The sequence below is a fragment of the Neolamprologus brichardi genome, chromosome 22, assembly GCF_056152115.1.
Source record: "Neolamprologus brichardi isolate AB-2024 chromosome 22, ASM5615211v1, whole genome shotgun sequence".
Taxonomy (NCBI): Eukaryota; Metazoa; Chordata; class Actinopteri; order Cichliformes; family Cichlidae; genus Neolamprologus; species Neolamprologus brichardi.
In genome coordinates, this window is record NC_142124.1 from 14,655,017 (window position 1) to 14,774,700 (window position 119,684).

The 119,684-nt window shown below is 40.7% G+C and overlaps 3 protein-coding genes and 5 non-coding genes across 9 annotated transcripts; 1 reads left to right on the top strand and 7 right to left on the bottom strand.

The window, feature by feature from the left end:
- Nucleotides 1–1,212: 1,212 nt before the first annotated feature.
- LOC102797724 (G protein-coupled receptor 20) lies at nucleotides 1,213–7,564 on the top strand. The gene is made up of 5 exons (XM_087835117.1): nucleotides 1,213–1,229; nucleotides 5,167–5,379; nucleotides 5,672–5,928; nucleotides 6,333–6,465; nucleotides 6,749–7,564. Exons 2-5 carry the CDS (start codon nucleotides 5,194–5,196, stop codon nucleotides 7,397–7,399), a joined length of 1,227 nt encoding a protein of 408 aa, XP_087691243.1. The 5' UTR covers nucleotides 1,213–1,229; nucleotides 5,167–5,193; the 3' UTR covers nucleotides 7,400–7,564.
- Nucleotides 7,565–12,751: 5,187 nt separating this feature from the next.
- Nucleotides 12,752–64,806, bottom strand: slc45a4a (solute carrier family 45 member 4a). 2 transcript variants are annotated; one of them, XM_006787926.3, is made up of 16 exons: nucleotides 64,671–64,806; nucleotides 63,512–63,593; nucleotides 43,904–45,229; nucleotides 22,508–22,696; nucleotides 21,084–21,263; nucleotides 20,791–20,981; nucleotides 20,524–20,704; nucleotides 19,674–20,135; nucleotides 19,145–19,416; nucleotides 18,890–19,051; nucleotides 18,496–18,595; nucleotides 18,308–18,388; nucleotides 18,081–18,211; nucleotides 17,837–17,905; nucleotides 17,597–17,751; nucleotides 12,752–16,867 (listed from the first exon to the last, which is right to left on the bottom strand). In XM_006787926.3, the coding sequence occupies exons 3-16, from the start codon at nucleotides 44,220–44,222 to the stop codon at nucleotides 16,687–16,689; spliced, it is 2,673 nt and encodes an 890-aa protein (XP_006787989.2). In that variant the 5' UTR covers nucleotides 44,223–45,229; nucleotides 63,512–63,593; nucleotides 64,671–64,806; the 3' UTR covers nucleotides 12,752–16,686. The 2 variants fall into 2 exon arrangements, with proteins under 2 accessions (XP_006787989.2, XP_006787990.2); XM_006787927.3 differs by lacking the exons at nucleotides 63,512–63,593; nucleotides 64,671–64,806 and adding an exon at nucleotides 49,719–49,863.
- A 6,235-nt stretch (nucleotides 64,807–71,041) lies between these two features.
- dennd3a (DENN/MADD domain containing 3a) lies at nucleotides 71,042–100,296 on the bottom strand. The gene is made up of 30 exons (XM_087834971.1): nucleotides 100,063–100,296; nucleotides 95,239–95,337; nucleotides 94,588–94,743; nucleotides 92,753–92,888; nucleotides 92,184–92,299; nucleotides 91,960–92,090; nucleotides 91,740–91,851; nucleotides 91,518–91,637; nucleotides 91,334–91,432; nucleotides 91,130–91,249; nucleotides 90,550–90,665; nucleotides 87,804–87,959; nucleotides 87,580–87,676; nucleotides 87,383–87,486; nucleotides 85,733–85,932; nucleotides 85,495–85,654; nucleotides 85,139–85,295; nucleotides 84,511–84,733; nucleotides 82,682–82,761; nucleotides 82,114–82,293; nucleotides 81,825–81,995; nucleotides 80,942–81,071; nucleotides 80,670–80,777; nucleotides 77,825–77,922; nucleotides 76,003–76,157; nucleotides 75,129–75,195; nucleotides 74,979–75,051; nucleotides 74,754–74,872; nucleotides 74,518–74,655; nucleotides 71,042–73,242 (listed from the first exon to the last, which is right to left on the bottom strand). Exons 2-30 carry the CDS (start codon nucleotides 95,317–95,319, stop codon nucleotides 73,048–73,050), a joined length of 3,798 nt encoding a protein of 1,265 aa, XP_087691097.1. The 5' UTR covers nucleotides 95,320–95,337; nucleotides 100,063–100,296; the 3' UTR covers nucleotides 71,042–73,047.
- Nucleotides 100,297–101,952: 1,656 nt separating this feature from the next.
- Nucleotides 101,953–102,024, bottom strand: trnah-gug (transfer RNA histidin (anticodon GUG)). Its single transcript has one exon. It is a non-coding gene; the product is annotated as a tRNA-His (tRNA).
- A 463-nt stretch (nucleotides 102,025–102,487) lies between these two features.
- On the bottom strand, nucleotides 102,488–102,559 carry trnah-gug (transfer RNA histidin (anticodon GUG)). Its single transcript has one exon. It is a non-coding gene; the product is annotated as a tRNA-His (tRNA).
- A 471-nt stretch (nucleotides 102,560–103,030) lies between these two features.
- trnah-gug (transfer RNA histidin (anticodon GUG)) lies at nucleotides 103,031–103,102 on the bottom strand. Its single transcript has one exon. It is a non-coding gene; the product is annotated as a tRNA-His (tRNA).
- Nucleotides 103,103–104,644: 1,542 nt separating this feature from the next.
- Nucleotides 104,645–104,716, bottom strand: trnah-gug (transfer RNA histidin (anticodon GUG)). Its single transcript has one exon. It is a non-coding gene; the product is annotated as a tRNA-His (tRNA).
- Nucleotides 104,717–110,934: 6,218 nt separating this feature from the next.
- Nucleotides 110,935–111,006, bottom strand: trnah-gug (transfer RNA histidin (anticodon GUG)). Its single transcript has one exon. It is a non-coding gene; the product is annotated as a tRNA-His (tRNA).
- Nucleotides 111,007–119,684: the final 8,678 nt, after the last annotated feature.

Consider the following 119,684-nt stretch of genomic DNA (forward strand, 5'->3'; position numbering starts at 1 on the left):
TTTGGCAAAGATTTCAAATATTTAAACAAGCCAAGAAACGTTCAATCAAACATTAACTAGGCACTTTGTATAATGACATCACCAACAGCAAAGTCTCCTTTTAGCTTCATAAGAACTGACGCCTATGGCTTTTTTCACCGGTATTACTGCCACAGGACTTTATTTGACGTTTTGATGTTAGCCACACAATCGCAAACATATTCAATGGGACAGATGTTACAGCTGTTTATCCTCCTGTGTGTTTAGGTGATGCTTCTTTGTGGTGAAACAAATGTAAAGTGATCCCTTCTCTACTTTTTATCTATCTTTCACTATGAAGATGTCCTCTCCCATTTTTATAAGTGTGTGTTGGTTCACGGGTTCACAGGCTGGCAGCTTCATAAAAACATCTACAGAAACAGTTTATGCTGCGTTGTATGCTTTACGCTTTTATTTTGCTCTTTACTTCTCTAATTGAATCATGTATTTACACAGAGACAAACGTATATTTCTTCTCTCTAACGCTGTCCAAGTGGGACCACCCTGGAGACAACTTTAAATAAACGATTTTGAAACTGCCTTTTGTTTTTGTCCCACAGAGACAGAGCAGTCTTCCGGCCAGCTCTTTCTAATTTTTCCTCCTCCTTTTAGCCTGCCAGCCACTTACTCTTTTCTTGTTATTCCCAATCCAACTGTTATCCATCCACGTATGTGTTCCTCTTCTGCTTTTCGACACCTTGGACGCTCAAGCCTTGTCTTTGCATTGCCTTTCCAAATCCCTGTTTCAGATGAAATATATTAGAAGATGTCCTATTCGACGAGAGCTCAAACTAAAGAGGTGGAAAATGGGAGATGTTATGAGACAAAACAGAAACCATAAGGTGGAGGAAGATGGGGAATGACAAGAAAGAAAATGAAAGAAGTTAACATTTTTGATACATCTTCATTACATTTTCTGTAATACGTGATATGAAAGAGATGATGGAAAGAGGAGGTCCGCCTGTTGAACTTTACTTTCCATTGGAGGACGCTCTCCGCCCCAGAGCTCCACATCTGACTCTCTGGGCCTATTCTTTCCTTACCTTTTAGCAAATTACTGAAAGAACAAAGGATGGACGAAATGAAGAGAAGATAAAAGTATGAAATTAAAAGCAACTGAGGAGCTCTTAATTTATATAATCGGACAACAAGGACTTTTGCACAAGTCTACTGCATGAGGATTTGTTTTCACCACTTTTTCTCTTCTCCAGGTACGTTTAATCCATTCAGTCATCATTATTTGACTTTGATTCTATTTTGTTTTTTTCTGGTTATGGTTTTTGTACCAAACGATCAGGAGGACAATAGTCTGCATTACTTTGCCTCATTTTCTGAGCAGCAGTTTTAAGGTTCCTTGTGTACATTTGTCCTCCTGGAGATTTTCACCCTACAGTACTTTCCCTCTGGTACATGCATATTACTGTTTTTTTCCATTGGAAATTGTACACAAAAAGGAGCTTTCATTCTTTTAAGAGTGCATAATGTAAAGTTTAAAATGCCTGAATTTAACTTGTGAGGGTTTAGCTCAAAGGCAGACCCTATAGATTTAGATATGATTTTGTATGTTCTAATCATTTCATTTAAAAGTGAATCTAAGAAGCAAATGCACATCTGCATCTGTAAAGTCTGCAGGTGCTGGGCAGCAATGATTAACACAATGTTAAAAAACATTTGCAGGCTTCAGAGTCATTCACTGGTTTATCTTTTATATAATAATTTTGTCACATATTTTACCATAACTATGAAGTTTCAAAGAAGATAGCTGCTTGGGGAGTTTTTTTCTTTTTTAAAATCCAGGCTGACAGCCATGTTTTATCTAACTGTCTTATGATGATGAAGAGTGGAAAGACCTCTCTCTGCTGCACATGTTATCCAGTGGGAGCTCATCCGTCTCTGGTTTTTATAAGGAAAGACACTTTTGGCCAAAATGAGAGGATCTGCTGAGTAAAATATGACATTATTTAAGACATTTATCTTTTATAAAAATTACTTTCATTAAAGTAAAGGATGATATTTTTAATGTATGTTTTTTCTGATGTCGAACAGTCAAGACTAAATAAACACTTTTTGTGAGATTTAATTTGGGGCTTTTAGAAACGCATTAACAGGAACAGTTCAGAGGAGAAAAGAAAGTGTGATAGAGAAGATGAATGATGGGCAGACTCAAATCCAGGTTGCTTCTTAAAGGACTTGAGTTGCTTGTATGTGATGTGCAAGCTCTGCCAGGGGAGCTCCACAGATTTGCTGAGAGAAAAATAAATCATTTTATCCCCCGTGATTCATCAGATGAAACAAGCTGAAACTAACTTCTAAGCCAACTTGGCTAAAGGTCCTGTAAGGACTCTGGATGAACTCAGAACAACTACAGATTGTACGACAACAAGTTTATTTCCATAAAAAATGAGTGTGATAAGTTTCAAAGCTCTGGGAAAAGTTTGTACATTCAAGTTAAGGGTGAAACAGTTTTGGCCAACTAATAAATAGCTTGTTTGGCCAGTTGTTCTTAAGCAGAACATAACAAATTCACTAATGTCATAACGCCTTATTTATCACACTGTTTTATCTGTTCCTGCCTGGCTTTGAAATATCAACACTGTTTTTAGTCAGTCTTTTTACTTCTTTAAGCCCCTTCAAAGTGAACACAGTCCAGCCGTTTTTTTAAACAGGACGTGTCGCACTGATCATGTTTATCAGGTTAAGACAACCGTCTACATCATGTTCAACACAACACGTGTCAGTGGTGTGTTAAATAGCCGCGCGCGCTGGCAGGGTTCATCTTAATGCTGTGCTCCATCTTTGAAGTAACACACACGGTCGTGTACTTAACTTTGTTGAGAGTGTCACATCCTTTTAGGGAGGAGATGAAGATGGATACAGTTGCCTCTACGATACAAGAGCACATTGTTTATAGGATCGGGATTTTCCAAAGTCTCTCTGCCTGGATTCATTTCTGCAGACGTTGGCCATGTTTTCATCCCTAGAAGTCACAGCTATCTCCTTTAGTTTTTAGTGTGCGTATGTGTGTGTCTTTGTGTGTGTGTGAGTTTGGAGAACAAAGCTGTTTGGAACTATTTACAATACAGTATCCAAGGCTGAGTCCAAGATAAAAGGTTAAGGCATCAGTCTTTAAATTACTGCCGGGAGGCTGTAATGAAGAAGCCCTTATATTACTCAACAATCTGAGGGGGAAAAAAAGGTTTAAAAAAGTAGATGGAATAAGTCTGGACATAATCCTAAAAAGCTTTTGCCATTTAGAAAAGACAAGAATCTGAAAGATTTATTTTCCTCACTACGTTAACAAAGTAATAAATGATTAAAAATGCCTTAAGTGCTACAGTATTTTTTGAGGTACGCATCAAGAAATAGTACTTTACTTCCGCAACTGCTTTAATTCTTTGTGGCATGGATTTAGCAAGGTACTAAAAACATTATTCGCAGATTTTGGTCCACATTGACATGATAGCATCACACAGTTGCTGCAGATTTGTCAGCTGCACATCTTTGTGAACATCCTGTTCCACCACATCTCAAAGGCGCTCTATTGGATTGAGATCCGGTGGTAGTGGAAGACACCTGAGTACAGTGAACTCACTGTCATGTTCAAGAAACCAGTTTGAAACGATTTGACCTTTGTTGCCTGGTTTATTATCCTGCTAGAAGTAGCCATCAGACAATGTGTACTCTGTGGTCATAAATGGACATGGTCAGCAACAATAAACTATCATCTTTCAGTACTAAGGGGCCAAAAGTATGCCAGGAAAATCCGTTCCACACCATTACATCATCACCACTATCACATTTGGTACAAGGCAGGAAGGATGGATCCATGCTTTCTCACTCACTATGTGTTAATAGACCTCTCTGTATTGAATCATATCTGTTATTAATCTCTTTCTCTCTTCCACAGCATGTCTTTTATCCTGTCTTCCTTCTCTCACCCCAACCAGTCGCAGCAGATGGCCGCCCCTCCCTGAGCCTGGTTCTGCTGGAGGTTTCTTCCTGTTAAAAGGGAGTTTTTCCTTCCCACTGTCGCCAAAGTGCTTGCTCATAGGGGGTCATATGATTGTTGGGCTTTTCTCTGTATCTATGAAGCGCCTTGAGGCGACATTTGTTGTGATTTGGCGCTATATAAATAAAATTGAATTGAATTGAATTGAATTGTTTACACTAAACCTGACCTTACCAGCAGAAACTGAGACTAATCAGACCAGACAGCATTGTACAATTTTGGTGAGAGGAGTAGCAATCAGTATGGGCTTCTGCTGCTGTAGTCAATCTGTTTCATGCTTCAGTATGTTATGCATCCAAAAAAAGCTCTTCTGCATGCCTTGACTTGTTCTTTTTGAGTATTTTTGAGATATTGTCTTCCTATCAGCCCAAAGTAGTCTGGTCAGTTTCCTCTGGCCTCTGACATCAGCAAGACATTTTCTTTTTTAGAACTGCCACTCACTGGATATTTTCTCGTCTTTTGGAACATTCTGAAATGGTTGCATAGGAAAATCCCAGTAGATCAGCAGTTTCTGAAATACTCAGACTACTTGAGGCAACTTTTGTTGTGATTTGGCGCTATATATATAAAATTGAATTGAATTGAATTGAACTTCATCTGGCACCAGCAGTCATACCACGTCCAGTCACTCCAATCACTTTTCTTCCCTATTCTGATGCTCAGCTTGACCTGAACAGGCTGTTCAAATGCAGAGAGTTGCTGCCACATGATTAGCTGATTAGATATATTAATGTTAATGAGCGGCTGAACAGGTGTGCCTAATGAAATGTCCAGGTGACCGTATTTCTCTTTATATAGTCCACTTGCTTCATTATTATTGTGGGTTTTTTAACTGAAAATAACAGCAAGCAGTTGTTTTATTCATACATTAACAGTGTGGTAACACAATCCCAGTTCCAATAACTAGCTTTCTAAAGGATTTTGCATTGTTGTCATGGAAATAATACCTTGAAAGTGTGAAAGCAGATGTTAGACTGGACTTCCAGTTGAGATTACTACTATAGTAAAGGAATTATTCCCCTAAAGTTGACATAACATAATATAGACATTGTAATTTGCTTTTATTTGTATTTATTGATTTAAGTAAAACATTGTAAATCTTTTTTTTTTTTACATCTTCACTTTCTGATTCTCACCAGCCTACCTGTCATTCATTTTTCCAACCAATGGAGAGCCTTCTCGCCAACATCAGCTCCAACTCCACTGCTGAGCCTCTCCTGTCACTTTTCAACTCACACCAAACTAACTGCAACACCTGGGACCAGGAATGGGGGACCACAAACCTGCACAGGTTAGCCCACCTGGACATGCAGCTGTATCAAGATTTCTACACCGTCTGGGTTTTTCTGATGGTAAGATCAAATGCTGAATAAATCTTATGTTACACTCCAGTATTTGCTATTTCTGTGCAGTTCCTTAAGTTGTTTTTACACTTGTTTAGCGTAAGCAGATAAAAGCAAGGACCCTGCCTAAATAAATTGAATAGATTAAATTTACCAAGAAAAGACTCAATAATAGCATAAAATCCTGCACACAGGACACTTGCACTCCAGAATATCCCAAACTGAGAAGATATTAAGCCTTTAAATATGCAAGTAGCTCTGCATGACCAATAAACTAAGGGTCCATCCCTCCCTGCTGCAGGTGTTTAACTCTCTGATGCTGGTGGTTGGGGTGGTCCTCAACGGCCTGGCTCTCTACGTTTTCTGCGGTGCCTCTGCACACTCTTCAGCCTCCGTGGTTTACACCATAAACCTGGCCGTGGCTGACCTGCTGGTGGCTCTGTCGCTGCCAGCTCGCATCGCTCTGTACCACAGTGGAGGGAGCTGTGTGGCCTGCTCATACGTCCACACCTTCAGCTACTTTGTCAATATGTACTGTAGTATCCTGTTTCTGACCAGGTGGGTGAGTCATAACCTCATTTATCACATAACAAGGAGCTGTTATGCTTTTCATTATTTTTAGTTATGTGCATTCTTTTAGTTGGATGCTCATATTCAATGTGGTAACACACACAGATAACCCTGTGGACCAAAAGTTCGGCTTCTGGCTGGTCTAATTTCTTGATTTCCAGAAGTTCTTGTGTCAAGGTGATATCAGTTTGGCATGGATTTCCTTATACCGTCATCTCAGGCTAGGACTGAGATGAAAGAAGCTTTTGTTTGTGGAAGCCAGGCAAGGGGCAGCCAATCAGAAGAAAGGCAGGGTTTTAAGGAGTGAAGCCTTAAAGAAGCCTAGTTTATCAAAAAATAAATTGGAATAATATGTCCCCTCTATCAATATTCACTGATGGCTTTCTATTCAGCATCTGTATCGATCGGTACCTCGCTGTCGTCCACGCATCCAGTACCCTTCATCGATGGAGGACCATAGGAGCGGCCAGGTGTGTCAGTGCCACCGTGTGGTTCATTGCAGTTGTGGTCACCTACTCTTTTCAGGTGAAGAGACTCACTAAAAACACAGCACACACAGGATGAGCTCTCAGTGTATAAATCCACAAAATAAATTTTAAATTATCCTGAGTATTAAAACTTATCAGTGATGACCGTCAATTAATCAAATAATGATTTTCATGAGGTTGCAAGCAAAGTAGGAGGAGTCTTGGTTTACAGAACAGTCAGGATCTAAAGAAGAGGAGAGCTGACAAGACTGTCAAGCTGAGACAAGCTAAAAATGCTAAAAGGCTAAATCATGATAGAATCGCTCTCCTTCTCTCTCTAGACCACAGCTTTGGAGTTCAGTTCCTCCTGCATGGTCCTCCCTGCCCTCTTCTATCTCACCATCCTGGAGTTTCTCCTCCCCCTGCTCGCCGTGTTGGTCTTCACTCTGCGCGTCACCTGTTTTCTCTCCTCCAGCCACAGCGGGATGCCCCACCAGAGCAGGGTGAGGAGGACTCGTGCCATCAGGCTTTTGGCCACCGTCCTGGTGGTCTTCACTGTGTGTTTCACACCCTTCCACGTCCGCCAGGTGCTGGTTTACTTCCAGTTCAGAGTGGCGGGAGAGGCGCCTGGGCAAGGGGCGAGGGATGTGCTTGCCTATCACATCACCGTGACCTTGAGCAGCCTGAACAGCTGCCTGGATCCAGTGGTTTACTGCTTTGTGACGGACAGCTTCAAGAGAATGTGGAGGACCAGGAGAAGGGGAGGCAGAGAGGAGGACGGGGAGGTGGGGTTTACAAGTGGCGTCGAAGGGGAGAGGAATTCGGTGAATAAATGCTCGGGTACGGCACTGGCGATAGCTCAGAGCATAGCCACACTAACGCTCACAAGCGCACCCCTCTCTACAGCCAGCGCGCACCACTCTGATTGGACAGGCGGCCATGTTTCAGAAACCAGTGATGGCACAGTTCAGAGAGACAGCTGGAGACAGTGACACATGTCGAGTTTGTTTTGCTGTGAAACCAATGAACTTACACTGCTTCAAGGTTCAAAAGCTGCTGGATTACACACAGAAAAAAAAAACTATGTATGTGGGGAGTTGATGTTTGGCTTGTGTTCCAGTGGCACCTCATCAAAGTTTGTGATGTAAAAATTCAGATTGACCAGGGGGAAAAAACCCTTTTATTCACAAACAAGCTTTTTATTTAGTCATCGTTCTGTCTGGATACTTCTTTAACACTCTTTGTAAATTCCTGCACACAATGTGAGTTAAACAAGGCTTTACCTGTGCCTTTATTCCCTTTCTCACTCTTTTTTAAACTAAAATTTTTCCATTAGAAATAAAAAACAAAAAGTTGTATAGTAGGTAAATCTGGCAAACTACCGTGACTAAATCCTACGCTTTAGAATAGAAATACTCCTTTTGTGTACTTTTGTAGACCATTTATTTGACTGCTTTGATTTTTTAGGATGCATTTGACTCTGATTCATCAATATGTCTGTATTGAGTCACACTGAATGTTGAAAGCCTTCAAAAATGACATTTGCAACATTAAAATGAAGAATAACAGAAAGAGTTATGAGCAAAGAAAAGAGACTTTCAGAGGGTTGAAGTCTCGAGACACATAAATAGGATAAATGCACTCTTTGTGTGTATAAACGTTTAGGGATACACAGTGTGATGTTCTTTTAATGACTTGTTAATAATTTAAAAAATGATTAAATGGACTTATGTCAGCATCACAGAGACAGGAAACGATGAAAAACAAAAGCACTGCTTTGTTTCTAGTACATCAGGTTATTTGGCTGGATTTAAATTTAGGCTACACTTTAGAGGCTGTGATCACACATCTTCCTCATAATTCAGGACTTGGTAGATGCAAGTTAAATGTTTAAGAAATGGATGCATCAATCAAACTATGTACTAACATAAAGTCACTTTATCATAAATTCATTTTCTTCTTCTTCTCCTTGTTTGTTTGTCTCAGCATTGCTTGTTTTTGAGTCAGTGTGTGCTATTTGTACTGACTTGTTTATCTTGTTTAGTATATTAAATGATTTATATAAAGAAAATGCAGAGATTGTGGTACTTTTTGCAATTAAATTCTTTGGCTGTAGCTGTTGTTAATAAAAGAAATAGTCACCAGCAACTTTATTAGGTACATTCTTTTAACTCCTGGTTAAACACTTGAGCCTACCTGAGTATTGTTCATGATTATCTTTATTGCTTTATGACCACAGTGTCTCCATCACCTGATTGCTGTGCTCAGATGGCCTCCACAGTCATCAGGTCTCAATCTGGTAAAGCACTGGTAAAGGGATGTGGTGGAGCAGGAGATTCACATCATGGATTGCAGCCAAACAAATCTGCAGTAACTTTGATGCTGTCGTGTCAATATGCACCAAAATCTCTGGAATGTTTGCAGCACTTGATGAATCTGTGCTACAAAGGATTAAGGCAGAAATGGGGTCCAACCTGGTACTAGGTGTACTCCACCAGAGGACAGCATCTCCCTGCGGTGGAATGATGAATGTCATCCAGAACAATCACACTGGCACTGATTAACAGTGGAGCTGTTCATGAAAAATAACAGATTATGTTATTTCATAGCTGCTGCTGTTATCCACTGAAATATCTGTGTGTTCTAAAGCAGGGTGAAAAAAATGTGAATTATGAATTTAATTTATAAATTAAAAAACGATTTATGACTACTCTCCTACACAAGATTTCAATGGATTTATGTATTAAGTGCATAAAAGTCTTTGTTTAGTTTTCATTGACGATATTAGAGTCGGGCTATGAGGTGTCAGTCATAGCAGGAGTGTGAGACATTAAATTGAGTGGCATTTCCCTCCATCATCCTTCCAGAGAAGCAGCAGGTCATCACAGTTCACTTTACGTAACTGCGATGACCTTGGCTTGCAACTTTATACTAATGCGCACACACACACACACACATACATAAATACTTACCATCAGCTGGCCCTCCTGCCACATGATGAGTCTGGGTTAAACACACACACCAGTTTCAGGTTCCTTCTCTGGCTTCTCTTCATGGAAACAGCCAAAGCTTTGACCGAGTGTGTGCAGTGCATGTGCGTGTGTGTTTGTGTGCGCTAGAAATCTGATTCTGCACAACAAAATCTTTTTTCCCCAGTTTTCCTCTTCCTTCTCAGCGGTCTAACCGCAATGCATCATGGGAAACCAAATTAGCTGCTTTGAAGATGCTGAGTAAAGATTTTTATTTGCACATGAAAAAATGTCTTGAAACTGCAGACCAGCAGGTTGCTTCACCAACAGTCACATGCATTCCAACAAAAAACAAGCAAACAAAAACACGAGCGAGGTCACAAAAACAGAATTATTTTTATATTTGCTTTTTTGGAGTAAACCTGGTCGTTAGCTTCAGTGGATCACAATTTATTTACTTTGTTTAGTATAAAAACTAAATAACACTTTATATTACAGCTCACAACTAAGGGTATAATTTCTATGTAATTAAGGGGAATTTTAACATATTCTATTTTTGAATTTTTATTTGCAACAATTAATTACTGTAATTAAATTTAAGTGGTTTCTAAGTAATCTTACACAGCGTATCAGTAATTTTGATTTGCGCCTAACTTTTAAGTAGACACAAATTATTCTGTGAGTAATTCAAGTACTTTGTGTCTCCTTTCCTGTAAAATACCCAGAATTTAGGCACAATTCGAAATGACTTATCCACAACTCAAATTTATATTTGTATGTAAATACAAATACATTTTTTAAAGTTATAATTTTTAAAAATTAATTAATTACATTTAATTACAGGGGAATTACACCCTTAGTTGTTGTGCAGATTTCTGTTTCTGTTGAAGTGCAATTGAGTTTTATAATTTCTTCAGATAAAAATACTCTAAATACCTCCTTTACCAAAAAAAAAAGCATGATTTGGAAATGCTTGCCAAATCTTTATAATAAAGAATGAAAATTCTCTAATTAACATGTAATTAATATTTTACAGAAATCTTACTTTCCAAGGAATAAGATGCTCTTTTGCTTGCAAGAAAATGTGCATCAAGCCTGATAAAACCAGTCTGCTTAGAGCTTAAGACTCCCTAAAGATAATAAGTGAGGTAACAATATACAGAAGGTCATTAGTGCATTTTATTAACATGTTTTTAGACACTGTTATCCCTTAATATTTCATTATTTTCATGCGTGGTAAAATTTTTTGCAATGTAATACTAATAAGAGTAAACTAACAGCTACACTCAAGATCAAGACCTTTCTGAGCATCTTTCTCAACTAATTTTAAATGCACTGCAAAGCATTTTCCTCTAAGTATTAAAAACGTTCTATTTTTTAAATGAATTTGTTTCTCTGATTATTATTGCATATAAAACATGTATTTTGTGGCTATCACTGTATATTTATGTCTTTATAAAGTGAGACACTCCCAGTTGCAAAAATCTTTTTTGATCAAATTAACTTTTATTTTCATCCAGAGCAGATTTTCTCTTTTTTTTTGCCTGTATGGTAAGACCCTTCTTTATTATTGAATCTTGTCGCATTTTGAATTCTGAGTGAAAATGCCAAATGATGAAAAACGACATTGGTTGTTTGCTTCTGAACAGAGTTTAAGGTGCGTTCCATACAGTGTTCATCCAGAGTCCTACATACAGTGGGGCAAAAAAGTATTTAGTCAGCCACCGATTGTGCAAGTTCCCCCACTTAAAATGATGACAGAGGTCAGTAATTTGCACCAGAGGTACACTTCAACTGTGAGAGACAGAATGTGAAAAAAAAATCCATGAATTCACATGGTAGGATTTGTAAAGAATTTATTCGTAAATCAGGGTGGAAAATAAGTATTTGGTCACCTCAAACAAGGAAAATCCCTGGCTCTCACAGACCTGTAACGTCTTCTGTAAGAAGCTTTTCTGTCCCCCACTCGTTACCTGTATGAGTGGCACCTGTTTGACCTCATCATCTGTATAAAAGACACCTGTCCACAGCCTCAACCAGTCAGACTCCAAACTCTGCCATGGCCAAGACCAAAGAGCTTTCGAAGGACACCAGGAAAAGAATTGTAGACCTGCACCAGACTGGGAAGAGTGAATCTACAATAGGCAAGCAGCTTGGTGTGAAAAAATCAACTGTGGGAGCAATCATCAGAAAATGGAAGACATACAAGACCACTGATAATCTCCCTCGATCTGGGGCTCCACGCAAGATCTCATCCCGTGGGGTCAAAATGATCATGAGAACGGTGAGCAAAGATCCCAGAACCACACGGGGGGACCTGGTGAATGACCTGCAGTGAGCTGGGACCAAAGTAACAAAGGTCACCATCAGTAACACACTACAACGGCAGGGAATCAAATCCCGCAGTGCCAGACGTGTTCCGCTGCTGAAGCCAGTGCATGTCCAGGCCCGTCTGAAGTTTGCCAGAGAGCACATGGATGATACAGCAGAGGATTGGGAGAATGTCATGTGGTCAGATGAAACCAAAGTAGAACTTTTTGGTATAAACTCAACTTGTCGTGTTTGGAGGAAGAAGAATACTGAGTTGCATCCCAAGAACACCATACCTACTGTGAAGCATGGGGGTGGAAACATCATGCTATGGGGCTGTTTTTCTGCCAAGGGGACAGGACGACTGATCCGTGTTAAGGACAGAATGAATGGGGCCAAGTATCGTGAGATTTTGAGCCAAAACCTCCTTCCATCAGTGAGAACTTTGAAGATGAAACGAGGTTGGGTCTTCCAACATGACAATGATCCAAAACACACCGCCCGGGCAACAAAGGAGTGGCTCCGTAAGAAGCATTTGAAAGTCCTGGAGTGGCCTAGCCAGTCTCCAGACCTCAACCCCATAGAAAATCTGTGGCGGGAGTTGAAAGTCCGTGTTGCTCGGCGACAGCCCCAAAACATCACTGCTCTTGAGAAGATCTGCATGGAGGAATGGGCCAAAATACCAGCTACTGTGTGTGCAAACCTGGTAAAGACCTATAGTAAACGTTTGACCTCTGTTATTGCCAACAAAGGTTATGTTACAAAGTATTGAGTTGTATTTTTGTTATTGACCAAATACTTATTTTCCACCCTGATTTACGAATAAATTCTTTACAAATCCTACCATGTGAATTCATGGATTTTTTTTTCACATTCTGTCTCTCACAGTTGAAGTGTACCTCTGGTGCAAATTACTGACCTCTGTCATCATTTTAAGTGGGGGAACTTGCACAATCGGTGGCTGACTAAATACTTTTTTGCCCCACTGTATGAAGGCTCAAGCATATTTACATAACATAGAGATATATATACAGACTTTATATAGAAAACAACACTACTAACAAAAATAATCATCTTTTTTATAGCAGCAAAAAAGAAGAAACTAAAAGAGAAATATGTATATTTACATCTTTTTTTTCCAAATAACAAGGCATATTATATATAGTACACTGCGTATATTTACTTTCCCATTCTTTAAGTATTCATCTTGATTTAATCTCTATGAAAATCAAAGTATATAGGCATCGCTCTCCTCCGTCATCAACACACAGTTTACTAAAGGCAGAGCCACAAACACACGAACACGCATGCACGGAGGCTGGACTGACTGCATGGCCGCCACGCTGCTGCCAGGAAATATGAAACAGCGTCACCGCGTCTCCACATTCATTCAGTGATGCGGACGGTGGAGAGCAAACACTGGAAATGTACAAAGGCCAAAATTTGACGTGTGTGGCTCTGCCTAGGATTCAAATAAAACACAACACACACAAAAAAGTTTCTAGTTGAATTAAAACAACAGAACAGAGACAAAAAAAAAGACTTCAGGCATCATCGCCATCGATTCCAGAGCTAAGTGTAAACCAGGTGATTGCAGAACAGAGAACCAGGACCAAAAAGTGAACACTGAGATGACAGTTTTAACACACTGCTGTCTTTTTGCTTTGCCAGCTGTGAGAGGACCTATGCTCTCTCTCTCTCTCTCTCTCTCTCACACACACACACTCACACAAAGTCCAGTTCACCTGTAACAGCAAATAGAATAGCTTTAATTTACTCATTTGCAAACTAAATGTCCTTTATAGACAAGAAAGCTCAAAAAATAAATATCCACAGTTACTTGTTTTTTTTTCCTCCTTTTGCAATAAAGTTCTACTTGTTTTTTGTTTTTTTTTTTTACTTATGTGCAAGTTCTGTGCAATGTCAGGACTCCCACCCTGGATCGTCAAACATCAAAACCAAAAACAAAACTCACATTCGTTGACTTTAAAACAAACAAACAAAACATTAACATTTTAAGTCACCAGATGGAATCAGAGGTTAAGAACTCAATCTCCCAGCAGGCCAAGCGAAGCGGCTGAGGTGAACCGAGTCGCCGTAACATTCCAGAGTCTGTGATAAAAGGCTTGGGACATCATTGGAACAACAACCCCCCCGCTTCCCCATAAAATCAACTACTTTCTCACTGCATTGGAACAGAAACACTCTAGTTGCACTTCAAGTATTCACGGCCAGGAGTCTCTAACCTACACTTGTAATGAAGGACGTCTCATCCTGTAACACATTTCTTCACTTTCCAGCTTGAAAAGTGATAAAGTGGATGTTTAAAACTCGCTCACCTGTTAGGAGTGTACTGACCCAGACCAAGCACAATGCTTCAGCTTAAAGAGTACATGTTGCGTTTAAGTTTTTTTTTTTAACACATTTAAGTTCAAACGAAAACAAAAAGACACAAACATCCAGCCGTGCATTAGAAAATACATCCCTGACCTATTACGATTAAAGAAAAGAGCTCGAGTGATTTGTACAGTCACACTTTGGTGTTCTGAACATGCATATTGTTGTCGTCGCATGCAAAGCTCCATAACCCCAAAGTTGATTTTTTAAATTATTTTTTTATGTTTATTCAGAATTATTTATTGCGCTAATGGCTGCAGGGGCCTTTTTTTAAAACATTCAATCTTAGCAACGTTTTATCTTACTCTCTGATTCAATGTACCTGAAAGTATGGAAGGAATCGAATTAGTATTAGAAGAAAATGTTAAACTTTGCACATGAGTGAAAAATCACAAACACGTCCCCCCCTCCAAAAAAAGCCGTCCTCTGAATTCTCTTCTAAAGTCGCTCAAGTTTAAAAACCCCAAAATAAAAACACCTTTTCCACTAAATGCTTTACATACGTTCATACATACAAACAGTTCTTTCCATTTAGTCATCACCTCCACTGCAATTTACATTTTGTTTCCCTTCAAGCTGCTTGCTTCAGCTGATTGAAGTGAAAGGAAAACTGACCCAAAAATATGCACCACCAACAACAACCCTGCTCAGCCTGCACAAGCTCTGCACAGTACTCTGATCAACAAGGGTCCTTATTGCAACTAAAGGCCTGATTTATTGGGGCACAAACAACACAACACTTTAAAATGACTTTTTACAAGTCCAGCATAATCAGCTAAAGAAACATTCAGAAGATTAAGATCGTTTAACGTCATCGCACACTCAGTCATCAAGGTCTTCGTATCTATCCTGGCTTTAAGAATTGCTAAACTCGGCAGTTTTGCTTCCTTTGCTGTGGCTACCACAGCAGATTTAACCATTTTTCCCCAAAGCCTTTTGACTGTATTGTAAAATAAATGTCACAACACTTCAATCAAAATTAGTGAAACTCTAAATTCTTGGTGCTATCTTTTGTTCTGTGAAAGTTACAGTGCTTAAAACCGGGTCCGGGTCTGCTTTGAAAAATATAGAATCTACTCTGTTCTTCTTCTTTTGGTGACGTGGAAAGTCCCACAACAGGGCCATGACCTTCTCTTGAAGCTTAAGCAACAAGTCTTAAACTGTTGTCATAAATGACTACTGTCAACACAATGGAGATTTGTTTGCCTTTTTTTAAACATTTCCATAAAATTCAGCATCCATAAAAAATATTAGAACCCCAAATCCAAAAGGTAACGCTGTTCTAGCTGAACCTTGTGACATTTCTTTTCCAACAATGTGCAGTGAGTAGCAAACTTTATGCTGACAGTATCTTTTTTAAAACAAACAAAAAAATAAGTGAAAAAGTTAAGAAAAGGAGAACAACTCGGTTTCCTTTTTCTCTTCCTCTCTGGTGTTTGGTTTGTCGCTCCTCAGCTAGTCTAACATGCAGCATAGGTTAGTTTGATTAGTCAAAACAAACAGAAACATCACTGTGGTTCCTCACTAAATCTTGAAAACAATATTTGATTGTAATGCCCCATATACTGCACACACTGCATCTAGGCTCTTATTTTCACGCTTGTCGAATTTCACCCGGTAAACATGCGTATTTTTTGACTGTCGTTTTATCGTTCGATATACATGCGACTTTATTCTCATGCTCAATATTTCTGAGCAGATCCTCTGGATTATTGTCCTCTTTTCCCCGCGTTGAAGGCTGAATTAAAGATTTTGTCAGTCCTGCCATATGAAAGAGGGCAACAGCATCAATTTTATGGTCAATAAATTCCCCAGGAACCAGGCTTCGGGCTTGCGATTTCAAAAAATGCCACTTCCAAAAGTCTTTAGAGTCTTAAAGCTAGTGTCGCTGCAATGTCCCGCAAAGCCGACTGTGTTGTTGGGGTTGTTTTGGCGTTTTAAGTCAGCAGACACACACATTCTCGTAAATCAGCGTCCACATCACGAAGCAAAAACTCAATCAACCTGACTCCACAGTGCGGAAGAACGATTTTCAGCATTTTGTAATGATTGCAGCTTCAAGGACTAATGTTCATCGATAGAGTTCATTATTAGGGTGTTCATTCGATTGTGTTGAACTTAGATGAGGAAATGTGTGCGTGTGAGGGTTTGAATGAGTATGTATGTGAGTCCCCTGAAGTTTCCTGTCCAGGTGGCTGCTCAGTAGCACCTCCTAGAGGCCCTGAGAGACAGGAGACAACCTCTCCTTAAAACGACGGCCAATTAATTACTCAATCCTGGACGACCCTGACGGATCGATCAAAAGTCCGTAAAGGATAAGTGGAAGGAACTTCGTCAACAGCTGAAGCGGCACTGGGACCAGAATGACTTTTGTTGGGTAAGTTGGTCTAATGTGACGCTGGTCCCACGGTAGACTGTGATGTTTTCTTCAGTGTGACATGTAAATTTAAATTTAAAAAAAAAAAAACCCTGTTAAAGCCAGAACAAACGCCAAGAGTGGACCAAAGCAAATCCACATCAAGGCACACCTTTGAGTCTTTTCCATCAGCTATGACAAATCAAGTTGTTTCTGCAGCAAAGTGTCTGTCAGCGCAGTCAGCCAATCACAGAGCAGACTCATTTTCCACCTGACAGGAAGCAGTAGTGCTGGTGGCCTTCCCCTCCTTGTTGAGTTTCAGGAAGCTGGGTTTCTCAATCACTACGGTAACAGCCCCTTCGCCGCTATTGGGATTTTCCAGCGATGGCAAAGTCCGTTTCTCTGAAGCTTTGGCTGATTCCCCGTCCCTGCCAATTGAAATAAAAATTTGTTAGGACTTCACAGTGTGCTTAAAAACAGCTACAGATTAAGTAGGTCAAATGAAACAGTCTCAACGTTAAGCTAACTTAAAGCGCAGGCATGAGTGCCATATTTAGGCCTTTATCTATAGAAGTTTCTTGTATGATGTCATGCACACATTGCCTGAGAATTTGCTGTTTGCTAGGAAGAAATGTGTTTTCCTCAACTGATGAGCAAGTGGTTGTTGTAGGTTGCTGGCTGCTGCTAGGTGAAACTGGTCCCAAAGTAGGTGCTACATCGAAAACCTCCTTGTAATGGCTTTAACTGCTGGCAGGTTGCAACATTTAATAGTATTTTCCATGGAGCACAGCAATCCATCTGCAAATACTCACTAACAACTCACCATGCGGCAGTAAACTTGAAAAGGTTCACTTTCAAAGTAAAAGTTGTGCATTAGCACTGCAGTCATCACATTTTCATGGAGTAGTTGGAGTCTAGTTGGAGTAGGCCTGTGTGACTGGGGCTATATTTCACAGCAACTGCCAGATGGTTGAGGACAGGTCCCTAAGTCTAGGTGACTGGTTCCTTATGTGGTTTAACCTACATTGTCCCACTTCCAAAATGGCAAACAAGTTAATGTCACGTTAGTGATCATCTGACTGCAAAATCTCAGTAGAGGCCTATTTCTTAGTTTGTGTGTGTATTGCTTTATGGCTAAGAACGTGTAGTTTTCTCACCCGTTGTTTGGAGTTGGATAAATAACCAGGAAGCAGGCAGTAAAGAATCCAAGGAGGGAGCCCCCAGAGGCCACCATGGGAATGACACGAACGCTGCCAACAGCTTCCACTACAGAACCCAGAGCTGAGGCCACCAATATCTGGCTGATGTACACCTGAAGAATCACAACACAGTTTTCTCGATACAATATATGACATGAATGTAAGTGGCAGAACTAAATGACTTTATTCAACGCTCACCTGACAGGACAGGATGGCACAGTCAATGCCAAAGCCTCTGCGAGAGTTGCCAGGACTGTGCTGGATATACTGAAAAATACAAAGAAAGTTATTAGTCCCAAAAGACATGATAATTTTTTTCTAACAAAAAAAGTAGGATCCTTTAAAATTACTAGCTATTCTTTAACTATGCATTTAATTCATATCTTTGTAGATTCATATCTATATTAGATCATTCAGCTTTTTTAATTGAATATATCTGTACCGCTTTCATTTCGTGATATTGTCCCAGTAGAGCATAAGGACAGTAGGAGATACTCATGGAGATGATGCCCATGCTGCTGATCATCACCATGGCCACGTACACATTAGGGAAAATTGCCATGACTGCAGTTCCTATGAAGGAAAACACAAAAAAAAGGGAGATTAGGGCACTACTGACTATCCAGTGTGCTTTTCTACTCTACTGTGGTCTATTACTGCAGTTCATACCTATGGAGAATCCAAGTGTACCCAGGATGTAGATAACCTTAATGCTCAAGTCAAAGTTGTCGAGATATTTTTGAAGAATAGCTAGAAAAGAGAGATTTGTTGATTGTTTACTCAAATGATTAAAAGAAAATCCACTTTCTAACCAGGAAAACTGAATGATGTGAGCATGTGCTCTTGCGCATAGCTACCTGAACATGTAGCTGCAGTCATGGCATATATACCCAGGCCCCAGCATCCCATCTGAACTCCTTTGTGATAGTTATCCAATAAGGTCGAGTTAGAAGGAGCCTGTGAGACAGAAAACTGGGATTAGTTACATCACTTTTTACGTAAGATGGAGACTGTTTTGCTCTTTTTTTATCCTCTTGCAGCAAAATAAATGACAAAAATCAGAGAAATGAAAAGAAGCCTGTGCAAAGCATTTAAAAAAAAAAGAAAAGAAAAACTGAAACAAGATCGTACAATACTTCTGATAAATGTTTTTAGGGTAAATAATAAAAAAAAACACGATATATGTTGGTAAAGTAAAGTGAGGTGAAGTGAATGTATGTATATCTGTGCATTTTTGACTGTTTCTCATACTTTAGGATCTCCGTGGTAGATGACTTGTCCCATGAAGTCGGTGAAGAAGACCGCCTCTGCAATGATGGAGAACCAGGTGAGCAGGTGACAGGCACAAAGCCGCAGCAGCTCCTGGGGCATCTTTAGCATGGAGAGCCACAGCAGGCGCACGGTGGTCTCAACCTGAGGGGAGAAGATAAAACATCACACATTACAGTTACCAGCGAGGACAAACAATACAGACTCGTTAAGCATCACACCCCTCCATCCACACACCTCGCCCTCTTCACTCTCCGTGTCCCCGCTGGAGGAGTTGGTGTTCCCGCTGCGGTGTCTGTTCCTCTGCCTGTTCCTCCTCCTGTGCCTGGCCTCCACTTCGTACAGGTCATTCATGCTGCGGGACGGCTTGATGAGAAAAGCTGCATTGGCTCGGCGGTAGCGGTAACGATGATTACCCACGCGGCCGTAGTAAGAAAAAGTGCAGGACGGCTGGCGGTAGAAGGTGTGGCGGTGGCGTGACTGTCTCATAGGAGCTCCAGTGCTGGCAGCTGGATGAAGAGAGAGTTTGTTAATGGGTTCATCTTTTAATAACTACTATAACACTGTAGGGAAATTATCCAGGTCTTTTATGCTAAAATTTAAAGAAACTGATTTAGCATTATTGTGCTATTTTTCTAAACTAAAGTTGTTTACATCAGAACAATTTCACATGACCAAATTTGACTTTCCCAGTATAACTAAATATGACTGGGTTAACATATATCAACAAATAACAACATGGCTATAATAACGTAAAGATGCTGACCTTTGACCATTCCAGCACGGTGTGCCTGTCCTTTGGAGCTCAGCCTGTTAGTGCCAAGTCTGTCAGTATTAGTAACGCTGGCTAACAGCCGCCCGTTCAGCGTCCGCTGCTCGTTGAGCTGGTTGTTCAGCAGCGCCTCCTGCCCGTCGTCGTTTTCCATTTCTTGCAGGAAAGCTGAGAGGCGGGAAATCCTGGGGGTGGTAACATTCGTTTGATTGCTGCTGTTTTGGGGGCGGAGAAAGTCTTGACTTCCCGTGCTGCTGCTGCGTCTGATGCTGGCGAATCGGGGGGGTGGGGTGCTGCGATTGGGGTTGAAGAAGGGAGCGGTCGTGGAGGGGGAGCCGTGATAGGGCGAGAGGTGATCGGCGAAGATGGAAGGCTCTATGTGGCACAAGAACATCGCATCGTGGTCGAGGTGATCGAGGGTTGCGTCTGCCATGGCGAGGACGCTGTCGCTTTTACCTGGAGAAAGAAGAGGGGGAGGTGATGCGATCAGTTTAGGTGTCAGAAATTTAGAGAAAAGCGAAAGAAACAGGGCAGAGAAAAAGGGATGAAGTTACAGCTGCCCTGTCATGACTGAAAAAAAAGAGAGAAAGAGCAATGAAGCATTTTTATAAGTGGAAATAAAAGTCTTTGTGACATATGGTCACACGGATCCTGAATTTCCTTTTGCTCTCTTTTTGCCTAGGAAACATAAAAACCAAACACCAAAAAAGTATACATATGTCGCCAACTTCGGGTTTATTTGGATTTCCTTGGCACAGTGACCATCTTTTTTTGATCATTTGAATTGAAAACCATTTAAAATAGATTTTGCTAATTTAAAAAAAACAGAAGTTTCTGAACTTACTTCTCACAAGCTCCACCTCCAGGAAGTCCATGTCTCCATGCTCTGACTGGTCATCTTCGTATGGGTCATAGAGGTCGTAGCTCTCTACCGTATCATCCTCACCGATCATTTCTAATTTGGCGCCGAGAAGTCCGGCCCTGCCATTGGCCGATGTTTGAAGGTGGGCAGGATCCAGACTTTCCTGTTGAGAGAGCAGTAAAAGGATGTTTTCTGTGATGTCACTGAAAAAGTCTATTTCTACTAAAACTGAACTTCACGGTTCAGTACCTGCTCGAGCCTGTCGTGTTGCGGCGAGTACTGCTGCTCCTCGATACTTAAGAGATGCAGCACGACGGAGACAGAGAAGAGGATGGCTGCAAAGAAGAAGAGGATCTGCTCCTGCGACTTGAAGACTGCTCCGAGGAACGTGTGCGTCCAGTCCAAACCTCCAAGCGCGTAGCCGACTGCGCCGCCTAGACCTGCGAGCAAGAACACACACAACAAACACGCGACAGGTGAATTCTGCTCTTTCGCAGTAATGGCGGAAAATATTTTATCGCTGCGTTTATCATCAGCTGTACCTGCAGAGGCGGCGTGGATATTCAGTGCCATGTCTTGCTCCTCTGTGTCTGCCACGTCTAACAGGTATGCTCTGATTGGTCCCTCTGTGGCATCCGCACAAAAGTCCAGCACCACCACACCCAGCACAGTAAGAACAATCCCTATTGGTTGTCTCCCCTGCTCATCACCGAGTGACAGACCTGCCAGAGAAACAGAGATGATTTTCAGTGCTTATCTTACTTTAGGTTTAGAAATACAAAAAAATAAAAAGGCCAATAATTATCAAGAAGAAATGTGCAGCACAACGAAAAAAATTAATTAGTTTATGCTGATGTAACCAAGCATGGTAAGAGCTAACAGCACATTACTGAATGACAATAGCAGCTATAGACACAAACAGGTCACTGCACATTTCCCATACTGCGTTGCATGTCGTGTGTGACCTTGTGTACCACATGACATTTGTGACCCGGTCTGCCCCCCCCTGCACCCCGAGGGCCTGAAGCTGTATAAATGTATGTGAACAACACAGTGTGCAGTGGGGTGTGCACTTTGAGTGTATTGTGTGTTGTTGAGGCAGTGTGACTAAGCATGACAAACTCAAATCCATTAACGTCAGGGAAATAGAAACATTTGTAGAAAGAACAGCGGCGTATCAGTATGTGCGCCTGTGTACATGCGGGTGTTTTGTGTATTTGTGTGTATGCGTGTGTATAGGGGGTGGGGGGGGACAATGGAGCCACGGTACGCACTAGCAAGGCACCCAGACAGGAAGTGAACTATGATTGGTAGAAAGGGGGAAGCAAACAGGAAGCATTTCCCTGTGAAATGCCTGCTCTTGTGTTCCCATGTCAACACACACACTCACTTACAGCTACACACACACACACACACACACACACACATTCATTCACAGGTTACTACATCTTTCCCATGTCGTCCTGGCTCATTCACACACATTCGCCTATACTTACACGGAAACGCACACATTCTCTTATTTATTCACTCATTTCTCTCAGACAGGTCACTGTTTGTTTCCCACGTTAACCCTCCCAGCACAAACACACACACACACACGCCTCCCTGGTGCCCTTAATTGACCCGAGTGCCACTGCAGAAGAATAGAGGCAGAACAGAATAGACGTGAGTAAAACTGAATAGAATTTGCTGACAGAAAACTGTTCACACACCTCTTGTTCTTATTTATAACTCCTTTGACATTTCATTTGGTTATATTTAGAGATGTGTACAGGCCCCGTACACTATTGTTCTACATTAGGCACACATTTGATTATGGGTCACACTATTATATTATGGCTAAAGGAAAATCCTGAACTCTTGAACTCCACACTATAGTGAGGTTTGCTATAACTGCTCTGTTGTTCTCTTCTCAGCTAATGCACACAGAAAATGTCTCATTAAGAAAAAAAAACCAAAAACGTACCTATCAGTGATCCATTCAGAAACAGAGCCACTCCAATCAGTGTTCCTATACAGAGAGCCAGGATGAACGGTCTCCTCCTGCCCCATCGCAGAGTGCAGCGGTCACTGGCCGAGCCGATCAGAGGAGTGAACAAGAGGCCAAGAACTGGACTGAGGAACCACGTCAGACTGTAGTACTGCTCTGGAAGACCTGCACAGCACAGACACAGAGACAGATGAGGTGTGAGCAGAGACAGAGACAGTGAGAGCTAACAACAGGTGCGCAACACAGATGTGACTGTGCTTCCACCAGGGGGCGCAAGCTGCATTCAAACTGTTCAGGTTGAGAGTTATAATTTCTGATTAGTATAAATATTAAATATTTTAAATATTAAATAAATATTTTATTTTTTTAATACAGAAATTAGGCAGTTGCAAAATTGAAATTAGCCACAGGTGGCATAAACTGTGACACTAATATTAAACATAACTTTATTTATATGATTAGATACCCATAAAAAGACTGTTCAGCATCATTGCATACAGACATTCTTGGCTTACAATTATTTAGAAATATAATTTCATCCATCCAACAGCAGAAACGATTCTTTCAACAAAACCAGCAATCAGCCAGCCTGCTGGTTAATGCTGCTCACTGTCATCATGATTAACATAATAATATCCTGCTTATCTGATATTAATTAACACATGTAATATTGCAATCGGGTAATAGGATTTTCAGTGACTCACTATGTGACAGCAGGTCGCAGTCACAGGTGAAGTGCACTGCCACATAAATTGGTTGTTTGTGCTGTTACTGCTGCTACCTAAGAGCTGACCTGAGGCTGACTTTTTCAACACCTTCTGTTAAAGCCTACACGAAGATAAAGAGGAGAAAGCCACAGCAACCGGCCCCGACGGCAGGATTTATCTCAGGTCTGCTGAGCTTCTGTGTGTTAACGTTCCCCCTGGATTACCGCACAAAGGAATTCGACAGAGACTCCGGTGCTCTTTTTAATGCAGAGAAAATGAGCGAAAATTGAGTGTGGAGGCTCAGTGATCAGGTTAGTCAGGCTTTTGCCAGTAATCGACACAAAAGAAACTGCCCCAACAGTGACTCGCGTGTGTTAAACAATTCAATTATGAGCTCTCAAACGAAGGAAGGAAATCTCCTTTTTGTTGCTTCTTCTGAAAGCACGAGAGCACTTATGCATTTCTTATTAACTACTGCTTAAATAAACTCATAAACCTGAAAGCAGTAAACGGAAAGTATTACTTCTGACTAAATAGGAGCGAAGAAAGACAGGAAAACATTCAACATACATTTCCTGAATTAAATGGATTGAGCTCAGCATAACCCAGACTGTTATGTGAACGTGACCTTGTTACTGAGCGCACATTTAATTATCTTTATGCGCCGACTTTCCAGCGCCGGAAACCAGGTGAGGATTTCAAACACATCCGATGAATGATGGGGCCCCAAATTAGGATGGGCCGGTGGAAATAACTAAAGAGACACTTAGGATGCAGCAAACTAATGGAAACGCACACATGCTTTTGATATCTCTCAATAATACCACTCAACACTGTGTAAATCCATCAAACACACCTGTCGCCAGCAAAAATAGCTCTTAACCCCTCTTAACCTGAAATATGTACTTAATATTTTATAAACCTACCATAAATTCACTGTTGATTATCATCATCAAAGATTAAAAATACATTGAAACACATTATGAGATTAGCAGAGATGAGGTTATTGCAAAGTAAAACAGATTTCTGGTCCATTTAAAAGCCACATGACATCACACAGTTCAGAAATGAACCACTTCTAGCTCCTTAACACAAATATCTAATTGGCCAATCACGTGTCAGCATCTCAGTGCATTTAAGTGTTCAGACATTGGAAAGATGACCCGCTTCCAGCAAGATAGCACACTAAATAACCTGGAACTGTTTTCTTGAACATGATAGATGGTTAACTACATTCAAAGAACCTCCCCAGTCACCAGATATCAATGCAATAGAGCACTTTGGGATCTAGTGGAGCAGGAGAGGCACTTTGTTGAATCTGCCCCAGGAAGATATTTAAGGATGATCAGCCATCAGTCAGCCATTGGGATCCAGTGTTGGCTGTGTCCAAGCCAGCTGTTTACACCTGTAACTTATACAAAGTGTTGCAAGCAAGAAGAAAATCATCGGGACTTTAGCAAAGCTGTGAGTCAAACCCAGAGGCAACAGCTTCTCACTTCTTAAACAAGCTGTTTGCTTAGTCTTTGCTTCTACAAACCGTCTGACTTCCCCCCACATGCTGCCTCTGCCGATTCAGCACTTCCTCCTTGAGGGCAGGTATCAAGTAGGATTTGTCAAGATACTTGGAAAGCCTTGCGTTTGACTTTTTGAAACGTGTTCTCAATCCACGGCATTTAGTGAAACCAGTCAGACTCACTGTTTTGCTAAACAGTGACACTAGACTGGGATCAGATGGAAAAAAATAAAGTTATCTGAGTGGAGTGATAGGATAAAAGGATATAGCTGTAAACCAGAAAACCAGCGTTACTTTTACTTGCTTCTAAGTCTGTGTATTCAGTCAGATAATTTAACTTTCCTAATTTGTTTCACTGATAAACAGAAAGTAAAATCGAGTTTCTTTGAGTCATCACGCCCATTTAGTTATCAATGCATTAGTGAGATGGGAAGCGGAGGAGGCGGAGGCAGGCAGCCCTTTAAGCTAAGTGAAGTCAGCTGAATTGCAAATAATTAAATCACAACTTTATCCTTGTCTCACTGGCAAACTATCGCTTGATGTGGCTCACTGAAAAATGAATGCCATTTGGCTGCCGCACAGAGACAAGGAGAGACATTGAAACACTGAAAAGGTATGAGGTCGTTCTCTGAACCCTGCTTAAAAACTGGGAAATTAACTTTCAAAGTATTCAAAAAGCACCACGCCTCTTTAATGGCAAAACGAGAGGGTTGACCACTATTTACTGAACCACACAAATCTAAAGGCCAATTTGGGCAGAAGCCACCAGCAGTGTTGTGGATATAACCAATAAAGAGTAGCACATTGCTGTAACTAAACGGTTACAGCAATAAAACTCCTGGTCCCAAATTTAGTAGTCACATTACAGTTATCACTTTTATTTTAAGTCACTATGGCCTACAGCCAGTACTGCAGTTGGACCTTGTGTTTGCCATTTCACATTTTCGTTCTTTCTTTCTACTGTCTGGCTTTGAGGTACGCTTTATTAAAGAGTAGAAAAAGAAAGAGTTTGTGTATGCTTTATATGCATATGTATGTGTGGGTACATGTAAAGATTACACTGCAATGAATGTAAGAAATCACTCACAGGAGATACGTAGCTAAACGAATGCATTACTTTATTAAAATTATAATGCTTAATACAGTGCAATAAATACCTACCTGTGTGTAGTGTGAAGAAGTTTCTAAAATGATCTCTTTGAGTGGTTTTAGCAAAAAGTTTTTTTTATTTATTCAGTTAATTCTGCAATAATTCACTTTAATAAGAAGAGAGACAGCAGAAATGCAGAACTGCTGATCAATACAAGCAAGATGCCAATGATAGTTAATTCCTCAGTGGGCCAACAGATGGAAGAAACTTGGAGAGAGCAAGTGAGTTGATGGCATCAAATCTAATTGAGAGAAGATTAAGACTTATCTGAATTTTTAAATGGACTTTCGATTTTCTCAAGGAGTCCTCTTTTAAGAGATAGACGTCAATAACTGAGTGCCACCATATCTAATTATCAAGAGCTGATCTAAAACCTCCCCAGAAGTCCACGAACAGACGGTAAACACCGAGGTCGCCATGTCAGGTGCAGGGTCAAGATCCTTTCACACAATCCTCATCAGTCCATAGAAGTCCAGGCGACAAATCTAATCTGACTCATTTCTTTCAAATAACCAGTGTTGATGTCCGATGTTGATGTGTAGAAAATTCCTGGAAATTCGTGGGAATTTAGTTGTTTGCTTGCAAAACCCTGCCATCATGTGAAAAACTGTCTGCTGCAATCATGGTAATTTTTTATGTTTTCACTGCTGTTGATGAATCACATGTTTCTGTTTGGCAGGAATTGTGGTCTGAAGATAGCCTTGCAGATCTGTGAAACAAACTCTGAAGCAGAAACAGCAACTTCAAGGTTAAACTGCGTTTTCTCATAGGAACACTGAGAGCTGGACAAGCAGCAGTGAGAAATGTGAGACAGTCTCACATCCCTTTGCTTTTGCTAGATTGCTGCAAAGGTCAAAACAGAGACTGCATTTCACACGGAGCAAATCTTTTCCATCGCTTTTCACTGCGAAGAAGGCAGAGGCAACTGAAGGTTGAACAAGAATAACAAGTCGGCCTACATTTACATTTGGAAACTTTTCATTAGCAGATCAAGTGAACTCCAGGTGTCGAGACTTCATCCGCTATAGCGCTTAAACACATTGATCAGCAACATCGGCACTCACTCACAGCGGAGGTGTCGTCATGGACTCTGGATGAAAGCCGGTTAGCTTCGATCACACCGAAACTGATATCACTGTGACACATTTCTTTACTGTAACAGCTGCTGATGTGACTCACTTGAAGCAGAGTGCACTACATACTACTGCTCAGGTTTTCTCAGCATGCTGCCAAAGAAAAACAACAGGCTGGACTATGCAAATATAATTACCTATAGCCATAGCCATAGCTATAGGCCATAGCTATAGCCTCAAAAAATGACTTATTAACTGTTACAACTAATGAAGGATATGAGTAATCAAAGGGAGAGAAAAAAAACAGCCAACAAAGACCTCGCAGAGGCCTCTTCTTAAATGCTTTTTGGAGGATTTTATTGCAATTAACTGATAAATAATCTGGTTTCCAGATACCAAAGAAGTCTGCGCTTATGCTTTAGTGAATGACATTCTAGTATTCTTTAAATACCTTACTAATCAACAGGTATTTGTGACTGTGTGATATACCCATATTGCCTAGGCTTGCTAGTGTTACCTGATAAGCTAGTCCGTCACGTTGTCTCTGACGGTGTGGAAACTGCAACTTCAATCTGTGTCCACAAACCAGTGACATCCATCTTTTATGGACTACAGCTCTGTCTGGCTAACAATCTAAACTCTAGAGATAAGCAGCTTTATCTCATGAGAAATGATGAAAAGTTGTAAATCTTCACATTTTTTAAATGGTCGGCTATTCATTTTCAGCGTATCAACAAACAGATTTATCAACAAGTACATTTCCGCCCCCACTCATCCAAACAGAGAGCTCATTGAGTCTTGAGGAGCACTGTGGTCAAGTCTCTTGGTCTGTGAGGCATGTACACGTGGATATAATGTGTGTCCTTGTGCCTGCCACCTTGGATTTGTATGTTTTTCCAGAGGAAGATATAAATTCATAGCTATAAGCGCTTTTAAGTGGCAGGAACATTGAGCCTTTGACCTCACTTTGACTTTACAGCTCATCATCCTGTTGTCCCGTACAAATGTTCACCTCTCTTTCTCATGAACAGGCCATAAACTAGGCTTGACCCTTGTCACCGTGGCGACCAGGTCTTGGGAACACTGTCGCCACGGAGACTCCATCACCTTTGCTTCCTGGCTCCTAATATGGCTGTGTCATTCACACAGTGCTTCCTGTTGTTTGGTGAGTTCAGACTGAGGAACAATTTGTTTCTTTAAGTTTTTTTCTCAATTTTTTAATACCCTTTTCAATCTTTTGTTTCTCTCTCTCATAAACACACACACTAACACACCCAAGAACGCACGAATACCCACGAAAATAACACATAACATGCAAAAGCTACAAACGCAAGACCTGTTAAAAAGTCAAACAGTGGCACGGCAATAAAGCGGGAGACAAAGCAGCAGATAGGAATCGGTCTGTCGGTAGGTTTGTCAACATCAAAACAGGAAAACTGTTTCTAGTAAACAGTTCCCACACAAAACACCAGAAACACAGTCAACATGCAGGAAATACACACATGTCTCAGTTCCCACACATAGACACAGACTTACAGTCTCACCTATGGAAATAATAATAATAATATTAATAAAAAGGAGCTCACACAGCTGAGTTCCCACACAGTTTGAGTACAGTAAGGCCAAATGCACACTCACACAGGGAACAATACTGAGAGAATCAAGAAGCAGGAAGCATTTTAGAAAAGAGAGAACAAGAAACAAGTGTAGTAACAGACAAGGAAGGGAGGAAACGGAGAGAAAGAGGGAGTGTGAGAAAGGATTAAGATCAAAGCATTTGAAAACAGAGTTACGATAAGGTGAGAGGAGGAGAAAAGGGAGGAAAGACGGAAGAATGAAGATAGAGGGACAGAAAAAGTTCATATTCGGGCTGTCACATGGCTGTTAAGCATCGCCAATTGATTGAACATTTTTCTTTCCCACAATCTCCTCTGTCTATCATCAAAGAGGGTTTTTTGTTGTTGTTTTTTTTAAAGCTACGCACATTTCCTGAATATACGCACACACACACACACACACACAAACACACGTGCGCACGGACTAAAAACTGAGCTTAATGTGTGACTGTTGGAAACACAAATCTCCCATTCATCCCAGATTTCATGTGTGTCTTGTCGTCACTGCACTGTAAAAAACACAGTAAAACTTTGTAGCTTCAATTGTTTTCAAACCACTTTTATTGTGAATAAAGCAGCTTTGAAACACTATATCAAGATATGCTGTATTCTAGTGTCAATCAAAAGGACAATGAATCTGAGGTTGACCTGAAGTTCACACTGAGATCTTCATTTGAGCAAACTACTTTCAAACTACTTGGAATAAATTACTCCCATTGTGCTTTTATGTTTTGCAAAGAAAGTCCTCAGATCACTTACAGTCTGCATGCTTCTCTCACATTTTCTCAACAGTCCCCTCCTTGTTTTCTCTTGTACAGTTCATTTGAATTTATTCCCTTTAGCTACATGTTGAGCAAAAAACTTCTCCAAAAGTTGTAAAATCTATCAGATGCTTTCTGTTGCTATAACGGGGTTTCAAAGCAAGACGCGTTTAACAAATATAAGTACAACAACAGTGAGTGACACCTCTCTTTAATCATCTGCAGAGCTGTCTAAACAAAATGACCAACTTAAATCAAGTTAATGCTCAAGTGTAACAAGAAGTTTACATCAAAGGCAGTTTGACATATTAGCCGGCAGCTGGAATAATCATAACTTAAACATGTGATGCTCAGTTCATACCACTGACAGCTCCATGTTGTCTGTATGTGACTGATAATTAAGTGTCCGAATAAATCACTTAGAGAAGAAAATAAATGTGTAAGAAGTAAGAAATAAATAAATAAGTAAGAAATAAATGTGTGCAGTGGGCCCATTCTGGCCCCCGGACATCAAACAGTAAAGTTTATCTGATAATATCACTTCTTAAATTTCTTCTAGATTGAAATGCTTGCACATGGAGGAGAGGCTAGACACGGATGGTTGCTCCTGCTGGTCTAAGTCATCTAACTGTCTAATAGTAGTCTAATGCTCCAAAGTGTAACTCATATTCACCTTATTTAAAGAAAAACAAAAAACATAAGCAGCCAAAGAAGTTGCTCTACACATCTGCACTTCTTTTTTGCTCCTTGCTTAAAAATGTGGTCACATAAGTGAGACAGCGAGAGTTCGTTTCTGCTTTTCCTCCAAAAGTTCTTAATCAGTTATAATTGATCTCTGTTGGGCAATCAAACACCACTGCTCTGACCCAAATGCCTCCAGATCAAAGAATGCAAGTGTGCCACTTTTGAAAAGGACACAGTTGGAAGAAGACGAATTTTCCCTAACTTTGCTGATAAAATGACGCCTGTAGAGTGAAAACTGTGGACTCAGCAGCGGGTTACAGAGAAAAACTTCAGAAGAAATGTTTTGCTTTGCCCACTCTGTCGGCTAACTTATCCACTCTAGCTGTGACTATTCTGTCTGCTCAAACTAAAGGGGTTTATGTCTTCACAACAAATAACAAACAAATCATTTGAAGATGATGCACGTATTGTGCAAACTAGGCTGTCAGTTTTAAAGGGCATTTCTGCAAAATTCCATTCATATATATATAAATATATATATTATTTAGGAATAAATAATAAACTACAACCAATCTAATTATTTTTTCAATTTCTTAATTGTTTAGCCTGTTGAGCCAACATACTGGTACCTGGTCTCGCTCCTCCTCTCTCGCACCATTAACTGCTAGCTCCACTGGAAAACAACAAAACTTAACTCCAAACGTAAAATCAAACAATCAGTCCTTTTCCTACAAAACAAACAATCTTATTCTCTCCTATTCCAGCCCTTCACTTCTACTCTCTCTCTCTTTCCGTTCCCATTCCTCCCGTTCCCATTCTCCCATAAACCCCCCAAAAACAATCCTTTCATATCCTGCGCTGGCGTGAGAAAACCACAAGAAAAATGACAAGGGTCCAGAAAAGAGGGAGAGAAACGGTGTGAAAAGTGAGAGTAGGGTAGAGGTCATGATGGGAGAAAGTGGGCAGGAAGGAAGGAGGGCGAGAGCGAGAGAACGAGAGACAGAGAGCGCGAGGAGAGGAAAGGAGGAAGCAGGTGGTCTTAAATAAACAAAACATGCAAACTGAGTCAGGTGTAGCACTCAAAGAGGAAGGAAGAAAGAAAGGGAAGAAATGTGGTTTGTAACAGATGGGGCCGTGAGGGCAGAATTAAAATTTAGACTCTTATGGTCAATATTTCATTATTGATAAGTGTTTGGCAGTGGGTTCGATTTCAGCAGGAGGGAAGAAGAGTTCTTCTTGCAGCTCATTTAAAATCTGCAAATATGTAGAATTAATATCTTTGAAGTCTGGGACAGATATCTGCTGATGTTAAAGTAAAATTTCAGCGTATATCTGTGAGGAAAACATATCCTCATGTTGTTATTTACCTTTTTAATTTATTCTGGAAGAAAGTGGTTTGAAGGAAGATTAAACCGAGTGATTGCTGAAGTACAAACTGAGCTTCAAAGGACATTTTATGCTGTAATTTGCTGTTGGTGTTCATGCTTTTCCTTTTAACCTGCCATTTGCCCTAGCTGGAAGAGCTGGGAATTAGGGCTGGGCGATATGGCCTAAAATTCATATCGCAATATAATTTGAAGCATGTGCGGTAACGATATATATCGCAATATATTCTTTTCTTCTGTATAACATATTTTCCACACTATAAGGTGCACTTAAAATCCTTTAATTTTCTCAAAAATCGAGAGTGTTCCTTATATATGAATTCTGGTTGTGCTTACTGACCTTGAACCAATTTTGGCGTGCAGAAATCTGTTAAAAAATGTTTTAGTACAACTTTGGTAAGCCACACTGCTTGATGGATTGTCAGAGCATTACGGCTGCCGTAGTGAGGAGCTTCACGGAGTAATCTGGGTCCAAAACTGTCCATTTCAGGTCCCAAAGTCAAACGAACACTGAGAGTTAAAAACGGTCTAAATTCTTTAATCTTTAATAAAATCATCAGCGTTGCCGCTTTACCAGGCGTAACAATTAAGTTTAACATCCAGGCATCCATGAAAACAGAAGTTATAAAATTTAACGTTGTTAGAAGTTAGCAGGAAGTTAGCTTGCTAGTTTCCACCTAAACATGACATACCATGTTCTGACTGAGAGATTTTTGAAACTAATTAAAACGTAGAGCTCTGCTACCACTTCCGATATAAATGAAGACGGAAAACTAAACAGCAGTGGCGTTTGTAGGGTTACTGAAGTTGGACTCCCTGGTATAGAGATTGACAGACCACGTGACTTACGCGCATTGCATGCCGGGAACTCGTGGCAAAACAATCCAAGTACCGCATCAAACACAAGCATTTGCAGCACCGCAAAACGTTCATTCTCCGGTTCCAATACCTTCTTGCTTTTTCTTTGCCCCCAAAAAAGTTATGTACAAAACGAAGGAGAACGATGCCGGTCCGTACAAAGACAGACTTGATGAAAAGTCAAAGAAAAGATACGAGGAAAAAATCAAAGGAGTGAAAGGGTCAGACCCTTACGAGCACACAAAGTGGACAGAGTGTTGTGAAAAATGACGTATTAACTACTACAAAACACTTACCTTTGTGGAAATGCTTGGAGCAGACTAACATGTGAGCTGGAGTGTTCTGGGACGTTATATTTGTTCTTTGAATGGCTGCAATCCAGACCATCTGTCGCCTCTTTGTTACTTCGGAAACATGGCTTGAACAATTTCTCTTCAACGACATAAGCCGATAACAACCGATCTCTTTACCGGTCGGCTTCCCGTGGCTGTCATGCGACCGGCTATTGCAGTAAATAATACAACAGCTTCTTGCCATTTTTTGTGTTTCTTTTTATCGCTGGGTGACTGTTTACAATTGAAAGCCTGCGTGCGCTAGTACCGCTTGCCACGAGTTCCCAGAATTCTTTGCGGTTTTTGAATGACGTCACATTTCAATAAGAGATTGAAATGTGACGTCAAAATCTTTATTGTTGGCCAAATTTATATTGTTTCTATCGTATATCGTTTATATCGCCCACCCCTACTGGGAATGCTGATTCATTGCATTATTATTATTATTGTATTGTGGCATCTGCTAAAAGCAAACTTGGCCAACATTTATGTTCACGATGACTGGGGAGTGGAAAGAAAGAAATGCCTGAGACAGACAGAGGGAGACATCAGGAGAGACAGGAATGATTCACAGTGCTTCCCAACAGCAAGAGATGGTGAGAGCATCAATCACACAACAGACACACACGGATGCTAGTACCAAGGCGCGTGCACACACACACTGAAGAAAAATGCAGATCCAAGTAGGCAAGCTCCACCACCAAGGTTGTTATTAACAAAGTGCCTATTAGGGAGAAATACAGCAAACTGCTAACTCAATCAATGAAAGCAAGAAATCTCAAAGAAATTTCTACCTGATATAGATGAGTGTGTGTATCACAGATTTATAACCCTATTCTTGAGAGAAAGGTGGGTTTTTACACTCCATACACACACACGCGCGCACGCACACACAAATCTGTTTTATATTGCCCGGAAACTGCTTTAAGAGACGTTTATCCAGCTCATTTAACACAAAAAAGAGCAGATATTATCCTCTGCGTGAGCGAGAGTCCTAAAACACAAGGGCAAAATCCACCACCAACTGTCCTCACTACGTAAAAGATGGCATTAAAGATGCATGAAGCTTGCATGTACATGCACACACACGCAGCTGCTTTTAGTCAGCAGAGTTATGTAACAGCACTGCAGTAAACTAGGAGCCTCCCACTGAGATGGAGAGAGGAAGGAGAGCCAGACAGATGGAGACATTTACACCGACTGCGAAGTTTGATGAGTGAAATCAGACTGAATGAGTGAATTTACTCTTTCCAGCTATCTGTCATTGGCACTGATATAGCGCCTCGTGTGATTGACAGCAGGGAGTCAGGTCTCTGGCTGGGGCTGACCTATAACACACAGGATGCTCCAGCTGGCAACATTTGCTGTCCTTTCACTACCAAAGAAGCGATCGATGAAGCCGATTGGCAGTGATCAGTCGGTAATGTTACGTAATGACGAGTACAGTAGGTCAGCCATGTAACGAGGTGGCACTTCTGCATTTTTTTGAAATTCAAAACGTGACACATTAAAGCCTGAAATACAATTGTTCCCTTCGACACACAAAGGGGAATTTCAGCTTTCTGTGATGATGCAACAATCTGAAATTATTTTATTGATCTACTTTGTGTATTGGCCAGCCACCACTAATCGCATGGGACACACAACTCAGTAAAATCAAAACGCTTCAACAGTTTCAAAGCGAAAACACGACAAGCAGCTTCAAAGAAAGTAGAGCCAGAACCTGTTGCAAAAACTAATATGTCCCCTCTGATTTTCTCATTTTATATCTGGAGGTTTTTTAAAAAAAAAAAGGCCTCTGCAATAAATATAGGTATATTTCATTGTCATGTGAAACCTTTTTTTTTCCAAGTTACAATTTTGTAATAGTCACAAGTCAGACGGCTTCTTCCTTGTGACTATGCTGCAATGCATTTTGCAATACCTCAAACTTTCTGTGGTAAGAGGTGACCCTTACAAGTTCATAAAAGTTTAAAATTGCACAGTAATACATGTCATATATGTACTGACCTCATGACTGATCCAGACACAGATCTCTGTGGTATTACACAGAGATGCAATACCTGGAGGTCAAAATAATAATAATAAAAAAAACACAAACTAATGAATATCATCTTTAAACATGTGGCATGTAATCTATGAATATTAACAGTTTTCCATAAAAATAAAGTTTAAAGGAAATTAAACTGATCCTTCTGGCAAAAAACATCATAAACAGTTTTTTTAAGGTGGAAATCTATATTTCAGCCTGGATTTATATATAGCCTGGAAATATAATCCCTTATATTTATCTGTATATGGACATGAATTATTTGCCTTTGAAGTGCATCTTCCAAAAAAAGGACATTCAGCTTTCTGAGATTTAGGTTAAATTGTTAAAAAAAACGAAACAAAAGAACAGCCTTAACCCAAACCATCATCCATTTCTAAACCTAACCAACAACCTAACTACCAAAAGACTAAAAATACTCTTCTTTTGTGGGATTTGAGCACCAGTTCTTTGAGTGAAAGTCCTGTGACTGAGTAAACAACTCCACAGGACCAGTCTGTCAGTATTCATCCATCTTCCTCTCATTAATATACGGTCAAAGTCAGCGAGAGTCAGTGAGAGAGCAGATGTTTTTCTGCTCTTTTAAAATACGCACCCAATCACTCACACACACACACACACACACACACACACACACACACACACACACACACACACACACACACACACACACACACACACACACACACACACACACACACACACACACACACATCCACTCAACTGCCCTCAGGCCAACCATTACTGATGTGTTTTTTGGCTGTTGTTGGGCCTGTGTGTGTTTGTGTGTTTCACTCTTGGTTTTATGGATTTCTGGTCACTATTACTGACTGCAGTCCAACTTGTTTTGTATAGTGTGAAGTATAAAAAAGTAAAGCTGTAAAAAAAAAAAAAAAGGAATGGAAACAGTGAGTTCAGTGTTAAGGCTTCTGGATAAAGTCCATAAAACCTTTTTTTATTATTATTGTGAAACAAATATTTGTATAGTATTTGTATTAATTTTTTTTATTTGATGTAAATCTCCTTCCTCCTTTAGAGATTTTTAAGGTGTGGTTGGGTTTTTTTTTCTGTTTTCATGTGTGTTGTGATTAATTTGAGTTACAGAAAAAAAAAATTTGAGCAGCTTCTTGTCACACTAGCCTCGTGTTTATACCACTGCAGTGCTCTGAGGTTAGGATAAATGATGCGCTGAGCAAGCTGTAGGTCAGCTGTTAATGCATGATGAGGTTTGCATTTACATCTGGTTCATTTCCATATCGCACGAATCTTATTAAACAAAACTGCCGTGAGCTCAAAACCCAAACAAGCAAGCACCATTTGCACATCCAACAACATGTGGCAACTCCGCCAGCCTCTTTGCTGTACTAAAATAATTTACAGGCATTTCACAGAAATTTAATAACAAATACATTTTTGATTTTTTTCGCCATCATCTCTCTAATACAGATGTCCCCTAAAACAGCGGTCCCCAACCTTTTTTGCACCACGGACCGGTTTATGCCCGACAATATTTTCACGGACCGCCCTTTAAGGTGTCGCGGATAAATACAACAAAATAAAACCAGTACCGGTACCGAAAAAAAGAAGATTTATTCATAACACACGTGAAAAGACCCAGGAAAACCGAGTTAACGATAAAAACGATAACAAAATAACGCTGAAAACCGATAAAAACCCTGAAAACCATACATTTCACACCTGAGCCTCAACTTTCGCGGCCCGGTACCAAACGACTCACGGACCGGTACCGGTCCGAGGCCCAGGGGTTGGGGACCGCTGCCCTAAAATGAAGCACAGCTTTGTGATTTTTCAAAAATAAATTCTTACAATGAAGTTACTTACAAGAGTAAACGATTTATTGTGTTAAAACATAAATTTATGCTGATGTTCTCTATTTATTTTCAAAGATAACAACTGCTGGTCAAACCTCTGCATTTAGCATACCTTTTAGCAGGTTATAGGTCTTAAACAATGTCTTTTTATTAAGAGTTTTTCTTTAATACATATAAACAAAAAGAGAAGAACAGGATTACAGATGATCTGTACATTCGGGGTAATTAGCTTTAAGGCTGTGATATAAAAGAAAAAACAAAAAGGGAAATAAAGAAAAAAAAAAGAGAGCATAATCCCTGCAAAATAATCCCATTCATTCCCATCCAGGTCACTGCTCTAGACCTGTACACTGTGTTTCCACACCTGACATAAGAGAGTTTGCTGAAAAATTCTTATAGATTTTGAAATGCAGAAATTTTCCAGTTTTAGACACGACATGAGGTCATTTAACCACTGTTTGTGAGTGGGAGGGGCAGCGTCCCGCCACCTCAGTAGGATTGCCCTCCTGGCCAACAGGGAACAGAATGATAACACTTGTCTTTTAGAGGCCGTAGAAGCACCTTATTCCCACTGACGCCAAACAGAGCAAGAAGGGGGCCAGGGGCCAGCGTCACACTGAGAATCCTGGACAGGGTATAAACATTTTACATTTTGAAGTACTTACAGCTGCTCTCTTGTTTCCCAAGAGGTCACCGCAGTGTATGGATCAACCTGGCAGAGATTTTTATGCCAGATGACGGCTTGTTACCCTCCTGGGGCTGGGTTTATGTTTCCTCCTCCTAATTTCAAACCAACAACCTTCCGCATATTTGAACTTTAACTGTCTTTTTTTTTTCTTATTTTGTATTTTTATTCATATTAACTGTTTGTGAGGGTTTTTTTCCCCACATGTTTCAGGGTGCTCTCTGTAAACAAATTCCTTAGGCCACTGATTACAACTATAATCATCTTAATAAAACGAAAAGAATTTTTTAAAAACAGCTTCCCCCAAAGTTTCTTTGTCCCTCATCATCACCTGAGAGCTTTGCTATTTGCTTGTCTGTAGCGAGAGAGGGGCGGAAACAATGTGCTGACACACACACACACATTCAGTTCTGCATTCCTCGCATATCGTATACCGATAGCACTCACATACCTGGCTTATCGCCTGCTGGGTGGAAAAATAGCACACCTATAATATGTCTTTGACTAAAGTATTTGTTGACTCTGCATCTACACTATGTCACAAATGCAAAAAACTGATCCGTGAAAGTAACCTGTGCTGCTGCTCTCATTATAGTTTAACCGTCTCAACGACCCCTAACGGTCCACACGCCACAGTCTGGGAACCGCTGGCATCCGTGGTTCACCACTGTGCAAAGCTACTGACGTGCAAATAACTCTTTCATAAAAACACTTTTAGTGTCTATGTTAGTGATAACTTATTAAGATGAACAAATGATGAGTCCAAATTCTATAAATAAGAAGACTTCAAATAACTGAATAGACTGGTGTGTTTGTCTCTCTCTCTCTCTTTCCCTGTGGTGACAGGCAGAAGCGTAAAACGATTAATGAGGACTGATTGTGATTTACACACAGTGGCTCCTATTTCTCACATTTTTTTCAATCCAGATGTTTCTCTCCTACCTCCATATTCTAGCTATGTGTTGATAAACCCTCATTTCACCTTTCACCTTTTTCTGTCACTCTGTCCTCCATCTTTTCTATCCTTTGAATGACTTGGTCAGATTATAGTGATTAGTGAGTGTGACATCAAGCCAGTCATTTATGTAACCCTGTATTACAGTGTCTGCAAGGTCATCTGCTAGATTAGACCAGTGAACATGATAGGATCACTCAGTGGATTAGGTTACCTGGCATGCAAGTATAAACAGCGTATGATCAAGCTGATTTGTTGCAAATTAAACAGCGGGGACAGATTTCCTATTGTGACATGACAACAGGGTACCAGCTACTATCTAGCTCCCATGAAATCGGAGCAAAAGAAAAGTTAACGCGCAGACTGGCATGTGGTAAAATTTGTGACATGAATTGAAAATAACAGTTTGCTTGTAGCAAACTTGGCAAATCTGGCCTCCATTAAGCCGGCGCGGCACCGTGCCACGATGCATTAGTAAAGTAAACAAGCACTCAAATGGTTTCATTATTTCATTAACTTTAACTGCCACTTTGTGGGTCATTTAGTTTGGTATGCAAATATCAAGAGGCACATGGCTTTTCAGAATTCGAGGAAATCAGATGTAGTAAAAGGTGAAGACACTAATCCAGAGAGCTCCACCTTTGGGCCGCAGAGAAGGTCGTTTCATTTTGGATTGAAGTAATCTCCTTAAGAAGGCCACCAAAGAAGGACAACAAAGTTGTTGAGTTGCCAGCCTGCGCTCTTTTGGGTAACACAATGGTGGCATTGCTGCATAGGTGGGCAGTCAACCATGCAAATAAACAGATTATAAATAATTACTGGTTAGAAAGAGACCTTTGAATCAGACTGTGCTACTCCTGAGATTGTTTAGCCTCATGCTCGTTTTTATTTATCTTTTTTTTTTTTATTGTATTAAGTTGATTTACTGAACCCTTTCTTCATTAGAGGATCAGCCAGTTCCACGAAATAATTGAAAAAGAACGTAGGCAAAATAACACAAACTGCTGAAAATAACTGAAACGAGCTCATCTGCATCAAAGGAAAGTTGAAATTTCAAGAAAATATAACAATATTTAGTAGGTGAGTGAGTGCTGGGAGTCTTTGCTCTCCAGGTCAGTGTGTATGTGTGTGTGTGTGTGTGTGTGTGTGTGTGTGTGTGTGTGTGTGTGTGTGTGTGTGTGTGTGTGTAAGGGGGTGGGGGTGGGGGTGGGGGGGGGGTGTCTGTGTGCCTCTTGGCTGTTTTTTTGTTTCTTTTTTTCTTTTTCTTTTTTTACAGTTCTGCCAAGCGAGACCTTCTTATCTCATTGTGTTTGTATTCTGAATACAATGACAATAAAGACTTTCTATTTGATTCTATTCTATTCTATTAATCAAATTCAAAGCACAGCGACTTTTGAGGTCAGTGGGTGTAACTTAATGAGCAACGTACTCCACGGGGTTCATAAAATTACATCCAGTTCTCAAAATTAAGTGAAACAATAATGGCTATGTGAGCTATAAGTGACTCTGTATGAACCAACACGAGCTTCTGCTGTATTCACATTAATTGTACTCTTTGTCATGATTCTTACGCACTGCCTTGTATCTGTAGGTACTTAATTCTCACACCACAATGCTTCTGTGTCTGATAACGTCCCTAATCTGACGTTAGTCCAACAGCCTGCTGTTAGTATGGAGCTGCACATATATATTTGATAAAGACAAATAACGAGTATTTTGATGCTTTACTAGTTGTCTTGAGTTGCCTATGAGGTCAGTTCTGAGAAAGCTGATTATGTAATGTGACACGCTAATAACCGAAAAGATCGACACGGTCTGGACTCATCACCCCCACCCCTCACGCTGCTCTTTTTCTTTTACCTTATCACTTTTCTTAATCCCATTTCTAGAGCTGACTCCCTTTCACTCTTATCTCTGTGTGAGCATTAGGTGGTGTTCCTGCTGAGGGTGATTTTCAACAAAGACAACAGGAAAATGTCCCTGCAGGTCAAGCAGAACAAATCAAAGGCAGTGCACTGGATACAAAACATCTTTTCAAAAGACTCTTCGCCTCTCTGTGTGGCAGCTTAAATGACCTAAAAAATAGCCACAAACACAGAGTTTACAGAGAAATAAACAAGAACATTTCAGGGTATGTAAGATATCAATGCATATCCCAGCAGGGTAAGATGCAGGGTACACAGAGGCAGATCCTTCAGCTATCAGACCCCTTTCTGTGGAACAAGCTCCCAGTTTGGGTTCAGTAAACAGACACCTGCTCTACTGCTAAGATTAGGTTTAAAACTTTCCTTATTGAATCCTTGTCTCTCTGCGCACCTCTTTTGTCTCCTCCTTTCCCCATCACCCACTAACTCGTCACAGAAGATGGCTGCCCTCTTTGAGCCCACTTGTTACTGTAAACAAGGGGAGTTTGTCATCCCCACTGTGGGGTTTTCTCTAATACTGGTGAATCTTTAACCTTACAATATATGGCAGCTTGAGATGATCATTGTTGCGAACATGTGCTACTGTATATGAATAAAATTGACCTTAAATGAATTTACTTAATTGAACGCAAGAAACAAGGACAAAAGCTGCACAGTGATCATCTTATCTCACTTATATCGGCTGTTTTCAACTAGCAGCCCAGACTGTACAAGACTCAAGCCCAATTTGGTCCGATTTGATGCCTAAATTATAAATATAACTGTCTCAACAGCCCCAATATGTGCCCTTGCCTTTAGGGGAAAGGCCTGCCTCCTTGTATAAGAACAGACGAGAGCTCGGCATGCTCCCCGCACAAGCCCTTGTAAGGCAGAAGTTTCTTAGCTTTTCTCCGCGTTGTGTAAATATGGGCTCCTTGACCAAATTGTATCAGCTGCACACACACTCAGACACACACCCTCTCCCCTTCTGTGACCTCAATGTTGTGGGGTTACACATACAATGGTTTCACTCAGGCAGAGCCAACCAGCCAGCTTACTGACGATCTAGCTAATTCTAGTAGCTACAGTCAGTGCATAGAGCACTAACTACATAGAGGAGCGGGCGTGGGAGGGCGGGATATTGTTATCCCAAAACTTGGAGCTCTGCCCACAGTTAGAGGAGGGGGTTGTTTTCAGGTACTACATCTGTTTGTTTTTCCTTTAGCAGACTAAAAACATGAATGAATGCAAACACAAGCAACCTTTGTAGCTGTGAAGGGTCGGGGGAAACGTAGTCGTACACAGACGTATAACTTCCAAACTGATCTAAAAACCAAACGCTCAAGATGGTTCTGGATGTTGCAAAATAAGAACTGAAAAGTCCTTTTCTATTTCAAAACAAAGTGGCTCACCCAAAAGCCATAATAAAACTTCCTCTTCCAGGTTTGCTTCCACCTTGTTTGTTCTGCCAGCAGTTTTCCAGCTCTGTTATAATGGTCCTGTCAACACTTTACAATGGTGTTTTTATGAGGAAAAATCACTCTGGTCCACAGGGGATTTTTTTTAGCTCTACTTTGCCACTGGAAGAAAGATGTGCTGACATGCCATATTAAGATCTATTAATACATCCATGAGGCTAATCAGCATGCACAGGAAATGAGGAAAACTCTCCATGGTTAACCAAAGCATACATGGAGTTCATTTCCATGTTAGACTTGCTAAACTATCCAAAACATGATGTATGGCAGACAAAACAGGACGGGAAGTAAAATCTTGCCAAAATGTCACACAGAGAGTACAAGATCACCACAAGCAAAGTAAATTCCAACCTGCCATTTTTTCCAAAAAGTTTGTTGAAATTATTACATTATTCTCCAAATCTCTCATACTAATGAGCTCTCAGACAACTCCAATCTCGCTAAACCCTCGCTCAGCTTGTTTTATGACTTTACAGATCTTGACTGTACAGTCTTGGTTCACTCTCATCGACCTAATTTTCAGCAGCTGTTAACATGATAGGAACATCATTTGTAGTCTTTTCCAGGCTGCAGGCGTGTCACTTATGCGTAAAGCATTCTTTGGCAGCGACGTGTGACGCAAATGTACACGTTTTTATTTGTAACTTATTAGTAAAAATGCTTTGCATGGAGTATTTGGTAGTAATAATAACAACATGCACGGTTTATCTGTATTGTACTGACTGGAATCTCCTTTATTCGGATGAAAGGCAACCTTCTCATTAATTATGACGAGTAAAAGGTCAAAATGAATGAAAAACACAAATACCATGACTGGATTATCTTTCCTCTCAGTGACAAATAAAGTCACTGTTCTGTCTGCTTTAGTTTTAGCAGACTAATCTGTGGGGCTTGTACCTCCTGGCAGTTTCAAAATCTACTAAGAGGAGCTCAGACATATTCTGATCTAAAAAAAATTCGGGGCTAAAATTAGAACCAAAACATGCAGCGGCTCCCCCGTGTAATGTGTCCTCGGGAGACATGTTTAAATGAATCCCAGAAATATTTTTTGTTACTTGTGATGCCTTTTCCTGCTTTAATATTACGCATCAAGAGCACACCAATCTTTTGAATTCAGCTGAAAGCCTTTAAATTTCCAACATTTGGCTGATCTCAGTGCTGGCCTTCGACACAACAAACACTTGAAGTGCATGTTTGGGATCCTGGTTCCCTGTGGCGGCTCATCCCGGGTGAGCCGGCCAGGAGTCACGGTGTCCACAGAGTGACTTCCTATTCATGTCCCCTTGGTTATGTAAGCTAGGACATCGTGCTAATGTCAGTGAAGGGGAAGGAGAAATTTGAAGAGGAAAAAAAAGAAGCAAGAGGGGGGGTTTACATGGAAACTACAAATAATGCTATGGCTGTTTCTCACATTTTTCTCTTCACACCCTCTCCATCTCCTCTACAGACTCCAGTACCCTCCAGACAGAACTGGACTTGGCATATTTTCAAAAGGCTGTCAAAGATGACACTGGGTGCAAATGACAGCATGCCCACTGTGACCAGAGGTCTGGTTCTCTCTGTGTGTGCATGCTGTGAGGCAGGGTGTAAGCCGGGTAATCTCCAAGCAGATCCGAACAAGGTGAAGGGGAGATGAGATATGTGCTCTGACATTTTAGCTGCTAAGGTGTCCCCTTAAATGGCATTACAATTTAAAGATAGACAACAGCGTTTCATCCATCCATCCATCTGAGGGGTTGGAGCATCTGGAGCGTATCCCAGCTGTCATAGGGCAAGCGGCAGGGTACAACTTGGACAGGTTGTCAGTTTGGGTCAGGGCTGTCACAGAGAGACAGGCAACCATTCACACTCATAGTCACACCTACAACCGGTTTAGAATTACCAATTAACTTAATGCCCATGAACCCAGCCATGGGCAGGCCACATGACAGCCTCGTGCTGGTCACAACCCTGGTACCTTGGTTAAGTCAAGCACATGTTGCAGAGCTCCACTCATTAGCTTATCCCAACATCGATCCGTAGACGTAAATGTTTTCCACAACACCATGAAATGTCTTCAACACACTCTTTGCTCTACTCTATACCTCACTGATAGCAGTGAGCTAGCCAGTGATAAATTCTTTCTCCCACTGAAAACGCCACGTCCAGAAGGACAGAATCAACATTTTTTGTGAGTGGCTGCTCTTTATTGTGAGACCTTGCTGCTCTTTTCCTCACATTTTTTGTGAAATAATAATTTTGGTCGTTGTAGTTTGATGTAGATCCCGAACTACAGTTTAAAAAACACATGAAACAGATATTTTTAAAAAAACAGGAATTTTGCAGCTGAAGTACTTTGCAGATGTTGGCTTTCTATGTTTCATATGTAAATCATCTGGACTCTGCTCACCTATTTGCAGCAGCACAGGCGTCACCAGCGCTGTCTCCATGGCGTAGCAGAACTCCCGACCAAACATCACGGCTCCGTGCATCACCCATCGCTTTAAAGGAATCCCTTCGATCGATCCTTCGCTAGCAGATTCCTCTCCTCCTCGGCCTCCTTCTGCCGCTCCGCCTCCGCCTCCCAATCCATCCGTCTCGCCTCCTGCTCCTCCTTTCTCCTCATCCAAGCCTGATGCGGTGGAGTTTTTGCTGCTAACCCCACCCACCAGAGATCCGACCTGCATGGTGTCAGCCTCTGTGTTCTGGGGAGGCATGTTGGAGGGCATGCAAGCAACAGGAAAACAAGCGCACCCCTTCTAACAATACTACAGTACAAAAACAATACTACTCCTACTTCTCCTCAATTCAAGTTACTTGTACTTTAAAACGAGTAGTGACTTTCTAGAAGTAACTTCATTACAATCTTTACAAGCTACAAAATGCAATCAGTGGTTGTAACTTGCTAGTTATACACTTGTTACATCTATTACTTAAGTGTTCAAGAAGTGCTGAATAACTGTAACAGATGCTTCCCAGCCTGCGAGGTAATAAAATGTATGTTAAACTGGGTCCTACTAAAACTATAAATGTTAAAGACACTAAATATTTGCAGATAAACTAATCTGCTATCCCCAGATGTATCAGAGATCCAAAAAAAGAAGAAAAAAAAATCAATTAGCAATCAGCTGTCCTCTAAAGTTGTCCTCCAAAAACACTGCAAATTGAAATTCCCAACCTTTTTAATCCTTGTTTAAATTGGGAGGAAAAAAATCAAATAAAATCAGCTTTCTCAAGGCCTGTAGAGAATCTCAGAAAAATAAAGGAAGCAGTTGAATTTCATGGGAAGAGTACGCGGTACATTCCAAGAGTGGCTTTGTGCACTTGCTTCTTTTGTGTGTGCACGTCAAAGTGTGAGAGAAACTGCTTGCAAAACAGCTTTATTTGGTATGAAAGTGTTTGTGTGTGTAGCTGTGTTTGTTGTGTGTGTGAGTGTGTGTGTGTGGGTGTATGTGTGTGTATGTGTATGTGTGTGTTGTGGGTGTTTATGGCTTTTTTGTCATCGAGGTTTGCGCCTCTTTTTTCTTACTGTCTATTACAAGCAGTAAAAATCCATATAGAAGACCATTCAGTGAGTTCCAGAGTCATTTTCTGTATGGAGGGCTGGATGGAGGGCTGGATGACGGAGTGGGTGGGGGCGATCAAAAGGTCGCGGGGGGAGGGGGTCGGAGGAGGAGGGAATGCGGCGACGGTAGGCGGAGCTCCTCTGAAAATCCCCATCGAATGGCTGATCAATCTGGAAGAAAAATGGCAAGAGGAGAGACAAACAGCAGTGAGCTACAGCTGCTTAAATCTTAAACATGTCCTACTGTTATCTCCTAATGAGCTCGGTAGGTGTGGGAAGGTGCGAGTGATGTGATTTTTCATGCATCCGCTGAGATTAGATGAGGGAGTGGTTTTATTCTTGAAGGTGATAACGATCAGCTGCAAAAACACCAACTGAGCTTGTATAAAAGAAACTACAGCTGTTTCTTTTTTCTCTTACATGATTTATCAGCAAGTATAAAACACAGTGCAAACAGGCTTCTCATAACATTTGGCACCGATGCATATGCAATCTACACTTTAGGTCATTAGATACACCTGTTCAACTGCTTGGTAATGCAAATATCTAATCAGCCAATCCCAGGGCAGCAACGAGGTGCATTTAGGCATATAAACATGATCAAAATGGTGTGCTTTCTTCAGAATGGGGAAGAAAGGTGATTTAAGCGACTCTAAAAAGAGGCATGGTTGTTGGTGCCAGACAGGCTGGTCTGAGTTTTTCACAAACTGCTGATCTGATGGGAGTTTCCCACACAACTACCTCTAAAGTTTACAGAGAAAGAGAGGAAATATCCAGTGAGCAGCAGTTGTTTGGGTGAAAATGCTTTGTTGAAGCCAGAAGTCAGATTGCTTTGAGCTGACAGGAAGGCAATAACTAAAAAAAAACCAAAAACACTTGCACAAGGTATGAAGAAGAGTAGAAGATCAAACAAGCTGCAACTCCTGTCAGCTAAGAACAGGTTCACATGCTCACCAAGATACTCAAATAACCTCTGGAGTGACCAGAAGGTGCAATAAAGCAACTTCTGGGATGTGGCAGAAAGATTCACATCATGGATGTGCAGCCGATAAATCTGCAGCAACTGTGTGATGCTATCAAGTCAATATGGACCAAAATCTCTGAGGAATGTTTCCACCAACTTGTTGAATCTGTGCCACAAAGAATTAAAGTAGCTCTGAAGGTAAAAAGAGTCCAACCTGGTACTACCAAGGTGTAAATAACAATCTGGCCAGCGAGTATACGTAGCGAAATACTGCCAAAAAAACAAAAAGCCAAAGTAATGACATGAAAGATTTTAAAAACAAATGGGAAATTGAATTCTTATTACCTTACCTTACCTATTTACACCTTAAACAACTTTTAAATCTTCAAAAATCTTCATTATAAAGCCTGTGGATAAGCATCTCAAAATAAACCAGTGTTTCTGCTGCTTTTTACAATTAAAAGTTGTGAAAATACCAACAAAATAACCTTCCAATAACTCACCAATAACTCAAATCTAAAACCAAAGTTATATACAAGGTCACAGCATAGAGAAAAGGTCTGTTTCTGTAACTTGGCAAACCAAGTCACACGTGTTTGAATTTGTAAGTGTGAGTTTTTTGGGTTTTTTTTTTAAGTATCAGCATGCTTATACCACAATTCAGGCAGACACATACGTATGTGTTCTCTCGTATGAAAAGAGTTCATTTTTAAACGGTGTAATTGGTTTGAGCACATGATTCATCCGCGCAGACACTCGGACAGTCTTTGAAACTGGACGGGAAGGATGAAAGAATGCAATGTGTTTTATGAGCTAAAATGTTTTCAAGTTGAGCTACTGTCTCAAACAGAGGGCTTGTGTGTGTGGCGAGAAGAAACGACAGACAGATGAAAAAAAAAAAACAATCTTTAAAAAGGAGAAGGAGAACGAGGAGTACAAGAAGGGGAGGCCTTCAGCTAATAGCGCGCTTCACGGAGAGACAGAGAAACACAGTCTGCATGGAAGTTCAATACAATTTCCCACAGAGCCGAATTCCAAAGTGTGTGTTTTTGTGCGCAGTGGCCCACTGGATTAAAACCCATGGAGACCGCACGATTCATCACACCCAACACACACTAATGCTTGCCACGTGAACAGCACACATACAAAATAACAGTGCTAAGACTCTTATCGAGCCTCTTAGCGAGAGATTGAGAAAGTAAATAAAATTAGAGTGAGGGAAGGAGAGCGGTGACGGGAGGAAGGGTGGAAGGAAGGAGGGTTTTTGACAGGTGGATGGTGGGAGGAACCAGCGATGGAGGGAGAGGGGAGAAGAGACAGATCAACAGAGTTTCTTTCTTTCCTCCACTCCTAGTGTACTCACATGTCCTCATTAAGATTCATGATGTCCTCAAGATGGTCCTGAATATTTTATTGTGCACACACAGATAGGACCCTCGTCACCTGACCTCACACACTGCAGCAGATTACATAACGGCCCCTCTTCTCTCCGGGCGTACATTTAAAATACAAATATGCCCCAAATGTTCTTGTGAATTATGTTTGGATTTGAGCGCAACAACAGAAAGAACATCAGAATCTCCACGGTCAAGACAGAGGGAACGCGATGTGCTGAAAGTCTCCATGTTGAAACACAAAAACACCAACAAAATGTTCCAATCTGGTTGGCCACATATCTCCAAATACTTCATGTGTGATGGTGGACATAATTTATGGTTCCCAACAGGGTGGAGACGCTGCAATTCTGGGAAGCAATGAGTTTTTCCCCCCCCCAAATGGTACACACATTAATGTGAAGTTTAAAACAACAAGAAGAAGAAAAACACAACCGATACAGTACCAACACGATTAAATACTTATTGTGAGGATGTCAATTGGTTTCTTCATCTATGACAGGCCTTTAGGGGCTACAGCCAACCACTAAATTCAGCTCTTAATTTACTGCTTAATAAAAAACTATTGAGAATTTCCTAAAACAATTTTTCTGCTAATCATTTAATATATTAATAATAATTTAAAAGGGGTGGAAAGTACTGGTTACAAACTATATTTCAATTAATAATGTTTTCTTGGTGATTGCAGCAGCCTTTACAAGTTAAGAAAAGGAAGGGTATTCTTTTCAAATGAGCTACAGTCACTGACAGCACTGACACTAAAAGTATCAGCAGCAGGATTATAGCAGTGACACACAATATGTCAAATGTAAGCACAAAAGTAGCCTAGATTGTAGTTTCCAGTGATTTTTAGGCAAAAATGTGACATAACTGCATAACTGCTTCAGTTTATTAATAACTAAAGTCACTAAACCTGCACAGTAAGTGAGTGCAACTAGCAAGTTCTCTAGAAATGGTCATTAGTTTACTTTTGTCTAAATCACCAGCTGTAAGAGCTTTGTGTTTTTAGCTTGGGTGGTGACGTTTGTTCCCACCTTTTGCTGGAACAATGTATTAAGCTTTGTTGAAGGGTCATTGAAGCAGCTCTCTGATGTGCAGCTCTTGCACTCAGACATGTCTGGGCCTGTCTCGTTGTGCACTCTAGGCGTGGAGTCTATATGACTGGTATGGGCATGTGACAGTCAAGTTAAAAAAATTGCACTGGTATTATATAGCACTGCCTTAAATTTAAGGTCACGCAGCTTCGATTAGCAGATGCTTTACCCGAAAGTATACAGCTAGAGTTTCTGTAACAGTCAAGATTTTAGTGAATAGCTTTAGTGAAATCTGACGGCAGCGCTGATGCATACAGTCATACTACCACACAATGATTGAATAAATAGTACCTAATGCTCGCTGCCAATTTCAAGCTTTACATCTCTTCAATTTGATTTCAGTATTATAATGACATTTATATAATGACATTTCTCTGCCTGGAAGTAAACCTATAAAGAAATGCATAAAACTAACTGAATGTGAGACGTGCTTCATTTTTGTGATACTCAAAAATAACTCAAGTGACTGGGAGAGGACACCTGCTGAGCACAAACGGCTGAATTAACCAAAGAAATGCTAAACAGCGTGAGTTGTCAGGGTGAAAACTGCCATGAAACAGGAGCTGAATCAATTTGAATAATTTGGTAAACACAAGAAGCTTTTAATCCATCTCTTCTGACAGTGAAATCCCGAGTCTTAATAGCAAACCATCACCAACACCATGGTCCAAGTCTCTTCTTCAGATCCTTTTTAGGCCTAAATTAATTTTGTGTAGGTTGCAAATATGAGGATGGGTGCCTTTAAGGACAGTAGCTTGCAATCTCCTGCTCAGGCAGCACTATTCATCCTGCATTTGTAGTCCTCAAACACACACACACAGACAGCAATGCATGGTTTCTAATCATCAGTCCACACACATGCGGCACCAGCTTATATAGAACTGAAACTCAGCTTTCCAGGGAGCAACCGAGTGAAATGCAAGGAAAGACTCACTCACAGACTGAAACACAACTAAGACAAATGCTTGCAATGAACCTTTAAAAATCCTACTGAAGAAGATGAGAGGAAAATAAGAGCAGGAGGGAAGCAAAGGAGATGCCTGTGAAGTTCAAGGTCAGACAAATTAAGAGTCTGCCATGTCCCATGTCTCACAGAGCAACACACACACACACACACAGGATTTCTGACTCTTCAGTGCACACACTAAACACGCATAACCCGAGTCTATTTTAGTGGGTGTTTATTCTTGCTCCATAGACCAGATTACCTGTGACACAAACGTGAAATCAGAGCGAGCGCTGTCTTTCTCACTTCATCCACCTTCTCCGTTCCCCTGCTCCTCTTTCTTTTTCAGTGCTGACTCATGACTCGCGTCTGCAGAGCAAGTTGACTTTGCAGACATGAAAACCATGCAAGTCTTATCAGTTATGCAAAGCCGAGAACATCTAATTTGGGCGCAGGGGTGGAGCTGGAAAGCAAGCGGCAACAACAACAGTTGGAGCCAGCGGCTTCCCATAGCACACAACCCCAAACAAACAAATCCCGATTTTTTTTTCCGTTGTTTTAACTGCTGTAAAGAGAAAATTGAGCTTACGTATATGTGATTGTTGGTTTCTTTTTGTTTCAAAGGCGCAGTACTTAATTTCTTCCACAGCTCAGTGTTAGGTTTAAAACCAGTTTTAAACATTGTTCTCATGGAAAGCGCAACCAGCCTTGAATTTTTTTAATAAGGAGCTGGCACGGTAAAAAACAACTACTTAGTACTCTGCAAGAACTGAAAACAACTAGATTCCAAATACTGTAAAATATGTTCAACTTTTGAGCCAGCAACAAATATTTATTTTAATCTAGTCGGTCTTATTGTATTTCCAAATCACAAATTTAAGGATGATTGTACTCTGGCGATGGTGGGCTACCTGAAGCTGTATAATGTACAGTAGATATTTAACTTTACAGAAGCTGGGACACGAGCCAGGCGTAGCCTCAACAGCAAGCTAACCTTTAGTTAATGGTGGAGGCTACTCTGCTCAAAGGCAGCAGTCCTGCTATGATCCACAGTCCACATCATCACATATGTGTGTTAGCACAACGAACCTCTTTACAATCTCACCGTTTGTCTACAACAGTGTTGGTTGCCACCATGGATGCTGACAGAATAAGATATGATAAAGCATGAAACCTATAATCCACACTTCATTTACTTTAATTTCAGACTGCTGTAGTAAAATGAGTACACATTGTTTGATTTCTTTGATTACAGTACAACATATTGCTTCTGCCGCTCAGTCTGTTTGTCCCTCACATTCACCAACACCTTTGAAAGTTGAGTGCAAACAACAATCTTGACTCGTAACCAAGACGTAACCACAGGTGTGAGATCAGGAAATATTTTCAAGGTATTCTTGGATAGTCAAAATAATTGATAACCTGTTTTCATATGAAGTTCAAGTTATCAAGTTATCCTTTTTTTATACATAACTTTAAATATTAGAAAGGTTTTACTGTTAATCAGACGCATTATGTGAGGGATAGGCGTTGAATTTCGGGATGTTATGATATATATTTTTCATAATTTTTCTGACAGACCAATTGAATTAATTCTTATTAATTATGTGTGTTCTTTTCTCAAATCATCACTGTTTCACATATGTAAACATAAGTTGTGTTGCTGCAGAGCAGTGAAGCACGTGTGCACTCTGTAAACGATGCCACGCTGACCTATATAGAGGTACATATAGATTACAAGGACGCCAGGATCAAATTCACATTCTGCAGGGGCTGCAGATGCTTTTGTGCATTGAGTAAATAAAAATAAAGAGGCAGGTATTTTATTACTCCAAGATCAGTAGCCTAATATTGTTCATTATTATGATTAAGGATTTGTGATCCAAAGAAAGGTAAAAAGGGCAGGGAATTGTGTAATCTAATTTCACAGACTGCTGTCAGTGTCATGACCCTTGTTGTACTCCTTCCTGTCTCCTTTCTTCTGTGTCTCTTGTTTTCCTGTCCTATTATCTCTCTGTGTGTCACTTGTAGTTGTAGCACCATTCACATTTCCTGCAGTCAATTCGATCAGCATCTAAAACCGGTGGCTCATCAGCTCATCACCAGCCATACATCTACTCGACTCTCCAGTCGCTATCTGACAGACATCACAGGAGAGACACCATTATCACGTTTATTGTGTTTGTGAGTGAGTTAAACTAATTTAATTTCATTGTGCTTAGATTTCACCCCCACCTCTCCGCCTGCTATCAAGCTTCAGCTCCTCAAGCTCACCGGCAGCAGCTCCTTTCTCCCTGCCTGCCCACTCTAGCTGTCTGCCAAGCCAGCTCACCCGGTCTCTGCCATCAGTCTGCCTGTACACTGTGCCAGCCACGCTTCACCTCTCTTCATCACAGCCTGCCTGTTTAATCTCCAAAAAAAAAAAAAACCTTACATCTACAGCCCTTACACCTTGACTACATTTGGTATAAAGTCTCCCTCTGAGTCACGGTCAACTTGTGTCCATGTGGTGTGAATGCTTTTGAGTCCAGAAATTTTAACTGTAGCTAGTCAGCTAGCCATGTTGACAAGTTCTGTTTGTTGGCACTGGTCTGAGATTCAGTTGTGATTTATAGCAAACACACTGTGGACGAGTGGACGGCTGGCAACTTCGCTCTTTCTTTGTTTTCTTTTGTTTTGTTACAGTTAGCACTTGGAAGCTTTTATTGCACTTCTTCTTAGAGCAATCTAGCAAGATGTAGTCAACTGGGTTACCATTATCTTCACTTCACCTCTGTTCTGCACATCAGTAAAACAGAGAGCAGAGGAGAGGAAACAGAATAGCCACTCTCACACTGAGGTGACATTAAAGAAGAGGACAGCATATCAAAAATGCAGATTTTTGTTTAAAATGAATTTTAAGCTAATTTTAAATACTGCTTAATGCTAAAGTCACCCAAGAGAATCAAAATTATTGTTGCAATCATGTGCCATGACCCTTTAATCTTCTTGTTTTTGAAGGTGGGGACCATGTCGTCAACCACTTGCAGTCATACTGCAACCAGCCTGCAACTGAATCTGGTGAACTTGCAATTTTTTGTATTATACTGCAATTAACTGTAATAAATCTACATAAAACTGCAAACGTGTTTGGGATTCCACATAATTTGAAAGAAATTCCTCCACAAATGTTATGCAGTTTATGCAGGACAAAGATTCGACTGCAAAATGACAGAGATACTCAGCAACCTTCCTTTTATATAGTAATATAACCTGAATAAAGCTATTGGGAAACCAGTTGATTTGCGGTCTCTAATATAAAGAGAAGGTTGAGCTCACAGACTGACTCAGATTGCCAACAAAATGCAATCAAGCTGTCTATATTTATAAATGTGACCGCAATTATTTGCAAACCTTCACCAAAGTGACAAAGAGTGACTGGACCGCAACTGTTTGGAGACAGGTTTCCTCCAACCAGGTGACCTGTGCACTTGCCTTGTGATAGGAAACGGTCACACAGAGGTTGAGGGTGTTGCACTCTCACTCTATGGGATACCAGTTTGTCACCGCAGATACATGAAAGCGGTCAGTAAATGCAAAAAAATTGGATTGGATTGGATTGGATTTTTTACAAATCGCAGGGAGGTTGTTTTCCTATTTGTACTCTACTGTGACTGAGTTTAAAAAAAAAACAACTGATTCACAGTCTCTTACTCACACTGAGGATCACAGCTTATCGCTTATTAAATACTGATACTGGTTGTGTACTCAGTATTGGCCAATATCCAAAGCTGAGACATGTGTATCATCAGCAGGAGTCATGGATATTTTAGTATATTTATATAATTAACTTTTAATTTTTTTCTGTACTAAATATCTTAGATATTCATAATACCACACATAGTTATTATGACTGCTATGTAAACTAGGAAATTCTCAGGGCCTTTAACTGGGTAAGAGAGTTGGCTCAAGTCAAATGTTTCCAACACTGAAAAAAGTCTCAGAAGAAAAAAACCTTTGTCGGTTGGCACAGTATGTGGCTTTAAAAATGTGTGCGCGTCTGCGTTTGCGTGCACTTGTGTGCGAGAGTGATAAAATGAAATAGAAATATGTCGCTGGCAGATGTTTAGTGTTCTGTTTCTCCCTGAGTTATCTTCTGTTGTTGTCTACATTTCAGTTATCTACACCCTAAAAGTGGCATGTAAACACGCAGGATGCTGCGCAAACCTTTGCATGTGCAAAAAGACTTGAACAGCCTTTTTCTGTAGATGATTTTCCCATGAAAAACAACCACTGACCAGTTTTTGGGGAGCAGATGGCAGGGATAAGAGAGCAAGAGAAACAGAGCGAGGTTGGGAGGTAGACGGAAGCTGGCTGTTAGTGTTATGGTGCAGCAGTGCTGCAGTGCAGGGAGTACAGGGGGGGCACATGTGTATCAACGTGCTGTAGTCTCAATGACAAATCTCCTACTCATTACACAGCGCTTAGATCACTATACCGGCTGGCATGAATATGACATAATATAAGTGCTGTTCACTTACATGCACTCTAACACACACGCATATTAAAACACTTAGAAGAGCCTCCCACCGACTTGGTTTTATCCATGTGATGTCCTAGCAGCTCTAAATTAATCCCCAGTCCCAGCCTCACCTGAAACTCCCAGCTGCCTTCTCTCAAAATAGACGCCAAAGGTCTCTGCTTGCTGAAATGACGAGACACCACAAAAACTGTTTCACTGCGAGTTCAGCCAAGGTTAACCTTCTAGTCACTGTCAACCTTCTAGTGACGTCAGAAAAGTCTCCCCACCACAAAACAAAATGGACTAAATCAGGGAATTTGAAAACGAGACACCACACATTGCTTTCTTGCCTAAAACTTCAGTTCCTTTTGTGTGTTATTATATGATGTCTGCGCATATTATGCATCTGAGTAGCTCAAACAACTAGAATAAAATTATTCCACCCACTTGCATGAGGCAGGAGGCGTGTTAATTTGGTGTGGGAAATGATATATTAGATCTATTTACATAACTCTGGCAAAACTAATATACTAACATTAACCCAAATTCACTTGAGAGCATAATTAGGAGCAGCTGAGTCTGAGAGACGATTAATCTGAGCCTCTTTGTTTTCAGTCAGAGAGCAGAACTACAGACGTGTCAACAAACCTGCGTCACAACAACCACACAGCTCGCAGTGACATCTAAATAAAAATTTAATTTGCCCAATTCAATTAATTATAAAAGAGTTACACTGGTTATATCTGGTTTTATGGGCTGAAAATTTTCAATCATTTCTTTATATTTTGTTTCCAAGGAGCCAGACTGTCTTGTCATTTAGTCTTTAAAGTCTTTCAAGTTGTCTTAGTCAATAGTAGTCAATAGCTGTTCAGGCTCTCTGAGGCTCTTTTGATGTTTTTGCTAGGACACTGACTGCTCTTCCATCCATTTTCAGCTAGGTAACCTTGGGTTAGACGTAGAGTTCATGGTTTCAATAAACTGCTGCACCATTTCTAATTTTCCTATCAAAATACATAGGAATGAGCTCAAGGCTCATTTGTGAGTACTTCAAGGCCTTTGCACACTACTGCATGTTGTGGCTACAACACAGCTAACAATTTAGCAGTAATCTCATTATTCCCATTATTCCAACAGATTAGCCACAACAAACAGAGAAAACAGACGTACAGAGAGGTACACAGATAACGATGGCTTAGCTGAACAGACATCAACAAGTTCTTTCATCAGTGGCTGTTGTGTTCTTGTCCTTTTGACGAGCAAACCAGGTCGCTCACGTCACAACACATGCAAGGTCTCCTCTGGTGGTGCTGCCTTGACTCAACAGTGGCCCTGTTTTTACACCCAGTCACAGCATCAACACTGCATGCTAAATATTATGAGTAGTAGTAAATTTATTGGATCCTGAAGAAGCATCCATACATGTTGAGTGTGGCATCTGTATGAATTAGCACGACTGGTGCGTCATCTGGTGACGACAAGGACACCGCGCCTGTGTCGCTGAACTGCCAGTATCTCTGAGTAAATATCTGAGCGACAATGGGCTCAACAAGTGCATATTTATATAAGAAATTACACATTGATTTGTATTCATTTCTAATTAGGGTCTGTGTCAAAGCTAGGATTGTGTCACAGGACTGGAATATTTCACATAGGTTCATTATTTAAGCTCACACTTATTTTAGATTGAACTTTGGAGAAAGGATCGTGATCATCTTTGTAGAATTAAAGAAGAAATACAGGCAACGTTAGCGTTAGCAAATAAAACAGGAGAGGAAAGGAGAGATGAGACCTTGACTGTATGTTGTGTCAGCTTGCTTAGCAGCCTGTAATAGCCTGGTCATCTTAATGTTTATTTTTAGCCCTCTTAGCTAACAGGCTGGCTAGTTAGCACTCTGTCTGGCCCACCATACGAACTGCAGCCAATTCAAACACAACACAGCTAGCAAGCTTACCTTACACTTCCAAAATCAAAATAAACGACATCGCTGGCCTTAAGTTTTCCAGGTTTGAGGCTAAAGTAAAGACAGCAAGCTAGACTTGTGCTAAAATGTTACATAGCCCCTCTTCAGCTTTTTAAGAACACCACTCTATTTCACATTTGTAATAAATTATTATTATATGGTTAAACAGGCTGAACACCGAGGCCACGCACGTGCTTGGACACTGTTGTTTTAATCTGCAAGGCCTGGTGATCTGAGCCTGTCTAGACACTGGATGTCAGCGTTGTGTCTACAGTGTGGTTAATTTCTAATCATTATTAGGATAATCTGCTGACCCAGAAATTAACAGGCCAACAAATGACCATCAAAGGCCTCTGATGTTAAAGCGGCCCTGCACATCTGAATAGGTGAAGCTGGTTACGGTGAGGTTTTGACAAGCTGCTGACAGCAGGTCTGACCTACTTCTGCCCCAGAGTCAGAGTACTCGTGTGTCACCCAGACCCGATACATACCCACACACACACACCACTGTAGCTCAACCACCTCAAACCCTGCACACTACAGTACCCCCCACTATCCAACATTGTATTACTGCAACCCCCACATGCATGGCCCAAAGGTGCTGCCCAAGGGGGCTGCCCCCTTTTAAAGAGACCGTGTGCATGTATATGTTTTGGAGTGTGCATCTTCCCACAAACACCCCCGCTGAGGTTTCTAACCACAAGGGAGCTGCAAGCCAGACAAGGCAGAAAAACCCCCCACCAAAAAAGAGACCGAGGAGGTGATATCAATCTACTTTCTCTATCTCTCGTTAGTGCGTTTCTTCTTTCCGGCCTCCAGTGTGGCCAAGCACTGCCTGTCTCAGTACACTTTTGCCTCTCACTGACATTTGAATAAAAACATAACCCTAAAGCTGCCTCTGAGTGAGTTCAAACCTCAGTAAGAACGCACACACCACCCCTAAGCTCACCACATGAGGCTGCTGAAAGCAGTTAAACACTGGTGTGTTTGTTTTTGTCTTGTAACCAACATTATTGTTTCACATCAGCACGTATGGCAGCAAGTCAGAAGAATGACAAGTGCCTGCCCTGACCTGTTCAGGACTGCACTAAACGTTCTGACGCCGCCCACACTTCTGATGGAATATCACACACACACACACACACACACACATGCTTAAAGCTGATAAAGGCAAATGAATATGAACAACGCTCAACTGCTGCAACACACAACTTTACAGTAGTTGTTAACAGACAAGTTGATCGTGATTATGCAAAAATATAAATATAATTAAACCTAATGAAACATACTACTAGAGCAGTAACGTTGTAAAAACTTGTTAGTGAGAATTTATCCAGTGTGGTACTGCTTTCTTATTTCTGGGGGAAAAAACAAATAAACAAAGCAAATATAGGTCAATGGAATAAGTCAAGGTAGGTTTTGTTTTCTTGCTCTGCTTCTCTGCTCATATGTTGTTGTTCTGTCTCACTAAACCTGCTAGCCTTAACATTCGGCAATGAAATGTGACACCAGCAAAAAACTATGTTGTGTTTACTTTAGAAAGCATAGAATAGTTACCAGTGCTGGGAGTTTACGCCATCAAACAAAGAGAGGTGCTGTATAAATAACGAATGAAAGGGAAATGACAAGAATAAAAGATTTTGTACGACTTTTATCGCCTTGACGCAGTCAATATTTGTAAACTAATCCCAAGCATGCTAGTATGCAGTGTTTTTATAGCATGCAGTGTTTTTATAGCACTGCCGTGGAGATGATTCACAATTTAACAATTATATTACGGTCATGCTTTCATGTGATCTGCGTGATACTTTAAGAAAGAGAGCGAGACTCCTGCGATGTGGCAGCAAACCAAAGGCTGTCTCAGGTGTGATTACCCTTTTTTCAAACTTGATGCAGCTAACACTCTCTCCAACATTTGTAAGTCAAAGCACGCCATGGCAACACAAACATATCTGGTTAAATACACAATATGTCTAAAATCAGGCGACTTTACTATATTTGATAGCCTGAAAGCCAAAGTCGCAGAAGGACCCGGAGCTAACACTAGCGAAACTGTTGCCCATGGATATGAACGTATACCGTAATGACTGTAGTAATGTATGTATGTCTATTTCCTCCTAGACACATCAATCAATCCTGATTAAACTTACTCCATAAACTGCCTAGGGTACCAGGATTATCAGCATCTATATAGCTTCTGTGTAGCAGCTGAGCTCAAAACAAACAGCAACGTCGTTGTTTATGAACAGACATTTTTGACATCCGACTATATATACGGTGATATAATAAAGATAAGCAGAATAACAAGATAAATGAACAGACATGTCTGTGTATTAATACATGAGCAAAGTAAAAAAGGCCTCAGGCCTGGCAAAAACCACCGGCAGGGCAGGTTTTTGCTAGTCAGTTAAACCATAAAAGTGAATTTGTGAATGACAATTTTCCATTTTAAAATGAGTCTGGGTGTGCAATGGATCGTCTAACTTTTTGCCTCCTTTTTTATTTCGGCACACTGATGTAAAAAATAAGTAAATAAATAAGTGATTGAGTGAGTGTGCTTCAAATGGCAGATTTAAATTGTTTCATTATGCAAACTGTATTCAAAAGGACCAACCACCTGCCATCCTACACTGACAGCCTCGTGCTCATGACAACAACAAACTACATCATGCTGCAACCAATCTGTGGTGAATTACAAATGATTTGGGATCTAATGCGTCTAACAGCAACAGCATCCAAACCTGAGATCATTAGCAGCAAATGAGAAAGGATGCAAAGGTCTGCTATATTATATTGTTGTTTCCAGTATTTCTTTTTCATCTGCAGCACTGACAACATAATGCTCTGATCAAACTTAGTGACTCACAGTCAAAAAAAGGCAAATAGCTTTCAAATTAGAACATTTTCACAAACATCTTTATAGACACGGATATCAAATGACGAAGTGCAAGTACGCAGACTTGATTAAACCATCTGGACCGTTTCATCCACATGTGCTAAAATACTACGAGGGATGATGTTTGATCAGAGCACCGCACTTTTAGTTAAACCCGTGACACTTTGTGTAATCTCTCAGGTATAAAAAGGTTTAAAAGGACCCCAGATTGAACACTCTTTCTTCTTGTGTTGCAGGAAAATTAGCTCAAAAGTGCCCAAGTGTTTGCGTGCAACCATTAGTTTGAGTGCAGTATTACTAACAGCGTTAATGACATTACTGGCACGCAGCCAGTTATCCTCTCTCCTCACCGACCCAGGATACCCGACCGGTCTGTATGAATATTCAGTGACCCTATGAGCACCTTTTAAAAGTGAAAGCTATTCACTGGGTCCTTCTTAAATATGAACATCTGTAGATTTTGAATTTTGAACATGATATTAAAGAATCTGAAATACAGTGGCAGATATATCAATTATTCCTATCTGGTTATTTTCTCTGTAATTAGGATTTTATTTTACATCAAGTGACACATCTAAGAGTTTTTATAAGCTGCAAAAGAGGGGAGGGAGAAGAGAAGAAGAGGACACCTGCTGCTACTGTGACTCAAATGCAGATGTAGAGTTTGTGCGTTTCAATTCTGTTGCATTAAATTTGGTAGAGTTGCAGTTGTACGTTTTCAGGAATGGCTCATTTTACTCTTTTTGGTCTTTAGAGTTTACCAGATGTTACTGACTGAACCTGAGGCTGTTTCCTTCAAGAGGAAAAGTTAAAAAAAAAAAAAAAAAAAAAAGCTAAGGGATTGAGAGTGTAACAGTTGTGCTGCCTTCTCTTAGTCCCAGATGGCAATTATCCTGGTTTGATAAAACATACTCCAAGAGTTAACTGCAAATGCTGGTGAGGACGAGGTGTGTGCTTCATCCACGAAGCTCTAAAGGCAGCCAAGATTTACAACCCAAAAGAAGTCCGATGTGCTGCCAGTCATTCCTGGCATCCACTCAGCTTTTTGCTAATTTAATTGGAAAGTTGAGCCTCTTTTAGCTCTCAGACATTTTCTACCCAGGATGAGTCAGTAAAGATGAGGACGGAGATTAGAAAAAAGCAACACAAAGATAAGAGACAAATGACTTTAGAAAGACTTTGGACAGGGAAACTTTAAATACGCCTTCAGCGCAGATTTTTCATTGAAGAACAGAGCTCACTGACGCGGTGTTAACGTTAACCCTGGGCAGCTGAGCCTGAAAAGCTCTCAATGTGGTGAAGCCAAGTATGTTCAGACTTTAGCCTGCCCCTGAGGAAAACAAAAATCTGATCTTTCCCATAACTTTCTGTACTTTCTGCAGTTAAACCTAAAAATTGGCTACTAAATTTCACCAGCTTCATCACTTAAAGGCTTAAAATAATCTGAATAAGAATCCAGCCAAGATAATCCAAATCTCCAGGATTTGGTTCATGTGGTGCTGGTTTTGCAGATCTGGATGCTTTTAAACCACATTTGGTGTCTGCCAGGTTTTCGACCGGTCTCTCCTGCTTTGTGGTCACATGACCATATGAACATCTTGTATGGACCACCTTATTAGTGGCTGTGACTCTGGAGGTAGCAAGTTGATCAGACGGTCAGCGGTCTACTCCCTGCCTCCCCTAGTTTGCACTCGTGCAGTGTGTGTGAATGTTAGGTAAAGCTCTTAGGCACAGAAAAAGGTGCTTGTGTGATTGCATAAATGAGAGTTGTAGTTAGACGTATGCGTAGGTTCACAGTCATCCAGATCGTGGTGCTCTCGAGTTCCTGAAAAAGAAGCCGAAAGGACTTCTTTAAGTTTATGAAGACATTTCAACTCTAATCCCGGATGCTTTTTTTGATGACCACGATGACGGCCGAAACACCTTGATCAAACATTAAACTTGCCGAGGCTTTAACCTCGTCTGCTTTTGTATGAACAACAAGGAAACTTGTAAAGCATCACCTCACACCTAACTTTCCCATGACTCTACTTAATGAGTTCAAAGCGCCACAAGCAGGTTGTGGAACTGGAACGTCTGCTCGAGTTTAAGACAAGTCAAAATAAATACAAAAAAAGACTGAAGACGCAAATGACAGAGTGAAGAGAAAAGAAACGAGTCTAAAAAAAGAAAAAAATGCATACAAGACAGAGTAGAGGAGGAGCAAGCAAAGTGGAAAGTGCAGAAGACACAAAGTCCTTAGAAGACGTTTTGTACTACTGGCAATATCTTCCCACACACACAGGTGCAGAGTGTACCTGTGTTTCCTCCAACTCAAAACCGGGGCTAAATACAGTATTGACTTTGATAACAGTCCTCCAAGTTTAGAAAATCAACCAGCCATGCATTGCAGATACTCTCCACACACAAAAACGTGCCGGGCTGCAGATTCCCCTCAACACACATCTGTGAGGTCACCAGCAAATCAAACCATTATATCTTCTTCATTACAGGGGCCCACCTGAACTCTGAAAAAAACATAGTTCACTGAGGATAAAGTGACTCTAAACAATGCAGTGGCATTTATACATGCACGGCATCTTAGAAAGACTTGTTATGGACGAGAGGGGAGCGAGGTTGTTGATGGCTCGGATGCAAGCGAGATGATGAACAAATACACATAAACACACGCATTTGCCCTGTGATCGTAAGTGGAAAAACATATTAGCTCTCTCCTTTCTTTCCCCCGCTCCCCTCTCATGTTTGTGTATGAAAACCTCTCACCAGTAGGAAATGGGTTATCTACACACAGGATCAGGACTCGGGATAGTGAGCCAGATCTGCTGTTTGTGTGTGAGTGTGAGTGAAATGCAAGGAGGATGAGTGAGATTCAGGCAGCCAGTATTACTTCAAACTAAATCAGCTGGTGGTTTTGAAGCAAAAAGAAGAGCTGCAGTTCATTTATACTTATTTTTAAACCACTAGGTCACTGACACGACTGTTGCAGAAATAATTTCATTGCTTTAAAATGATGCATGACAGCACCGTAAACCCCTGTCTGTACTCAGTAATCAAACACCTTTGGAACACACTCCTTTGCTTTTAAAGAAGGGTTGTAGGCTGTTCCTTGTCTTCTCCCTGAGCCATTCAATCTGTTTCGATCTGTGCAGCTAGATATTTCGCACATACAGAAAACACAGGTATCCATTCTTTAATTCAACCTCATAAAAAACATACTTACTTAAATGTCATCCTATTTCTATTTAATGCTATGCAGATTTAGCCCTTCCAAATCATTTCAGCCCTTAATTCAGTTGTAGCTCTGTCTGTTTTCCTTAAAGATTTTGTTTTGATATGTTGGTTTTATGGGAAACTGAGAGTTCAGGTTGAGCTGCGATCTCTCTGAAGGAGGAGAGCTTCTTGTTTTCTGCTCACATCAGAACTCGTGCTATGAAAACTAGTAAAACAACAGATCTGGAGTCACAGTGAGGGTGCGTTTAACCTTTCGACATCAGCCTCGGGACATCAGTTTGAAAAACAACACACACAGGTATGTTGGGGCTTTTTTTGTTTTTTTGGAAAGGGTAGTATCTGAGCCAGCTTAAAACACCAAAATAAACCATCCAAACATGAATGCCATCTATTTATTGCAGACACTAGTGTTAATTAATGATAGCATACTAAAACTATAGTCCTATTAGCATGTGCAGACAGTGTTCTGTTCACGAGCGGTGGGCCAAGCGGATCGGTGCAACATCTACAGTAATGAGGAAGAAGTAGGTGAACAGGAAAGCCTACTGGTCGATGTACATTCCTGTCCTCACCTGTAGTCAACAATCACAAATATAAGTGTTGTCTGGGGCCTCACCCAGACTGAGCTTAGTCATTTGGAAGGGGCTCCGCCTCGTCACAAAGGAATCAACTGACATGGTTCAAGCATGCCTTACCATCCTCCCCCAGGGCCAGAGGAGGTGGTACCTCAGCAAGGCAAAGTCTGAGCAGGTCTGGTCAAAGACAATCTCTGCAGTTATCAGACATTACTAGAGGTCCACATAAACAGCAGTCCCAGGAAGACAGAACTATTATGGATGTTTTGTTTATGGAAATACCCACCAACTCTACATGCAAATATCAAACATCTGCATGTAGGTAGTTCCTATATCTTCCTATGTGAAGGTACAGAGGGAGGTGTTGACAGTGTTTGCTTAAGATCTGAGAAAATGTATCTTTATGTGCATTTGGGGAGTGTGTTCATGTGACTATCTGCACATGACCACTTGGGTCTGGCTACATTCGTGAGGGGTAATAACCTGATGCTGAAACAGCAGCAGTTGATAGTCAGCAAACATTTCTTCAAGAGGAAGTCGGTAGCTTTCACTTCAGCTAAACAAGCTAGTCTTTAGCACACAAACTGAAACCTAAACCACATTGAAACCAGGAGCCTGACAGATTTTTTGAGGAAGTAACAAACATCACATGAGCGTGCGTCTGTGTGTGCACTGTCAGGTCGAGCCAAACCAAAACCAAGATCGAGTCACTCGGAGTGAACCTCAGATTCGGCACAACAGAAACATATTAAACTTAAAACACAACATCTGTTGGCCATTTACGACTCTTTCTTCGGGTCTTTTATCTTTTTGCGTGGACCAAACACCAAAGTGAAACACACGAGATGATCTTTAAAATGCTTTTCGTGTGCACGTGCATGCAAGACTCACCAAAAGGCCTTGAAAGCTTCATAAATGTCGTTGAGACGTCGTAGTTTGGTCCAAGCTGCAATCTTAAGCCCTGCAGTCGTACCTGAGCATGCAACATTGAAAAAGACACAAATTAATACAGATTACAGTCATCTCAGGTCAATGACACTTAACTCATGGATTATTACGGTATAACTAACATTACAAGTAATGCTTTTATCAAGGCAATTATTTCTGCATTAATCCATTTGTTGTGCTCTCTAAGGATCTAAGACCAAGACGCATCCACATAAACTGCCAGTAAACACAAAAATGAGAAAGAGATGCTTTAACACTTGAACCCTATGCAGTCAGGTAGGAAACCACAGCTGATGTGTTCAAACACACCTACAACCAGTGACGATGAATCAGTTGTTACCGTGCAGGACAACGAAACACAAGAGCGAAACACAACAGCTCAGGGTCACGGATGGGCTGAAGCCTATCCCAGCTGTCACGGGGGGTGGGGGTTACACCCCGGATAGGTCACCGATCTATAGCAGATTCACATTCACGGCCAATTTAGAATCGCCAATTAACTTAACTAATATTCATGTCTCTGGGGTGATCATCCACACTACGGCCGGCCGCTGGACTCGAACCCACGACCACTACCCCGCAGATTTCTCTCTCTGTAAACCAAATATACCGGTAGATCCTTGGTTTCAGTCACCCGTGTGTTATACACTACAATAAACTACTCATTCCTGGTAAATTTCACACACACACACACACAGCAGTGATGGAGGAAATGAAAATTATTCTAATGCCAGTATTCTCAACATGTAAACTGTAAACAACCACCGCTGAGCCTCTTCTGCTTCATCTACTTTAAATTTAAACACCAGCCACTTGCACCATTTTGTTTTACACTTTATAATGAGAGAAGCCTAATTTTTATCCTGACCTGTACCCTGCAGATTGCAACCCCCTCTAGCCTCTCTCCTGTTTTTGAAACAGGCCTGCAGAAAACTACAGTAAATGCCTCCTCCTCCTCCTCCTGCTGCTGCTGCTCCTGTCTCTGCAGCAGCAACCTGAGATGCTTTGCATTCCGCCTGGCGGAGCCGACCAACAGCGGCTATAAAATGTTAAAAATCAGTCCCGACTCGTCTCTGCTGCTTCCCCCGGGCATCGCGCTCACCTCGCCGTGTCGTGTCAGCCGTTGGCTCCGTGTTTTCGTCCGCTACGTGGTCGAACAGTCGCTCGGCTCTGCAGCAGCTTTTGTTGCATAGGTTGTCCACTGCTCCCGCAACTACAGCCAGGGCTTTAAATACGCTTTTAAAGCAGTATCTGTCGGAAGAGGAGACGTAGCGCTAGCTTCCGCCAACGTCACGGCTCATTTGCATAAAGAGGCGGAGTCTTGGCGTTGGTATACAAAGAAGCAGAGAAACTGAACTCTTAAAGGGAAATGCCGTTAAAAATAGTGCAGTTCTCGCTTAAAGCAGAGGTATCAATGCTTTATATTGCTTTATTTTTTTACATGTCCAGTTTTAGTTAGCTTTTCCTTTCTTTCTTTCCATAACTAGTTTAAATTTCTCGTTACACCGTCTATTATTTCTAAGGTTTTATACACCAAGGTACCATATACAACCTCAAAAGAACAACAACACATGGTATTTTGCACGTTCGTTATTTATTTAATGAAAAGCTAAGCCAAAATGTAGAAGCAGTTTGCATGAAATTGAGTGCACGCCATAATTCAGTAGATCGTAATACTGCCTTCAGCAGCAATAACTTGATGTAAATGGCATGTATTTGTATAGCGCTTTACTTAGTCTGTATGGACCCTAAAGCGCTTTACACTACATTCAGTCATCCACCCATTCACACACACTGGTGATGGCAAGCTACATTGTAGCCACAGCTGCCCTGGGGCGCACTGACAGAGTCAAGGCTGCCAGACACTGGTGCCACCGGGCCCTCTGACCACCACCAGTAGGCAACAGGTGAAGTGTCTTGCCCAAGGACACAACGACCGAGACTGTCAGAGCCGGGGCTCGAACCGGCAACCTTCCAATTACAAGATGAACTGCCAACTCTTGAGCCACGATCGCCCCAAAACGTACTCGTTTTCTGTATGACTTTTCCAGTCTCTCGCATCATTGCGGTGGAAATTTGCCCCACTCTTCTTTAGAGCATTACTTTGAGTTCATTGAGAGATCCAGGGATTAGTTTATAAACAGTTCTTATAAAGTCCTCCACAGCTTTTCAGTCAGTTAAATAGTTTTGTTAAATAAGTTATTTAATATGGTCATTATGTATCATGCATTTCCACAATTTTAACACCTGCTAAGAAGCACATCAGCTTAATTATGTCCAGATACTTAAAACCTTAGAACTGAAAGAGGGTATATTTTCTTTTTCAAGACTTTTTTTGACCCATGTTGTAGTTTGTTTGCTGATTAGATTTATTTTTCCCCTTTATTTTTGAAAAAAAAAAGCACTTTCAGTCAACAAAACCAGCTCACAGACCTCCAGGTTTGGGTCAATGCATAACGTATAACATCCTTGTATTAAAATCCAGTTTTATAAAGAAGAAAAAAGAAGAAAATAAAACGAACTGCTGGAAACCAGTTTTCCCTTATTTATTGTGCAGCCTAATAAGGAGCAGTTGGCCTCAAAACATCTAATTTGTTTTGGGTAATAAGTATGAGAAAGTTGGATCCTTGCAGTTTGTAAGTTTTAAATTTATTGTTTCAGTATTATTGCTTTTTCTTTATTTCTTTCTTTCATATAAAATTTCACATGCAAATGAGTGTGAGGACAAATATAGTGACAACAGCAACATCATAAAGGCAAAAGTGATGGTTAAAAAGAGTAAAGAGAAATGCTCTCTCTTCATGGCTACAACATGAGGGGAAAACTCACACACCACAGCATCCCCTTGAAATCAGGACCTCAGTTATAACAGATTATTTTTATGTCATTTCATTGATTATTCTAAGACCATCGTCTAAATTCTAGCAATGTTAACTTTGGCTTCGCTTTCTTGCTGAAAGGTCAAATTAAATAAGCTCCATATTCACACCTTTTGGAAAGGTAAATAGGCCTGTTGATTTGGGAGGGGAGGTTAACAAAAGTGCTTATATATTAACATAATTTAGATACAAAATGACTGATGCCTCATTTTCTGTCAGGGACTTTTTAAACATGAAAAATCTAATCAAAAGGAAATTTCTCATAAAATCAGTAAAACTCATGAAGCTGACAAAGCAATATCCATGGTTATGCGTTGCTAACGGTATCCCAGGATTTTCAGGGGACAAATTTCCTTTAAAAAGGCTCTGATATTACACTGTAATAAATGATGAACTACTAAGACATGCATTTTATTGTTGAATGCAACCTGCAACCCCCCCCCCCCCCCCCAACCAAAAAAACACCCATTCTAATATACAGTAACATTTTCCCTCCTCAGTTTCCCTCATTTGTGCTTTTCACATTCATTCTTTCAAAAAGAAAAGGCAGACACTGTGGTGCAGTGCTGTAACTCACACAGAGCCATTAGCTATATTTTATTTCTTTTCTGTTGCTGGAGATTGTTTTCCAAAAAGAAGTGTCATTATCATATTGCAAAGCTGTAAATCCATCATTTCACTTTCAGTTGTGCTTAAGTGCTGCAGACCAAGCAGATTTGAAGTTAGTTAAATTAGTCATTTGCAGTCAGCTGACTGGGGCTGCTAACAATTAATATACAATTAAGCAATTAAGCGGGCTGCTTGAATCCTTGACATCTCATCAGTTATGAAAATTGTTGCCAGTTGAATCAATTAGTCAGCTAATCTATGGCTTGTTTACATCATTAACACCTTATAAAACGCAACATGTATATGATTGATTAAATCAAAAACAGCTCTAAAAGTATAATGGTGCAATTGTAGCTTTTAAAAAAGCAGCTTAAATTCTGTTTAAACTTAAGAAACCAGAGTTACTAAAACAAACACACTGTATTATTTTACAGGCGACTCCATGAGCAGAGCTCCCTTCCTCCAAAGTTTAACCCTCTGAGGTCAAGGCCGTCATCAACGACGGCCCAAAAGCTGACCCCTAACCGCAACTGTAACCATACTTAACTGAAGACATGCAAACATGATGCTTTTAGAAATAATGTAAATTGATTTTGACTTGTACCAGTTACAATGACGACTTTCTTTGGGAACTTGGAAGGAAAAAACATGAAAAAATATAATCTGATAGCCCAGAGCTGGGGTGTTATCACAAATGATGATTTACACCTCAGAGGGTTAAAAACAAATGGCAGAGTACAAAAACGTGAAGGAAATCTGTTCAAATACTTTCCAGATATTGATTGCTTGGCTGTAAATTTAAAAATCTATAAACATCCCCTCCTGTGACTTGCGAGGCTTCACCTGTTCTTATTCTTATCAAAAATGATCTTAATCTAGTGTTAGATTAACAGAGATCTGACTGATGCCAAGGAATCATCAGGAGTGCAGCTCTAAAAATATCGTTGACGTGACATTAATTTATAATCTTCTGTCTTACCCTCGAGCAGACGCCATATTTATTTTATTCTTTAACAGTCTGTCAGAACCGGCACGAGCACATAGCCATAAACCATCAATTGACATTATCTGCAGTAAATCTATGTACAGTTTTCAACAACACGTCGGCGGCAAAAATCACTGTTGTAGAGTCTGTTCATGTAGAAGAGATGAACTCTGAGATTTCTGAAAAGATAAGTCCCAAACTCAAATCCAGTGGAAAAACTAAACCAGTGAGTCAGTACTGTAAAGGTTTTTCCTGTGAATGCACGTTTTAAATATTGCACTCGTTGTAGTCATTATTAATAAATGTGTATAAATAGGTCCCAACATAGGAGCTATTTACTTCTGTTTGAGTGAAGTTTGCAAAAACTAAACCGACTAGTTGTTACAGAAAACATAAAATCACGTCTCGCTTGAACTCTATGACCTGCTGTATCTCAAGACCCCATTTGTAGATTCAAAAATGCTGTTTTGCTAATCTTACTGTGACTTGTGTGGCTCTGCATAAATGCTGTTTACATGTTAAAGCAATGTAAGTTGTCTGACATGAAAAAATATTGTCCCACCCTCAAAGGAGTGTTTTCTTACTGTTTTAAAGTGGACAATGGTCAGCTGGCAAAAAATTCTGCTGAGCATTAAACTGTTGTCTGTTGAAACCACAGACTTGCAATCCAACGTCAACATTTTTTTTGCAGCTGTCCCATATATACAGAACATGTCGTTCCCCCTGAAACCCACAGCGTGAAGACTAAACACAAGACAAGGAACTCAAGGAACAGGTTATATTCTTTAAAAACAGTCATTTCATATGTTTATGCTGTTAATGCTTTCAATAAGCAAGGGTACTGAAAATGCCCCTTTTCCATGTACAAGGTGCCCAAGCTAAATCTAGAACCAGTTCCACGCATTCCCACTGACAAAACTACAGTTAGCACAAACGTGTTGGGCCCAGCTATGAATTGCTGACTCAGCAGTTATGTTCTTTCCACAGAAATGTGCCCAAGTTATCCTGCCTAACGCTGTGTAGCATTCAGTTTTCATTTCCTGTGAAATGCAGGCTGGTTTTCAAAAGGCACAAATGGCTCTGCATCAGCACCACATCGATGGGGAAACAGGCCAAAGAGGGATCATATTGCCACTATATTAGCATCTCTTCATTGGCTCACTATCAAATCCAGAATTGAATTCAAAATTTTTCTCCCTATATGCAAAGCCCTGAAGACTTTAAGCTATCAAAGACCCTCCACTATCATATTTGTTATATTATCATGTTATTAGAGCACTCTGCTCTAAGACTGCATGCTGGCTTGTGTTTCAAAAAGCTTTGAAGAGCCCCTCTCCAGTAGACCCAGCTCCCAAGGTGGATTCAGGAGACAGACGCATTGTCTTCTTTTAAAATGAGCCTTCAAAATTGCTTTAACCCGGGCTTAACTCATGCTGTAACGCTTCTATGGGCTCAGGCTGCTGAGATACTCCCTCTTTATCACATGCGGTGCATTTGCTGTGTATGCCACATCCACATGCATGTCCACATTTTCTCTTCTTCCTGCTGCGGTTGCAGTTTACCGTTTCTCTTTCTCCCCACTCCAGTCAGCCGATGCAGGCAGCTGCTCCACCCTGAGCCTAGATCTGCCGGGGCTTTCTTCCTCTTTAAAGGGTTTTTTCTTCACACTGTTGCCAAATGCATAGTTGTGTATCTTGACATTAATCGTGTGTTTTGATGCTGTATAAATTAAACTTAAAAGAAGGCAATTAAAAAAAACAATGGAACATTAAGGACATGACTCATTATGTTGAAGGGTGCTGTTTGGACAACAACTACAGAGGTATTGCCTATTTTATATACAACAGAGTTAAAAGAAGATGAATAAAACATGCATGTTAGCATTAGCTGATAGATTCTTAGTAAAGGCATGAGGAACTTCTCTATAGCATTATAGCACAGACTACTGTGTCTTTGTATGTTAAAGTGCAGCACAAACAGTAGTTGTGTTTTCCTTTTCCTGAAAGTAAAAGTTTATGGATTAAAGGAAACTGATTAAAAGCTGCAGGAGGCACAGAAAACAACTTATCATGTACTGTGCTGAGGCATTAGTGGAGCTGCATGGTGAGAGATTAACAGCTGCTTATGGCTTTATGTTACAAAACAATGTCAAACACCCACACAAATACAACTGCACGCAAGTGGATATAACACAGTGTTCTGAGTATTAGAAAGGATTTTCAGAGAAGCCTCGTTGTAAAAACACCTTGGCAAACTCCACAGGGAGGTCATTCACATAACAGCAGCCCTGCAGGGATTCAGTGTTTTGCTCAAGGACACTTGAGCAGGGTGGACCCAGTCTGTTCTACCTTTGTTACTGCAGGTCTCCCACCCTGCAGCCTAAGCAGGGATTGAGCCAGGAGTCAAATAGCCCCTTTGTTTTCTGCACAGTTTTACACTGCAGACCTGAAATTATCAACCGGTTTCTATTCTTTTAATCTTGGGGTAATAGTTGCTGTTTGCATTTTTGTCAGTGTGATGAGTTTATATTTATTGCAATAAAAATAAATTCTACGCCAAGTAAAACAATTTAAATTGGTGATTGAAAATGAAAATGTCATTTATACTGATTTCAAACGTTTTGCAAGCAATTATTAGTTCACAGGGGAAACAAGCAGGTTATGTGTGTCTGAACTGCGTTAATGTTGCTAACTCTAAACTATGAACCTCCACTTCATCAAGCCTCAGGCTTTACCCAATATGAACTTGGTATCAAATTGCGCCCTCTTCTGACGAACTCTAGAAAGTGCAAAATAAACAGTTTTGCAAACAGTATGCAGGTCGAGATTTGCGCAGTAACAAATCATTACACTGGTTAGACGACAAAGCCAACTGAACTAATAGAGCAATAGTTTGTGAGTCAGAGAAACCACTCAGGATTTATCAGCAAACAGCATTTTTTATTATTTTGATTTAGTTCAAAAGAAAGAAGCAAAGTCAGAGGAGTCTTAAATTGTTTTTCATTAAGTATTTATTGTTGTCCATCCTGTGGACCATCCTTCTAACTGAGCAGAAAGTAAACTGAAGCTTCGGTTTGCTGAGAATAAAAACAGACTTGAGGTTTCCTTTAATAAGTGTCCTGACTGTCAGGTTTTTTTTTTTTTTTTAAAAAAAGAGAGAGAATATGTACATTTTCATGCTTGTGCAAAAGCAAAGGTTGCAAAGGTATAAATACAATGGCTGAGTTGTCATTTGTTTAATTTACAACATCATGTGTCGCAGTTATATACAGAGTATAAATACAAGAGTAAATGATAAGTTTAACATTCAGTTTGAACCTCAGATGACAAAATGTAAAAATAGTTCTGTGAACCAGAACCACTGATGATGAAGTTGGCTTTAGTTTTATAATACACTTAATAAACACTTAAAACTCTTAATGTTCTCTATGTGTGAGACACTTTCTCCAGTTCCACTAAGTTAATATAAATAATGCTACTATTAAAACAACACAGAGTTGAAAGCAATCTTAAAATGATCAGAATACAAAAATCACAAAATATAAATATATTTTAACATGCGTGAAACATTTTATAGCCTCTGGTTTTGATTTAACCTAATAAATATCTGAATGTTTAATATCTGTAAGGCACCGCGTGAACAGGAATTTTGACCTTTCGGTTGGTTAATCTTCTTGAACAGCAGCCTGCCAAAGAGAAAACTGTTAAACTGCTCTGAAAATAAACAGAGACTAGATGCCTCTGTACACTGAGCATGCTCGAGGTCTAATGCTGAAGTCCAAGTTTGTATGTCAAGTTCAACCTGTGGATCAAAACGATGCAGCATTGTGACACAACTTCCTATTTGTCGTTGGTTTTGATTGGCTATAATAGACTAAAAATCTTTGGAAAAGAAAAAAAATCTATACAATAACTTTGGTAAAGCTTGGTTTGCAGTCCACTTGTGTGAATTCTGGATAAAGTTTACAGGGAAAATCTAATGTAGTAGATTTTTTCAGCTTGATCCAAAGAAACCCAATGCTAACTCATTTGTAATTTATCACAAACACGTCCAACTCTGACCTTCAAGTGGCTACATAGTGTTAAAAACCCAGAAAACAATAAAATGAAATAGGTTCCTTCATTTACCCATACTCCACCTGCTTGGCAACTTTAGGGGAAATTGGCCAGTTGGTTTCTACATAATCCTCCTGACAGAGGGAAAAACTACAAATACATAACTTCCTTCACAAAGATTTAAAAAAAAAAATTAAAAAAGGAAAAACTTTGTCCAACAATGGAAAAATATCTTACTATTGACATACTGTACAGTTAGCCCCTATTTTATTACCTGTTCAAACATATTCCAGCTGCTGCAGATCCTCTGACCCACACCTGAGTGTCGATCAAGTTTAAGCCCAGTTCCCATCATTGCGTATCATCATATCTCCTGTCCATTAAAGCATCCCCTCCATCAAAATAATCTTCTATCGGGGCTTTCCCACTGTGATGGTGAAATCTTCAACCGCAGTTTTGTTTTCGGGGTATTTTGACTCCTCTGAGCTGCAGACACTAACGTCAAAAACACGGTTGGAGGTATGGCTCAGTCACACGCTGTTACCACATGTGTGTTCACACTTACATAAACACTTAATGTGTTCAAAACCTTCATTAAAGTGAACTTTGATGCATTTTGGATTGAAAAATTCTCCAGCAGAACATGAGCTCACTTTCCCTGTTTCAGTCTTGAGTTTTCCTTCATTAAATGATAAAATAAGTTCTGTTAGTATTTCTAATCTTAACTTCATAGAAGACAGGAGAAGCTGCCCAGGTTGGTCATACTTCATGTAAACTTTGAGCTTCTTTGCATTCCTTCATATCCCGGTGATGCAGATTGCTTTTCTCCTTGCTGTGCTTTCCAAATATGGATCTTCCCTTCATTATCCAGGATTTGTTTGAACAGAGGGAATTCAGTGAGAACTTGCACTCTGACTATAAAACATTCCTAATTTCAGTCCTTCTGCCTCTTTACTCCACCTTCCAGATGGCGATCTTCCCATCATGTTTTCCAGCTCCACTGAGGACGTAGCGGTCCTCAGCTGAGCACAGCCCTGTCACTTTGTCGGTATGGCCGTGAAGCTCCTTCAGGACCTGGTACCGCTCTGTGTCCAGGATGTAAACCTTCCCTTTGGTTGAACTGCGGCCCATGCCGCCAACCCACACCTACACAGCAAAGAGGCTAGTTAATTTGGTTAAATGTCAAATAGTTTCTCAAGCATCAGTTAAGATTAACATTCGCTAACAACCGGGGGAAAGTGGGGCAAGATGAGCAGGTGGGGCCAAATTGATCCTAAACAATTATACACAAATTTTTCTGTTTTTGCTAGCAAAGGAGCAGTCTTAGATAACGTATTAGAGTTGACGCTGTCATGTGACATCACGTGTCACAGCTGAGACCAAAGTGGAGGCGCTTAGCTATGATGCACAGGTGAAAACTAAACACAGCATATGAGCACAGACACCTCATACCAACTGTGAAGCATGGTGATTTGGGCTTGTTTTGCATCACCAGGACTTGGGTACCTTGCAGTCTTTGCAGCTGACCACAAAATTCTGTGTATGCCAAAGTATTCCAGAGTCAAATGTGAGGCCGACAGTCTGACAGCTAAAGCTTAGCTGAAACTGTTGTGCACCAATACAATGATCAAAGGTGTCGCCGTGTCAAAGCCCAGACCTCAATCTCACTGAAATGCTGTGGTGGGACATTAAGAGAGCTGCCAGCAAATGGATGACCTGCAGGAACGCTATAAAGAAGAGTGGACCATTTCCTCTGGCTTACCCTGTCACAGTGAGATAAGCTTTAGCCTCCAAAACGTTTGCTTTGTCAGCAAACATTTTGGGCTACAGTTGTCCAAGTAACCTTCTCTCATGTCGATTGCAGCTATTTCAATCAGTTGTCCTGAACTTGAGAAATGCTGAACTTAGAAACCACCCACTTTCTGTTTCCAGCTATTATTTTGCCCAATTTTTCTTGAAGTTGCTGAATGTCAATAACTTTTTATGGTGAGTGGATGGGGGCTTTGTGTGGATGGAGCTTTGCTCCTCATAAGGGCAAGTAGACCTTTATTTGTGCCTTATATTGTTTTTAATGATCTGCTTCTGCTGCTATGGTTTGAATAACAGCTAAGATCCTGAAGCCGCATTATACCCATTTTATTCTTGTGTTGAATTCATGATTGAAAGGCTAACTTCACTAAAGAATTTCTTACATTGCCCCACTCTCCCCTAAGCTCCAATTGCAACTAGTTAACTTCTCTTAGAATTTAACAAATTAAAGAAGGACTAAAACAAATAAAAATAAAACAAAAACATTGTATTTTGAATGTTCAAATGTGAAAGATTAGCACTTCTGAGGCTCACTGATTATCATATTAACATCAACCATAAATATAAGAATATTTTCCATATTGCTCTGTACGTGTGTGTGTGTGTATTAACCTGGTTTTTAACTTTAATTATGCAGTAGCATCCGGTGCAGTCCTGTAGAGTGATGCGGTGGAACGGTTTGCTGCAGTCTTTAATGTGCCAAATAGACACCTCTCCAGAATCTGCACACACACTCCACATTTCCTCCCGCTGACACAAACACATCAGGTGAAACGGGGTCACTCTTACAAAATGAAAATACATTTATTAACGAAAAACAATATTAAGAGCAAAATGTGTGTTTGTACCTCTGGTAAGATCAGAGCACAGCTGAAAGTAGTTGTGGAGCCTTTTTGTTGTTCTGGTAAATTCATGCAACGTTTTAATGAACCATTCCTCCACACCTCCATTATCTTGTCTCTGGAGCCTTAAACCAGACCAGAGGGAAAGACGGAAAGAGAGGGTATTCAGCTTACATCATCAAAGTCTCAGATTTTCCATTTTTTCAACTGTCCAGTGTGAAGGAAACTTACAACACCAAAGCGTGCCGCTGCAGCTGTAAATGGACTGCAGATGGCCGCAGGAGAGGCGGAAGTGCTTCTTCACCTGAAGGAAAAGTAAAAGTCAAACAAGCTGAAAGAGAAATGCAAACAGGTGTGAACAATGGTTGATATTAAACTAACCTGCAATGTGGAGACCTCCCACATCATGACTGTTCCCTCTGCACTGCAGGAGTACGCCACCTTTTGGCTGAACAACAAAGCAGACTGGTAAAATTATTTTTAATGTACATTTCAAGAACAGAGTGGATTAGGCACAAACATTTCCATTCCTTGAATACAACTTTAATTACCTAACAATAATGATAATACTGCTGAAACAACCAGTCGACTTATGATATTGTTATTCATCTGAATAAGAATAGTATACAAGTTCAAGAAATTCATCAAACAAATTGTATGCTTTTATATTGCTGATCGCTTATTTGCTGTTTTTCTTAACTTTCTGTTTCAAAGTTAATTTCTTTAATCTGCGAATTTATGACTGAAATTATTGACTGTTTGATTAGAATACACAAACAGAAACTGGGTGTTCCCTCGATCAGAAAACTCAGCTTAGAAGTTGGTACACATACATATCATATTGGCAGTGATGAATAAACTTCTTTATAAAGCCTCCATGAGAATACTGGAGGTTTAAGGGTCGAAACAGCAGAGTGACAGCAAGAACAGCACATTAGAATGAGAGAGGAGACAATTTGCAGCTTTAGCAGAAAATCTGGGAAGATGTGTTTGGTATGTGATGTGAGGACAGCGAGGCAGTGCGGCCCGAGTTTCCTGGACTACCGCAAAGCTCGACTAACTGGCGATCACACTACTGATCAGAAATATGTTTAAAGTGTCTGAAACGAAGCGCCCAACTACAACATACATCTGCAAGCTATACTAATTGTGCCAAAATATATAGATTTTTTTTTATTTTTTTTTTATTTTTTTGGGGGGGGGGGGGGGGGGGTGATGATTGTGTATTTTTGTTGTGGCTGTTGTTCTGCGTTACCTGTATTTGTCTTTGTCGACCGCCAGTCCTGTGACCTCTGCCCTGTGCTCAGTCAGCTGTCTGTTACACACCATGGCCACTATGCTGATGATGTAGATCACAGAGTCCTCAGAGCCCATCCACACCTGATCTTTGTCAACCTCCAGCATGCAGTTCTGAAACCAGAAACATGTTTCTGATCACAAGTCCACAGGTATTTCAGCTTTACACATTTTTTACCTGGATCTTCAAAATTTTCTACCTGGGTAACAAAAAAACAACAACTACTCAGTCATTAATTCTAAAGCTCCTTTCAGCTGCTCCCATATTCACAATGGGGTCGCCACAGCAGGTGTCTTTGCATATTTTTAATGTCAGAAGCTCTTCCAGTTGAGCTGCTAAGAGCTTCATGCAGGACGCAATACTCAGCATGTCCACTAGGTGGCGAAACTGTGCTAATAAACTACTGAAACACTACCTGACAAACATTACTTCTAATATCAAGTACCTCTGTGTTACAGAATGTGCAAATAGATTTGGAAGTTACAGCTAAAAATTATCAATAGAAAAAATGTTTAAATTACTTTATCTACAATAATTTCATGATATTTTCTCAACAGCTGTTTTCACGCTGCTGGTGAAAGTTAGAAATCGTCATGCCAGTGTTTTATAAGTGAAAACACATACTCCGCCCATCTCTGTCTCACACTTCCAACATATTTCATGTAACTGAACTGCACAGTTGAAGTAAGGGTTAGACTTAAGAAGTGTCTTAAAACCTCACAAATCCTTTCTCCTGGAGAAAATGTTTATGAAGCTCGACCACTGGCTGGTGCTTCCAACCCTCCAGCCAGCTATCACTGGAAAATGCTTTGTTCTTTGAGGGAATGTAAACTATTCAAAACACACTGGATTCCCAACGATTTCATGTTGAAAGATAATGTTTGAAGTGAAGCCAGAGAAGGAGAAACAAAAACCACTTAATATATATACTTAATATGTACCTGATGTCTGTGGTGTGCTTATCTGCTGATTTAGTTCAGCGATGAGCAAACATCTGGCCAGGTGTTTTTATTTAGTGGTGGAAAAAAGACTACTAGCAGAAGTTTAGAGAAGCCAGTTTAACATGTAGAGGGTTAACTGTGTGAAAGGATCAAATTTGAATATTTACTACTGCTTTTTTGGGTCTTTTCTTTTGATTTTCATGCATAGCACAGTAGTGCAGTCTATGGCACTGTTATATCACAGCAAGACAGTCCCAGGTTCAAATCCACTGACACAACTGGTCAGTGGATTTGAACTGTGTGGAGTTGGAAAGTTTTCCCTCTCCCTCCAATACTCCAGTCTCCTCCCACAATCCAAATACATGCAGGTTAGGCTAACTGGTGAATCTGGTCAGGAATGCCTGACTGCCTGTGTGTTTTAGCCCTTAGCCAAGCAACGTGTCCATAGCGTACTCCTCCTTTTTGCCTTGTCACATCTGGGACAGGCATCAGCCAACCCATATAACTGAATACAAATATTTTCATGAATAAAAATAAAATTGTAACTGTGTTAAGGGTGGACCTACAATGTTCATTTCCAGCTCCATGTTGTATTTACATTAGAGCTTAACTGCTGTAGTTCTAAAGTTTAAAAAAATCAATTTCATCCGTTGTCTTAAACAAGATGTTTTAGCTTTCTTCTGATTGGTTGCCCTTTCGAAATAAAGTTTTGAACAGCAGATGGGTGGAGTTTTTGCGCTGATAACCCGAGTCATGCACCAGACGTTAAGTAAAAATGTCTGGAAACAATCATTTAGAGCAGTCTGAGCCTGATTATTCGTTTCATGTGTTCCTCTCACCAGTCTGGCATTCCCAACGTGGCAGGTGTGTGTGAGGGACCAGCTGGAGGCATCAAACACCATCACCTTCCCCTTATTTACCGATACCCATAATTGACCTGAAATAGAAAACACACACACACACACACACACACACACACACACACACACATAGAGTTTATCAGTTATTTCTCAACACCCTATCATTACACTTGGCCTGCAGTGAATATTACTTTTACAGATTTCTATGTCTTCTACTCCAGTGGCTACTTAGGAGTTTTCTTCCAGTGAAGGGAAACACTTCATGTCAACGTTATTTTGCAGCTCGACTCCACCCAACCAATCCAACGGTCAGATTTCTCCCAACGGATTCAGCACTTTTAAAAAATGCCCCAGCTCATGGGGAAGAAAAAAAAAGTAACATCCTGTGTTTTTACGTCAAGGAGCAGAAAAGGGCAGTGGAACAGAAGGTAAGAGGACTTATGAAGTGAAAAAGTTAGAAAAAGAAAAAAGTGTGGTGAGAACAGAGAGGAGAGGAGAGGGGGTGTGAACCGGATCTGTGCCAGGAACTCAATTCAGTGACCTATATTCAAACCGGAGAGGGAGAAAGAGTCCGAGAGGGCCGGGGAGGGAGGACCTGAATGGCCAGATTTGTTCTTTTTCACCAGCAGAAATCCCAAAGAGCAGCAGACTGCTACAGAAGAACTGAAATGTGTTTGTTAATGTGTGGATCACTGAGTGTGACTATGCTAGTGGCAGGGGTTAGTCTGCCACCAGCATGTATTTAAGTGGACCCAGATGGCTGCCTGCTGAAGGCCACTGAATGGCTCTGTGGATCTTTTTTTAAAGCTTTTCACTCACGGTCTTCCTGCCATATAATGTGCCAGGCTGTCGGTGCCCCAGGATAAAAATCAAGGATGCACTAAACAACTAAGGCCACAAATAATAACCACAATTCATAGGTGACATATTAAAGGAAGAAAAGAAATAAATAAACCACAAACTACAAAAAGATAGTTTCACTTCCTTGGCAGTTACTCTTCTATTGCTTTACACTAATATAAGGATGAATATCATTAAATATATATATATATTCTATGTTATTTAATGTTTTTCCGGTGTGGTGGAACGCACAGTTTACTGTGTCTTCTTAGGTGTTTAAATCAGGTGACTGTGAAGGCCATAAAATGATCTGCATTCTCATCAAATCACTCATCCCTTTGGCCTGTCAGGATCAAGCCGCCAGCCAACAACAGTCCACAGGTCCAGACAGAGACTTTTATTACACAAACTCTCTTCCCCTTGTTTACAGTCAACAACTAATTAGGACAGAAAAAAAGCCCTAAAGTAATTACTTAAAAAAAAACAACCTTCTGCATAGGGCTGTGCGATATGACCAAAATCTCATATCCCAATATAAGAATTCTATCGTCCGATAACGATATAAATCACAAAAATGTAACATTTTCTGTAAATTCTGTGAATCTCGGGCAGCTCGACTTGCGGGAAATGTTTCCAGCTGCGCGTCATGTAGCTGGACTCCAGTGTTTTAACCAATGACTGTATAACCGATGCATGAAACTATACATTTTTAGACATAAGTTGTAACGGCCGCCGTTTTCTTTGTGAGTATTTATTACACAGCGTGCTGCGGGGAAAAGCCTGTTCTAACGTTTGAGTCTAAGGTTTATTTTTTAGCACCTGGCGGCTCTTTTTTTAATTCTCATCCGTAAATAATCTGCTCTTTCACGTGATTCAGTTTATTTTGAAAAGTCTCAACAGGATCTTGAGCTTTATTGTGAAAGGTTTATGTGGAACATAAACAAGCGGACACGCGATGCTGTTACCGTTGTTGTTGCTAACGACAAGCGCTTGTCCGTCTGTAGTGTGGTTATATAAACTATAAGAGAAAGAGAGAACTTTAAGAAATTAATATAGCCACTACAGTGACCATCAAAATGATGAAAAAATATTGCCGTAAACAGTTTATTTTGTGACACCACGAATCAAACAGCCCTACTTCTGCAGTCCTTACATTTCTTCATAACTTATGTCAGTGTCTGTTCTTTATACTTCCTTTTAGAAAGAAGTAGAGTCTTTTTTTTTAAATTGACAGAATTATGAGAGAAAAGAAGTACCCTGAGACTTTTACACCCTGAAATATTAAAAGCTTACTTTTTCAGCATCACAATGATCCCAGACACACTGCCTTGATAAAACAAAAACAAAAAAAACCCAAAAACCATTTGCACACCCTCAGTCATGGCCTTCCCAGGACCCAGACAGCCCATACAGCCATTCCAACTGCAGTTTTGTAATCACTATGTAAAGCACTTATCCTGTGCTTTCCTATGATTTCACAGCTCACAATAAAAAGAAGAGAGTCCACATATTTATGACCATTTATTTAAGAGATTGAGAGGTTTCCTTCCCAGCATGTTTTTAAATATCTTGCAATTCCTTTTGCTGTTTACTGTAATATAAGACTGGGGAGGAAGTGTGGTTGAGAAACTTTATTGCATCTGCATGTTTTTTATGTCAGTGTGTGCCACAGTGATGACAGATAAACACCAGGTTGTTGTTTTTTTTGTGCATTAGTCAACATATATGTCAGTGCATGTGCGTTAGTGTCACAGTTAGAATGGGAAATTGCTCTGCTGCTCCAAAGAGCCAATCACATCATCGACTCCCACAATGACCAATAAAAAAGGGGAAGAGGCTGAAACTTGTTGTAACAGTGTTGATGAGAAATGGTGGAGAAACTGCTCGTTTACGGGACAAGCTGTGTGTCTGTGTGAGTGTGTGTGTGTGTGTGTGTGTGTGTGTGTGTGTGTGTGTGTGTGTGTGTGTGTGTGTGTGTGTGTACCTGATGTGTAGAGAAGAACATCCACAGCCTGAGGTGAAGCAAGTTCCAGCGAAGGGTTAATTTTGTGCTTTAGTATCTCTGCAGTTGTCTTGGGAACCATCATTGGGACTGGAGACAAAGCAAAGAGAAGCAACTAACCTTAACCAGGTGATGAAAGCACAAACTCAAAGTGAAAGATTACTGTAGTCTCGATGAGTCATAAAGTTTCCAAACGAGCACAGTTTTATTACGCAAATATGTCCATAACCATGACAAAGCACATCTTTCTCTACCTTCCATCTTGATGCGGTCAAAGTAAGCCAGCTTAGAAGCAGCATAGATAGCCTTGCTGCTCTGAAGACTTCCCACTACTGCGTCCATTAATAAGGCATTGGTCAGAGCTTGCTGCATGTACTGGGGGTCCTGAGAGAAAGATTTATAGAGAGACAGAATTTTTTGTTAAAAAAAAAAAGAGAAGGCGATGCTTATGGCTACGATCCATCTCAGAGGTCATACATATATTTCAGTCTTCATAATGCATTGACCAATCAAATCAAGTCAAATTAAAGATATATGGTCACTCTTTTTCAGAATGACTATATCTTAGTTTACTATTTTTTTTTTATGGTCTCAATAAACTTATCACACCCAAAAATACTTATATTGACATGATATACAAATAGGACAAGCTGTAAATATAGGCAATTACAACTGAAATAATCAACGATCAAACAAGATTTACATGTGACTAAGCAGTGCTGTAGATGTTTATCCTGTCAGACAAGTTGGACAGTCATCACAGGCTGCCTGACTATAGAAACTGACAATCAAAGGAAGTGAGAAATGACAACATTTTAAATAAAGAGAAGAGAACAACAGTGAGGGGGGTAAATGTGACAGACAGATATTTTACAGTTACATCTTTTGGTTTCACAAAGGAAACCCCCTGTGTTTGTTCAAGTGTGCCTATTTGTGTTCATGTATAACTGAGGGAATTTCAACCACTCCCTCACAGAAACTGACACACACTCAAACTGATGCCTGAATAAACACGAGGTATGAATAATAAACGAGCAAGGTAACTCAATAAATTTGCCTTTGTCCTGATGAATCTTATCATTTTCCTCTATGCTCCCTCACAGCAACACTCACACAGCCTCTTCATCACAGATTTACCTTGTGCTGGTCAGCTGTGAAGCGCCCGGCCCACATCTCTTTGACCATTAGGTTCCAAAGCTCAGTCTCCGTTTTCAAATTAGCTTCAAAAGTTTCCTTCCTTCCCCGGACACGAAGCTTCAGGCCTGGGATTCGCAGGAGCATGAAGGGAGCTGAGGAGACCTTTACTTCCTAAAAGAAAAAACAAAAATACACAAAGACAACATCTACTATAGATTGCCGTTTCAAGTCTTATCTTACTGGGCAGAGCTGTATTTGTATCTCGGGATTTCTCTTCTTTTAATCTCACATCTAAATCTCGGTACTGTGCCACCTCCACGTATCCTGGCCGTCCATCCGTGAGCAGGAAGAGCCGTCGCTGAGTCATGGCGATTTTCCCCACTCCGCGGCTCGTCTTTACTGAAGACGACACCTTGAAGACGCACTCGTTGGCCTCAATGTGCTCCAAAACAGATGTTGGCAGACAAACCTTCAGATCAAACGAACACAAAAACCTGCATAAAGTGCCAATTTGTTCAACTACAGTGTAAACTATTGAAGCTTCTGCCAAGTTTCTGCCACTGAAAAAACAAAAGAATCTTTTGTCATCCATAAGTCCAAAATTTCAGGTTTTTAATCTCAGAATTTTGAGTTACCACCTCATAGATCTGAGAAAATAATTCAAAATAATTGTAATTATTTGAATTTCAAGAAAATAAACTGAAATTTTAACTTAAAGAATGGCACTTTTTCCCCTTTTGCAGAAACAAAACTTAATAGTAGGTTTATAATTTAAATTATAATCTACACAGAACCGCAAATCACTGTTAATTCTCCCATCGTAATTTGTTTAAAGTAGTGTAAAGTACAGTACAGACCTCTTGTGCCTCAGCCTCAGTCTCTTTCCAGATGGTGTAAAAAACCTTGAACAAATCTGGACTGACCTGCTTCTGATGACCTGCATCAAACAAACACACACTTTCAAAACAACTGAAGAGAGTTTGTGGATAGTAGGTCTGATATATAAGTATCAGACCTACTTGGTCTGCAACAGTTTAAAACCTCATTTTAAACATCATTTAATAAAAATAATCAACTTTATTTGTAGAGAATTTATCAAAATCACTGTTATAAACATATCAAACAAATACCTAAGATACATATTAATATATGAATAAACAGGAAGGCACGATGAAAAACAATAGTTGGTTAAAATTCATAAAACACCCAGGTTCAAATCCAAAAATGTGTGTTTCATCCTCAAGCAAACAAGCTATAAGTGGCTCTATTTGTGTTTATCATATCAATAATATTTCCTCTGTCTATAGCAGATATTCCAAAAATGTTCTAATGTGATTAATTATGGGTTTTTAAAAATCATTTTTAAAGAGTCAGTCAGCCACAATTTACTGCAAAACATTACAATGTAGATGTTCAAATATCATCAACGCTGGCAATTTGCACCTTTAAGTAAATATGTTGCAATTAAAACAATTAAGAGTAAAATAAAAAGAAGAACATTTAAGAATAAAAGTTCATACTAAAGCCTTCAGATAGGAATAAGTCTTTAAGTTGTCATAAACCCAGAATTGTGTCACAAACTCTCATAAACAGGCATCTGCTTGCTCTCTGAGTCAGCTCTGTTTCTCTTTCCAAGCATGCCTGCAGAGTGAGCGACTGCAAGTTGCAATCCCTACTGTACTCCAACAATGGCCACATACAGTGCATCACCTCTGTGCACCCCCACACCCAACCAACCACCCAGAGAGATAGGAAACTATGTTCTCACCCACTGAATCCCACACAGTCACCGCCTGACTGCCTTTTTTTATTTAACATCAACGCTTTCGTAACACGTTCTAAAATTACTACATAACCATGTGTTATGTTGTAGTCATTTTTATATAAACACCACTTTAAGTGACTATACAACAGGAACTTATAATAGGAAACAGTAATTATAATACATTTACAATGCAAAAGGAGATCCAAATCCTGTTGATGTGACTCTGAATCTTATCCTCCGCAGTGAAAGTAGAAAGGAAAACCTGACATTAGCCTGTCACAACCTCCAACAGGATGTTATGACAGAAAAAAAAAAAAGAAAGAAGGTGTTTTCCAAAATCCCAGTGTGCAGGCAAAGATAAGTTCTCACTGTAAGCTTCCTTCCTTCTTTTCAATCACATATGTTTTGCAAAAGCATCAGTTTTTCTCCCCCTTTCTTAGTGACACTCTTTCCCAAATTATTATTACTACTGGAACTGAAAATCTTTACTACACACGCCAAAGCTTTAATATCTAAAACCAACACAAGAAAAATCTTAGCTAACATGAAAGTTGTCAGATCAGGGACTGTGGAACTACTTGCACCTTGTGAACTGATGCTTCTTTTACTGAAAAAGTCACCTCTGTTCCGACTGAGAACACCTCGAGTATGTGCAAAAAGTAAACAGCAAATAAAAAGAGGTCATAGGGCAACGAATGCCCAGTGAAGCTCTGGTTATGCCTTCAAGAAAGAGTGAGGTAATGTTTAACCCGAAGAATAAATATTTTCTTGGAAAAAGAGAGGAAGAAGGGCAAGGACACAGGAAATATCCTGTGAGTGTGTGCATGCGTGCTTTACCAATTCTGACATGCTTTAGTGAGAGAGTACAAAGCAGTCTCCCAGTTTTATGCATAAAGTCTTGTTGAATAAATAAGTACCTACCTACAGTTAGAGCATCAAAGAGTCTCTGAATAGTTCCTTGGTCTTTAACAATGCCAGACTCCTGGACACATTTCACAAACTCCTCAAGCTGCATGTATTTTGTCGGCAGCTGGAATCTCTTTATGGTGCCTTCCTCGTGCCCGTTTCCACGGCCCGCACATTCCCGCTCCTGGTCCCTTTTGACTCGACTGATAAGCCGTTTGAGTTCAGCCTTTCTATCCGCCTGTCGGGAGATTTCAACATTATGGCAGAGGCCTTTGTTTATTTATTTAACTGTCAGTAAGATTACACACAAACCACTAAGATGGACTTCATTTAGACTAGAAGGTGAGGTGGAAGCAGTGGACTTGCCCTTTTTTGCACCGAAAGTCATTACTGTTAAAATAATCTGCAATCACCTACTTATCCTGTGATGAGAAACTGAGTTGCTGACATGATATTTGATGCTGTTAACACCTCACAATCTTACTGAGGGTAGTTTGTAAAGAAAGAAGAAAACTATGGTTACTTAAACACAAGTATATTGTGTTTAAGTGGCTAAAGGTGTAATTAACTAAGGTGGTTCTAGGCAACAGGGTTTATATCTGCAGGGAGAGTAAAACACACAGTCATGACAACCTGAACTGACCTGTAAACGTTCAGACTCTGGCAAAGAGTCCACTAAAGACTTAACCATCTGAGAGGGAAAAATATCAGAGTCTGTCTTGTACAGACTCTGGAAGTCCTCTAATGCATCAAGACGCCTGTTGGACACAGTGTTGACCAAACCACGCAGATAATGGTACCTGAACAGAGAAATAGATAAGATGGTTAGGGATCTGACACCATATAAGGTTCAGATATTGTTAAAATGACTTAAATAGAGACATCCATCCATCCATCCAAAAATTTATACAATTTATTGAAGAAACGTGAACCTATTTCCTTGTACATTTTTATAAATTTCTACTTTATATGAGATTTCAGCTTTCTTCGTTCTCGTACCTGGCCAGTAGAGCAGACTCTTCCGGTGGTGTAGCATTAATAGCTTTCCCCAGTGAAGCAATCATGTCAGAATAATAGTTTTGGACATAGTGGTAGGCCAGCGGAGGAGGGAATTCTGGAAGACGGAAAACTTTCACTGCTTTCTTGGGGGACTTTAAACCTGAAGGGAGACAAACAAAATTAGAAACTGATTGCTACTTGGCTAAATCACTTTCACTTTTCCTTAACTGGGACTGACCAATATCAGGTGTCATCTTCCTGCAGACTGTTTTGGGCCTGATGATGGGTAAAGTTTCACTGACAGACTGCACCAGATTTGGCAGGCTGGCTCCCAGCCTTTTGCTCAGCTTGTTGTCAGGGCTGGCATATGTTCTGTAGCCAGACCTGGATAGCTCAGACATAGGAGGACGCCGGGGAGACTCCGTCATTCCACGATTCCTGAATAGAAAAATGATTGAGGCACAGATTGTGTTTTCTTTATGGTTGGTGATGACAGCAATCAGGTGAAAGTAATTGAATCAGACAAATCTATTTATTTACAGAGGATGCATTTTTAACATGTCATTTATGACTGTAAAATCTCTATAAACAAATATCTGAATGAAAAAAAAAGTCTGAGTTTTACTGACCAATCATTCTTCAGCTGGCTTTGGTTGCATACTCTGTGCAAAACAGCAAAAAAGGACTGCATTTGCTAAAAATCTATTCTGACATAGCTGTTAATCATATTCTATGTATTTGTCTTTTATGGTGTTTTATTTTCTATTTATATGAATTTGCAAATTATGACCAAGGACAGAGGAGGAATTTTTGGCCAACAAATCTGTTGCCTGCACTGGAAGCTTGTTATCCCCAGAGGCCAAGTCAGCAAACTAGCTGACATGTTATGTGATGACAGTAAAAACATCTCCAAAGCAAAGTATTCTAATGAAAATCCTGATTTAATGTCAATTGCAACCAGCACTGGAACAAATGCATGACCACAACAAAAGTCATTCAATCTAGTTATTCATTATGAGTTTCATGAGTCATGAGCACCTTAGCTCTAACTTCTCGATCCTAACCTTTGTGCGCTTGTTTTGTTAAATGATTATATTTTTAGGGCAGCAAGTAAGAACCATTTAATCTCTTTTTTAATTTATTATATATTATAACCCCAAATTCACACCTTATAGTCAAAACCCCAAGCAGATTTATATAAGACTTACATTTTCTGACCAAGACAAGAAGTCAGAGAAATGTAATTTACTGAAATAAAAGATCAGCATTAGCATGTAAGATGACATTCACTATTGTTTAATATGAATTTTGTGGTCCTTTTGACCAGTTTCAAAAATTTGTATGATTTGACTGGTCCTCATTCAAAGAGAGTGATGAAGGGCTGAAATAACAGTCTTTACTTATAGTGATTTATTTTTTCCCCTCTGGCACAAAAAGCTAAATAAATTACTAAAAAGCACTACACAAAAAGGCTATTCATACACTGGTATCTACACAAACCTTTTCAGCATGTGGGTCACTTTAGCAGTTAAAAAATGCAAAAATCTACATTTTACAAACTCACCCAGAGTAGCTCTCCTCCCCCCCCCTCCTCCCTCCAAAACACAATTAATGATATTAATAATGTACTGCCAAAACAGCTGCTGCTCGTTTAACAGGTAGAGCAGCTCTGAGATAATCTTGGATTCAGTTTCAGCCTCAGTATATTGCAAGGAGTACAGACAGGAAAATGCTGAGTAATGACTCACAAGTAAATTACACTAAGACAGTGGACACCTGCTGTACCTGTTTGAGAGCTACAACCTGAGATTGTTTGACAAAACGTGTAATGTTGGAACAGATTAACATTCACACTGAAACCGGTGATGACATCATGCTCTTATCATACTTGTGCATGAGATTACGCGTGTTCTGCTCCATCCGGCTGAAGGTGTCCCATTTCCTGTTTAGCCGGTCACGCAGGAATGAGTGGAAGATGTGAGTTTCTAATACCTGAGATAGCAACAAAGAGAAACGCGTAAGAGCAGTTAGCGTTTTTGTGTTTACCAGTGGGCGCTTTTTTAGTTTGTAGAGGTGGGAGTGTACCTTCTTGTAAAACAACTGGTCTGCTGGCTCCCTCGTTCTCAGAAATTCCTCGCTGTTAAAAACCCTGTGTTCATGGCTTAGGAAGTCCTGCACCCCACTGACAAAACCATCCATATACATGGAATTGAAGCAAAGAAAGAGAGGGAGAGTGATAAAATGATTTTAAATATACCCAGTTTGTATAATAGTAAACATTTATTTCTATGACATTTGCAAAGCTGTACCTGAAGATGTTGACCACCAATTCTAGGGCGATATTTTGTATCTGTGTGTTGAGCCGTCTCTGCCAGTCTCTGCGTTGAGATCGCAGAGCATTAGCATCGGTTCCAGCTGCAAGATGGCACAGCTCCAGGTCAAAATGAAGCTGCAGACTCTCTGCCCTGCACACAGACACAGACATACATACAACCCAAATATGTATTTTTTTTAAAAAAAGGACTTCATTTAAAATTCACTGCCTTTGTAATTTCATTTAGGCAGTTTTTAGGGCAGCAGTTGTAACATTTAGTTCAAAAGTTGATGTGATTCGAGCTGAAAGAGTTGCATGCCAAACCTCAGTTTGAACATACAGTGGGGCAAAAAAGTATTTAGTCAGCCACCGATTGTGCAAGTTCCCCCACTTAAAATGATGACAGAGATCAGTAATTTGCACCAGAGGTACACTTCAACTGTGAGAGACAGAATGTGAAAAAAAAAATCCATGAATTCACATGGTAGGATTTGTAAAGAATTTATTCGTAAATCAGGGTGGAAAATAAGTATTTGGTCACCTCAAACAAGGAAATTCCCTGGCTCTCACAGACCTGTAACGTCTTCTGTAAGAAGCTTTTCTGTCCCCCACTCGTTACCTGTATGAATGGCACCTGTTTGACCTCATCATCTGTATAAAAGACACCTGTCCACAGCCTCAACCAGTCAGACTCCAAACTCCGCCATGGCCAAGACCAAAGAGCTTTCGAAGGACACCAGGAAAAGAATTGTAGACCTGCACCAGACTGGGAAGAGTGAATCTACAATAGTCAAGCAGCTTGGTGTGAAAAAATCAACTGTGGGAGCAATCATCAGAAAATGGAAGACATACAAGACCACTGATAATCTCCCTCGATCTGGGGCTCCACGCAAGATCTCATCCCGTGGGGTCAAAATGATCATGAGAACGGTGAGCAAAGATCCCAGAACCACACGGGGGGACCTGGTGAATGACCTGCAGAGAGCTGGGACCAAAGTAACAAAGGTCACCATCAGTAACACACTGCAACGGCAGGGAATCAAATCCCGCAGTGCCAGACGTGTTCCGCTGCTGAAGCCAGTGCATGTCCAGGCCCGTCTGAAGTTTGCCAGAGAGCACATGGATGATACAGCAGAGGATTGGGAGAATGTCATGTGGTCAGATGAAACCAAAGTAGAACTTTTTGGTATAAACTCAACTCGTCGTGTTTGGAGGAAGAAGAATACTGAGTTGCATCCCAAGAACACCATACCTACTGTGAAGCATGGGGGTGGAAACATCATGCTATGGGGCTGTTTTTCTGCCAAGGGGACAGGACGACTGATCCGTGTTAAGGACAGAATGAATGGGGCCAAGTATCGTGAGATTTTGAGCCAAAACCTCCTTCCATCAGTGAGAACTTTGTCATGTTGGAAGACCCAGCCTCGTTTCATCTTCAATGATCCAAAACACACCGCCCGGGCAACAAAGGAGTGGCTCCGTAAGAAGCATTTGAAAGTCCTGGAGTGGCCTAGCCAGTCTCCAGACCTCAACCCCATAGAAAATCTGTGGCGGGAGTTGAAAGTCCGTGTTGCTCGGCGACAGCCCCAAAACATCACTGCTCTTGAGAAGATCTGCATGGAGGAATGGGCCAAAATACCAGCTACTGTGTGTGCAAACCTGGTAAAGACCTATAGTAAACGTTTGACCTCTGTTATTGCCAACAAAGGTTATGTTACAAAGTATTGAGTTGTATTTTTGTTATTGACCAAATACTTATTTTCCACCCTGATTTACGAATAAATTCTTTACAAACCCTACCATGTGAATTCATGGATTTTTTTTTTTTCACATTCTGTCTCTCACAGTTGAAGTGTACCTCTGGTGCAAATTACTGACCTCTGTCATCATTTTAAGTGGGGGAACTTGCACAATCGGTGGCTGACTAAATACTTTTTTGCCCCACTGTATAATGCTTCTCTCTATAAACAGACATGTTATGCTCATTTTTAGCTAGGGTGACCAGATGTTGCTGTTTATGCTGGACTGCACAGAATTTTTATTTCGTGTCTGTCCCACATTTTGACTGATTCTGCAGAACAAGCACTTTTGTAAAGGGAAGGCTTTTTGTTATATTCAGAAAAATGTTAACGAGCCTTATGCATACTCATTAGGATAAAAAGCTTGTATCTATTTAGCAAGAGACTTTGAAATAAAATATATTTGTCCTGTTCTTACTAAATGAAAAGCCACCAACATGTAGAATTTATTGTATTGTATTTTAAGTTAAATATACCTCTTAGCATTGTTGATGTGTTCCACTTTGTCCCACACAAATTCCTGCATATTTAGCTTGTTGGGATCTGGTCACTCCATTTCCAACTCCATATTCTTATTTTAGAGCAGCTGAACATTCTAAACAGGCCCTTTTTCATCTTATACTGTCCATCTGCCTGAAATAAATGGTTTTAACTACTGTTTCTTAAAGGCCTCTTAATCTATGTCTACTTTCTTCTGATTGGCTGCCCCCTGGCCAACACTTCCTGTTCAGTGCCAACCTGATGTCAGCTTGACACAACTGTCAGAAACAAAATCTTGGCTCACAGGCATTGTGTTGACATTTGTGGATCTAACTTACTGAAATCTAATAAGGGCACCAACACTATAAGAGTACACAAAATAAGTAAAAGCATAATAGTTCCTTTTATTGTCACACTATCAATTAAGCAGTCTACTTTTACATTGAAGCACATGTTTGTTACCTTGATGTAAAGCTCTCAGCTGCAACCAGAGGGATAGCAGGCAGGTCGACTGTTTCGCACCACGATGTCTGAATGCTGCCATCATCGATGTTCACAAGAATGAGGTCTTCTGTCTCCTATTCCCACAAATGAGCACATACAGACGTATATATTGTAGGTACAATCGGTACAGTAGAGTACAATCCAGCCTAACAGAAGATCTCAGTCTGACAAACAGACTGCCTCTGTAGAATATGTGGACTCAGCTTGAATAAAGACGAATACAGATGAGAACAAACAGCTATTGTTGGATGCTGTATGTGAGCTCAACTGAGACAATTTACAAAGAAAATTTTAATTTATTATTTATTTTCTTCAATGTACGTCTAGTAATTACTGTAAAGGTTATTATAAGCTTAAGCTAAAATCCCCAAATATTTAAAACACCACTTCCTTAGATAAGAAAGGTTTCCACGATCTATCTGTTGTCAGCAAGGAAGGAAACCAAGAGTGTACTCCCTCATTATGGTTTTAAAAAAAAGCACACGTAGACACAAAAAGCCTAATGTTTAAACGCTGATAACGACAGCATTGTACTTACTGCAGCAACCTCTTCAAAATGACTGATGTGACAGCCCATGAGAAAGGCAGTGGGAGCCATTATGAAGTCCAACATTCCTCTCGCCAAGACGGGAACATAAGGCTGCTGCCAGGACAGAGGCTGAAAGAGAAAACACGGCTAAAATATTTAGAAATGAAAAATAAGCCAATATGGGCACTTTAACACGATGTTCTTTACACTAACCTGGAGGTACAACAGCAGACACTCTGCAACAAGAGTGAGTCTGGCCCAGTCACAGGAGAACAAGACCAGTCGCTGCTCTTGGAGAAGGTAGGACAACACCTGAAGAGTGAAAAAATACTTAGGAGCTCATATTTTCTGTCATATTTAAATGCTAAATGCAATACCACGCTGCCATATGCAGTACCTGGAGCAATACGGTGTGAGTAAAACAGAGGAAAGGCAGATGCAGGTCGATGTCAACAACAGGACTGTCCTGATCCTCTCTTGATGGAAGATATACTTGAAGAGGACGAAGACTGAAAGACTAACAAAGAGAAGAATTTTACTATAATGTTCTATCAGAGCTGTCTGAGACAAAGACAATAAGGTGGAGTTATCTGATGGAGAAAGAAAAGTTTTTCCTGACCACATGCAGCTGTCCAGGAGGGGGTAACGGCACAAGGGACAGCTTGGCTGAAAACTCCTTCACTGTCTCCTCAAAATCGGCTTGTCTTGCAGTATGAAGCTGGACCAGGAGACTGAGCATGTGCAGGAAGGAGGCCAAATGAAAGATTAATTTAAATGCACAAAGTAAAACACAACCAAGGTCAAGGTTATTTATCAACTGTATGTTCAAAAGAAGTTACCATGACAGGCAGTCTTTCAGGGCATTGTAGTAGGGGAACTTGGAGATGATACACACAGCAAAGGGTGCGTAGAAACGTGCTTTAGTTGAGCTTCCCCTGTGACCGTTCTGGAAGACACCTTCCTGACAGGACTGACACAAAAGGAAGCAAATGAGTAATACTGATTGCCTGCACTGATTAGTCCTAGCATGTCCTTCTGTTAAATTGAGAGTATGCATTTGTACCGGCACAGCTCTGTAGTATTGCACCACGACTCCATGGGTTCGGTTCCCAAACATGTCAGTAAAAACCAGGAAGTGATAACTGTCTTGTTTCTGCTCACTGGCTAACTCAAGACCACCTAGATGAAAAAAAAAAACAGAGATATTTTAAGATTATGCCATACAACAAAATGCACAGATGCTCGTTAATTTAATCCTACTGTCAGTGTCTCCAAGAGACAAAACAATAAGAGTGGAAACGTCCTGCCTGCCAGTGAAAGTGGCTATATGCAAATGCAATTTCATAATGCCTCTAAACCTAGATTAAAGAGCAGGAAAATGGGACTTCTAATGCTTAGACTGGAAAAATGCATCTAAGCATGATGCACGAAGCACGAAGAAAGAAAGAAGAATACCTGGCATTAGTAAAAACCTATCAGTCTAGATACAGTCATTGCCTAAGAATAGATTACTCAAGCAACAGACTGGATTATTGTGTAATTCTGTATTTATTATGAGTGTGTGCAGCAGTGCTATTCAGCTTAATCCTCAGTAATGTTTAGTTTGTCACAATGGAAATTTACACAGAATACCTGGGAAGCATAGCTCTGGTAAAGCAATAAGATCCAAATCCTTTGGAACACTGATGTCTTCTGTTGCTGATGACACTTCAGCGCGATTGGCTGCTTCTCCATTAGACAGAGTCTCTGCACCACGATCTCTCCTCTTCTGCAAAAAAGAAAAACGCATGAGCAAGAAACTCTTTTGCAAGAGTGCCCTGGGCCCAGACATGAAGCATTAACCTGGAAGAACATTCAAGCATTGCAAAGAAGGGCCCTGCCCAGGGCTGAACCCAGGACTTCTTGCTGTCAAGGAATTGAGCCACTGTTCTGCAGATAGTCTGTTTTTTTGTTTACTCTATAACACTAATAATAACACAGGACAACAAAGATTTTGCTACTGGGAATAAAACATGTTATTTACATGAAATATAGTGTGCTGATTCCAAATCTGAAGTCAAAATTCACCTTGGACGTCTAAATCTTAAGTTAAAGGCCAAGTACTACCACTACGTGGTAAATGAGCCCGCGTTTGTAACACATCATGGCAGCAGCGTGTTCCTGCAGCGTCAGCAGTTGCTAAGCCTCTATATAATGCAAGATTGGCCAAGCGCAAGCTTATAGTTTACAGAACTGTTTTCTTATTTTGCTAGCAAGTCTATTGGTGTGTTTTATCCTAAAGATGAGTAGGTGGAGCTGTGTTAACCATCCAGACAATCTTTGCTATATTTGTGCTAAATACACCCCATGCAATCAGAGTAACAAAAAGCTTTCTGTTCCTATTGCTCATGCTGTGGGAATGAAAGAGACACATGAGTCAATGGAAGCTGATTAACTATTCAAATCACAACTGGGACATTTGTGGTGACCTGAAGGTTGTGGCACTGCTGTTGAGTCTACAGTTGGGGTACACAGAACACATGTCCTTTCTGTGCCTATGGAACAGTTGTGATGATAACAATCATTACAAAGTGAAGCAGTGGCCATCCAGAGTTGAACACACTGTTTGCCGATACAATGTGCTACATGCATCACTGGTTGATCCACTAAAAGTGTAACTTCCACCACTTCACATTAAACTGGGCCTAATACTTTGACATGGCAATTGATGGTAATGGAAATGGCCTCCAGTATTCTGAAGGATAGGTTTGGAAAAAAATTCCTGAGCTAAAAGCAGGAATTTTTGTTGGAATTTTTGACATCTGCAAAATGATGCGTTCAGCTCCAAACTGAACATGCTTGAACTTTCTACTTGGGATGCATTTCTGCTAGTTGTGTAACACTTTCTTGGCAACCATCGGGCTGAAAACTATGTTGAACTTGTAAGCAACATGTTAGCAGCGTATCAGCAACTCGACTGCCAAATGTCACTCAAAATGCATTTTTTGCATTCTCATCTGGATTTTTTCAGTCCAAATATGGGTGATGTAAGTGATGAACATGGAGAACAATCCAACAAGGATATTGACACCACGGAAACAAGATATCAAGGCAGCTTCAACCCCAACATGATGGGCAATTACTGCTGGTTTCTGCAGTGATCAAGTGCAGACTCTCACAACCGCAAAAGCAAGTGCCTAAAGCACTTTTGAACAGTGCATGTGTATTGCATAAAGACTCGAGTGAACTTATTATTTACACGTTTGTTAATGTGAACAAGTTTTTGTAATCTCTCACAACTTCAGAACCTGACGTCCTAGGCTAAATCCAACTACAGATTTGGACTCAGCACAGTAGTATGCTTTAGTAAGTAGTATAAGTGTCTTTAGTTTAAGACACATGAAATACCGCAAGCAGCAGACAATTTGTTTTTCTGTGATCCTGTGTAATATAATAATAACAATAATAATAATAATAATGATACATACTTTCTTAATGAAGCTCCTCCTCCTCTGGACACGGCTGAAAGCTGGAGCAATCACCTGGCTTGAATTGGTCTCTTTGGAAACAAAAGGCGGGGCATGGACCTGCAGTACCTCAGCTTCCAACAGTGGGAGTCCATTTAACTTACCCTGTTGATGGAGCTGCAATGAAGTTTGTCATGTTTATATTTTCAGTCATGTTTTAGAGACCATACATATAAAACAATACAGAGGATTTATTTTGCCCTTACATATATATACTATAACCTACGGTTGTAAACACTTTGAAATTAATAAGTATGACTGATTAAGAAGCATTATGGCATACATGATATTATTTCTATACATCAGACTTTTGATTAGCCAAACAGTTCATAAGGCACCCAATTCTACTTGAAATGAATCATGCTCTTCATGTTGTGGACATAAGTGTTCACAGGTATTGTGATTTAAAGGCTGACCTACATAAAAGCACAAATCTGCTCCTTCTAGAGTTACAATCCACAAGTATCAAAAAGAGCTTTTGTTTGCAGGAAGGATTCAGATAGCCCAGAAATATGTCAGATTTTTTGTTTTTATTCTTTGTGTGCCTATTTTTGCTTCAACAGTGTGGTCACACTTTTTATCCATCTTTTGACTGACTGTCTGCATACATACCTGGTGTATATCTCGAAGCTTATCACTGTGGGCTCCAACCACTACACATGCCTCAAGCAGTCCAGATGGGAGCTCCGCCATCACATCCAAGCACTCAAACTGCCAAAAAGACACACAGTGTGTATTTAGATGAGATAAGAGCTTTTTTTCTACAACTAAAACTTATACTGAGATAGCTTTCCCTGCATTTTTTGTAGTAGTATTAACACATCAGGCAACGTGTCAAGTCAGTGAAACATATATTTTAAAACCATGCTTATTTAGGTATTCCACTCACAGTAGGTATGACTGTTTCTGGACTGAACCTGCAGATGAGTTACCGTGTTATGATGTCACACAACTAAACATGATTTTATTGAGGGTACATGCATCAGTAAACCTTACTGTAGTGACAGACAACTAGCAGGTGCAGTTGTTTAGAAGTTTGCATTCATGCCCATGATGAGTGTATGTAATGGTAATTTTGGGCTTTCTTTGAACCTTTTTTTTCAGGTTGGAATGATTGTACAGTGTACATCTTTCATGGCTTAAAAAAAAGAGTTAGGTGCACATGTTTTAATTAATTTTGGATTTTCTCTAATTCAGCAACTACTAAAGGGATTTGTTTGACAGCACTTATTGGACTGACCAATACTCAGAACAATGGGAAAGCCCAAGAAACTCAGTGATGATCTGAGAAGGTGAATTATAAGTTTACACAAGCTGGGAAGGTGTCTTGGAGCCATTTCTAAAAAAAACTCCAGATTTCAAGGTCATCAGTCTAAACAGCTATATGTAAGTTATTTGGATGTGTGAACACTTTGCCAAACTCCAGAAGAAGACCCAAAATGTTATCGTCAGATGAGAAGAAACTGGTTAGAATGTTCATGACCAACCCAAAAACCACCTAGGCTCAAGCCTGCCATGACCTGGAAACTGCCTGGAACACCACCAAATGCTTTCTGGAGAAAGGTTTAATAGTCAGATGAGACAAAGATTGATTTGGATTCAGTGATAAGAGGTTTGATCTGAGGCGTAAAAGTGAAGCTTTAAAACCTAAGAACACTGTACCAGCTGTCTAGCATGGTGGTAGTAGTATCATGCGGTGGGGCTGTTTTGTTGACAGTAATCCTGTTACGCTACACAAAGATGTTGGAATAATAAAGGAGGTGGGAGTGTATATGTTTATTTGAGCCTGTATGTAAAAATTGACCTGGTGTTTGTGGATTGCATACCCAATTCTTGTTTTTTTTAATCCTCTACAATCATTCGAACCTAGAAAAACAACAGTTCAAAGCAATCAAAGTCCAAAATTCCTGCAACATTCATGCAGATGAGTAAATGTAAACTTCTGACCCCAACTGTAAATTTGACTACAGTGAAGAGGTGAAGCAGCTGTGGTGACGGTTCAACAATTTTAACCATGACTAATAAAATTCTCAAACCAAATGCTGTTTATATCGGAGTTTGAGTTTCACTTTGCGTAAAGAAACTAGGTTTTGATTAATCAAATTTGTAAAATTAAGCATCAGCTAAATAAAAACCACAAGATTTGTCAGAGCATAGACAAAATCCTTCACCACAACTTCCTCAGGATGCATGCTGTCACACATGCACACAGCATTGCATTCATCTGGACTATGTGATGCAAAAAGGATATTTTTAAAAAAAATCTAAATCGCACAAACAGCAGATGTTAGAGTTTAATCACTGATGCAGTAAACCAGTTTTGTCATTAACATCAAAAATTCCTGTAAGCAAACCTTTTTTTAAAAAACTTTTTTTCCTGACATATCGCCACATTTGATTCCATCTGTAGTGGCTAAAGAAAAGTCACAGCATTAGTTTTTAAACTTGATGATTCTCAGCAATTGTGGATACATTAAAAAAAAGAAAAAAAATAGATGCGCCTACAGTTCTTTTTTCACAAAACATGCTGATCCTAGACTTTCTTTGGTAAATTCATGATATTAAATGCTTAACTGAAGCTGGACATTTATGTTATTTATATTATTTGTGGTTACTTTTAGAGGTTTTTATTCTTTCAGTTTTTCAGAATGATGCTTCTGGACATTCCTGCTGACTTTTTTTTAAAATTATTATTATTTTCTCAATTACAATTTCGTTCTATTGGAATTAAGCTTTCTACTGAAACCTCTGGAGATCTACTTTTGGTGGTCCATACCCTGGGAGGTGTGACAGGCAGTAGCAGCAATAGTTATAGTATCATCTACTGATATTTTTGTGGTACAACTTATCATATTTGCTAAGCCCTGCATTAAAGTTGAATTAAAGCAGCATGTATTCATTTTTATGACTAAAAATGTCATGTTAAAAAAAAAGTATTACAGACGTTTTACTTTCCTTTACTTAAGGCCTTTTATTAAAAGGCCTTTTATTAAAAAACATACATAAATATCTAAAAAGCATTTGATATATGAAACTACAATTTCACAGAATATATTACAGTGGTGTAAAAAAGTGTTTGACTCTTTCATGCTTTTCTAATTTTTTTTGGTATGTTTGTCACACTTAAATGTTAAAGATCATCAAACAAATTTAAATTTTAGTCAAAAAAAAATAACACAAGCAAACACAAAATGCAGTTTCTAAATGAAGGGATTTTTTAGTAAAGGGGGGAAAAATCTAACCTACATGAGCCCATGTGAAAAGTGATTGCCACCCATGTGATAACACAAATTAACTGTGGTGTGTCACATTTTTGGAAAGCTGAGTTCAATTTCTCTAGCCACACCCAGGCCTGATTACTGCCACACATGTCTCAACAAGGAAACCACTTAAATCGGACCTGCCTGACAAAGTGGAGTAGACCAAAAGATCATCATAACCCAGACATGTCGCAATCCAAGGAAATTCAGGAACAAATGAGGAACAAAATAACTGAGATCTCTCAGTCTGGATAAGGTTAAAAAGCCATTTTGAAAGCTGTGGAACTCCAGTGAACCACAGTGAGAGCCATTATCCACAAATGGCAAAAACATGGAAGAGTGATGAACCTTCCCAGGAGTGGCAAAAAACGCCAAAATGACCCCAAGAGCACAGCGATAACTGATCTAAGAGGTCACAAAAGACCCCAAAACAACATCCAAAGAACTGCAGGCCTCACTTGCCTTAGATAAGGTCAGTGTTCACGACTCCAACATATGAAAGAGACTGGGCAGAAATGGCCTGCATAGCAGAGCTCCAAGAGAAAAAACACTGCTGAGCAAAAGTGTTTAAAGTTTGATGATTTGAGATGAAACAACACCTTTGTTCAGGTATCATCAAAATACAATGCCAATTAAAGTCCTTTTGAGTAAACTTACCAAGCTACCATCAGCCTGCCTATGTACCAGTGTCAGAATAAACATCTGACTTGCATTAGTTGCAGCACCAGGCTGAACCCAGTGACCTATACCCTATTACATTTTCCTCTTTTTCCTCAACCTCCTGCCTACATTATGTACTCCAACATACCTCTAGCACCTTCCTAGCTTTTCTCTTTCCTTTATTTTTATTTCTGTCCTTTTGTGTCGTCATCTTCTATTCTTTCTTAAACTTCGACACACTTGCGTGCAATCCTTTTCTCAGGCCATTCCAGCTTCTGACTAACCACCCTGCTGTGTCACAGAAAAAAGCCCATAGTTAACTCACTTATTCCCCTGAAAACCCCTAATTTAGCCAACCTCATGTTGGGGGGTTGTGTTTATTTGTATACTATTAAACAGTTTTTGAACTATGTTACACATTTTAGGAGGTTCATGCATGCATGCACCATCAAAGACTCAAGAAAATTCAGATGCAGTGAAATCACCATTTAAACAAACTGGGACAGCTTAACCATTAGTGTACCCACAAGTAACAGTATTTAAACTTGACTAGGGTGTGTAGCTTAAGGAGGTAACGCCATGCTGTGAGAAGCAGCCATCCAGAGGCTGTCCACCATCTGTAACAAACAAGTTTGTCGTCATATCTGTCTGAGAGGAAGCTGCTTTGATGCAGCCAGTGGCAATTTCAGCCGTGCTTTAAATGTATTTTATGGAACTGAAAAGAAATATGGAAGAAGACGGTTTGGAAAATGGAAGTGGTTAAAACAAATGTTGCTCTTACAGAGTAATGAAAGCAGTTTTAGGAATTCCTGTCTCATTTCTCCACCATATGATAGTTCCTTTCCTAAAAGACAAACTTTTGAAATATAACTTGTCATTTAGATAAACAAAGCCTCCTTTTAGTAGTGACTGTGCTGGAAGGCAGCTCTCAATTTTTCTCATAGCTGTTAACACCCACCAGTGGAAAATAAAAGTAGGTTTTAGATCCCAGGAAAATCCAAAATCATGGGAAGACTGGTTAGACTTTTTAGATAGGACACAAGAAGTGAGTAACCTGTTAAAAAGGGTGGCATGCCCCTTTAATGTGCACGAAAGACCCCTAAAAACCCTCTGATGACTTTAAACAGTAAAATAAATAAATAAAGGCAAGCAGTAGGGAGTAAAGTAAACATTTTGCAGCTCTTTCTTCACTCGGTTTGCAGGACTGCTGTTAACACGCCCTATAATCTCTCTCTCGTTTGGCGGGCGGGTGGAAAAGCACAAAATATGAGCAACATGTGGCTTAATGTGCCAAGACTCTTGCCCCGAGTTCGTCGTGTATACAGCCCGAACAAATCAAAACAGCGCATTAGCAACAACAATACGCCTAAAACAGTCATCTAAACATGCTGTCACACATTACAACAAGGTTAAAAACTTTAATACCCGCAGCTGAAAATGTAAAACACGTGAGACTGAGCTGTGAGACCAACCGAGCAGGATTCCTCACATAGCAAGGGTAAAATTAGAGACTGACCTTAAATATTTCTCAATCATTTCCACTGGATACACTTTAAACAGGGGGTTAGCCTCCAGCTAACAACGGCTCCAGCTTGCGGTTAGAAAGCCGTGAAACAGCTGCAGCAGGGACTTCAGCACTGAGACCAACTTTTACTGTGTGTTCTGATTCACAGTTTACTTTCTCACTCACAGACAGTCCGAAGTTTGCCGCTGGTCTGTCAAACTCAGAGCGGCGACGCGTTAGCTGAACTTCCTGTGAACCAAATTTCAAAATAAGAGCTTTTTTAGTTTGGCAGTTCGAAGAGGGGCGTTTTGCTTCGCAAGGGCTCCATCTACTGGATATTCACCGCAGTGCACTATCTATATTGCGAGAACTTTAGATACAATACAATTAGAAGAATTATTATTATACAATTTAATATTCGATTTAAAGATCACTTCTTCAAACACGTCCACACAATGTACAGCTTCTTCTTCTCCTTCTTCCTCCTATGAAAAAGTTAATGTAGTGTGTCCCCCCCTTTTATTTTATTGTATCCTTTCTTAGAAACCCAACAAACCTAATACACTTGACTGACATTCAAAGAGGGTAAATATTCTTCTATCTTTCAACGCCCCGAATTAATAATTTACTATATGAATAAATACATTTTAATGGAACTTCCTTCACTTTAAGAACATTTTTTACGGCAAAGAACAAATTCTTTTCCAGTTGACATCTCTAATAAAGTTACTCAAGTAAGAGACGCTGGGAAGAACAGAGATTAGGTCCACTCGAAAGAGGGATCTAATTTTGGCATCCATACTTTTGTATAGTGGAGAAACTTTGGCTTAAAGAAGAATCCCTCAGACCAGGAGCGGACATGGTGAGCATGGGTGATGGGAATTTTGTACACTTCTAAACTACATGGACAGACCAGACGTATGGCATCAAAACAATAGAGAACGCTTATAGGATTATTGGTTTGTTGAAACTGGCTGTGTCATGGAAGCCAGCAACAGCTGCTCTATGCATCCAGCTGTGATCGTGTAGTGGTTAGTACTCTGCGTTGTGGCCGCAACAACCCTGATTCAAATCCGCTGTCGTGCCAAAGTAGGTATCCCCGACAGAATTTGTTTCCCCTGTGCTGGGAGCACGCAGCAAGTACTGATGTTTTCATTTTGTGAAAAATTAGTATCATTACATTACCATTCAGTTTGAGGGTTACAACAGAAAATTATATATTCATTGCTCAAGGGGTATCAGATGGGATTATTTTAACAAACCATTAACATTTTGGCTGATAACTATTTTTATTCTCCTGTAACTTTACTATATAAAGAGCTAAATCCTCCAAAGTTTCAGGAGTAATGCGTCATAATAAGAAGTGTTTGTGAACAAAAAATCAGCAATGTGGGATACTGTTTGTCCGTGATTTACACATGGGGAACAAATTGTGGCAGGATCAGCCTGATATTATTTGTATCCCACTATAACTTCGTTGTATACAGAGCTAACATCTCAAAAATGTCAGGAGTAGTTAGTAATTATAAGAAGTGTTTGTAAACTAAAAATCAACAATGTGGGATACTATTTGTCCGGGATTTGGACAGTCCAGCGTGTGCTCCCGATGCAGGGAAAAACAAGTTGTGTCGTGGATCCCTAGTTTGGCACGACACCGTCACCCGGATTCAAACCGGGAATCTGTTTGAACATCTGTCCCAACCACCTTTTCCACATTAAACTCTGTTGTAAAAATTAAACAAGTGGTTGATGAGCGCACAGGTAAGTTAAGGAAAAGCCGGTTACGTTAAGAAATTTGATTGGGCAATGCAGTGCCAATAATGAAATAATATGCCAGTAATCATTCAAGCTGACCTGCAGCCTGTGTCACCACAATTACTTGCTCTGCAATCACAACCATGCTGCCGTGACCCGGATTCGAACCGGGGTTGCTGCGGCCACAACGCAGAGTACTAACCACTATACGATCACGGCTGGCGCGCTGGATTATGCTGTCAGTTGCAGTCTGTATCTTGAAGTTGTCTCACTCCACTATATATACCCGAACAGTGACCTGTACGATGCAAACAACAGACATTATTTACCGTCAGAACACCAGATGTGTTAATGCAGGTGCTTTTACTGTGCCACGCGCATAAATGTGCGCATTTTTCACACAGATTCACATGAAGAAAAAAAGCATAATACAGACTGTAACTGCAGCCGCGTGTCGCTTCTGTTTGAACATCTGTCCCAACCACCTTTTCCACATTAAACTCGGTTGTAAAAATGAAACAACTGGTTGATGAGGGCACAGGTAAGGTAAGGAAAAGCGGGTTACGTTATGAAATTTGATTGGGCAATGCAGTGCCAATAATAAAGTAACATGCGTGCAATCAATCAAGCTGACCTGCAGCCTGTGTTCCTACAATTACTTGCTCTGCAATCACAACCATGCTACCGTGACCCGGATTCGAACCGGGGTTGCTGCGGCCACAACGCAGAGTACTAACCACTATACGATCACGGCTGGCGCGCTAGGTTATGCTGTCAGTTGCAGTCTGTATCTTGAAGTTGTCTCACTCCACTATATATACCCGAACAGTGACCTGTACGATGCCAACAGCAGACATTATTTACCATCAGAACACCAGATGTCTCTGTGTTAATGCAGGTGCTTTTACTGTGCCACGCGCATAAATGTGCGCATTTTTCACACATCAGATTCACATGAAGAAAAAACGCATAATACAGACTGTAACAGCAGCCGCATGTCGCTTCTCTTTGAACATCTGTCCCAACCACCTTTTCCACATTAAACTCGGTTGTAAAAATGAAACAACTGGTTGATGAGCGCACAGGTAAGGTAAGGAAAAGCCGGTTACGTTAAGAAAATTGTTGGGCAATGCAGTGCCAATAATGAAATAACATGCGTGCAATCAATCAAGCTGACCTGCAGCCCGTGTGACCACAATTTCTTGCTCTGCAATCAAAACCATGCTGCCGTGACCCGGATTCGAACCGGGGTTGCTGCGGCCACAACGCAGAATACTAACCACTATACGATCACGGCTGGCGCGCTGGATTACGCTGTCAGTTGCAGTCTGTATCTTGCAGTTGTCTCACTCCACTATATATACCTGAACAGTGACCTGTAAGATGCCAACAACAGACATTATTTACCGTCAGAACTAGGAATGGGTATTGATAAGATTTTCACGATTCCGATTCCATTTTCGATTCTGTTTAACGATTCGATTCTTTATCGATTCTCTTATGATTCTTTTTTTTAAAAAAAAAGGAGAACACTAAGGTCTAATAGCTTAGAACTTTGTTTTATATCTTCTCTTTGAACAAGATAGAAATTTAGGAGTAACATGGCCTTACAAACCCAACAGTGAGATCTTAAGAGATCCACAGCCTATGGCTCTTCAAAGGGGTGTCACAGGGTCCCCAGGAAAAAAAATTGTAAATGTAAAATAATAAAATAAATATTCTTCTGTAGCAATAACAAAGTATAACATCAATTATTCTGTAGCAATTACACAAGAATATCCTGTAATGTCTCTGCCTACAATTAAACACATTCACTTACCGAAAATCATCTGCTGTGGCAAATGGGTGCAAACCTTTGACCACAAACTTAGTCACTGCTCGGTGACATTCGTCTATCCTGGTCTGAAAGGAGACGCTAACAGTAGACTGCAGTGAGAACTGCCAGCATCTGAGCCAGATTCTGTCTGTCTCTCTCATCATGGTCACCTAAATGCACAGTAATGGCAGGTTTTGTAATAAGGCAGATCGCGCTAACATAATATGCACTGTTAGTTGATTATTTACCTGCCGCATTAACGGGAGAGGACGTGCAAACGTTACCGCTGCTGCTGGGTTGAGATTCACGAGTCCGGAGCGGAATTAAAAACACGACATTCATTTAAGGTCATCGTGTGTTTTGTGAGCAAATGCTTTTGCATATTTGTAGTGTTTCCTCCCTTAAATGAAATATCTACTTTGCAAGTATTGCAAGTTGCCCTGTTGTCATCCATTCTCGTAAAGTAAAACCAAACTTTTGAGCGTTTGAGCCGCTTAGGCGCTGTTTCCTGCCAGGTAAATGACGCTCCGCAACGTGATGACGTCATTCGGGGCGACTGGAATCGATAAGGGAATCGTTTGCAAAAATGGCAAACAATTCCAAGGAATTGAAACACTGGGAACCGGTTCTCAACAAGAACCGGTTTTCGATACCCATCCCTAGTCAGAACACCAGATGTCTCTGTGTTAATGCAGGTGCTTTTACTGTGCCACGCGCATAAATGTGCGCATTTTTCACACATCAGATTCACATGAAGAAAAAACGCATAATACAGACTGTAACTGCAGCCGCGTGTCGCTTCTGTTTGAACATCTGTCCCAACCACCTTTTCCACATTAAACTCGGTTGTAAAAATGAAACAACTGGTTGATGAGCGCACAGGTAAGGTAAGGAAAAGCCGGTTACGTTATTAAATTTGATTGGGCAATCCAGTGCCAATAATAAAGTAACATGCGTGCAATCAATCAAGCTGACCTGCAGCCTGTGTTACTACAATTACTTGCTCTGCAATCATAACCATGTTGCCGTGACCCGGATTCGAACCGGGGTTGCTGCGGCCACAACGCAGAGTACTAACCACTATACGATCACGGCTGGCGCGCTAGGTTATGCTGTCAGTTGCAGTCTGTATCTTGCAGTTGTCTCACTCCACTATATATACCTGAACAGTGACCTGTACGGTGCGCAAAAGAACAGCAGACATTATTTACCATCAGAACACCAGATGTCTCTGTGTTAATGCAGGTGCTTTTACTGTGCCACGCGCATAAATGTGCGAATCATTCACACATCAGATTCATATGAAGAAAAAACGCATAATACAGACTGTAACTGCAGCCGCGTGTCGCTTCTGTTTGAACATCTGTCCCAACCACCTTTTCCACATTAAACTATGTTGTAAAAATGAAAAAACTGGTTGATGAGCGCACAGGTAAGGTAAGGAAAAGCCGGTTACGTTAAGAAATTTGATTGGGCAATGCAGTGCCAATAATGAAATAATATGCCAGTAATCATTCAAGCTGACCTGCAGCCTGTGTCACTACAGTTACTTGCTCTGCAATCACAACTGTTATGTTGTGGCAGGGATTTGTCCACCAGGGGGCAACAGTTGTTGGGGAGTTTTCAGTCTGTGGGGCGCATGCCCCGGTTCTCTTAATAAAGAAGTAACTGTGAGTTAAACATGGTCTCCGTGGTTCCTTAGTCCTAGGATATTACATATGGCGACGAGGATAAAGGCCAGGTGTTGCTGTGAAGTTACACCGTGATAAGTGACTTATGGAGTGAGGTTGGCAAGTGGTACAGCGCTAGCATCTGTTGGAAGCGGAGCGTAACCCTCGGTGTGGAATAATGGCTACCACTTTGGGCTCGGTGGCACCGTTCGACAGCGAGCTGCAATCCTGGGAGGAATATTGTGAGATTTTGGATTACTTATTTGTGGCGAATGATATTAAGGAGGAGGAGAAGAAGCGAGCGGTACTGTTGAGTTGCGTGGGCGCACAGACCTATGCCCTGATTAGGAACCTACTCAGTCCGGTCAAGCCAGGGGATCGGTCTTATGCTGAGTTGGTGGGATTGTTGAACAATCATTTTCACCCTAAGCCGAGTGAAATTGTGCAGCGGTGGAAGTTTAACACACGGAATAGAAGGCCGGAGGAAAGTGTGGGCGATTATGTAGCGGAGCTGAGGAAGCTCGCCCAGGACTGCAACTTTGGAGACTCCCTGACGGTGATGCTGCGGGATCGTTTAGTATGTGGAATAAGCGACGACAGGATACAGCGCAGATTGTTAGCAGAGGATTTGCTAACATTTGAAAAGGCGCTGAAGTTTGCTCAAGCAATGGAGGCTGCTATCAGAGACATTGTGGATTTGAAAAGCATGACGGAACAGTCGCGATTCACTAAAGGATTAGGAGCGGTGAACAAGATGGAGGACGGCGGCTCGACGTCACAACTGGTTGTCAGGAAGTGCTACAGATGTGGAGGGCTAAATCATGTGGCCAAGGACTGTAGGTTTGTTTCAGAAAAATGCCACAACTGTGGAAAGGTGGGACACATAAAAAGGGTCTGCCGAATGAAAATGGAACAAAAAGGAGGGCGTAGCAGACAAGGTAAACAAGCCCATTTCTTGGAAGAGGAGAATGTGGAGAGTGAGGAAGAAGGAGCTGAAATGCACCACATAAAGGCAAGTGTGACTATGTATAATGTGCAGGAGGAGATTAGCATCCCAAGGGAGGAACCAATCAGACAGAAGCTAAAAGTAAATGGACAGAATGTGACATTTGAAGTAGACACAGGCTGTGGCTACACTATCATGTCGAAGGAGTCATTTAAAAAACTTTTTGAAGGCAGTAATGCGCCCAAAGTAAGCAAGTGTGGAATCAAACTGAGAACGTATGGAGGCCACAAGGTACCCGTGTGGGGAGCAGCCCAAGTGCAGGTGGAATTCAGAGACAGTAAAAAAAAACTGGATGTGGTGGTGGTTGAAGGGGCTGGAACTAGTTTGATGGGTCGGGGATGGATTAAGGCCCTCCAATTAGATTGGCAACCCGTACATAAGATAGAAGGCAGAGATGATGCCTTACAGCGGATACTGGCCAGACATGAAACAGTGTTTAAGGACGAGTTGGGAACGCTGAAGGGGTTTGCAGCAAAGATACATGTCGCCAGTGATGCCAAACCGTGCTTCTATAAGCCCCGATCAGTTCCGTTTGCTATGAAAAAGAAAGTGGAGCAGGAACTGGAGAGACTGTTGGAGGAGAAGATCATCCAACCAGTGAAATTCTCAGAGTGGGCCGCACCCATCGTACCCGTACTAAAGCCAGACTCCAGCGCCAGAATTTGTGGTGACTACAAACTGACTGTTAACAAGGTGTCGCCTGTAGAACAATACCCCATTCCACGAATGGAGGACATGATAGCGGGGCTGGCGGGAGGAGAAAAATACACCAAGTTAGATATGAGTCACGCATATCAACAGGTTGTACTGGATGAGGAATCTAGAAAGTATGTCACAGTGAACACACACAGGGGTTTGTTTACATACACCAGGTTGCCATTTGGTGTAAGTTCAAGTCCTGCCATTTTTCAGCGCACCATGGAGAGTGTGTTGCAAGGTCTGACCAATGTCGCAGTGTATCTGGATGACATCATCCTGACGGGAAAGAATGACAAAGAACATCTTCAAACACTGGATGAAGTGCTGCAGCGCTTGGAGGAGGCGGGCCTGCGCTTAAAAAGGAGCAAATGTCAATTCATGGAGAAGGAAGTGACATTTTTAGGACATCGGGTGGATAAGACCAGGTTACATCCAGTGCCAGCAAAAGTGAAAGCAGTGCAGGAGGCGCCACCCCCAAAATCAGTCACAGAACTCAAAGCTTATTTGGGGTTGTTGAACTTCTATAATAAGTTCTTGCCAAACTTGTCCACACTGTTGGCCCCACTACACAAGCTTCTGAGAAAGGGGGAACCATGGTGTTGGGGACCAGCACAGGAGAAGGTTTTCTGCAAATCAAAGGAACTGTTGCAGTCAAGCAGTGTATTGGTACACTATGATGAGCAAAAAGATTTAATTCTTTCTTGCGATGCGTCCCCCTATGGAGTGGGAGCAGTACTAGCTCACCGCATGCCAGATGGTCAGGAAAAACCCATTGGGTTTGCATCACGTACCCTGAATGCAGCAGAAAAGAACTACTCACAGCTGGATAAAGAAGGATTGGCTGTAATATTTGGTGTACAGTATTTTCATAAGTACCTGTATGGCAGGAAGTTCATGATTATCACAGATCATAAGCCTTTGATAAGTTTGTTCCATGAGTTGAAGGCCGTCCCTCAGATGGCGTCACAGAGGATCATGCGATGGGCGGTGTTATTAAGAGCCTATGAGTATGTCATTAAATACAGAGAAGGCAAAAATAACAGTAATGCTGATGGTCTGAGTCGTCTCCCTCTTCCAGAGAACCTCCCTAAAGAGGTAGCAGCTGAGGACCAAGTGTTGATGGTAGATCAGGACCAGGAGGGCGTGATGACATCTGAGCAGCTGCAAAGATGGACAACCAAAGATCCCATACTCTCCAGAGTGCGTGAGTATGCTTTGAGAGGATGGCCCACTACGCAGCATCCTAATTTTCAGCCCTACAGACAGAGACAACAGGAGCTGAGTGTGCAGGATGGGTGTGTGCTGTGGGGGGCGAGGGTGGTGATACCAGAACGAGGTCGACGCCCCCTTTTGGAACAGCTACATCAGTCACACCCAGGAATGAGCCGCATGAAGGGCCTGGCCAGAAGCTACATGTGGTGGCCGCATATGGAGAATGACATTGAAGACAAGGTGAGGTCCTGCAGTACATGTCAAGAACATAGACATAGGCCTCAAGAGGCACCGCTACACCCCTGGGAGTGGCCAGAAAAGCCCTGGAGAAGGATACATATCGATTATGCTGGCCCGTTTTTGGGTAAAATGTTCTTAGTAATAGTGGACGCCCACTCCAAATGGTTAGATGTGTATCCAGTCCCATCCGCTACAGCAGCTGCAACCATAGACTGCCTGAGAAACTGTTTTAGCACGCACGGCCTTCCTGAGATGGTGGTCTCAGACAATGCCCAGTGTTTTGTAAGTGCACAAACTAAAGAGTTCATGGCAAAGAACGGAATCACTCACGTCACCTCCACTCCATATCACCCAGCATCCAATGGGTTGGCAGAAAGAGCAGTGCAAACGTTCAAAGAACTCATGAAAAAGAGTACTGGAGACACACTGGCAACCAAGTTAAACAGGGCTCTGTTTAGTTACAGAATCACACCGCAGTCCACAACAGGGAAGTCTCCCGCTGAGTTGATGATGGGCCGGAAGTTGAGGTGTACTCTTGATCTCATACACCCTGATTTGAAACAGAAAGTGACAGCAAAACAAGACAGCCAAAGACTGTATCATGATAGACATGCCAAGGAGCGCATGTTTGTTATTGGAGACACAGTATGTACCAGAAACTATGGCAGAGGACCCAAATGGATACCAGGACTTATACAGGAGATGACGGGGCCTGTTTCCTACTTGGTGATGCTGGGCAATGGGACAGTGGTGAGGCGTCACGTAGATCAGCTGTTTGCCCGCCTGGAGCCGTGCCTGGCAGCAGGAATGCCTGAAGGCCACCCAGGTGAGCCTCCAAAGGCAGCCCCAAACATCGGCACTGAGACAGGAGGCGAGGATGAGAGACACATGGAGGTGCAAGTTACACCAGTGGTGAAGCCACATATGGAGAGTAGTGATTCACAGGAATCACCTGCCACTGGGTTACGGCGATCGCAAAGAACCAAGAGACCGCCGGAGCACCTGAGAGACTTTGTGCCGTGATTACAATAATAAGAAGGAGATTATGGTGAACTGTTATAGGTTACCCTAAGACTGTTGGACTAAAGGTTCATTATTACAGAGTGAAAATTCAATAAAGGCTGGGGACGGGGTTGTTGCAATTTTATAAAGGTGAAGTTTTTGTTTATGGGTATTTTCTGTAGTGATTAAAACTACAGAGTAGTTTCAGTTTAAGGGGGGAGGAATGTTATGTTGTGGCAGGGATTTGTCCACCAGGGGGCAACAGTTGTTGGGGAGTTTTCAGTCTGTGGGGCGCATGCCCCGGTTCTCTTAATAAAGAAGTAACTGTGAGTTAAACATGGTCTCCGTGGTTCCTTAGTCCTAGGATATTACAACAACCATGCTGCCGTGACCCAGGTTTCGAACCGGGGTTGCTGCGGCCACAACGCAGAGTACTAACCACTATACGATCACGGCTGGCGCGCTGGATTACGCTGTCAGTTGCAGTCTGTATCTTGCAGTTGTCTCACTCCACTATATATACCCGAACAGTGACCTTTACGATGCCAACAGCAGACATTATTTACCATCAGAACACCAGATGTCTCTGTGTTAATGCAGGTGCTTTTACTGTGCCACGCGCATAAATGTGCGCATTTTTCACACATCAGATTCATATGAAGAAAAAACGCATAATACAGACTGTAACTGCAGCCGCGTGTCGCTTCTGTTTGAACATCTGTCCCAACCACCTTTTCCACATTAAACTCGGTTGTAAAAAATTTAAAAAAAAAATGGTTGATGAGCGCACAGGTAAGGTAAGGAAAAGCCGGTTACGTTAAGAAATTTGATTGGGCAATCCAGTGCCAATAATGAAATAACATACCAGTAATCATTCAAGCTGACCTGCAGCCTGTGTCACTACAGTTACTTGCTCTGCAATCACAACCATGCTGCCGTGACCCAGGTTTCGAACCGGGGTTGCTGCGGCCACAACGCAGAGTACTAACCACTATACGATCACGGCTGGCGCGCTGGATTACGCTGTCAGTTGCAGTCTGTATCTTGCAGTTGTCTCACTCCACTATATATACCCGAACAGTGACCTGTACGATGCCAACAGCAGACATTATTTACCATCAGAACACCAGATATCTCTGTGTTAATGCAGGTGCTTTTACTGTGCCACGCGCATAAATGTGCGCATTTTTCACACATCAGATTCATATGAAGAAAAAACGCATAATACAGACTGTAACTGCAGCCGCGTGTCGCTTCTGTTTGAACATCTGTCCCAACCACCTTTTCCACATTAAACTCGGTTGTAAAAAATTTAAAAAAAAAAATGGTTGATGAGCGCACAGGTAAGGTAAGGAAAAGCCGGTTACGTTAAGAAATTTGATTGGGCAATGCAGTGCCAATAATGAAATAATATGCCAGTAATCATTCAAGCTGACCTGCAGCCTGTGTCACCACAATTTCTTGCTCTGCAACCACAACCATGCTGCCGTGACCCGGATTCGAACCGGGGTTGCTGCGGCCACAACGCAGAGTACTAACCACTATACGATCACGGCTGGCGCGCTGGATTACGCTGTCAGTTGCTGTCTGTATCTTGCAGTTGTCTCACTCCACTGGGAAGTGCAAAGCGCAACAAATTAAAAAACCGCAACAAATTAAAAATCCACAACAAACTAAAAAACGGCAACAAATTAAAAATCCACAACAAATTAAAAAACGGCAACAAATTAAAAATCCACAACAAATTAAAAAACCGCAACAAATTAAAAATCCACAACAAATTAAAAATCCACAACAAATTAAAAAACCGCAACAAATTAAAAATCCACAACAAATTAAAAAACCACAACAAATTAAAAAACCGCAACAAATTAAAAATCCTTGACGGAAAGGGATTGTCTGAAATACCGGAAGTGACACAACGATTAGCCTAATAGGGCTTTTGGAGACTGTTGTCACGAGAGGGGCGTGGCCAGGATTTTTGGTTGAGGCGCCATGTTTCTGGGCCGAACAAAGCGCTAGCGAAAGAGGAGCGAAAGTACACGGATAACACCAGCTATGGTTCGTACTTGCTGTGCGGTCGGTTGTAAAGTTAGATCACATCACCGGCAAGGGAATAAGGTTGAAATGGTTTATCTTTTCATTCTTTCCCCACCTGGAAGCAACATGAGGCAGCTCATGTATCGGATGTTACGAAAGACGGCGTCTAGTCTGGATAGCAGCTGTGAGACGAGCTGATATCTCTTCTTTTCCATCTCCAAATATCTGTTGGTGCTCCAGACATTTTCATTCCGGTAAGTTATAGATATGTTCATATCACTCTTTATCCGGTCTTTTAAGTCTGACATCACTAGCCGTGTCTTGGCTCAAACTCTGCTACAGGTCCATAAATCACACGATCACTGTGGCATCACTGAGTGTTGAAAAACTAAAGTCTTTCATCTGTAATAAAATGATCAGCGTTCTGCTCTACCATGTGTAATAATTGAGTTTATCATCCAGGCATCCATGAAAACGAAATTAGCAGGAAGTTAGCTCGCTAGATTCCATCTAAATACAATATAGCATGTCTTGACTGCGGGGTTTTGGAAACAAATTCAAACGTACAGCTCTGCTATCACTTCCAACATAAATGAAGACAGAAAACTAAACAGCAGTGACGTTTGTAGGGTTACTGAAGTTTGGCTAGCTGGTGTATAATGATGTGCTACGTGACCGCTAGCGACACAGCTATGTGAGCATAATATAAACACACTAACTTTTTCCACTTGATAAAAGTTATCGTGAGGATTCTCGGTGGTCAGAAACAAATGTAATCTCATGGCAGGATGCTGTAAACGGACCAAACTTCAGCCAGGAGAACTGAGATAATCCATCCACAAGGATGAATAGGATTAGTCATTCATATACTGCTGCATGGGCTGGGTTGTAGCTACATCGTAAGGTTTTAAAAACTGAGCTTTCAAATGATTAGTGGTGATAGAAGCCGAGGGAGGCCAACAGTGATCACTTACTGTTTTTAGGAGTTTGAGATTAAACACAAAACCCATATTAAACGCAGACTACTTTAGGCCTGGAAGCAGGATTTGTCACGCCATCACTTAAAGACCAGATAGCCTATTAGTTTTCTTTTCGATGGACTCTGAGGTCATAGCAAATTAGAAAAAAAAAACATCCTAATGAGTGATTTTGCAGAACTACATTCTATTTATAGCCTTGTTAATTATTTGGCATTATTGCAGCAAACCAGCCAATGAAATGGATGAAACATCGTGACTGGGTTCCAGCGCTACACAAGGGACCTGCTTCAAACAAACCACCATGCCAATCAGATTACTTCTTCCATGTGAGGGTGAAGAGGTGACCCTTCTGGATAAGATGGTGAAGGTTTGCTGCCGTTATGGTGAACAGTGTGGTAGTAAAACCAGGGAAAAATGAAACTTGCTCCTGTTAAATATTCTTAAGTCTTGTGCTGTATAGATAGTGGTAATTTTTCAGAAGATAAATTGAAGTAATTGATAGTAAATTAAGTAGTATAATAGTGGGTGATATCGTGTAAATGCTGTCATGATTTTGTGTAAACATTTTGTCTTTTATAAACTATAAATGACATGGATTCTACATTGTAACTGATGTGATGTTCTATAATAAAAAAAGAGGCAAAAATTAGTTTGTTTCTTTATTGAACTTTTGAACAGTGGTACTCAGTCAGTACATATTCAGTAAATGCAAATTATTTACATGGCAGTGCACTACAGGCATAAATCTAGACCCCTAGATAAAACATTATGGCATTATAGCAGTGACAACTCCTCCACAGTAGCAGGTGGGATTTTTCTATTTTGAGGACGGTTCCTTTTACCTTTCAATATGGATGGTCTGTTTATGTTTTGATCTAGAGCCGTTTTTGGGCAGCTGAAGAGGAGAAGTCTATCTTATGGCCAACCTCTGGCTGTATCTTGGTCATATTACCAGGCAAAACCCAGTATGCAGGTTCATCTGTAACAGCCCTTGTGCCACAGATCCGTACTGTTGCTTCTACTTTAAAAAGAAGAACAGCGACATGGCTGCAGGTCTCCACGACTCCGGCCATACAGGTGCAGTGGGCGGCTTCAACCTTCCCTGTGATGCTCACAATGACCCATGGCTGTAATGCTGGTTCATTCAGTCTTTGAGAGTGCAGGACCTGAAACACACAAAGTTAATTTAAAGACAAAGACTCTAATGAGCCAAGGCCGACATAAATGTGTTTTTATCTACTTTGTTACATTTATGATAAATGGATTGGAAAGTGTTTAGAAAGTTAGCACATACATTTAATTTTCCATTTTTTTATGTATCCATCTATAGAACCCTGCATGTTATATTCCAAATCTGCCTGTTCTCTTTCAGAAACCTGCCTTCAGAAAATGAAACTAAAGTATGTAATCACTTTCAAGATGGAGAAAGCATAAAGTTTGACTTTAGGTGACAATCATGGACAAGTAATATGATAAGGAGATTCTGCAGGTCATTAATCAATGTATTATAGTAAAAAATGTATTTTTTGTGACACAGGACACAAACATGGAAGCAAGATATGTAATTAGGATTATTTCTAATAAATATGAATAAATAATTGCAATTTCTTTAACCACTGAGAATAACTAAATTCTTCAGGACAATGGCACATCAATGCACTGAACTCACTATGGCTATGTTCACACTGCAGGTCTTAATGCTCAATTCCGATTTTTTGTCTGCTTGTTCACACTACAAATAAAATGTGACAGCAAACGCGCTCCTTTGTGAACCCTCAAAGTGGCCCGCATATGCAAAAGCTGATGTCACACGCAACACGCTCTGTTTAGACCCAGACCAAACAGTATTGTTTGACTGATGGCCCTTAATATAAAGACTTGTTTCAGACTTTGCTTTAAGTTATTTTGTTATTTACATATGGCCCAATAATTATCCTTATTGCCGTTTTAGAGAGGAGCGGTGCTTCAAAGGATATGCAGATTTCTGTCAGAATCTGCCGATTATACAGTATAAATAAAATGTTCATGTTGTCTTCCCAACAGTTTCACTAACATCTACACGGGATGGACACGAAGCGCTCATGTGTTCTCAATGTCTTCTCGGACGCTTCTCCAGCGCTGATAATTGGCATATGTTTCGTGTCAGTGACGTAAAAGACTGATTCAATGCGACATGACCATTCAATCAGCAGTTGCTTTCTAAAACATCAGATATGTATCGGATTCAGTACCACATACGAAAGTGACCCAGATCGGATTTGAAAATATCGGATTTGTGCTGTTTTTACACTGTCATACCATGATTGGATATGGGTCGCATACGGTCAAAAAAGTCCGATTTGATGCGCTTTCGCGTGCAGTGTGAACATAGCCAGAGCCTCCACATGCTCTCCCTGTAATTTGTCCCTCGTGAATGAATTTATGATTGCACTAATTTGAATGTTCGGGGGAAAATCAAACGCATTTTACTCACAGTACCCTACAAACGTCAAAGCTGTTTAGTTTTCTGTCTTCATTTATGTTGGAAGTGATAGCAGAGCTGTACGTTTGCATGCTATATTGTATTTAGATGGAATCTAGCGAGCTAACTTCCTGCTAATTTCGTTTTCATGGATGCCTGGATGATAAACTCAATTATTACACATGGTAGAGCAGAACGCTGATCATTTTATTACAGATGAAAGACTTTAGTTTTTCAACACTCAGTGATGCCACAGTGATCGTGACTTAAAAGACCGGATAAAGAGTGATATGAACATATCTATAACTTACCGGAATGAAAATGTCTGGAGCACCAACAGATATTTGGAGATGGAAAAGAAGAGATATCAGCTCGTCTCACAGCTGCTATCCAGACTAGACGCCGTCTTTCGTAACATCCGATACATGAGCTGCCTCATGTTGCTTCCAGGTGGGGAAAGAATGAAAAGATAAACCATTTCAACCTTATTCCCTTGCCGGTCGTGCGATCTAACTTTACAACCGACCGCACAGCAAGTACGAACCATAGCTGGTGTTATCCGTGTACTTTCGCTCCTCTTTCGCTAGCGCTTTGTTCGGCCCAGAAACATGGCGCCTCAACCAAAAATCCTGGCCACGCCCCTCTCGTGACATCAGTCTCCAAAAGCCCTATTAGGCTAATCGTTGTGTCACTTCCGGTATTTCAGACAATCCCTTTCCGTCAAGGATTTTTAATTTGTTGCGGTTTTTTAATTTGTTGTGGTTTTTTAATTTGTTGTGGATTTTTAATTTGTTGCGTTTTTTTAATTTGTTGCGGATTTTTAATTTGTTGCGGATTTTTAATTTGTTGCGGTTTTTTAATTTGTTGCGGTTTTTTTAATTTGTTGCAGATTTTTAATTTGTTGTGGATTTTTAATTTGTTGTGGATTTTTAATTTGTTGCGGTTTTTTAATTTGTTGCGGATTTTTAATTTGTTGCGGATTTTTAATTTGTTGCCGTTTTTTAATTTGTTGTGGATTTTTAATTTGTTGCCGTTTTTTAATTTGTTGCGGATTTTTAATTTGTTGTGGATTTTTAATTTGTTGCCATTTTTTAATTTGTTGTGGATTTTTAATTTGTTGCCGTTTTTTAATTTGTTGCGGATTTTTAATTTGTTGCGGTTTTTTAATTTGTTGCGCTTTGCACTTCCCAGCCACCGTATATACCCGAACAGTGACCTGTACGATGCCAACAACAGACATTATTTACCGTCAGAACACCAGATGTCTCTGTGTTAATGCAGGTGCTTTTACTGTGCCACGCGCATAAATGTGCGCATCATTCACACATCAGATTCATATGAAGAAAAAACGCATAATACAGACTGTAACTGCAGCCGCGTGTCGCTTCTGTTTGAACATCTGTCCCAACCACCTTTTCCACATTAAACTCTGTTGTAAAAATGAAAAAACTGGTTGATGAGCGCACAGGTAAGGTAAGGAAAAGCCGGTTACGTTATGAAATTTGATTGGGCAATCCAGTGCCAATAATAAAGTAACATGCGTGCAATCAATCAAGCTGACCTGCAGCCCGTGTGACCACAATTACTTGCTCTGCAATCACAACCATGTTGCCGTGACCCGGATTCGAAACGGGGTTGCTGCGGCCACAACGCAGAGTACTAACCACTATACGATCACGGCTGACGCGCTAGGTTATGCTGTCAGTTGCAGTCTGTATCTTGCAGTTGTCTCACTCCACTATATATACCCGAACAGTGACCTGTACGATGCCAACAGCAGACATTATTTACCATCAGAACACCAGATGTCTCTGTGTTAATGCAGGTGCTTTTACTGTGCCACGCGCATAAATGTGCGCATTTTTCACACATCAGATTCACATGAAGAAAAAACGCATAATACAGACTGTAACTGCAGCCGCGTGTCGCTTCTGTTTGAACATCTGTCCCAACCACCTTTTCCACATTAAACTCTGTTGTAAAAATGAAAAAACTGGTTGATGAGCGCACAGGTAAGGTAAGGAAAAGCCGGTTACGTTATGAAATTTGATTGGGCAATCCAGTGCCAATAATAAAGTAACATGCGTGCAATCAATCAAGCTGACCTGCAGCCCGTGTGACCACAATTACTTGCTCTGCAATCACAACCATGTTGCCGTGACCCGGATTCGAAACGGGGTTGCTGCGGCCACAACGCAGAGTACTAACCACTATACGATCACGGCTGGCGCGCTAGGTTATGCTGTCAGTTGCAGTCTGTATCTTGCAGTTGTCTCACGCCACTATATATACCCGAACAGTGACCTGTACGGTGCGCAAAAGAACAGCAGACATTATTTACCGTCAGAACAGGGCGGACCTCCAACGGGAGATTGAGAGACCAGTGTCGGACTGTTAGAACAGCTTTGAAATTCCCATGAGCTGTTCGCACTAAAGTAAAAAACACCATCACTTCATGCAGCTATCCCTTCGGTACCAGCTGTAGTCTCAAGGCTGGAGCTGAACAAAAACACACTGATAACGAATGTGTTTAAACTGTTCCTTCCCATTCTATGCAAGGCTTCCTGGGTTCGCTGGAAGACTGTTTACTTAGCCTGGCAGAGCGAAGGACACTGTCTCGGCTGAACTCTGGACACGCACACACATACACATTCACTGATAAGCACTCACTGATTCCCCCTCCCTTTCCAACCTCTTCTATGCTTGTTCCCTCCTGGAGAACACGGAGGGTCATGGGCCCAGCACTGGAATAATAGCGCAGGGCAGGATGGCCACAGTGTTTGCTTCGGATTACTCCTCACCCCCCACCCACCCCTGTTGTTTGTCACGTGCTCCACAATGTTGTGCTCTGGACATTTATGTGCTTTCTGTGCAGAGGAGGGTTTTTTTTGTTTACTGTTCTCATGCTTTCCTCCCATAGGAGCCCAACATGAGTAGAGGTCTCTTTTTTCACTTTGGACTTTCCCATTGTATCGTGCATTTCAGTGTTTTTCCCGTAATACTACCGATCTCCGACCTGTCTCCTCATGTGATGTCTATGTTGTGTCTGTAAGGTGTGTGTGTGTGTGGGGGGGGGGTGTTCACTGCAGGGCAACTTGCATGTGACAAACAAAAGTTCTGATTGATTGATTGATTGATATACCTGAACAGTGACCTGTAGGATGCTCAAAAGAACAGCAGACATTATTTATGTCAGACCACTGTCACTGTAAAAAAAAATCCGTAGAAAAACGGAAAATGTCCTGGTAATTTTTTGCCAGTACATTTTCTGTTTTTTTACGGAAGTTTGACGGACTTTTCTGTAAATGATAAAACGGAACATTCTGTATTTTCTGTATCATTAACTGATATTTTCTGTTAATAGAAACTTTGATTTATTAATTTCTGTTTATATTACTATTTCCAAGCACATCTTTTCACTGTAACTCATTAAATATAGTTTTTTTATTTCCTTAAACGTACATTTCTATGCAATTACAACCTAGCACACCATTTGCTCAAAAATTCGTAAATTTAAACTTTTTAAATTATTTTTTGCTTAATACAGAACAACATTGGTACAATTAATGTTGTCTGTGAAGGTTCTCAGTCATCCAGGTCATCGTAGTCTAAGGAGCTTGGAAAGAAAAGCGTCTGGACTTCTTTGAGTTGATTGAAGACGTTTCACCTTTCATCCGAGAAGCTTCTTCAGTTCTAAGGTCAAACGGTGGGGAGTCCCAGATTTAAACCCAGTGGGAGTTTCCCCCCAAAGAGGGACAAAGGACCCCCTGATGATCCTCTACCTAATCACATGAGCCAAGGTGTGAAAGTGGGTGTGGGTCCCAATCAGCCAGGGTTTCGGGTGAGCTCATTGTGAAACCTGGCCCCACCCTATCATGTGATTTCCTGAGGTCAGATGGCCCAGGATGTGAATGGGCGTTAAGGCGCCTGGGGAGGGAACTCAAAACTGGATTATAGATGGCAGACAGTTGGTGTCATAAACCACCGCCTCTGTTCAAAGATGGTTGCTCACAGTGGACGTAAATGGCTTCTTTCACTCCTCTTTCAAACCATCTGTCCTCTCTGTCCAAAATGTGAACGTTGGCATCCTCAAAAGAGTGTCCTTTGTCCTTTAGATGCAGATGAACTGCTGAGTCTGCTGAGTGAAAACTGGTCCAGCCACTGAAGGGCAAAAAAGGTGGTATCATAGTAAAATTATTTTAACATTAACTAAAATGGAAAGCTTGAGTCATGTTAAACCTAAATAATGATTATTTTAAAAATGAGTCAGCAAATTATTCTTGACTTGTCTGGAGACAGCAGAAACCAGCTAATAAATAAATTAAAAATTCTTTCTAAATAAAAACGCAGAGTCTTTTGAAAAACATTATTTTAATAAAAGAAAACATGAGTTTTAATACTTACCACAGAAATTTGAAGGCAGTTTTTCCAACTCCAGAGTCCAAAATCTAGATGAAGCCTGAAACAAGTGTAATGGCTGCTCTTGCTCTTAATTTTCCCTCCTTTTGGGGTTCTTTTTCCCACAATGCATTGCAATAGTTGAGAAATACAGAAAAATACCTGTAAATAACTAATACAGAAAATTCCTTCACATTTATACAGTAGATTGTACTGTACTTTTATGGATTTTTCTTACAGTGTAGGAATAGTGATTTCCGTAATGCGTGTCTGGAGCACTCTGGTGGCATAAGTAGGTAGTGCTGAAAGGTCAAATTTTTTAAATTTAAAACCACAGAAGTCCACACAAAATGCT

What these genes read in the sequence shown, in the direction of transcription:
- slc45a4a (XM_006787926.3), bottom strand. Translation starts at nt 44,222, where the DNA reads ATGCCCTCCAACATGCCTCCCCAGAACACAGAGGCTGACACCATGCAG. An exon ending in CCGTGCTGGAATGGTCAAAG is followed by an intron (nt 19,417 to 19,673) that starts GTCAGCATCTTT and finishes CTCTTCATCCAG; the next exon opens with CTGCCAGCACTGGAGCTCCT. An exon ending in CGGAGAGTGAAGAGGGCGAG is followed by an intron (nt 19,052 to 19,144) that starts GTGTGTGGATGG and finishes TTCTCCCCTCAG; the next exon opens with GTTGAGACCACCGTGCGCCT.
- LOC102797724 (XM_087835117.1), top strand. Translation starts at nt 5,194, where the DNA reads ATGGAGAGCCTTCTCGCCAACATCAGCTCCAACTCCACTGCTGAGCCT. An exon ending in CCGTCTGGGTTTTTCTGATG is followed by an intron (nt 5,380 to 5,671) that starts GTAAGATCAAAT and finishes TCCCTGCTGCAG; the next exon opens with GTGTTTAACTCTCTGATGCT. An exon ending in TGGTCACCTACTCTTTTCAG is followed by an intron (nt 6,466 to 6,748) that starts GTGAAGAGACTC and finishes TTCTCTCTCTAG; the next exon opens with ACCACAGCTTTGGAGTTCAG.
- dennd3a (XM_087834971.1), bottom strand. Translation starts at nt 95,319, where the DNA reads ATGGCGGAGCTCCCATCTGGACTGCTTGAGGCATGTGTAGTGGTTGGA. An exon ending in ACCAGTTGTTTTACAAGAAG is followed by an intron (nt 87,487 to 87,579) that starts GTACACTCCCAC and finishes TTGCTATCTCAG; the next exon opens with GTATTAGAAACTCACATCTT. An exon ending in GAGTCTGCTCTACTGGCCAG is followed by an intron (nt 85,296 to 85,494) that starts GTACGAGAACGA and finishes TTCTCTGTTCAG; the next exon opens with GTACCATTATCTGCGTGGTT.